General features: G+C 41.4%; 4 protein-coding genes across 4 annotated transcripts in view; 2 read left to right on the forward strand and 2 right to left on the reverse strand.

The window, feature by feature from the left end:
• Positions 1-18,939: 18,939 nt before the first annotated feature.
• LOC137277017 (uncharacterized) lies at positions 18,940-22,454 on the reverse strand. Its single transcript, XM_067808677.1, has 4 exons — positions 22,439-22,454; positions 21,690-22,069; positions 20,890-21,207; positions 18,940-20,342 (listed from the first exon to the last, which is right to left on the reverse strand). Exons 1-4 carry the CDS (start codon positions 22,439-22,441, stop codon positions 18,983-18,985), a joined length of 2,061 nt encoding a protein of 686 aa, XP_067664778.1. The 5' UTR covers positions 22,442-22,454; the 3' UTR covers positions 18,940-18,982.
• A 4,211-nt stretch (positions 22,455-26,665) lies between these two features.
• On the forward strand, positions 26,666-30,417 carry LOC137277018 (uncharacterized). Its single transcript, XM_067808678.1, has 3 exons — positions 26,666-26,700; positions 27,215-27,518; positions 30,181-30,417. Exons 2-3 carry the CDS (start codon positions 27,219-27,221, stop codon positions 30,274-30,276), a joined length of 396 nt encoding a protein of 131 aa, XP_067664779.1. The 5' UTR covers positions 26,666-26,700; positions 27,215-27,218; the 3' UTR covers positions 30,277-30,417.
• Positions 30,418-31,507: 1,090 nt separating this feature from the next.
• LOC137278992 (MFS-type transporter SLC18B1-like) lies at positions 31,508-59,524 on the forward strand. Its single transcript, XM_067811481.1, has 10 exons — positions 31,508-31,540; positions 40,393-40,488; positions 41,930-42,003; positions 43,350-43,497; positions 45,016-45,084; positions 45,696-45,792; positions 46,623-46,762; positions 50,267-50,361; positions 51,591-51,684; positions 59,306-59,524. Exons 1-10 carry the CDS (start codon positions 31,508-31,510, stop codon positions 59,522-59,524), a joined length of 1,065 nt encoding a protein of 354 aa, XP_067667582.1.
• A 43,898-nt stretch (positions 59,525-103,422) lies between these two features.
• The window catches only part of LOC137278368 (aquaporin AQPAe.a-like), a 69,192-nt gene continuing 28,435 nt past the window's right edge, over positions 103,423-144,179 (reverse strand). Inside the window, exons 3-6 of the mRNA XM_067810658.1 lie at positions 109,047-109,251; positions 107,893-107,973; positions 107,175-107,307; positions 103,423-106,641 (exon numbers count right to left, since the gene is read on the reverse strand). Of these exons, the coding sequence (XP_067666759.1) occupies positions 106,223-106,641; positions 107,175-107,307; positions 107,893-107,973; positions 109,047-109,251 (838 nt within the window). The 3' untranslated portion in view covers positions 103,423-106,222. The remainder of the gene's footprint in view (positions 106,642-107,174; positions 107,308-107,892; positions 107,974-109,046; positions 109,252-144,179) is intronic.

A 144,179-nucleotide genomic window follows, 5' to 3' on the forward strand; every position in this document is an offset into this window, starting at 1 on the left:
CATCCTTGGCACGCTTAAAATAGCTGTGGAATTCCTTGCTTTCATCGTGAGTCTTGACGTGCATCACAAGAGGATCATCCGATAAATAAATATGTGCAAAAGTGCACATTAAGATTCTAGCATGAAGAACCTCCACATCAATCAAACCCGACCTCCTGAATTGATTGGCATATATAAACGATTAAGAGAGGAACGAGGGTGATGTGCTCTGTTATCAGACATTATCCTTCTGGTCAGAGGTCAAGACTCTGGATGTCTGTTTTGTCCAGTAAACCACTCCAAAGGAATAGGAGAGGACTGGCACAGCAAAAGTATTGGTAGCTTTGACCTTGTTTCGAGCATTTAGCTCTGAGCTCCAGATTTTCTTCAAACGAGATTTATACTCGGCCCGAAGTTTATCTTGAATCTGGGCATTCTGGAGCTTGTCTCGAACTTACATTCCAAGATAGGTGTATGCCTGATCTTCCACAAGATGCTCAATAACTCCTCCCCCTTGTAACCTGACCGATCAATCATTGGTTACCTTGCCACGTTTCAAATGAAGAGTATTGCATTTGTCGAGTCCAAATGTCATGCCAATATTACTAGAAAAGGACTCGACAAGGAGAACCTGTTCTTTCATATTGGTATACGTATCTCCTTTGGCAAGGAGCTCGATGTCATCCATGTAGAGGAGATGACTAAGAGGTGTTTGGGTTCTGTGCTGAGGAGCTCCAGGATGGTAACCCTCCTCCCTATTGAGCAGAAAACGCAAAGGATTTAGAGACAAACAAAAGAGCAAAGGACTAAAAGAGTCCCCTGGAAAATTCCCCTTCTGATTAGAATAGATTCCGAAGTCTGCACCTGCCCTTGCGAGTACACTTCAAGTTGAGTCGACCAGCAACTCATTAAAGACTTGAGTAAATCAAGTAGTCGTTCAGGGAGGTCAATACACTGAAGAGACTTCAGAATCCATTCGTGAGGGACAGAGTCATATGCTTTTTTGTAGTCAATCCAGCATATGGAGAGGTTGCGGTGATACGCTTTAGCCTCTTTCAAAATCGTTTTCTGTGCAAGAAATTGATCCTTGCACCCCCATCATCCCTTTCTCGCTCCCTTCTGCTCTCTGTAAATAATGTCACTGCACGAGCAATAAGATGACACGAGGTTTGTCAAACACCCTGTGAATAATGTATATTGAGTATTTAGACATGTGATAGGACGAAAGCTTTTGGGATCAGTCAAGTCTCCCTTCCTGGGGAGAAGTATTGTGCGACCTTTGCAATACCATGTAGGAACATCACCTGTGTCCACAAGAGAATTGAAACAGTGAATAAGTGGTGTTTGGACACAGGGAAACAGTTTCCAATACCGCGTCCGATTGCCATCAGGCCCTGGTGCTGTATTAGATCTGGACTTCTTTATAAGTCTTCAGCCAATCTGGCGAGATGTAACAGACAAACCACCTGCTTAATTTCCCATGCATTGCATGGTCATAATCACTGACCTATGGTGCCTCCAGGTTACAGTCGCCGGGTATAGACCACAACTGTTTCCAGAACCTTTCACTGGCATCCATGTGAGGCCGTTTATCATGCTCATCAGCACCACATGTCTAGAATTATCTGTGGAATTGGTTTTCATTATTTCTAAATAGTTATTTTGTTTGATAAATTTGTTTCTATTTTCCCATTTTCCCGTTCTTTCAGTCCAAATTTTTATTTTTGCCTTAAGGGAATCGACAAGTTGGAGAAGTACCTTTTCTTTTGTTGTCTTTTACTGTCATTTTAATTTTCTCCTAATTGCCTTTTGTTGTTTAGACATGGGATTCCCTGATGATCTTAATTTCAGGCACAGCTCTATCCAAGTAGTATAGGGAATGATAGTCCGAAAACACTTTTCAAAAACCCCTCTAAAAAGCCTCATTTACTAAATGAGGCTTTGGTGGGACTATTAGCTCTTGCTATTATTGCCCCTACTACAAAGCTACGCCATCACGTTTACCGTGACTTGGCAGGCGGTAACACTGTGCCGTACGGTACGATCAATAATTCTTCTCTTACAAACCCCCTACCCGGCCCACCCCTCAAGTAGTACAAGTTAGGTTCGTCGGCTTTCATATCCACTTTATCTATGTTGTAAGTTTTGACTGACCATATAGGATCGGTGGCTCGCTTACGGCTATCGCCCTCGTGTTCCCCAGGCTGGTATAGATACCTAACTAAGGCCCTATCTGGTATCTGTTTCTCCTTTCCACGCAATGGAGCAGACGACTCTGCTAACACTGATTTTAGTTTGATAGCGTCTGCCGGTTTCTTACCAGTGAGCCGGGTTACTTCATGGTTGATTGCCGACACCACCTCGGGTAACCTCGCTACCCATTCAGTCGATCGTTTTCCAGTGGTTGTCATTTCCCTAGCATATTGATGGCCGAACAAGCGCTCAGCCAAAGTTCTATTAAATCTCTCAACTATAGCTTGGCTGCGATGGGCTCCGGCCGTGCCACGTCTGACCTTTGTATCGTGTTTGGCTAGCAGTTGTGAAACGGCACCCATGAACTCCCGTCCTGGATCAACTTGCAGCTCTGTTGGCCAAGTCAGCGGGCTGCGTTTGTATATGCGTTCTAATCCTTTGGCTACTTTGGCCGAATCTTTCGTGGTCAAGGGTTCGGCTTCCTTGTAACGACTGGCTACGTCCACTACGGTTAAGGCATACTTGTACCTCTTATCATGAGGTAGGAACAGTAGGTCTGCCTGGTGAACGCTATTAGGTATGTTAATACCGAAACTCCTTCTAGGTACGTAGCGTGGCGCCGGCAAATAGATCTGCCACAGGGCTTGTTTTTCAAGCCACGCTTTGGCTTTCTCTGGTGATACTCGCGCCATTTTAGCTAGCTTATCTACTGCGCTAGCTCCTTTCCAATATCCACGCGGGCTGTAATAAATAGCCTCAAATTTTTTCATGTCCATACGCGTATGTGTTTATACCATCAATAGCTATCCAACGTTTCGTGTCCATAGGCGATAAGGACGTCTTGTTTATAGTCAGTCCGTATATCTTATGTCCATCACTTCTAAGCGTGTTCATCTTATGCCTAAAGGTACGGGTTTTGAACAGGGCCTCCTTGAATCTGGCGTGTTTGATGTGTTGTTTCACCACATACTTCTTAACCCCTTTAGCTTTTCGGATCTCACTATTGTCGGCTTTCAATATGGAATACATCTTAGGTCTCAAACCTATGTACTCAGCTATTGGCGTGCCAGCACACTCGTCCTTCATCTTACCTAGGACCTTTTTATTTACCGTGCTGTGTATAGTATGGGTCTTAGGATAGTCGCTGGTGTCGTATAAATCGATGTGTTTTTTCATGTCCTCGTACACGTCCTCGGTTCGAATCTCCATCAGCAGGGAATCCGTGTCAGTGTACAGCACTTCGCACCTGTCGCCGTACTGTTTCTTGAGCTCGTTGTAGTAAAAGTCGTACATCAGGTGTTTGGATAAATCGAGGATACTCATCCCAACGTAAACAGGTCGGTTGAATTTTATGTGGCTTTTCTTCATGTGTATGGCAACTAGGTCGTCTGTGAATATTTTATTACGATTGAATGCCGGACTGGCTATCAATTTTCTGAGCTTGTCTTCCTCACTAGATCTAACCAGTTTCACGGTTACGCGTTTCCTCAGGTTTTCCATAGTCTTACCAAACACCGAGTTGTTCATGAGCTTGTAGAGATTTTTCTCAAAATCACTGGTGGCTTTTTTTCGTAGGTCTGTGTTCATTCTGATGTAGGGCTCCATCCATGGGCTCTGGTCGAACATGAGCACCCTGTGTATTTTGGTCAGCCTCATACCCAATGACAGGTACAGCTGTAGGTTGCGATAGTGAACGATGTACTTGGTCTTATTCATTAAGTTAGGCACGAGTTTCTCAACGTCCGCCACACGACCACCTGACAAGTTATGTTGGTACTCAGACATCCAGTCTGTGTTAACCTTCATACGTTCGGGTGCAAGGGGATAGCTGTTGTGCGATGTGTGTAATTCCTTGGGATACTCTAAGTCAACTTCGAGGATATACCCTTTGTTCGAATCTGGTGCAATGCTCATAATATCAATATTTGGTACCCATTCGAATCCTCCTGTAGGTAGATACTGGCTCATGGCCCAGCCGTACAGGTTATTTGCGTCGAGGTAGAGAATGTGATTGGTTGGTTTGTTAGGATCGTAACCTTTCACGTATTGATTATTTGCTTTAGCGTATCGTTTGGATGCCATGGAAATCCCACCTCGCAAGCCTTTCTCAATGAATAGGTGCATGTCGTAATCTGTGAGCAATTCTAAATTAACTCCTGTCTTTTTAAGCAAGGCGTCCCACGACAGACCTGGACTGGTGTAATACCATGCGGGGTCGAGTTTATACTGCTTGAAACATGTTTGCCGAAACGTCTCGAACACGTCGGCTAACAGCAGTACATCTGTCCTCAAGTACAGATCGTGATAATCGCCAAGGTTCTTACAACCAAGTTTATTCCATACATTAATCGCGTGCGAGTAATCGTCTCGTGAGACGGACGCCTCATTCAGCTTGCTATAAAAACAGTCGATAGGAGGTAGTCTGGTCTCTGTGAACTTAGCCCAGCTATCCATGTACTCATATGGGTATACGCCCTTCCTCATGAGCAGGTGTCTAGTCTCGGCGTCTGTGTATCGATCTGTGATAGGGAAGGTATTGTTGGCCTTGACCAGACTGTCGAGTGACGACAGGAGGAACTGAAACGAGTCAATGAACCTAAGTCCGTTTAAGCTGAAGGAGATGTATCTCTCCATGTTGTTGGGGATGCACGTTATATTACCATCGATTTTCGCTATGGCCTGCATGATCAAGTGAGAGTCGTATCCTCTCAAGTTGTGAAAGACAACGGGAATGTTTATTGTCTTAGGATTGATTTTAAGCTTGAGGTTGCACGCGTTGTGAGCGGCGCCTCTATACTTACCAGTTATGTGGCAGTGATCTCTCACCGAATCACCGTTAAGTGGCGAGTCGCACACGTGACAGTTAGTGCTACTGGCGTGAGCTAGCTTGTCGGCTCTGGTCATACGCATTGGAGCGATTTTATACAATGCATTCCTAATAATTTTTTCTTCCTCCTGCAAGCACTTTAGAAACCTTTCAGCCGCGTCAGGACCCCTATACACTACCGGAGCTTTCGTTTCCCCGTCACAACGGACGACAATGTATCCAAACGAACAGGCTTTATGCTCTTGTGTTTTTTGTGTGAAACTCCCACTAGTGGATGATTCCCCAACCACTAAGGCTTCGAAGTCGGCATATATAATATAAGGCACAGACATTTGATTCTTGTGATTGTCGAATTTTAGGATATTTTCACCTTCCTTAGGCATTTCGACTCGTATGGCCGTCTGCCCAACACCTTGGCAATCCTCCAGGTGGGATTCTAATAAATCAGCCCGACTGAAACAGTGTAGGCATCGTACACAAAAGTGTTTTTCCCCAACGTGTTTCGACTGGTCGTGCAACAACCGGCTGAGATGTTTTATCCACGTGTAGTGATACTTTTCACCTTTTTGAATCATGAATAAATTAATAACTTGACAATCCTTCACCGGGCTGACCCTGTGTATTATTGTTGTATTACCTTCGTGACCAAAAACATTTATAGCCAGATTATTCTGTTTTTCTACTTTAGTAATCTGGGTTATTGGGGTGGGTTCATCTATACCATCCCAGTTGAGCCCATCGTCCTGTGGATAATTAGAAGGCCTGTTCGGATTAGTGGCAGCTGGAAATATGGCTGACCTGATAGATAACCTCAGGCAATCGTTTCCTCTATTCTTAACGTTTACTATGGCTTGTTTGTTCTTATAGTAGGGAGGCAAGTCTAGGTATGACCCACCTCTGAACGGCACGTATTTAGCTATGTCTAGATAGACGTTATCGATTTTATCTACAGCCCACCCGGACCCTAAGTGTGTGTAGCGTTCTAGGTATTCTCGTATCTGCTGAAAACTATTATCGATTGATGTGTCAATGGTCTCTGCATGTGTGACGACCTCTTGTTTACCTCGGAAGTAAGGTTGAAAATACTCAGTGGTACTCCCAACCTGTTTATCGAGTGACATTTTCACTGTGATCTGAAACTTGATACTTCCTAGATTATTTAGTTCCTGGTTGACCTTATCAGCTATCAGAGGCTTAATATCTGTAATGTCTATGTTTCTATCAATATGCATGCGCCAACCTCTCAAATAATTGCCTACGGCGTGCTCAGTGCGCACAAACTGTAGGTCAATAGCTCTATTCTGTCGTAATAATTCTACAAGCTGTGGTTTTCTCATACGAGAATACCCACCTAAACCCAAATCGTGTGCCTCGGCTTTCAGTTGTTTTACAGTTGGACGTGCTACTGGGGTATGTGATAACAATGCGGTTAACCCGGCTTTCCCCAGTTTTGAATAACCCGTGTATCCAAGCTGTTTCGCTTGAGCTTTTAACTGTTTTACCGTAGGAGGGACTTCTAAACCTAGTAATCTCAACAATGCTGGCTTCCGCATTCTAGAATACCCGATAACACCTCTCTGTTTTGCGACCCTCTTGAGCTCGCGCACAGTAGTCATTGTGTTTACACCTAAGAGAACTAATGTCTAATTGGTTCACAGTAAGGGGAGGTAACTCCTCCACTCTTGATAAAAAATATTTTATTTCTTGTAATCACTTATTAACCAAACTCGGTTTGTTGGCCACAATTCTCGTAAGTCTTCCAACAGCTTGTGTGAATCTATGTAGGCATCGATCAGTGTTTGGTTATTTGATAACAATTCGATTAACCCGGCTCTCCCCAGGTTTGAATAACGCCGGCATCCAAGCTGTTTTGCTATAGCTTTTAATTGTTTTACCGTAAGATAGGCTTCCATATTCAAGAATGTACAGTAGACATGTTTACACCTAAGAGAACCAATCTCTAATTGGATTTTATCTTGAGCAGTCGCCTACGTTCTTTTATGTAGCCTTTTTTATTCTCGTATATGAGTTGATGTCTGACTACGTTCGCTCCGTGAGCTTTACATAAACAGTAGTGTCCTTTAACCCCGATACCACACACAGAACACGTGTAGTTAGGACTTCCCATATGGAAACAACAGAACCCCTGATTCCTGCATTTCCTACCACAGGCCTCGGTCTTCCCCATAAGTATATATTCGCATCGGTATGGAGCGGGTCTCATGTTTACTTATATAGGTATTTTAGTTTAATTGCTTAGCAACCAACGCAGTAGCTGCTATACCCAACACTATGAAGCCCAGTTCACGATTCATTTGTCCCTTGGATGGTGTGTAGTACTGAGCGAGTGTGGGTTTATTGAGCGGTTCCAATTGTTTACCAGTTAGTAGATAGTATTCTTTCATTGCTTCATCGACATCGTAGAATGTTTTAATGGCATGGTTTTCACGCTTGAGTTGTTCGTTAATAAAATCGATCCTCTGGAGGCGTTTTTTAGCGTACTCAGCCTGTGCTCTTTGTAATTTCTCAGTAGCGAGATCGTGTCGCTTCCTTTCTTCCTGTATTTCAGCCGCGTGATCATCTCGTAGTTTCGAGAAGAGGAAATTACTCCCGGAAAATGCCAGGGCATTCACTAACGCCCCACCGACCATCATAGCTATCGTGGCCATCCCTATATTTATTTCATTATATTATCAGGTATTATTCCTTGTTTTACTAGGATGTCTTTTGTGGCCATCGCCATACCAAGGTTCATTATGAGCATACCCATATCCTGCAGGTTGAAATCTAGCTTGATAGTTGGTTGTTTAAGCACCATTTTAGTCAACCGAGCGTACCCTACTGCTAGACTGGCTACCACTGTGGCGTGGTATGCGTCGTTGACGAACGTTTTCCCCTCAGACATTATGTATATGATATAAAATATTTTAAATTATAACATGATATGCGGGTCGACGGTGGGGGTACCCCCCACACCCCCAACAGTGGGGGTTACCACCTCAGGTACCACCTCACGGTGAGGGTTTCCCTCACGTGTATATAACCACGAGATAGCCAAGGCAGCAGTTACACCTACAGCCAACAACAGTCGGGTTGGGTTGGTCACTTTATGTTGGTTACACCACCGTTTTTTACCGGCAGCTACTCTCTTAGGATTCTTCTGTCTGGTTACTGTTGAAGTGGTCTCCACCGTCACCTCGGGACTCACTGGTTCCGTCACCTCGGGACTCACTGGGGTTTCCTGTGCAGCATCCATCTATACTATTATTATTATTCTTTCTCTCAAATTGACAATGTTTTGCCGTGATAATCGCCGCCGTCACTGGAGCCAACAACATACCATATTTGTGATACAGCCCGCAGCTGATAGAGCTCACGGCGTGTTCGATAAAAGGGTCTTTCTCGAGGTCCTCCCACAGGTAAAGTCGGCGCTCTGGTGGAATGGGAAGGAATTGTGATACAATACCGGTGTATATCTGGGTCATAGCCGATCCTATTGTCTTTGTCATTTCTGCTCCGAGCCGGGCCTCGTATCTAGCGTACAGCTTATCGATTTCTTCGGCTGACATTTTGTTAATTTTATCTGGAGTGTAGTCTCCAAAGTAATGTTTGGCTTTGCCGCCAACAGCCAACGCCACCAGTTTCTCTCGCTTGGGGGAATCCCCAGTTGGGGAACCCTCCACAGACAATTGTTCGAGGAATTCCTCACACTCCATCTTATAATATAACAAGTAAGATTTAGTTTTAACTATATAATACCCGATACAAACAAAACACAGAGAAATGAAAGTTAAGTTGCACACGACAAATACTTCAAATATCATAGCTATGCTTAGCATTTGCTTAGCTTTGCTTAGCTTTTACTTAGCTTTGCTTAGCAAACTATATATGCTACTGGTTGGTCGGTTTTTAGAACGAGCTTAGCGTGTTTAGTTTCAGCGAGCTGTTTCTTCACCCGTTCCCGTTCTAATTTACTCATCACATCGTTCTCTCTCAAACACTCCTCGAACGAATCCCTGTCCTTGCAGTGAAATAAGGCCACCCATCGCGTCTGCTCCCTGAGGTCTTTCAACACCGAGTTGAACTTCTGCGTTAGCACCCAGACGCTGTGATTTGCATGCCGGCCGGAGAAGGCCAGGTACGATAGCATGTCTCTCTTTTTTGTTATCTCGCGATTAGCGCTGCAGTCGTCCAGTATAAACAGCGTCGGTTCCCCTTTAAATTTCTCGTGAAGAGCTTTCAACCAGTCCTGCAGGCGTGTTCCAGGGTCGATTTTGTGTACATCCGGGTCCGTCATCACCCAAGGTCGCGCGTACGTTTTATTCATGCTCAGAGTAGGGCACATGATAACGATGTTATCGAACACATCCTTGTAGTAACCCTCCAACATATCCAACACGAAAACGGTCTTACCACAGCCAGTCTGCCCGCATATGATAGCGCAGTGTGGGTCAGTGGGTAGTTGTGGGTACCCCTGGGGGGTGTGGGGGGGTGTCCCCCCCTCAATAGATGGCTTGCACGAATCTCCCATTGTCTATATTAAGTTGCGCGTCCATAATAACGTACAGATATAATTTCAACTTACCAGCGGTTTGAGCCTTCTTAGTAATCTGGATGGTTATCCCTTCGCTACCGTTATCTATACGACGCCCGCTACCGTGCAGTTTATCATCATCCGTGGATCGCATGTCCAACCATAGGGCGTACTTGGTGGTCAGGTATTCACCGATCTGCACGGAGCCGAGGTCCAGGTCCTTTGTTATGTAATCCCCCACTGGTAGCTTTTTTATCTCATCCCACTGCTGGTGTGGCCTCATACCATGACTGAACAGCTGGTTGGGCACGCCCTCGATGGTAACTTCCACCTTTTCAATCTCGGGGTTGAAAAACTTCTCGCTGTCCCTCCGGAATGGATCGTAATCCTCCACGGGGACGACCAAGATACCTTTCATCGATCTCGCCGGCACGTTCAGGTTGATATTCCACACAGTGTCGCTCTTATCTCGCATGATTGATCTATGTCTCAGTACGCGATCGTACAGGATAGCCATCTTCCCAGAGTACTGGCTTCGAACCTGCCTGGCCAGCTCCGGGCTAGTGACCATGTCGAACTCCAGAGAGATGTTGTCTATGGTATAACTGGCCTCATCACCGTTCGGCGTACGCACTACTTTGCTATAGTCGTTAAACGTGAGCTCGTATTCGAGTCTATCACCCAGCGCGGCCTGGTAAAACGGCGCGTGTCCCGTGAGCAACTCGAAGTCGAGTGGCACGCAGAATCGATTCCCGTATGCTAGAGCGATGGCCTTTTCACCGTCCGATAGCTTGTCTTGCTGGTCTTGCGTGAAGACGTATCCTATGCGCGCCCGGGTTGATTTGCTGATGCCCTGGTACACATCATTGACTCGTTCTCTCTCGCTTTTCCAGAGATCCTTGTAGCAGTGAAACACATCGCTGTCGTCGATGCTCAGTACCTCGTTACCACTGATCTTGACGGTCGTTTTCTTGATGATAGCTCGACCCACGTTACGCACTAGCTCGCGTTTATCGTTGTCGGAGGTCAACGTGATATTGAACGCCAGTCGAACAGTGCCTGGTACAATGAGGTCATTCTCACCAAGGTTTGGAAATCTAACCAGCAGAGTTTGGTTCTGGTCTATCTTGCTGGGATTGTTGGTGATGGTCACCGACTGTCGCACGGCTCTGGCACCTAATGGCTCTCTCAATTTTCTGAAAGGATCTAATTTTCTACCGTACATTGTTATATAAATGAAATATATTTTTAATACTAATGGATGAAGACATACCTATGGATGATATGTGGGACGATAGTGCCCAGGCATTCGATGATGAGCAGGAGACCTCATTTACTAGTTTGCCATTGAGCCAACAACTTTTAGAAACAACGGTAAATGATTATTACGAAAGTTTAAAAAGCGATAAAAACTACGTTGAACCCCAGGGTCGATACCATAAGGATTTTTTTATTGATACAAAGGGTGTTCTACGTCTTAAGTCTGCCCCAAAGGTTGACCTCTTTAACAAGATCACTAAAAAACCACTGGCCTTGTCAACTCTAGCCAGCCGCAATGGTGGTGCTGAATTTATCCGTGAACATCTAAACATGCGTGATTACGGTGGTGCAATACCTAAGACCGTTAAAGAAGATCTGCAAGCTACCAGATCCCACCTCACCACTATAGATGAAATGACGCCAGAGCGTGCTACAGAAGCCTCGGACAGCATAGAAAAACTGTTGAGCACCTACTGGGACAAACCGTTACCGGGATTTGACTTTCCGGTAAGGGAACTGCGCGGCTTAGACGAAGCCGTGAAACGCGTGCGTGGAGAACTCGTGAACAACATGGGGAAACTGAACGAAATCGACGAGCACATCGCTAGGGAAAAAACCAAACTCACCGAAACTGACGACGATGATATGAAGAATCGTATCAATGAACGAATACGTGATTTAGAAGACGAGAAACGTACACGATTGGAAGCCGCTTCCTCGAATCGTGAACATCTTCGATCCCAGATCAGTCGCATTCGGGAAACAATCGATAGAATACTGAATGAAGATACAACTTTAGCCAACAAGATTCGGATATTGTTCCGGGAGCAAGGGATCACCATCGCCAGCATTCTGACTGCATTGGGTTTTATTATATCAACCCTGGTGGTGTCACTGGTGGGGGGTGCCCCTGTTGGGTCTACAGGAGGTGGCGGAACTCCCAGCGGTGGTGGTGGTGTTAAAGACTGGATCAAAAAACTCGGGGAAGGCCTAGCTAAACTGGCTGGTAAAGCCGCCGAAGCCCTTCCCGGCATACTGGGTAGCATCGTCTCGTGGTTGTTGGGCGCTCTGTCTAAAACTGCCATGTGGCTCAGTCAAAACCTGTGGGCAGCCATCGTCGCCGTGGCGGGTCTGGTGTACGTAGCGGCTAAGAAATCTTTAACCAAATAAGTCCCAAAGTTACCCCACCAACCACTAAGGCTGTTTTATTATCAATATGCTGCTGATAGGTGGTGGAAACCCCCACACCCCCCGAGGGTACCTCCACATGAATTTTAGACTCCGGAGGTGGCGCCACTATACCCTTTTCACGTGGTGGGATGTGTGGGATATGTGGGGTGTTAATATCGGGGTTGATACCCAACTTTTGGCCCGCCGTGGCTATGACTATTTTGTTGTTATAACCCACCACTTTTTTTATTCTCAGTTGCATATCACTCGGAGCCATGTACAACCCCACGCCGAACACGTAATTGACTTTCGATCTGGCGTATTCTAACACGTTTTGGTAACGGTCGATGGCCCTCGGGAGATCAACTGGAGAATTGATAGCATCATCAACGTTGGAAACGAATTGTGTCTGAGCGTCGTAAGCAGTTCCCTTACCGAGGATGTTAGAACGCGTCATCGACTGCGCACCCAACAGCGCCCACACGTACGTTCGAATCGAGTCGTTCAAGCGTATTGTACCAGCACGAGTGAATCCTTTCGATGTTTTTGAGATCATTTTAGTCCAGGCTGTGGCTGCATCAGGACTGGTTTGTTTTATACAGCTGACATGGATCTTTTCATTCGTTGTGGGGCCTGTAAATGTATGTCGGTTTGGGTTGTATGAACCATCTTTAGAACCGGCATAATATTTTCCGGACCTGTAGAAGTACACGAGAACTATACCGAGACCATGGTTCACACCAGGAAGGCGAAAGTCTTTATTCGTTGGAATCTCAAACTCCCCACAAATACGTTCATAAGCGCGTCTATCATAGGGGTTATTCGTCATACTCCACGCTTTATCTTGGGGAAGAGGAGCACTTATTTCCTTCAATATTCGTCTCGTTTGATAATAAATATGAAACAAAACAACCGCCTTACTCAGTTCGTCTATACCGTAGTCTGGTGTCACACCCGACCCTGTTGTCACACACCACACAGCAAAGTTGAGTTGGTTCTGCCAAAACTGCATTGGGTTTTGATTCCAGTTTACCACCGCCTGCGCGTTATTAACGGACACGACATACTTTTCAAAGATATCAATAAAGGTTGTTTTAAACCCCGTACCATCTGCATTCACCACGATTTTCAAGTGTGCTAAATCCATATTATAATTTATAATTCATATATTATAATATGTACATAACACTTCCAGGAATAACGAGCGGTGAGGCCGTTCAGCTGACGCACGCGATCGATAACACGTCAGGTCAACTCGAAGTCGCACTCTGCGATATCACCTACCTACCGCAATGGACTAACATTAATATCAGCAACAATAAGCTGTTCGTCAGTGGAACTCGCAGTCAAATAACTGACGGCTACTACAGCGTGTGCTCGCTAAACGACGAGGTCTTCAAACCCCTGGGAGCCGAACTCAAGATGAACGACTCAAACGGCACAGTGGTGTTAATCAACAACGGAAGAACCTCCTTGAGGCTCGGCCGACCATTAGCGAGGATACTCGGTATGTCTCCTGACGAGATAAAACCAACAACAACCGTCACAGGCACGAAGTTACCCGACCTAGTACCGTACCGAGAGCTGTATATTCATCTCGATCAGGTGAGCACAACGTATAACATTCAAGGAGGCCACCCTTCCACTATATTGAGAGCAGTGCCGGTGAAAACTGAGAAATTCAACGACGGTAGAACCGAGTCATTTTCACCACGGCAGTATAAGAGATTAACCCAAGGCAACATACCTGAGCTGACAATATCGGTGTTAGATATAAATCATAATCCTGTAAATATAGGATACCTCAGCTTAACGCTTCACGTAACATGACCAGCGCACAAGGGCCCGGAGTGAAAAAATGCGTCAATATCGGGATCTCCGACCTCGGAGACACACGCGGTTTCGACGCTCCCGGAGTAGATGGTAAATCGTATGCCTTGCAACTAAAAAACAACATTTACAAACGCGTTGAAATCCCCTCCGGTGGAACCCTAAGTGATATGATAGATACCACAGGAGCAACAGCCAACACTAAGTACGCCCTCGTCAACACCGGTGATGACAACTGGAGAATATACCCATCATTCGGAGGTAAACTGTTCGACTTAGACGATGTTGAGAGCACTACCGTCGTCAAAAACAAACCATATATGCTCGTCTTCACCGAAGATGACAAGTGGGTGTTGTTACCCGATAACAAATGGTTTCTCAATATTAGACTCGTCTCCCCTTACGTGTTCACGGATAACAAAGACAACCATCTAAACAAAGTCGTGAACAATGGAACCCTGCTCGTGGCTTACGTCCCAACTCAGAGACGTAGCATAGTCGTCAGCCCAGTCAACACTATAGCAGCCCACATGCTATCGAGTAAACCAGCCATGCAAAACGTGAAATTGCAGTTGGTGTCTGAATTCGAAGGCGTGGTTAAGATACTAGAGAGTCTACCAGCAAACTCAACACTGTTCATCAAAGTCTACCTAGGGGAACCATCGGGGAATGATATCGAGATCGTGAAGGGGATCAAACTCGGGTGGGTGAAACGACACCAGTTTCAAGTTTGCAACGTTTACGTGCGGGTGGGTGTCGACTCCAAGACCAGTCTGCAGGGGGTCAACGTGATCGTAGAAAACAAGATATCACTAATCAATATCTTCCTGCCTGACAACATACACTTCATGGGTATTAAGTTAACCCCTGAATTATTATCAGAAAACCAGTTGGAAATTATATCATAATAGTATAATAATGACCAGTCATCATCCCAACACTACGCTTAACGACCTGGGAGATACGGAGGGATTCGATCAGCCTGGTGAGGAAGATGAATTATACATCCTGCACTTCAAAGACAACGTGTACAAACGGGTGCCGTTATCAGATTTTAAAGAACCCAAATGGCTGATCAACTTAACACTCGCCTCACCTTATATCACAATAGAAGGAGATAAATATAAATTAATCTCTAAGATTAGGAACAACGGCATCTGGGTCGGGGATTTCATTCCGGAGAGGGAATTAGTACACTTACCACATGTTGGTCACAAAAAAAAAGGGTTAGGTGCTTATCCACCCTCTAAATTAACATTTAGCGAATATCTTCCTAGAATATCATCCCCTTGCACACTCATCATAGAAGTCTTCTTTTATAAAAACACCCCACTAGTACACCAAATTTTACCCGGGGTGTCAATACAATGGTTGGACGAACACCTAGACCAATATTGCCGTATTGTTATACAGTGGGATACCCACGGGGGTACTATAAACCACTTAATAAGCCTCCGTGGGGTTTCTATTACAACAGGAAATTTTATTTACCTCTCACCTATTACCCTGGGTAATCTACACCTTGTAGACTTCAAATACATTAATAGAGTATTAACTGAAACCCAATTAAAATATCTTTCAAAATATATATTATAGGATGGGTCTGTACCCAGTCGTAGAGGAAGTAGCGAAGACATTGGAAACTGTAGATGGGTTCCGCTTGAGGCAGTTATGTGATGTGAAACGCCAACTAGAACAAGACCGTGACACGCGGAAAGCTCTATGTAAGAAGTACAATAGAGCTTTCAATATCGTGGACGGGGCTGACACTACCCTTATGACAACCAGCATGGGACTAGGGGCGGCAGGAGTTGTGTTGTTAACCACCATCGTGGCTGCACCTATAGTTCTAGGTTTTGAAATAACAGCTGGGATAGCGGGGGTGTTAGGGTTGACGCTTAAGTTGGTATCACGCAGACTGCATCGTAAGGCCTTGAAACACGACGAGATCAGGGTTCTGGCCGAAGCAAAGCTGAACACAGTTAGTGAGCGTATTTCCACGGCACTCTCTGACAGTAAAATCTCAGAAGAGGAGTTTCGTTCAATCCTATCTGAACTCAAAAAATATAACGAAATGAAACAAGATATTCGATCCAAGTCTCGTAAGTCTGCTATCAGCGAGGACGAGAAAAAAAAGTACATAGAACAGGGAATACAAAAAGCCCAGCAAGCCTTTATTATGAACACCAAAGAGATCGTAGGCGGTTCACGTTAAACTGTTTCATCGATATAAACATAACATAACCGTAAGCGAGCCACCGATCCTATATGGTCAGTCAAAACTTACAACAAATTATTGATCGTACCGTACGGCACAGTGTTACCGCCTGCCAAGTCACGGTAAACGTGATGGCGTAGCTTTGTAGTAGGGGCAATAATAGCAAGAGCTAATAGTCCCACCAAAGCCTCATTTAGTAAATGAGGCTTTTTAGAGGGGTTTTTGAAAAGTGTTTTCGGACTATCATTCCCTATACTACTATCCAGGAAATATATTTTCTAGTTTCTGTTAAGTTTACTTGAAACCAGTTTTCCATGGTTTATTGTTCTTAGTATTAGATTACTTTTCTTTGGAAACCGTGTGAAGTTCCTCCAAGGTTATTATTATTTACAGATTAAGATAGAAATGCAGCAGAGGGGGTTCAGGTGATCCTGGCACAGTCAGACTGGTAAAGCTCATCATCAGCTCAGGGCCCTCGCCCCCTCCACACGCAGCCCAGACAGCGAATGGGACTTCTCCCAGGAAACACTGCCTAGTCGAACCCACCAAGAACGTTTCGGAGAATATGAAGGCTCCCCAACACTGCAGCCTTCTGCATTACCCAGATTGTCAGAAGGGCTGTGTTCCCGGTGGAGAACCCGGGCACTCTCCTCATCTGCGCCAAGAGATCAGGAGGTACCAAACCAAGGGCACCAAGAACAATGGGGAACCTGATGACAGTGTACTTGGGATGCAAGCGAGACATTTCAAAGGCGAGGTCCGCGTATTTATCAAGCTTTTCCTGAATCTTGCCAATCACATTGCTGTCAAAAGGGACAGAAAATTCAATGATATAAATAATTTCATTGGTTTTATCAAAAAGGACAAGATCAGGTTTGTTGGCTGGAATTCGTCTCAGGCTGTATATTGGCCTATTCCAGAGAAGCTTAAAAGCATCATTTTCCAGGACGCCCTGGACATGTTCAAGGTCGTACCATGGATGGACCTCGGGGTCAAAGCCACAGGCATGGCGGAGACGATGATAAAAGCAGCGAGCCATGCCATCATGTCTTTTAAGATATGCTGTTTGTGCCAAGGAAGGGCATCCACTGACAAGGTGTTGGACAGTCTCTGTAAATTCATTGCAAATGTTGGACAGTCTCTGTAAATTCATTGCAAAAAAATATTTTTATTATTATTAGTGGTAGTAGTAATATATTATTATTATAAAGGTTTAGAGATTAAGATAAATATGCAGCTGAGAGGATTTGCGTGATCCTGGCACAGTCAGGCTGGTAACGCTCGTCGTCAGCTCAGGGCCCTCGCCCCCTCCACACGCGGTCCAGACAGCGAATGAGACTTCTCCCAGGAAACACTGTCTAGAACCCACCAAGCACTTTCCGGAGAATATGGAGCCTCCCCAACACTGCAGCCTTCAGCATCACCCAGATTGTTAGAAGGGCTGTGCTCCCGGTGGAGAAGCACTCTCCTCATCTGCGCCAAGAGATCAGGAGGTACCAAACCAAAGACACCGAGAAGAATGGGGTGCCTGACGACAGCGAGGCATGACGTCATGTCTTTCAAGATGTGCTGTTTGTGCCAAGGAACGGCATCCGCTGACAAGGTGTTGGACAGGTTTTGTTCTTTTCATTACACAGTCGACATTTAATGTTGATTTTTTCTTTCAGAACCGCATTTAGGCACTTGTGAGTGGGAACCGACTAGTCCTGAGCTGCAGACAGGAAGCCCTCAGCTCCACATTTTAGACAAGCCGACTTGTCCAGGCAAAGCCGTGGGTGAGATTGCATGTCTGTTCCACGCATTGCATGTGCACACGATGCAGTGACTTCTCAAAACCTTTTTCTACAACTGCCCGGCTCTGGACAGGTTTGGTGAATGTCTCGCCGGTTTACTCCCATCGTTCTACCGTCCAACAGTACATCGCCATCGACACAGTCAACCTCAAATTTCAGATTGCGTCCAACAACCTTGCTACTCTTCCTTCCTTCCATCATTACAGATCATGCTATGTATGTATGTGTGTGTGTTTGTGTGTGTGTGTTTGTGTGTGTGTGTGTGTGTGTGTGTGTGTGTGTGTGTGTGTGTGTGTGTGTGTGTGTGTGTGTGTACTGCATGCCTGCCTGCCTGCCCGCCTGCCTGCAGGCATGCATGTATGCGATAGAATTCAGTCGTGAACAGCCTCAATCACGCCCCGACCTCCCGAATTAATTGGCATATATAAACGATTGAGAGAGGAACGAGGGCGGTACGCTCAGAGGGGTGTCTTTATGTGAATAGATACGGATCGGATTGTATGGAGCGTGCATTTGCAATGTGTGTTCTATCCTAGTTTCTCCAGATGCTTTGTTCATTCTTCGAGAGACTTCTGATTACAAGCTGATTTACTTCGGAATGAACCGCTGCGTATAAATGCCTTGCTATAATGGTCTACGTGATAGTTTTAGCATTATGTTGGAGGTTTGCTTCATATGCTTGTCTCATGGCTGGTATTGTCAGGAACATGGTTCATGAAAGTGCACAAAATTATAATTACAATTAGTAAATGACTGTAGTTTTGCAGGTATGTATCAACACTTCACTGGAAATCTCGTTTACACATTATTCAGTGTTTTGTAAATATAGTTATTTTCATACTACATAAAGCGCAAACAATGACTAGTGTAATGTAGGGCATTGTCGTCCCTTTCTAAAAGGAAAGGAACGACAATACCCTACATTGCAGTCATCGTTTGTTATTTGACGCCTCGCCCAGCAATATTCCAGCTGTGTCACGGGTGCTTGTAATTAATCTACAGACAAAGAACGAATCTCCATACAGATATGATGAAAGGAGTCTATTGTCTGACTTTACTTTCCTCCAGAGTGAACACTCACTCACTCATTCACTCACTCACTCACTCTGTTGGAAAACATGTAAACAACCGAAAGAAACATGCTGATGTTTATTGGCACCAGATACACTGATCAACGTTCAGTTCTGGATAACAGTGAGCTGCAAGGGGTGACCATCAGAGCAGGCTCCAGTGTGCCCATCGCATTTCTTTATCTGAAAGCCCGTGGTGCCAGACTTCACGTAGATTTCAACCTGATGACTGTGGCCAGAGTTGAAGGATGTCTTGATGCTGACACTGTGCCCAGCACCGAGCGACTCCATCTGAGCAAAGGTGAGGGTGATTCTGTGGGTGTGTTTGCCGTGAGCTTTGTCTGATGGACCTACAAGGAAGTGGACACTGGGCTGTGCTTTGCCAGGCACAGGTGCCTTGCCAATGTGGACTGGGTTCTTCTCAAACGCTGCAGCGTTCGACTGTATTTTCATGGTGATGTCCTTAAGAGCATCCAATTCCTTCCAGACACTCAGACCCTCTCCGTGCACTGGAGGAATGGGATACCGAGTCCTCACTGATCCAATTCCTGGGATTTCCGGAAGTATGGTGCGCATTCCTGATGCCATCACCTTTCTTGGGGTTCCGTTTGAGTCCAAAACACCCACCACTCGATGGGCTTGGTTGTCCTTGTCCAAAGCAGCTGTGTCAAAGAACTGTTCAGGTGTATGATACCAGTGCATACTGTTGGAGCCATCAAGTGCTGTCGCCTGGGTCATCCCACCATGCCTCCTGTTGGCAATGACAGATTTTCCATAGTTGGTGTTGTAATCACCCTTGTATTGGATCGAGTAGGGGTTCCAGTTGTGTAGAGGGGTCAGGTATACTATTTCAAGTGGTATAGCAGCAGTATACCGTCTCGTGATGGGACCGCAATCCGTTTTCCGAGTGGTCGGGTTCTTATGACAATCTGTGAGGGTCATGCTTGCCACTTCGTGATGGGTAGTCTGTGAAATGAAGAAGTACGAATCAGCAAATCCCCTGTGGACAATCTTCACTCCCATTGCCCCCTTATCGTCCACCTTATACCACCGGTGATAGAATGCCGTGTTGAGGGGAGTAAAGTTCGCAAACTTGATTTCATTAACTGTCTCTCTGAGGAAAGAATCGTGAATAAGTGCGCCGTAATTATCTTTGCCTGGGATCTCTTGCATGACCTTGTCCAACAACCCATAGACAAAGCTTTGATCATCCGTCTTTTCACTGAGGTCAAACCTGGCCCCAGGGCTGACCCTGTAGTCATCCAAAGTCATGTAGTTGGCCATCCTAACGTTCAAATCGTCCACCAGTTTGAGGTTCTTCAGTGGCAAGTCCTCGCTGAGGGGATGGCAGGCGACTCGGTAGTTCCACTGGGCAGTATCTATTGTACCATTGACAACGTTCATGACATAGCGGGGTAAGTAGGCGAAGTCTTGGCTGCTGCTTTGAATGCCAGAATATCCTGAAAATCTGTAATGGATTTACCAAAGTATGTTCAATGTTGTTTTAGCAGGAAAATGTTGGAAATACATCAGTGTCTTTCATATTGACAGATGTATAATAATATAATAAATCACTGCAAAGTGATAACACTGAGTTGGTTTTAAAGAAGATAGTTTCGTTACCAAGTCCAAGGTCATGGAATATGTTTCCAAGAAATGTTAACCAGTTATGGTTGTATCTTCCAGTATATTGTCGTGGTACGTCAGCTTGTATATGAGGATGGAGTAATGATATACTTCAAATGTGTTTCACAAAGATGACTGTATAGGTGAAATGATGATTCAAATATCCAGTAGGCTTGTGTGTCATGTACAGTTTCAAAATGGAGAATTGGATCTGTACAGAACCTTTGAATACTGAACGACAACTACTCTCTCCTGCTCAACCATCTTGTGACGACATGGTATGACAAGGTATGACAAGGTATGACTCATCTGACTCACCTGATCTTGGCTACAGAACTCAACACCTCCTTTTCCAACAGTACCTACTGAATGAATCAGGTGTGACTCACCTGACCTTCTGCAGCATTTCGTCCTGCGTCAAGGCATCAAAATGATGTATGTTTGTCTCAGAAGGCTCATACAGCTTCTGTAAATCTTTCATCATGAATCCCTCCAGGTAGCACAGCACCGGCGTGAAGTGGCTCTTGTATGGTCTGTGGGTCTCGTTCTGATTCTGCCAGGCAGAGAACCACTCTCGCATCTCCGCCGCTTGTTCAGCGACGTTGTGTAGACGAGTAACGGCGGATGGAACGGGCGGGAAGGGTATGTCTTTCACTGCATTCATTATCTTGTTGTGACCTGGCATTTGGAGCTTGTAGTCATTGTGTCTGAAAATACGTAATGAAATGTATCCATCAACTAAATGTTTCTAGCAAAACGATAGTGCGTGAGTGAGTAAAGAAATGTAGCGTTCAAACCTTAGTATTAGTTAAGGCACCAACAAGCTTTGACGAATATGTAACTAATTAATATGTGTTACGAGAGTCAAATGTATAAGACCAATCAAGTGTTTCAATGTAAGCATCCAGTATTCAAATAATCATAAGTTAGGCAGGATGCAATGCATGCCTATACCCAAGGTACCAGACAGGCAGAACAATATGAAAGGCAGTAACTTTTACCGTAAGGGCACTTACTGCCAGTACCTGTATCGATAGATGAAACACCTTTTGTCGATCTTTGATGTATGGAACTAACCTTCGACATTACGGCATTTGACTGCAGATACTGTGCTAAAAGTACGGTTGTTTGTTATCAATATGAAGGTGGTACTGTTCTTGTAGAACATAATACTCAGTTGGAACCATACCTTGTCCTGAAATCGATTCCATTGAGGACAACATCCACTTCCCCAAGTCCCATCGTCCGGTATTGATCAGGATGGTCATGAATGGACCCAGCGAATTGTCCCGAGTGAGAGTCACTGTGATACGGCCTTGGTCCCACCCTTGTGTACCGGATCTGCTTCACGCCAGAGTTGTAGCCGCCCCGGATCCGCTCATTGAAGAACAACTGTTGAAGCATGATCTGCCTAGCAACAGTTTCCATCAGTTTCTCTAAGTCGTCCATCTTCTCATGCATTAAGTCTTCAGGTGTCTTCGATTTCGGGTTTGTTGTGGTATGGTGCAAGTGGGCAGCCATTGCACTGCCCGCCAGGCACACCAAAACAAGTACAAGATGAAAATTCATCTAAAATATATTAAATAATTGTTATGTATAACGTTGCGACATCGCAAATACCAACAGTCCAGTCTTCTCGGCATATAGGTTGAGAACAATGTTCTGAAGCGAAACAAATATATTTGCAGAAAGGCTTTAACCACTGTAGTTCCCTACCGACCCCTTCAGGATTAAAAGTACCATCCCTACATTTGGTAATAGTGATGCCAGGAGCACAATATTGATTCAAAGATTGTAAACGAGAGAACATTTCCTTGGGGGTAACTGATCATTAATATGAATGAGATGAAACAATCAAAGTCAAGATAAGTGATCCATTGAACTAGTATAGTAAGCTATGAACTAGTGACTGACGATGTATGGAAGATAGCTACTTACCATTCCTCTTTAAATAACAGACCAATACTTTTCTTGGAACTTTATACAATTCTCTTATCCTACAGGTTATAACATGTAGATAACATGTTGTTATTCTAGTCAGATTTATCACGAAAAGATACCAAAGTTGTTTTCCTCAAGCGAGGCTATCCCCTTTTGTGACCCACTCATGTTAATTCAGGGACAAGTCGAATAGCAACTTATGCCCCCCTGAGAGGATTCCATATTGGTATAAGAACGTGAGAACAACTTCAAACAGGAACGATAACTCTATCCCTGTTTGGTTCTAAGCACTGAAGCACTTGAATTCCTATTCGTATTGCTGTTTTTTGATACACCTAAAAGGGGAACAGAAATTTGTAAAAGACAAATTCTAACTTATCTATAACCAGCTGTTCACATTATACATCCAAATGTATGTTTCTAAAAAGGGTCTAAGAATTACGAATGGGGTTTGTTTGATTGAATATATGAATAAATTATTTTCTTTCAGCCACATTACATCCCACAGCGTAAACTCAAAATACGGTTATAATTTTAAACTGAGCGTTCGTGCTGTCATACTCCTGGCAGAAAATTAAGACGAACACGCTGGAAGAAAATGTGAATGACCCCCCCAAAAAATTCAGACGAAAGTATCCCCAATGATGTGAAATCTAAGCCCCGTGTTAAAGATCAAAGTTGATTAGCCATGTATAGGTATAACATATTACTTTGAAACTCGTAGAGGTTTACAAATAATAGATGCATTGCCGAAAACGTTTTGGTAAGCGCACGTACAATATCCAAAACAAACCCGCACGATCGCCAGAAACCCACTCAATGGGGTCTGTGAAGGTTGCACAAAAATTTCTGTCGTAACCTCTTATTGTTTTCAAAAATCATCCAAGCATCCGGCAGGAATTCCATGTACATGTGGTTAGAATCAGACCTTTAAACTACAATAAAACACATTTTCTGGCCAATTTGCCCGGCGTATTTTCCAAGGGCAAGAAGGGGAATACATCAATCATAGTTTCTCACAAAATGTCACCTGCGTGTACTTGAAAATATTCTTACACATATAAGTAGACGTCATGGTGATATAAATGACAGCGCTATATACTTAAAATTGTGGTCAGTTTTAATTAATGGGTGCAAGTGTTGTTGTTTTTTTGTTTTTTAAAAAAAACATACACATCTTACACTATTTCTCATCCAATCATAGCTGTCACAAGTCTCTGTCCTTTCAGTTGTTTCAATACGGTGCCCACTCAGGGAGCCGTCATGTCAACAAACGCAGGTGCGTGTATTTGAATCTCGCACCGTCAGTTGCATTATTCTTAGCAAAAACTTCAGTTAGGCAGCACAATTCTGTTGACTACGTTCTTTGTACTTTCACGTGATGGTTTATATTTTTCATTATTTTTAAACAATGACATAATGCCATAACACGGTTTAATTACTCGTGATTATTTTTGTGAAAGCACGGCGATCATGACGCGCGGTCTGATTGATTTGTATAAAGACATCAAGACGGGGCTAGTGGTGACGAAAGGGTTATCCACTTAATGTGACTTCTGCTCATCTGGCTGAATGGACGGTAAATGATCATCGCCATCAATGTCCTGCGTGGGATCTCTGTGTTTGTTGGATCTGAAAACCGTAGGTTTGATAGCGTTTCCGTCTTACCATTCTTGCTCTGAAGTTGTTTGATCAAGTGTTTTAGCGAACGCCTTGTATCCTCACTATTTCATAGCGATTCATGAACACATGTTCTGTCATCGTATCGCAATCACTGGATAGTGTGATCCAGACTCGATTTGTTTGCAAAACACATCAACATGTATTTCGTATGGATTTGGAAAGATCTTCTCGCTTCTATTTGTTAACACTGAGCGCGTTTCCCTAGAGTGTTATTTCTAGTATTATGCGCTCTAGGTCAATGTTCAAATGTCTAAGTCACTGTTCAAATATCGGCGTTAAGACAGACGAAGAGCTTAGTACCATTCACAATTATGGCTGGAGGGGGTAGGGGTGATGCCGATGATACACAATGCACATTCTTTTCTGTAAACAAATCAACATCATACCCCACACTCCTAGCCATAAACTATAAATGGTCCCTTAACCTGGCAATTTGAACGGGCTACCAGACAGTTATAGTCAGTGAGTAGGTTTATGTTTGTACAGAAACAACTTGCATCGGACCTTTCACGATGTGTTGCCAATGTCCGGAACAAAGGTACAACGAGCTGTTATTTGCCTTTTCGCAGTTGCGTCATTGCACGCCACAATAACTCTCTTTTGCGTAATATTTTGTAATGTTTCAAGCAATTAATAACAGACTAAAAATTCAAAGGCTATGTGATACTCTCCACAAGCGCAGCTTTTACCCGGTTAATATCAGCATAAAGCTTTGAAAACAAATTGTGAACCTGACAACTCTGTGCGAAATGCTGTGCCCATTTCGTTAACTACTGTAAATATGAATGTCTTGAGTCATGAAGTCATAGATTCCTCCATCAATTGACTCAGTGGGAAAAACGGTAGACAAAAGTCAGCTGTGAGCTTTCATATAAGCAGAAGCCATCTCGATCTCTCTCATACACACAAAGAAAGAGAGACGAACGCACACATTCAGTGGAGAGAGACGCATACAGAGAGACGCACAAACGGAGAGAGACAGAGAGAGAGAGAGAGAGGGGGGGAGGGAGAGTGAGAGTGAGACGCAAGCACGCACACACGGGCGCACTTTGTTTGATAATGACAATGACCACAACGTCCTTTTCACCTAATGCCCCCTTCTGTCACCTGTAGTATATCCATACACCCCCACACGGCTTTGTAAACTGCTTTCAAAGATATAACTATTAATACCAGATAGGCCAGTAAATTATAACACAGTAGAACCTTGAGATCCACTTGTCAGTAAATATCAAACGACGACCCTGTGTGAAATCTGATCTGAAGCACCCCGTCAACTGAAGCGAATCGTGCGATAATTTAACAGCAGTCGGTAGACAATTGTACCTGTCACGCAAACACATCAACACACAAGGGGCCGATAAGTCTTGGCTCAGAAGTATTGATTACATTCATTATCCATGTTCAAAATACGTAGACTGCATCGAAAGGCCATGACCATGGATAGATAAGAGCAAATACCGTGTATCCATGTTTTGTTGCTACACACAAACGGACGCGTCTGGTGCACTTCGAGATAGGTGCCGTTACTATTTCTCCTCTCCTCGGACTGTCATGTTGACTGATGCTCACCATTGACGTGTAAGTACTCATGCATACAATTAGCCAATACTAGTATCTGCTTATCAGAACTGTGACAGTGTCACAGTGATAATGTTTGTGTTCATAACATGACCTGGGCAGTGGGATAGCCATGTGATTAAAGCATTCGCTCGTCATGCCGAAGACCCTAGTTCGATTTCTCACCTCGATACAATGTATGATGTTACTTGAATTGTGTTAAAAGCGGCGTAAAAGTCAACTCACTCACAATTATAGGACAAGACCATTGGCAACGAAGCAAGGTTCTTGTTGCACCTCAATGCTTTCTGCTGATTCATTTCATACATAAAATACTAAGTCAGCGTTGAACGGTCTTTGGTCTGAACGTCATCCATTAGCCTCAATAAAAAGGGTGAAATGCTTCTCTGGCATCGGCGCTTCATTTTTATTTGTGCGCGTAACAATATTGCCATTTGAAAAACAAAATGTCTTTGCCGCGTCACGATCATTCCTTTGTCCACCATAAACGCTAATCATCATCGGTAATCATCATCGATAAGAACGAGTGTGACTGAATCTACAACTCAATACGTGCTAAACTTCCCAAGCTGCATTTCTGAGAGAAAGAGAAAAAAAAAGAAGAATGTGTTCCTCCCTCATCATATTATTTTCTATCCAAAATTAAAAAAAAGTCCTACCGCCCTCGTCACTTTTGACAAAATAGTGCCCGAGATACATTTAATTTATTTTATGCAGCCATATATAACAGATACCTGAACACAGACTGGTCAGCTTAGATATAGAACCATATTCACGGGCATTCTGCTTTCAAGGTACTACCGGGATCGGGTGGTCAGGCTCATTGACTTGGTTGAAACATGTCATCGGTTCCCAATTGCGCAGATGGATGCTCATGTTGTTGATCACTGGATTGTCTGGTCCCGACTCGATTATTTACAGACCGCCGCCATATAGCTGGAATATTGCTGAGTGCAGCACAAACTATACACTCTCACTCACTCACCGTTTTCAAGGTAAGTTTTACGTCCTTACACCATTTAGTTATTTCAACATGTCATGTCATTAACGTGTTTCTTGTCTTACAACATCATCTGGTGCAGCCTAGTAGATAGAGGTACGCCACGTGGGTACAATGTTCGAAGTCCATTTCAGGCGTTCCCCTCTGTGATAATGCTGGAAAACTGCTAAAGAGGCTTAAAATCAATCTCATTCACAAACTACAACAACCTTAATTCGGAACTGAAATGGAAATGCATGATTCTTTATAAGAGTTGGGAGCGGTCGGGTGGCTTAGTGGTTGCAGCGTCCGCCTGTCACACCGAGGACCCTGTTTGAATTTTCCATATGGGTACAATGTGTGAAGCCCATTTCTGGTGTCGCCGACTGATATAGCTGGACTATTGCTAAACGTGGCGTAAAACGATACTAGCACCTTAGGAGTTAATGTTTATAGGTGAATGTTTGTAGGTGCTTTGAACTGATATCTAAATGTTGGTTGATGTTTATTGTGAATGTCTGTCGTTTCAGCGGGATGCAGATGTACAAAGACAGAAAGTACGAAACTGTGAAATACGACCCCAAGATCAAAACGTACGAAAGCAAAATAAAGAAGTACGAGGTGAAGAATTACGACACTATCAAAAACTATAATACTGAACGGAAGTACGACAAGATACGTAACTACGACAAGATAAAAACCTACACGGGATATAAGGAATACGTACCGCCCTGGTCACGTGACCACGAACCGTACGTGAGAAAACCAGCCAAGGAACCAGAGCCCAAACCTCAGAAGAAACCCGCGAAGACCACAAAGGAAACGCCAACAGAGGTAGGTATTCACTATGAATATCCGTTAAGACATCGGTCACCTGGAAGGGATGAATGTTGTTTTATGCCACTGTCGGTAGCAGTGGGTGAGTGACGTTTACGCCGCCTTTAGCAATATTCCAGCAACAAGACGACTGGGGACACCAGAAAAGGAGTCTCACACTGTACCCACATAGGGAATTGAACCCGGGGGATTCGTCGTGACGAGAGAACGCTTTCATCACTTGGCTACCCGCCCCCCATGTAAATGTGAAGGTATTTGACCAAGCTACCCAGCGCTTGTTAGCAAGGACGATGAGACATGAACCGCATCCAAACATCCAATCCTCATTATTAACGACTTCATATCGTTAAAATGTTCCTAGGGAGGCGATGTGGTAGCCTGGTGCTTAAAGCGTTTGCTCGTGACGCAGATGGTCCGGGTTCGATTCCGCACATTTGTACAATGTGTCAAGTCCATTTCCGGTGTCTCTCTGCTCAAGGAATTCGGCGTCTAACGGACAGAGCACGTCGTAGAGTTAGGTGTTGCATTGATGCCCACGCTGGCCGTACCAGATACTCGCCACGTGTGTTGTTTTGTGTTACATCTGTGATTGAGTACTGGACGCTTCATTCTTGACTGACGTGACTCCATGGACGTGTAAGTTTTGCTACTCCAATGAAATGACTGAGTGCATGTCGCCCATACATCTGTTAAACAAACAATTCACTGTCCTTTTCCACAATGGTGGTTTGTCGTTTTGTAAGGCCACTGACTGAATGTTGTTTCTTTTGCCCGTTAGTTTATTTGGTTGAATTTCATTTTGGTATCACGTAATGATACGCAGGAAGCGTTATTCTGCATGCTGCTTCACCTTCCAGGATGGCAATAGCATTCAAGTACTTCTTCACTTCAGAAAATTATTGTTTATTGTCCTCGTGGTGAGAAAAGTCGTATTTTAGATGACTTGCTTCGCAGTCAAAATCAAATCGAACCAGTCAGAATATATTAAGATGAATTGATTAAAATCGGACGGTCGGGCTAGACTAGACTTGAAAGAATGTACACTGAAATCTGTTAGAAACACACCACTGGAATGACATGTTCTATCTCCCCGACGAATGAAGAAAAGAACTTGTCTCTACTTACAATAAAACTGACCATCAAGAAGGAAACACACAAACACAAACGAAAAAGCCCAAAAACCAAAAACCAAAAAAAACCAACAAAAAACAAAACGGAAAGCAATGACAGGAGTCCAAATGAAATATCACTCTCGCTCAAACTTTCTCACAGTCCCTGTCTGTGTATGGCTCCGATTTACATCAAGAGATCTCGTCTGGTAGATAAGATAAAATTCACAAAAAGCTGGCGTTCGCCATATACGATGCAAGTCCCAGTTCCTGTAGGGGCGGTGGACTAGCCTAGTGGATAAAGCGTTCCGTCCTCACGTTGAAGACCCGGGGTCGATTCTCCACCTGCAGTTCAATGTGGGACGCCCATTTCTGGTGTTCCCCGCCGTGACATTGCTGGAATATTGCTACAAGCGGCGTGAAACCATGCTCCCTCATTCACTCACTCACTCCAACTCCTGTACGTTATTCGGTTGAGCCCCGGGGCTAGTCTTCTCCCCACTTCGTTCCAAACATCAACGCTGGATGTGGAGTCGGCCACGACATGACACGAATGCTGTACTGAAGAAGGTTCATGCTGTATCTAGCAGTATTGGGTCGTACTCTGTCCTGTAGCAACATGTGACGTTGATCTGCCTGAATATAGGGAACGACCGTTGTTTTCAGTACCCCAGTACCTGTAGACGTTTAAGCTGTAACTCGACTCCGACAGATGTGTAGTTGTGCCTTGCCATGACCACGTTTCCACCCCAGTTTCATACCACCTCTGTCAGGGTTCATCTGCTGAAGTGGCGATGGGATAGCCTTGTGGTTAAAGCGTTCGCTCGTCACTCCGGAGACCGGGTTCGATGCCCAAAATGGGTACAATGTGTCATGTCCATTTCTGATGTCCCTGCCGTGATATTGCGGCGTAAAACTATCCTCACTGACTGACTCACTCATACTCATCTGCTGAAGACAAAAGTCAGCATTGTGTCCTCCACGCCAGAGTCTGACCCTTCTATCAGCACGACTGCGGACTCGTTAACACCAAACAGCTCTTTCTCTCAACAACCGATAAATATGACGTTATGTAAAGTCCTGTTCAAACTTAGGGTGTGATTTGGGTATGCAGTTGTATGATATGTCAGTGTGTTGTGAAACTGCCACGGTTTATGCATTTTTCACGCGAACTGCAGGTGAAAGCTTTTTGTAGCAAATTATTGGCCGTGTGATCACATTGGGTTGCATGTACTTCTCGCTGTGCATCACGTCATCACGTTAATCATAGTCAGACTATTTTAATCCGCAAGTTCAAAGTTCGTTTTGCATATTCCAAGATTAATGACGATTGGGTGATGCGTTTCTAATGGATTTCAGCATATATAACATATACATGAATAATACAACTTCGTTGCAACTAGTTGTAAGCGATTTCAAGTCGTTACGATTTGGGTGTTCTCGCCTTGCAACTGCGTTGCATGCTACAAGTTGTTACTACAAGTCGCACTGTGAGAACGGGCCTTTAGCAAGTAAAATGACAGTCATCTGAGTTCTGTGTTTTGTTTCAGAAAAAGGAGCCAAAGTCGGTCTTGGATTCCCGCGCGTCCCTGGGTTCAATACAGCGGTCTCTCCAACTATTTCGAGACAGATTTGATACAGATTAACCTGCATTCCAGTGGATGGGAGTGTGCAGCTGAGATAGGCAGAGGCACAAACTAGGAGCAGTCCTATCTGTGTGACGGGAGATATCAAGCATTCCTTCTGCAGCTGCGCTATGTCCCAGTACGGGAAGAACACCCCTGTAATCCGACCTTCAACAGACTTAAAGAATCCATGTCTCTAGGTTGTTGTAATATCTTATTCTTCACACACAGAAAGTGCTGTGGTTGTTCTTTGCGCGATCCACGCTGATAGTGTTCTTCAGGCACGTCGATGGCGATAGGATAGCCTAGTGGTTAAAGCGTTCACTCGTCACGCCGGAGCCTCGGGTTCGAGTCCCCATATAGGTACAGCGTGAACTCCACTTCTGGTGTCCCCGTCGTGATATTGCTGGAATACTGTTACAAGCGGCGTAAAATCATACTCACCCACTCAGACACGTCGTCCACACGATAACACCAGGTGTCATGAACCCAAACGCCATCACTTCACGTTGCGCATGCTTTTCGCGTATGTTTCAGAAGGGAAACACCTGCTAGAAAACTCACTACGTCATCAACTCGGAATGTATGTGCCGATAAACCAATTTACCAGACGTTTCTAACACGTCGTATTTCGTTTCTTGTTCTTCAGCGCATGTACTTCCACGATGGATGTGTATATAAAAGCAACAACTTATATGATCGGCTTCTTACATTCGGGATACAGGAAACGAGTAAGACCACTTGTGTATGCGACAGGAAGTGTTTGGGAAGCTTTGTGTCGACTTCTGCATACTCTCAAGTGAGTGGGTTTAGTTTTACGCCGCACTCAGCAATATTCCAGCTATATGGCAGCGGTCTGTAAATAATCGAGTCTGGACCAGACAATCCAGTGATCAACCCCATGAGCATCGATCTGCGTAATTGGAAACCGATGACATGTGTCAACCAAGTCAGTGAGTCTGACCACCAGATCCCGTTAGTCGCCTCTTAGACAAGCATATTCGCTTTTTATGGCAAGCATGGTTTGTTGATGGCCTATTCTACCCCGGGGCCTTCACGGGTCGCATACTCTCAAGGGGCATCGGAAACACATGTATCAAATACGGGAATCTGGTAGTGAACAACGTGTTTCTCAAGTGAGGGAATCTCACATTTCAACCTAATATCGACCAGAATTTAGTAGTTCGTACTGTTGTGAATTGTAAATGCAGTAGTCCGTATTGTATTAATAATCACCACACAGTCATATAACATGGTTCCTGCTCCGCTTTCCGACTACGTCCAGGTAATGAATTGCTCAGGTCATCGCTGAAAATACCCAAACAGCATCATTAACGATTTTATAACTGGAATATGCTCGTTGCTCTGGAAGTAGAATGCTGCTTTTGTTGCTGTGTTTTCCTGATTCCTCGATTCTGACTTTTCCGAATCATCTCTTCCTGATTTTTCCTGATTCTTCCTGAGTTTTCCGAAATCTTCCTGTATTTTTCCTGATTCTTCGCAAGTTTTCCCAATTCTTCCCATATTTTCCTGCTTCTTCCCAAGTTTTCCTTATTCTTCCTGAGTTTTAACGATTCTTCCCAATTTTCTAGCTTCTTCCTGAGCTTTTCTAATTCTTACTTCCTGCTGTTTTTTCCCAGATTCTTCCTGAGTTTTTTTTTCAATCTTCCTGATGTTCCTGATTCTTCCTTCCTACATCTTCCTGAATCTTCCCAATCTCGTTTAAATTTTGACAACACCAGGGACCCATTTCACAAAGCTGTCGTAAGAAAAGATACGAAATCCTTTGCTCACGAGAGCGTTGTGAAACGGGCTCCTGGAGTTCACCAGTCTAATGTACACGCACCTTACCTCTGTTCGCAACATGAGGCCGCTCTAATAACATTCCTGATCGCTGTGACAACAGTGGGCGGCATTGCCATGGTAATGCTTACCAACAAGTCTATCGGCGGTTTCACAAACACTCATGCTGGTGGTAATAACAGTTTTCAATAGCGTACGTTTGTTTGATGGTGTGATGAGTGCAAAGGTCACTTATTCGCTTTCTTGAAGCAGTTACTTATGTCACCTTCGTGTTCATTTAAACAACGACAAGCGACTCACACTACGCCAAAGGTTCTAGTCAACCACAAAGTGCTGATACAGCAAATTCAATAGTGTCCTGATCCGGATCCTGAGTGTGTCATGCCTGAGTGTTTATGACAATAAACACGCGTGCATTTCGCTACATTCTAAGATACAATATTCTATATTTCTCCCGTTCATGTTGTGATGTCGCCGGGTCGGTAGAATTGCCTAGTCGTTAAAATGTTCTCTCGTCACCCCGAAGCCCCTGGTTTGACTCCCCATGTGGTGAAGCACATTTCTGGTGACCCCAGCGGTGATAATGCTGGAATAATGCTAACAGCGGCGCAAAACTAAAGTCACTCACTCTGATGTCGCTCACGGTGAGTATATCTGCTGGTGATTTATGTGGAATCACATTTACGTTTTGCAATTTATACATATGAGTTCAGCACCCTTTTAATAACATTAAATAATAACACCGCAATATAGCTACAATGTCAGTTCATTATACAATGACAGGTTAATATTCTCATCATATTTCAGTGGTATCAATGCCACTGTGCATGAGTAAAGTCCTCTAGTAAAAACTCAATACATGATCCATTGCGTTGTTTATTTCATTTTTGAATTTTGTCATCAGCCAAATGTGTTATTATATCATATAACAATAATGATTAAAATGAAATGCTGATTTGGGAAGACATGCTGGTGTAGGATATGTAACGTTTTCTTAAAACAGCAGGTTAGTATCATTAATTGCCATGCATTCCATGGATCTTATTCCTGTCAATACGGTTTTACAATTATATCAATGAGTGAGTTTAGTTTTACGTCGCAATCAGCAACGATCCACCTATCTCAAAATAACCGAGTCTGGACCAGATAATTTCAGGGATTAATGTGAACATCGATCTGTGCAACTGGGAACCGATGACGTGTAAACCAAGTCAGCGAGTCTGACCACCCGATCCCGTTAATCGTCTCTAACGACAAGCATAGTCGGCTTTTGTGGCAAGCATGGGTTGCTAAAGACCTATTCTATCCCGGATCTTCACTGATCTGCAGTTATATCGGGTTATAACAGTATAATAAGGGATGAAAGCCAAACTTTTGCAGTTTGTGGTGAGACCCACCAAACTATTGAAAGCAAGAACTCAGGCGACTGTCCTCTACGGCAATCTCTGGGTGTAGTTGTAACTGTTCAGGTAGCATGGTGGTAATCTGGCGTTATACCGAAGTTCTGTGTTTGATTCCGAAGCAAGGTGCAGGTGTCCCCCATCGTGATAAGCAGTTTGAAATCATCACTCACTTTGCTTTCAGAAATGATGTAAAGTGTGACATGACCCGACAGGGAAGTTTTCGATACTTACTTGAAAGATTAGTAGAAGACTTCTTCCCAGTGAAGTGAAGCTCACTTGCTCTTTTAGTTGAAATCATAGATGTGTTATTTTTTTTCATTTTGATAAATAATTTGCAAAGGAATGTGAGTAAGCCGCCCGATGTCTAAATCCAGATAGAGAGCTAGCTCATGCATCCCGGACACTATGTCAGGTAATTTTATGCTTCATCATAGGCGTTTAAGAAATCCAAAATAACCGTCTTTATTACTTACCATGGCGATACTCCACCAACAATCGTCGCCCAAACTCCACTTTTGTAACACGAGACAGGAAAGAAAGTGACATAGTAGCACATCAAACAATGCAATATGTGTAACACGTCATATTCGGGATAACACTTTCTGAGTAAAGTACAAATTCTAGTACTTTTTTGGTTGAGTTTCATCCTTGATTCAAACCCGCACCCTAGCCCGTTTAGTCACCGCGACTTCCACAAGTGAGCGGGCTAGGCGGCTGACTTTGTGTGCTGGCGATTAGGTACCTGACTCTTACAGTACTAGATTTTGTACATTACAAGGACAGTGTTAACCCACATATCACATATGTTACATTTCACCACTTTCTAAATGGCATTGTGTAATCAATGCCAATATTTCTCACATTCTAGTTATACCTTAGATGTAATAATAACCTTTTCGTCTCCAAAAGGACCGAGTAAAAAACAAGGTCCACACGTTGACAATAAGCAGTCACTCTCGCTGGGGTTAAACAACTGAAGTTCTACCTTTAGATGGATTTTATGTGCACTTAAAACACTATTTTCAATAGTTACGTAATTTGACCGACGCGCGTAATACTGTATAAAACTACCAGGTTGCAGTTGGATGTCTACTGAATTGACTGACGTCAATTAATGTCAGGTTAACCACCCGTACAGTGATTTTTTTGTGGCGAAATGATTAAAGTTTTAGCTCACTTATTAATCAACTGTTTCCCATTGTTTCGAATGAGATATGAGGGCTAAGGGTGCAGTAATAAAATCTACTATTAAATGTTTTTGGTTTGCCTTCCTGATAGTGGAGTATCATCATCATGTCATCATCATTAATGAATGTTTGCTAAGATAAGACGTAAGTCATATTCGTACAACGTACAGGATCATATGGAATTCAGCCCGTGAAGATCCAGGTTAGGTCGATCTTCAGTGACCCCTCGTAAGAGGCGATTAACGGTATCGGGTGGCTCGCTGACTTGGTTGCTCATGTCACCGCATTCAAAATGTGTATACCGATGCTTATGCTGTTGCTCAGTGGATTAAATATTGTCTGGTCCAGACTCGAATATTTACAGATCGTAGCGTCTATTGAACCCATATACACTGGAGGCTTTCTAAACCGGCACTCAAAGGGACTGAAGAAATAATCCGGTTTAGACAAAGTAAAAGGTTGTAGAGATGATGATTAACGTACAAGTCAAGGATGGGACTGAAAATTTATCCCGGTGTTGACAGGTCGCCGAATGAGACAGATGCCGTTTTTGACAGCTTCTGCTGTAGTTTGTACATGACTACAGAGGGTGATTGCATCTTTAACTACATGTACTTTCATTCCACCAATGAAAGGCAACAGATGGGACATAATCATCTTTAATGACAGCCATGAATATGATTCAGTTGACTGTCAGGACTGTCGTCTCCGTGCTGTATTTTCTCACTCGTCCTCGGTCTTTGCAAAATGTAAGTATCTTCCCCATATATACACTGTTAAGGGTATATTCACAATCTTATCAAAGGAGAACGTATACATGCAAACCTATTGTCGGTGCTTTTCAAATATTAAACCGCCTCTGTGATGTAGCATTGAGTGTCCACCCGGTTTGCGGGTTCGATTCCCGGTCGCATCATACACCAAAACATTAAAATATGGTACTTATTGTTCCCCGCCTGGCGCTCAGCATTAATGTGTGCAAGTATTGGTAGGCTCGGAGTCAGTATACTGTCTCTGAGTGGTTCATGCTTCACTGCGCAACGGTATCTCAGTGAGCTAGCACTATAAATCCAGCTTAATTCTGGGCTAAGTCTGGTCTAGTACAAGCTGCCAGGCATGCACTTCGTCATGTGAGCGAAATATTCTTAAATAGGAAGTTAAACCCCATTTCACATAACGTCACTTTTCTACTATTACGTGACAACGTATGTGCGTCAAACTCTCTGTTTTATTACGTGAACGTGGGAATTTTCGCCACGTAGGTGCCATTAGCTAGTGGCTTTCATTACAGCTGCCTGAAGTAGGATTAGGGTATGCACTTGGCGTTAACTGCAGAGGATGATTTATTTCTTCCTTGCCTACCAATGGGCAGAGAAGTTCAGGAAGGGGTAATAGAGCATCCGGGACCGTGGAAAACGATCCAAGACCAAGAAAGACGACTGAGGACCAGGGAAGACGATCAAAGATCAGGAAAGACGAGCCAAGATCCGGAAAGACGATTCAGGACCAGGGAAGACGGTCCAAGATCAGGAAAGACGAGCCAAGATCAGGAAAGACGATCCAAGATAGCATGAGCAATAACAACAGGGATACGATGACATGTGGCAACCAAGTCAGCGAGCCTGACCACCCGATCCCGTCAGTCGGCTCCCGCTACAAGCATGGGTTGCTGAAGATCAGTTCTAAATCGGATCTTCACGATTTTCATCAAACATCAATAGATGATCAGTTCGTTATGGAGGACATGTCACAGCACTAAGAGGAAACCACTGCCACCAGCATCATTGACAGAAGTCTGAGAACCTTCGCAGGACTCTTCAGCAAAATCTGTATTACGTTATTTGGTATTCATCACGGTTTGTGTTGGCATGTTCAATGCATATTATTCTCATTTTGGAAATTTAAAGAGCCAACTTGACTGATTGGATATATGTGAAACCTGTCAGCCATGGCTTGCCCGCAAATAATTTAGGTTTGACAAACGACGTAGTTTATCATCCAATTGGAATTCATTATTTATTTTTACTGGTGAATTAATAATGATTTATTATCCCAACGTATGATGAATATCTTCATATACATGTCTAAATTCTAACCCGACCGTGGGGCAGGTGACTTTGAGAATCCAGTAGTCCGTGTTGAAAATAACCTGTCCCGGGCGGTGGGGCTGGCAGGTATTTCGAACACTGACTTACTTCGTCATTGATACATTTGGTACAATTTCATTTGCATCACGGTCTGTGCCAACGTGACAAGTGCGTCAAACACTTAAAGTAACCATATACTAGATACGTGCAAAGCGATGCCATATTTCACGTGGATAACAACGAAATATAATTAGCCCAACTTTTTATAACGTTTATGATCCCAATATCGTTTGTGCGCCATATGTGAATCCAGTCAATTACTACAAGTTATCAAAAGAACAATCATAGCTATACATTGTTAAATGCGAATGTAGTAGTACTGTCTATTTTAGCTTATCATTTTTATCAACGCTGAAAACGATTTTACCACATAAAATATTTACATCAGCGTTGGTACCGAAGGTAGTTACGGGTCACAAATTTGAGTGCTGAAACGTGTACGGGAACATCAGTTTTGTACGAGTCGGACACATTTTAAGTACACATTAAATGTTTACTGGCTAGCGATCAGTAGGCCGCGTACCACCTGGCTGTAGCGCTTGCGCAGACAGCTTGGCTTGCACTTCCGTGGTATTTCACTCATTGACACGTCATAAAGGCGATAGGCTGCGAGAATACAAATCACTGTAAGTATTTAACATTACAGACGTCACAAAAATGAACTCCCACCTCACATTTCCATCTCCGTTTTGTGGATTCGACAGATGAAATTCCGACGATGCTGACAAAAATGTAACTAGCAGGCGACGTGAATTTTCACCTATTTCTTTACTTTATTCACCGAGAAAACAAACATTGCAAACAGCTACAGCTACTCAAAATTGCAAACAGCTACTCAAAAGGTCAACTTTGATACGTTCAGCAGCGCGATTACACCTCCATATATATATATCATCCGTCAACATTCACAATGACAGTGAGTTCTGTTTTAAATTTCCAGCTATGAAATTCATGTCAAGGTTTGAAACACAATAGTTTTATTACCAAATTTATGTCACATTTGGTGAATAACACGGAAAATTCAGAAATGGCGATAACTGGTCATTTTAGTTGTTGGGAAAGCACAATATATACTACCCCGCTTCCTGTTGGCGCGTTTCGGATCGGCAACTGTAAACGAGCACGACACGTCGGTGACTGGCTAATCTATCACAAAGCTAAATTTTGTTTCATTGTGTTAAGAAACAATGGAGCAAATCGTTAAAACGGCTAAAAATGTCGATAAATGGTCGCTATCCAGTACAGATCACATAAGTTGTGGGTATAATATGTGGAGTCAGTACGCCCAGCTTCATTCTGACTGTTCTTTGCAGATGATATCCTGTTTTCACACGCAATAAAATTAAAGTTTTACAGAGACAAATGACTGAGCTTGACACTTACTGTGATGAGTGGAAATTAACAGTTAACAGAAATAAAACAAAAGTTCTTGTATATAAGAATGGAGGGCAGTTATCACGGGAAAATTTTAGAAACTACAGGATTTTATAAATATGTCGGTGTTTACTTCAGTATGGATCTGTTATGGAGGAAATATTCAAATCAGACAGCAATCCAAACAAATGGGCTTTTGTAAAGATTTTCAAATACTTTTTAAATATCTTGCTGTGAAATATACATCCGAATCGTTTTTCAAAATACCTGATGTTAAAATACTCCCAATTTTATCATATGGGTCCGAAATGCGAAGTTTGCAACAGTTCGAGGTGATAGAAAACAATAATTTATATTCCTGTGAAAAAATTCTCAGGTGTGAAAATTAGTGTAACTTGCCTGACTATATATGGTGAGTGTGGCCGGTTTCCTCATTAGTGACACTCAAATATTAGGGTTATAAAATACTGATTAAGACTTCTTGATACACCTTCATACAGATTCCACGAAGAAATATAATAAACTGACGAGCAAAAGAAAGTAGACAGGTCGTTTTCCAGTAGGATAAAAATAACAAAACCTTTTGGTGAAATGGAAAATATATGAGGAAGCACACTGCAATGCACGTGTTTTATCAGCAAAATCACATTGTAACAATAAACAACAATGTAGTGATGACCACTGGAGACGGTTCCTACGATGCTTGAAGGTCAAGGCTATACCACGCAGCGGTCAGTAGGCCCATATGACAGCAACAGTGTCAATCGACACACACGATGACATACCGATCCTCGTTCGGTGCTGGGACTCCACCTTTGGGCCGATCACATGTCTGGCCTGTTATACTGAAACGATTAAATAGTCGAATTATGGTTTGTCTTGTGCAACCCAATGCCCTTGCAATCTGGCAGTTGGAAGCCCCCATTTATGACATTTCTGTGGCCGAAGGAGGATTCTACCCCGGATCTGGAACGGGTCTGGAACTGATCAAACTCAGATCAACGAATATGAAAGCACAGCAGTAGTGAAGCTTTATTATTTGCATAATATCTGTTGATAATACGGTTCGAGAATTATCCATAATATTTATGTATTTGTGTTTTTTTTTTTATAAATTAAACCTTGACCACGTTTCGCAACAGATACTATTCGGACAGCAGACTTCAGAATGGACCAGTCAGCGCACAATGCGTATGGAGCCAGCAAAGCAAGGCGCGTTCTGTGTCTCTCTATTCTCTTCGTTGGAAACATTTTTGCCTTTTGTTGTATTTCACTTATCGGACCTTTCTTTCCATTTGAGGTAAGAGTATCACATAGAGCCTATTTTCTGTGCCTCTGCCGTACTAATTACTGAATAAGAACACCATCAATGCCATCGCCCTTGATGAGTGAGTGAGTGAGTATAGTTTTGCGCCGCTATTAACAATATCCCAGCAATATCACGGCTGGGGACACCGGAAATGGGCTTCGTACATTGTATTTGATATGTATGCAGTCATTGTGAGAACTCGTAAAGCATATGCGATGTTGTCTGTTATTCGGTCTGTATCTGTATCCCTTATGTTTACGAGGGGAAGTTGGGTAGCCTTGCGGGTAAGGCGTTCGCTCGTCACGCTGAGGTCCAGGGTTCGAATCCCATATGGGTACAATGTTTGAAGCCCATTTCTGGTGTCAACATTGCTTGAATGTCGTTTTAAAACGGTCTAAAACTTTTTTCTTTCACTCACTCACTTTATGAGTATGACCGGAGCTTGTATCTGTAAATAATTCGTGCAAGCCATGAATGAATATGATTGTTATGACTGACGAGATGCTAAATACATATAGTTGCATGTAGCCATGGCATTAGACCCGTGAATACCCGGGTTAGAATTATCCTCAGTTACCCATGCTTGCAGTAAAAGACGACTAACGGTATCGGGTGGTCCTGCTCGGTGATACAGTTGACAAATGTCAAACCCAGCAGCAAAAATTGATGATCATGCTTTTGATCACTGGCGTGTCTGATCCAGACACGATTATTTACTGACCGCTGTCATATAGTTGGGGTTTTGCTGAGATTTAAACAAATCTCACTCACTCCCTCACTCCCTCCCTCACTCCCTCCCTCACTCACTCCCTCACTCACTCACTCACTCACTCACTAACTCACTCACTCACCCATTTCTAACTAAATTAATCAAAATCAACCACCAATATCTGTGTGTGTCATTTGTTTGTCAGGCAGAGAAAAAAGGCGCATCCGAGACAATTGTTGGTATCATATTCAGTTGTCCGGAGTTGGTGGTGTTCCTCACGTCCCCGCAGTTTGGAGCGTTGGTAAGTGACTTTCCTTATCCCGAACTTGAAAGTGTCGAACTGTCTTCTTAACTCTCTGGTTCACTACCTGTTTAACACCGCACTCAACAATATTCCACCTATATCAGGGCGATCTGTAAATACTCGCGTCTGGACCAGACATCCAAGGGATCAACAGTATGAGCATCGATCTACACAACAGGAACACGATGCCACCCTTTACATGATTGTATTGGTCGTGTATCCTTTGAGAGAGGCCTGCACTTTATAGTCGGATCAGTCAGTCAAGGACATGATAATTGTTTAGCGCAGACATAACATTGCCTCTGTAGACAATAATGCAACAGAAGTACCCTCTAAAGATCACAGTCGGCGACAAACCACGTCAGATGGCATGGCGGAGATGTCGTGAAATAAGCAAATATTCTTTCTCCATTCTGTTACCTACTTTCAGTTGCTGGCAATCTATGTTTCTAAATTGTCTTGTTATTTCTGGTTAAAATGTTTCAGATTTAATTACACGTTTTCAACGGATATCTGTGATACACGAGTGGTTTTACAGTTCTTCGTCAACAGGATTTTTATTTCTAATTTATTGATTACAACATAATTATTAATTGTTCCCGTGACGATATGGATGAAACATTAATATTAAATCACACACTCACTCACTCTCTTTCCTGTTAAAAATATATCACAGCGCAACCAAAACCAAACTAGCAGTGGTTGATATTGGAAAATATCTGTTTTTGGATTTTAAGAAGTCAAACGGAAGTATGTGCATTTTGAAGCACTCATAAAAACATCTTCAATGAACGCAATCGGATCGCAATTTGAAAGCAGTGTTTAAAGAGAGAAATGGCTACAGGTCAGTTAACGTGTATACATTGTGTACATTTGTTAAGAAATTTTAATAGGCTAGTTAATGATGTCTTAAGTGTTGAGTGCCCGTGAAGATCCGGGTTAGAATTGATCTTTAGTAACCTATGCTTGGCTAACTGGATCGGATGGTTAGGTTCTGTCAGTCTGATTGGTTGGTAATTGTCAGTCACCCATTTGTAACACTTATTTTAGTTATTATATCCTACATTTGAGTAGATCGATACTCATGTTGTTGATCACTGGATTATCTGGTCCATATTCGATTATTTGTAGACAGGAATATTGCTGAGTTAGCAACAAATGAACCAATTAAGACGCTATGGAGCGAAAAAGCGTGAAATGAGACCATATGTCATTGACATGGAATATATGAATTTTACTTTTTTACTTTTTAACAATGGTTTTTGTCAATCACCCATTTGTAACACTTTGTAAGTAGTGATTTTATTCCACATTTGTGTACATTGATACTCATGGTGGTGATGACTGGTTCGCTAGAGACCGCCATATAACTTGAAGTTTGCGGTGTAAAACTAAACTCACTCTCTCAGTCAAGTGAGTGTCATGTGCGTGTTTTCAGCTATCACAGATCAACCCCACTTTCATGTGCGTTAGCGGCTTGTGGGTGTTCGGTAGCTGTGTGGCATTATTCGGGTGAGTTAGTCATTTTAAATCTCGAATGTTGGAAAATGTCAGCAGGGACTATTACAACTAGTCCATAACAAATCATGAAGTTCACAGGTACCCAAAGATTCAACAAACGTATATTCTACTTATCATACACAAAGGTTTTGCAAAACAGCTATCAAGATTGCTCGTGGAACATTATTTTCTGTTGTACGATTGAACCAAATGTTCCTCATCTTTGTTAAAAACAGTATTATTAAGAAAACGTTGAACACCAGACCTCTTTTTTCATGTTAGCAGCTTACATTTCAGATGTTGGTAAAATCAGTATCTCATAGTGACTGACTGAGTTTTGTTTTTACGCCTCTTTTAGAAATATTCCAGCAATATCAAAAAGGTCGGACATGTTGACAGCTGTTCTCTCTGCTTTGAAACCTGTTGGACGAACTGCTGTTTCATTTTGTATCTTTTGGAATGAAATATGCCAATAATATATGCCACTTCCGTAACCTCCAAGAAGACTCGTTTCTGTCTCTGTGCTTGTTGTGGGCGAAAATGCAACACACCAATCAGACTATGCGTAGTGGTTGCGGTGCTTTGATAAAAATAATCCCGAGTACTTTATCGTTTATGACATTACGCCATTACACAGGACGAATTTATGTATAGCAACTTCTTGAAAAAAAAGAAACTCAAGAAGGTGCTATCCATAAAAATTGTCCAGTATTACTACGCCAACTTCTAAATGCCTTTGAAGAATCACATTACGCCATTGTTTATAAAATCATGAAAAATATATATCGTCATGTTGAAAGTACAAACGACGTTGCCAACAGAACTGTACTGCATAACATGAAGAGTTTACTAAGAATAATGCAGTTGACGGTGATAGATTCAAATACATGCACCTGCGTTTGTTTACATTTTTGGCGACTCTCTTAGGTCCAGTTGAGTGTATTTCTGACAATCCTGTGGGGTTCTTTTCGGAATTGTACATATGCTTTCCAACATTTTAAAGAAATATAGCTGTAATCGCCACGAGTTCCAAAACAATGCCCTTGTATTCCACTTGGGTAGACTGATACTCATGATGTTGACCACTGGTTTGTCTGGTCGAGATTCGATGATTTATATAGCTGGAATATTGCTGAGTGCGGCGTTACACAACAAAATAAACAAATATAACATAATTATTTATGGTCTTCATTCAGAGCTCTGTGGCTTCCAGCTTTATACCACATGTACTGTGGTTGGTAAAAATAAAAGTACTTGCTTTGTATTAATGCTCTTAAATACGTGCATGAGATCTTACTTGCTGTGTATTGTTACTATAATGTAGACGAGACAAATAACTTATGATCTTCTTGTTGAAGATGGCTGTCGGAATCTCCCCCTGGCTGGACCTTCATTGGGTTGTGTATTGCCGCACGAGTGGTCGAGGCCCTGGGGACAGCCAGCTACATGACGTCATGTATGACCATTGCCGGCGGACTCTTCCCTGACAGCAAACCAAGGATTTATGTAAGACAATCAACGGTTTTTGTAAAATAGCATAGAATTTATGTAAAGACAACCAGGGACTTGTGTAAGACAACCAAGGGTTTATGTAAAATAACCTAAGATTTATGTAAGACAACCAAGGATTTATGTCAAATAACCTAAGATTTATGTAAGACAACCAAGGATTTATGTAAGACAATCAAGGGTTTATGTAAAATAGCATAGAATTTATGTAAAGACAACCAGGGACTTGTGTAAGACAACCAAGGGTTTATGTAAAATAACCTAAGATTTATGTAAGACAACCAAGGATTTATGTCAAATAACCGAAGATTTATGTAAGACAACCAAGGATTTATGTAAGACAATCAAGGGTTTATGTAAAATAGCATAGAATTTATGTAAAGACAACCAGGGACTTGTGTAAGACAACCAAGGGTTTATGTAAAATAACCTAAGATTTATGTAAGACAACCAAGGATTTATGTAAGACAATCAAGGGTTTATGTAAAATAGCATAGAATTTATGTAAGGACAACCAGGGACTTGTGTAAGACAACCAAGGGTTTATGTAAAATAACCTAAGATTTATGTAAGACAACCAAGGATTTATGTAAGACAATCAAGGGTTTATGTAAAATAGCATAGAATTTATGTAAGGACAACCAAGGACTTGTGTAAGACAACCAAGGATTTATGTAAAATAACCTAAGATTTATGTAAGACAACCAAGGATTTATGTAAGACAATCAAGGGTTTATGTAAAATAGCATAGAATTTATGTAAGGACAACCAAGGACTTGTGTAAGACAACCAAGGGTTTATGTAAAATAACCTAAGATTTATGTAAGACAACCAAGGATTTATGTAAGACAATCAAGGGTTTATGTAAAATAGCATAGAATTTATGTAAGGACAACCAAGGACTTGTGTAAGACAACCAAGGATTTATGTAAGGCGACCAAGGTTTGATGCAATACATCCACGGATGTTTTCATAGCAAAGCTACTATGGCCTGCGTCACATAGACGCAATATGGAATATTTCTTTCTGAAAAGACATGTTTAAAGAACGCAATGTCGAATATTTTTTTCTGAAAAGATATATCTATTCAGGACATTACAGTATAATGAGGAAGCTAAGTGAGTCAGGTTTTTACATACATAAAAGGTGGGAATAAAAATCTATCATAGTCTGAGATGCAATATATCCTAGTTTATTACCAAATAAATGGTAATGGCTGGCTGGTTTGTTTGCACCAGGCGTTGTTGTCTGGACCAGACAATCCAGTGATCAACAGAATGATCACAGATCTATGCATTTTGGATAAGACACGTGTCAACTGAGTCTGAATGTCCGATTCCGTAAGTCGCCTATTACGACAAGCGTGGGCTACTAAAGACGAGATTCTACATGATCCGTTTCATAAGGTCTTTAACGCATCACGACAATTAAACAGTTATGCCATGACAAATTTGAAAGGACCACGCAGGACATACTATTTTGAGGGCAATGCTAAGATATTTTTATTTGTTTCAGGCTCTTCTTCATAACGGGGTTGGCGTTGGATTTGCCATTGGACCTGCCATTGGGAGCTTTTTATACGAGGTATCTGTAGCTCATATTCAAGTCATTATACCTATTGGACCTGCCACAAAGAGATATCTATACGAGGTATCTGTAGCTTATATTCAAGTCATTGTATCTATTGGAGCTGCCATTGGGAGCTATCTGTACGAGGTATCTGTAGCTTATATTCAAGTCGTGGTAGCTATTGGACCTGCCATTGGGAGCTTTCTATACGGTGTGTATTTAGCTTACATTCTTTGTAGCTAGACAAAGCGTTTTACATGTTTGTAGAGAGTTACACCAGACACATTATGTTTTACGTGTTTGTAGAGAGTTACACCAGACACATTATGTTTTACATGTTTGTAGAGAGTTGCATATTATGTTGTAGTTGTTTGTATACAGTTACACAAGGCACATTATGCTTTACTTGTTCATAAAAGGTTACACCAGACACATTGTCTTTTACTTGTTTGTAGAGAGTTACACAAGACGCATTATGTTGTAGTTGTTTGTGACAGTTACACAAACACATTATGTTTTGGTTGTTTGTAGACAGTTACCCCAGACACATTATGCTGACGTTGTTTGTGATAGTTACATCAGACACACTATGCTTTCCTGCACTATCCTATGATATTTGCCTGCAGTGGGGAGGATACACCCTGCCGTTCTGGGCTATGGCGGGATGTGTGTTCCTTGTGGGTGTCGCCGTCCTTATCTTCCTTCCACGACACCAACACAACGGTAGGTTTTCCTGAACCAGGCCAGGATCAACTTCGTGGGTGATTGTCAGGGTGAAAGGGGGTTTTGTTGATCCAGACAAAATCGGTGCCATCATGGACATTAATTTTTTAAAGGAGGAAATTGAACTGTAACTCATTTTTAATCTGTTAATCGTGACATAAAAGAAAACTATATTTATAGGTTGAAATTTTATTTTTCAATAGCATTCCTAGATCTTGGGGGCGGTGGCATTGCCTGGTGGTTAAAGCGTTCGCCTGTCGCTCGATTAGTTAGATGGGTACAATTTCTGAAGCCCACTTCTGGCGTCTCCCGCCCTGATTTTGCTGGAATATTGCTAAAACGGTGTAAAATCATACTCACTCATTGTTAGATCTTGGTCAGTGAGTGATTTAAAACTGCCGTGAGGCACATGCATTTAGTGTTTTTTGCATTCGAAATTTGGAAATTAGAATAATAATGTTTATGTCTTATATTATTTTGTCTTCTTTTGTACTTAATAAACCCTGAAGATATGGGTTAGAAGTGGTCTTATATGACCAATGCTTGTCAGAAGAGGCGACTAACGGGGTCCAGATGGTCAGGCTTGCTGACTTGGTGGGTACATGTGATCGTATCCCAACTGTGTAGACCGACGCTCATGCTGTTGATCTCTGAATTGTCAGGTCCAGGCTTGATTATTTACAAAACACCGCCATATAGCTGGGATATTGCGTGAAACAGCGAATTAGCCATTGCTTCTTAATCATTCAGATGCATCAGTTCACTTAGGAGCAAATTGGAGTCGATGACGCATGAAGATGAATTAAATATTGCTCCTTTTTCGTTTGCAGGCGACAACACACAAGTCAGTTTACAATCAACGTTCTTGTTGATGAGAAGTCCACTTGTCATTGTCGGATTTGTAATTTTAACTTGCGTCTGCTATGTGTTTTCTGTGTGGGTCCCTGGCTACGCTCAATACCTGCAGCAGGTGGGTTGTATGTGGATACTTGACGATGGGGGGCGACAGGGTAGTCTAGTGGTTAAAGCATTGAAGTGAAGACCATTTCTAGTATCCCCCCAAATCAGGTGACATGATAATTGTTTCTTGTGAGAAAGGTTCCTTGTAACCTCAGGTAAAGGCTTTGATGTATTGTTGGACCTGGCGCTTCCAGCTATATAGTGACGGTCTGTAAATAATCGCGTCGGAGCGAGTCAGTGCAGTGGTCAACACCATGAACATCCATCTACTCAACTGGGATTCGACGGAATGTGTCCCATTTGTCGCCTCTCACAAGTACGGGTTGCTGAAAATCGTTTCTCACCCGGATCATTACGAGTCTCCATACCTATAATTCAGTGGTGATCGTGACGAGCATTGATCAATTTCGATGACATGCATCCACCAAGTCCCCCCTTCCACGTCTAAGACAGGGGCCATGGGACAGCCTAGTGGTTAAAGCGTTCGCTCTTCCAACGGTACACCGGATTCGTTTCCCCACATGGATAAAATGTGTGAAGGTCCGCCGTGATATTGCTAAATGCGGTATAAAACTAAACTTTGTCACGGCAACTTTAGAACAACGTCCTGATATCTAATTTGAAGTTTGAGAAGTGAGATGGATGGCAAGGTTTATAGAAATCAACATATCTTTATCGTGAACTGACATATAATTCACAAATTTTACTGAATGATTTCTGGTTTTCTTTTTTCCCGATGTAGTTCGGCTTGAAGACAAGCGTTATAGGATTGCTTTTCCTCATAATGGGATTTACATACAGCATCGCAACTCCATTCCTCAGCTGGCTCATATCAACTAAGGTGAGTCGATCATACAATATGCGTGCCGTCAATGAGACTAACTCCATTCGCTACCCACCTGTGTATTCTGGTATAAGCTGAATAGCGGTCCCTGACTATGAAAATCAGAACTACCTCAAACAATAACGACGACTATTTCTGTTTCTATTCCCAGCAGTGATAAACATTAACGAAACATTCGAAAACTGTTGCCGATAAAATATTGCAGCCTGTCTGAGCAAGAATAATAATATCGATGATGAGTTATTGAAAACATATTCTAACATAAACATTACAAATTGTGAAAAAAATACAGGTTACGAATCGCACATGGAGCACATTTTCACGCATAGCCAATTAAATAAGATTACTTTAGCTGTAATAAGTCCATAAAAGTGACTTTAAAATGTATCTAACAACTCGTGCAGAATCATAATCTTGTGTTGTCTGAACTTGCATGTAACCTTGCTGCCTTATAGTACTGGTCTAGGTAACATTCAATACCCTAAAACTGTGAGGGACGCCAGTAACGCCAGACTGAAGTATCTTGAGGGAAGTGCTATGTAAGCATAGTGTTCAAAATTAAAGTTGTTAAGTTATGTATAAATAAATAAAACACATTATGAAAAATATGTCGGAAAGCGCAAGTAAAATCGCAAAAGCCAGCCCGCAAGATCGTCAGAGAAAACATTCAGTTGGAAGCGTGAAAGCCTTTATGGAAACAAGCGCAGGTGTATGTATTTGAATCCTTCTCTGTTCTTTGCGGAAAACGATTTTCACGATTTTTGAACAATCATATATTGACCAAACTGATTAAAACAATCAGGGTGATTTTTATTAAATATTATATTACTCATGCACTTAATCTCATTTTGATTCTTTTATATTTTCGCACATAACAATTATCAAAAGGGGGACCAGTCTTACGGAAAAGGGCGAGTGGTGACGAACGCAAACCGACGTTTTGGAATCCATACAATATTACATGAGAGATGTTGAGCCTTTAAAATTGTGTGTAGTTTCAAACTGAAGTAAACAAAATCTAGACTCAATAGCATTAATGTGGGTGCCAATTAATCGGATAACATGACTAGCTAACAGTTATATCTATCCCGCTATCCCAGTGCCTGTCGACCTGCTAACGAGTTCTACAGGAAAACATGACATGTAATCAAAAGTATTAACATATTTAGAATTTAAAATTGTTGCCATTTTTCAAAATGTAATATACATAACATTCATCGATAGCGGACAAGTGTCCTTAAAAGGGGCGAGTGGTGGAGACCTACAGAAACCTTATATATCTGTGATCAGGGTGCTGTGCTCCTGTTTGCCTATGGGCGGTCGGGTAGCCTAGTGGTAAAAGCGCGTGATCGTCACACAGAATATCCGGGTTCGCTTCTTCACTTGGGCACAGTGTGTGTGGCCTATTTCAGATGTCTCCTGTCGTGATATTGCTGAAATATTGACCAAAGCGGCGTAAAACTACTCTCCCTCATTCCTGTTAAACTTGTAGCTCATGAGAACCTAGAACTAGTATTGCAGAACCATAGATTGTAAACTTCATAAAAGGATGCCACATCATGCATTTTGTATAAATTATGTAGGGCTATATGCCTGCAAAACTAAAATCCCTATTCTATAATCTTTCGAATTGCTATACTTTACAGATTGTAATGTAATGTAGCTTTGGGGGATCCGTGGGTTCTGGCAGTCAGACTGGTTTGGCTCAAACACCCTCGGTGCCCCTTATAGACACACATAAAGGCCAGACGGCGAATCGGACTTCTCCCTGGAAGCGCTGCCTAGTCAAACCAACAAGGAAATTCCTGAAAATATGGAAACCTAGTTGCAGCCTTCTGCTTTTCTCAATGTGTCAGAAGAGTTTTATGTTGGAAACCGGATCACACACATGAGTTGCGTCATGCCAGTTATATTCGTGAGTGGGTGTGAGTGAGTGAGTTTAGTTTTACACCGCACTCAGCAATATTCCATATATAACCTGTAAATATTCGAGTCTCGATCAGACAATCCAGTGTTCAACAGCATGAGCATCGATCTGTGCAACTGGGAACCGATGACGTGTGTCAACTACGTCAGCGAGCCTGACCACCCGATCCCTTTACACGCCTCTTACGACAAGCATAGTCGCTTTTTATGGCAAGAACATGTTGCTTAAGGCCAACCCTGGACTTTCACGGGTCAGTAGTATTCGGACACGTGACGTAATTTCCATAGCCTTACGTCTATGTCAGAGTAGCATAAATAATTTTCATGAATTTAGTTGTAAGGACCGGTCTTTGTAAACTTTGACAGGCATATGTGAAATCATCCCAGCTCTGTTAAACTTTCCAACCCTTATTTAACTAATGACAATTATCAACTAACGAATGGTTCCACAATGCACGATCCCATAGGTCGCCATGTTAAATGAGTTCACGGCACTGCACGTATCTTGTTTAACTTGTTGCTTTCGATAAAAAAGCAACGGAAAATTAACCAGAAATTATGTGCCTGTAGGTCAGATGATTCCTCATAAATGTGCAACATTTGACTTGGATCTCACGAAAATTACACTTATGAAACTTAATCATGTACACACAGTTAACATGTAAGTCTATGGAAATTACGTCCGAACACGTTTTGCACTCGGTATTTGTTTGTTAGATTGCCCACACTGATGTCTTTTCGCAGATGTCTGTTATTCCAGTCGTCGTGACAAGCCTGGTGTTGCAATGTCTTGCGATGCTCCTGTATGGCCCGGCTCCTTTCTTGACGTTCCTCCCAAGGTAAGTAACGACGACAATGTCACCAAGATATACGCCTACACAGTGGTGACAATGTTTTTCAACATAAACGATGGTCAAGGGATAGCAAATGCACTTATACTCGTCTACTAGTGTTGGTTCACACTACTCTACAGCCTGACACTCTGATCCTACCACCATTAATACATTGCCACTTTTGACACAACTACTCACATGGACGAAGGTATGTATGCACTCACACACTCTACAGACATAATTGTGAATGTGAGATCAATCATATTTTTCAGAGTTCTCTGGTTGCCAGTCTTCTCAACTGTCTGTGTGGCTGTTTTCAACTCTTGTTTATACACTGGTGGAGTTTCTTGTGTACTCAATGGCGTAAGGTAGAGCCTCCAACAAATCAACGATTGTACACGTCAGCCATTTTTCAGATTGAGTAATTTATATATAAACTCTGTCGTCTTTTGTAATTTATTGAAATGAGAGTTATACAAGGAATGAGGTCCAGACATCTTGTTATGGTGTCAAAAACGAGCAGTTTCTGTTACAGGGACCTGGGAATGAAAGATGACAGTCAAACACAGGGCCTCGTTTCGGGGCTCATTATGTCAGCTGTTTCACTGGGGTAGGTCCTTTCAGATACATGTAGTGTGCTTCTTCTGAAGATGCAGTAACTGTAATTCCAAATGGGAGCGCCATCTTTGGGGTAAATCCGTTCAGGTAGTGTGCTTCTTCTGAACATGCGATAGCTATACTGCCAAATGGGAGGGGTTTCCTTGGGGTAAATCCTTTCAGATAGTGTGATTCTTCTGAACATTCGATAGCTACAATGCCAAATGGGAGGGGTTTCCTTGGGTTAAATCCTTTCAGATAGTGTGATTCTTCTGAACATGGGATAGCTATACTGCCATATGGGAGGGGTTTCCTTGGGGTAAATCCTTTCAGATAGTGTGATTCTTCTGAACATGCTTTAGCGATACTGCCAAATGATGTGTGTGTGCTCCATGAGGGCAAGTCCTTTCAATCAGTGTGCTTCTGAGGAGCATGAAATACCTAGAATGCCAAACTGGAACACAAGGGCAACAACAACAAATGCCTTTTGGTAGAATATAATAATCATAACGGTTGTTGAAGTGAAGAACTCACGCGCTAAACTGGGCCCCATACAAGAATGCACAATATCCTAATTTTCATTTTGTCCACTTTGAAAAACAGTGGACAGTTTCATGCTGTTGTCTTCAACGTTTCAGGCAATTTACTGGCCCATTAGTTGGCGGAGCTTTGACGGACTATTTTGGGTTTGCCTGGGCAACAACATCAGGCGCTGTTTTCTGTCTCATAACAGTATGTTAAGAACGCTTCTGTATACGTGTCATGCTCTTACACCAATGGCCAATGATTGTTTGATGCGGTTGTCTGTAAATAATCGAGTCTGGACCAGGCATTCCAGTGATCAATATCATGAGCATCAGTCACCTGGGATGTGATAATGTGTGTCAGTAAAGTCAGCGAACCTGACTACCCAATCCTGTTACTCGCCTTTTACAACAAGCATTGGCTGCTGAGGACCAATTCTAACTCGGATTTTCACGTATTCATGGGCAATGTAAAAAGCTCAACTGAACTTTTAGTTGGTAAAGTGTCAAGTAAATACTAAGTTATATTTCAGTGCAGCAGCCTCACCTTTTTCTAGCCCAAAGTTTAATGAAGTATTTAATACCTTTTAGGTAAAATGTTCCTGTTACTTGCAATATAATACACTTTTAGTCATGTCGTGGTAGACAGATTCACAAGATGATGCATATGGTCATGGATCAGGTTTTAAAGAAAGCGCAAGTCGCTGGTTTGTTTGTTGATGCACTACGTCCTTGTGCCGTTGCAGCCTCCAGGAGTAAAACTAAACGGGGAACACGTTTCCTGATTTAGCACATCGATGTTGACGTTACTAGCGAGTTTGATTTACGCCGCCTGTTACAATATTCAGGCAACATCACGACGGGGAACACCAGAAACTGGTTTTGCACATTGTACCCATGTGGGGAATCGAACCTGGACCTTCGGTGTGACGAGCGAACGCTTTAACCACTAGGCTATCTGACCGCCCCTTTTCTGTTAAGTATAGAGATTTTGACTGGAGACATGTCCAAACATACATGAGCTATATATGTCTAATACATAAAATGCAAAATTGGTTGGAAATAATAGCCCCGTTCATATATATGATACTTAAAGTTCGGGGTTTTTTTCATTTTATTTTTTTTATGTTCTTCAAATACACCATAAAGAGTATATTCAATGTCACATAACCCTTTGATAATCAAAATTACTTCGAGATATCAAAGTGCAATTAAGATATATAACAGTGATTGATAGCATTTAGCATTTGTTTGATATTACTGGAATATTTATAAACGCAAAGTAACACAATGTTCACTCAGTCTGTATTCAGACTGCAAAAATATTACCCGTGTGTACAAGTTGTTCCTTGTGTCCACAGAAGCATATTAGATATATGTCAGGTACTTTGAGTTGGATCAATTCCATTGAAAATGCACGACCTGTTAGAATTTTAATACATGATTTTCGTTATTTTTTCAGCTTCTAGTATTCACATCGCACCTCTGCGTCCGACATGTGACAAAAACCAGAAGTATCGCTGACTCAGAAAAGATACAACTAGACAAGAGGGAGAGTTCCAATAAGACGAATACTGTTGTTTCCGACAACGAAAAGGAAAACCTCATCAAACCTAGAACCAAATAGAGACAAAGGAAGGTTAAAACCATTGTTATATTTCTGACGATGTCCACCTCGCACTTGCCAAACAAGACCATTGTGTATTAAATATGAAGATTACACAGCTGTATATACATGACGCCTCTTACACGTGGGTTTCAGTGGCACAAATTTCAGTCGGCAGTATGGTATGCTGGAAACATATGGAACGTTTCCTGAACACGGCCATTCAGCATTCACAGAACAGTCGGACGTGTTCATGCCACTACGTTGCTTAGGATTTACACTACTCAGCTTAGGATTTACTGTTTGATTTGGTCTCAGAACAAATCCATAGCCTTCTAGATACATGCGTTCCTCTTTTTGAAAGATCTATTCCAGAATTATTCCCGCTGGACGTCGAAGCTGCAACTACGGCTGTCGTGGAAAAAGCGTCCCCTGGCGTTAATGTTCCCTCCCCTACACACCTGCGAAGTCGTTGTCCAAAATGGAGTCCAAAAGTCCATGTTCTGCCAAGCAGCCCACCTTCCTCTCCTCTCTGTCGATCCAACTCTTAGTGCCTTGTCGAAATCATGAAGGCGAAGAAGGAACACCAACAGTTACTTGTTTCTATGTCAATCTTTAGTACATCTCTGGAAAATATAATGCCGTTCCAGTTTACAATGGTATTATTTCTTTCATCTGACTTCCAAGCAATGGACTGTATTTTCATTAATTACTTTGATACCTTCATCAAATTATTCAACCTGGTTTCAGAGTCGATCAGTAAGCAAATACCGCATATATACCGTTAACATCACCCTAAAAACTGCTTCAGCCCATATATAGAGAGGCAATGAATATATTCTTGCTCAATAGGTCCCTAGGATCTTTGAATCTGTAGAGAATTCAGTAAAATCGCGTTGTATTCTCTTGATAAATAATACATGTTACGCTTTACATTCATTTCATATCGGAGAGTGTGTATAAGACCACGTTTCGTGTTTACACATATTATACTCTCAGATGCTTCGCATCCCTGAATTAGGCACACATTAAGCGTTAAGATGTAACTCGTCACTAATACAAACGACAAAGGTCAAATCAAGCGAAATGAAGATAACAATGACTTTGACAATTTAAAGACATTATAATGATGACACCACACTTCCATGAAACTATAAAATGCATTTCTCTCAATAATACTATGAACACACTGGGAAGCTAACAAAAATGTTTTTCATTATTTACTCCCAAAATATTACACATTTGGATTACAATTATATAATCTATAATTTCGAATGAATTAATGTAGCATTGCATTAACGACTCCACTGACCGAGCATTACCTTTAGCGAACCCTACAGAGTTATGTCCCTTGGAGCGCTCTGTACGACTAACCTACACCTGTGGTTGAATCCAGTGACACGGACTACCCCTCGTGGTAAGGAGCTATTGTTTTCGTTCAGCATATGGTAATTATTCCCTGTGTGAAAACTGTCTTCCTCGAAGTTTCAGTTATCGATTTCAGGCAAGTCATAGGGGTGAAAAGGTCATCAACAGTATGCTAAAGCACAACATACACAATATGGGCCAAACTATTGGCGAAAATGTGTGGCACCGTGCCTTTATAGAAACTGTGGACGATTCGTCCCTGCGTGATTTGAATCATGCATGGCTGTAATTTGTCTTTGGTTCCAATGGAAATCACCAACACAAACGACTACGCAGGTTGTCAGAATATTTCTGATTACGTATATGACATGGTCATGTCGTACGATCTTCTAACGACATACGAACGAAAGATCTAGGAATCAACAAGTCCTTCTGTCAACACACACGATCTCCGAAACAACAAGTCCTTCTCTCAAACTATACGATCTCCGAGTCAACAAGTTCTTCTCTCAAAACATACGATCTCCGAAACAAGCCCTCCTCTCAAAACACACATGTACGATCACCTATTCAACTTCTCTCAAAACATACATGTACGATCTCCGAATCAACAACATTTCTCTCAAAATATTGCAAGCTAATCCCTAAGTAATCATATGGTTGATTAATTTACCGGTATTGATGTACATACACCTTCGGGAATTTACTTCATAGTGTTTCTTATAGGTGAAGACAAGGTGAATACACACATGTACATAGACATAGAATAACAAACGACCTTCAGTGTGATACCATTTTTATTAAACGAGTTAATGTCTTGGTATCAAATCAGCGAAGTGGGTTTGATAAAGCTTTCACTAGGTTGATAAAGTGGCATTTCACAGGAGCGAGTTGAGTATTTTAGTATTTCATGGATCTTGTTTAGTATTCTGTGTATCACTCTCAAACATAAATAATTAGAAAATGCCTACAGTAAGAACCTAACTGTAAACAATTTTGACTATAGATTACCATTGGTTTACGAATATCGTAGCGCTACGAAAATATTGCGGATCGGGATCCAGAATAATTGATTTTAAATTTGCGTATCGTCTAATTACGATACACGGTTAAGTAGGTAAGTATTTCGAGTTAGTTTGACATAACCAAAGGAGATGCAGACGGCATCCTTTAACTTCGAGAAATTTACCCATATTTTCATTGCTCCTTGTCAGACTCCTATATTCCTCTATTTTCAGCATAGCATTTTTACGAAACATCCCAAACCAATTGCATGACTATACATGTACCAGGCAATCATCGGGACTGAAGAAATAATCCAGTTTAGACATAGTGCCGGATTGTAGAGCTGATGATAAATGTTCAAGCCACAGACGGGACTTAGATTTTTGTGCTGGTGTTGACACCTTGCCGGTTTGGACAGATGCCGGTATTGACATCTTCCGCTGTAGACATATTCGTTTCTGTTTACATTTCGTACTTCTTGGCAATCACATTATCCATCCAGATCGTTCCCGAGATCAGTATTGTCAGTACAGTCAATTTTGGAATTTACGTGTACGTACACTTGTATGTCCAAGCATCTCCATGATGGTCTTGTGGCGTCTGATTTTCCATGTTGTCGTTTTGACGTATATGTTCTTAGTAGGAACATAAGTGTCGCTGTCATTCCCCGAAAGGCCCAGGTCATGGAAGTGGACATCCTGCTTCTGTCGAGGGGCTTTAGTCCGGTTCCAAACAAATCGTTTTAAATGGAATTGAAACTTTTCAGGCATTCTCACCCAAATAAATCATCTTCAAAGACGTAAAAGAAAGTAAGAAGAATGACTTACACATAAAACACGGGAGTAAGTTAAATCCGAAGTTTGGATAAATAAACCAATGTGTATTACCGCACACCAAATAAAACCACTGACCCATACGAATTAACGCTTACAACCCAGCAGTGAGTGAGTATAGTTTTACGCTTTTAACAAAGCGTAATTCAAGCATTAACACGGCGGGGGGATACCTGAAATTGGCTACACAAAGTGTGCCCATGTAGGAATCCAACCCGGGCCTTTGGTGTGACGAGTCAACGGTTTTTTAGGCTATTTCATCGCCCTTACCACCAAGGAGAAAAGTGTGTTGTTTGGTGCTACATTAATTTGAATGAAACAGTTTTGATTGGATGGATTTTGAATGCTGATGAGACAATAGTCAATCATTCATTGATAATTTTTATTCGTAATTTATGTCGTTGGAGAACTTTAGTAATGCACGTCATCGCGATGTAGATATGGCAAAGCGTCACTAGATATAGATTATATTACATTATTCTTACCGTGGATTAAAAGAATGAACTTCACATCCAAAAGCTCCTAGTACGTCATCAAACGGCCAGTCATTCCAGATCCTACGAAGATTTACAATGCTTACTAATTACCAAGATACTGCCTATTTATATCTGAACGTCGTGCTAAGGAAACGGAACATGTTTTGAATTGAGTATATCCAAGTACCATTAAGAGCAATAGTTCAGCTCTAAGGATTTTTTATTCGAAAGGAGCACTTTGTTCGATTACAAAATAAGCCTCTCCATGCAGTATCTAGACACTCACATGCCATATGAACACAACATATATATTCTTCTAAGAAGTGTTTCAGTATAATACTAGAGAGTTGTGTTAATATCAGTTTGTACTGGCCCAAAGGAATAGACTGGACACGGTGGCTTGACCTCAGATTGTCATTACAAGTGTGCCAGTTGACCCTCACTTCCATCTTGCCACATGTCGTGTACTCCGGGATTTTCTCCCAGTCATTGTACAAAGCAGACACAGTACCCGTCAATGTCTCCACACTCATCTGTTACACATACTATTGCAGGCAGAAAGTGCCACTCTAACAGTGTTCCATATGTGACACTGTGGATCAAGGACAAACTATTTGAAATCGAGTCAAATGAGAGTGTGTCGGTTACCAATTTCGGCTCATATATGAACTGAAAGAACCACACAAGCAAGCTTGGAGTTCAAATTACTTATCAAAGATTTACGCTACAGGCCTCTGTTACCGAATGTGCATTTGGGCGACCAAGGTTTTTGAAATGCACAATTGTTTCACCAGTTAAAAAGGCTCTGGGTGAATAGGATTGTCTGTGCGTGTCAAATAAAATTTATGCAATTCTTACGCTTTTCCAAACGTTTTAATCACTTATCAGTTGCTTCAATAAATTGTTACAATGAAGAAATGTTAACGTGAAATCACAAAAATGCAATAATTTGTGACTTTCGTTCATCAAAATCCTGATAAGGTTATGTGTTGCAATGTATTGATATGTTCGTAGAGGGTGTACACTGTAAAGTATGACATTGATACTGTTATAACTTTTATTTGCGTTCACATTATTCAGTTTCAAACGATCTATTGGGTTACTTTCAGATTTCGATCGAGCCTTCTGTTAAAGAAACAGACGGTTTACCGACAGATTAAAATTCATTTTCCATTTTCAACATACGAATTGAGGACATATTTTACTATTTAGTGATTCAAGTGTAATAGGAGTATATGATAAATAAATCAGAAAAATATTGTGATCACTTATTGGGGAAGTACATTATATTGATTATAAAATAATTTCAACTATTTTCAACGCCGACAAAGCATTCAATTTTGAATTATACCATACAGTGTACACCCGTTATATTTATTTGCAACTGCCAAGATGTTACCATTAAGTGCTATCTTTATAAATATTTGCATCTACAAAGATGTTATCATTTAATGGCAATTCTGAATATGGTTATTTGTGATTGTTCTTGGACTTTTTACTAAATAAGTATAATAAATTCAACACGCTGTTGTGTTATTTTTTCTTCGGATATGAAGACAACAGGGGTTCAAGAAAATTTATGGAATCAAGGGGAAAAATAACACAACTAACTATACATGGTTTAAACAAACTGGCCCTATCAATGCCCGTAAGTACTCTTGGACATAAAGGTAAGCAAAAAAAAACAAGAGTGGTCTAAAGTCAATCTCTATTATGACTAAATCTCAGCAGCCTGATAATTCACCTAGTCTCCAAACAAAGCTACGATGGATAAACTGGCTGTGATGTTTCGTACAGCGCATGCTATGACAAAAACAGATCGGCCATATGCAGACTTCGTTTGGATAGCAAAGCTGGATAGAGCAAATGACTAGATATTGGGAAAACATACATCAATAACAAAAGTGAATGAACGTTTACTCAAGCCTTTGCAAATGAAGGACAAAAAATTCAAAATGAAATCAAGACGTCAAAGTATGTGTCTGTGCAGTTAGATGTCTGTGGTATATTTCGCTGATTCTTTGGGTATTTCTTATACCTTTTGCCACGGCATTTATTCACCGTAACAACAGACATTACCCTATTGCAAGTGTGTGCATTCCAGAGCTTAGAATTGTTGGTTCTTCAGATTTTGGATTTGTTTCAAATTAATGCATGCTTGTTTCTTTGAAACTTCAGATATTATATTCCTAGGTTATGCATTGAGAACTATGAATAAAGATTCAAGCATTCTTAAAAAAATCAACTTTCCCTAAACAGAAAAGCAAATATCAATAAATCATCGTTGACTGTAATTTACATGACACAGTTTCAGTGATTTTGTCTAAAATATATTTGAAATGTTACAGACTTTGGAGAAGACGACATCTTTGTACTAGTAAAGCACTACAATAACGTGCTTGAGTCATCTGGGGTTGACCTGACCCAAGTGTCTTTGGTATGGGCTTCTCTGACGTGCGAAGGTTATGGTAGGTGAGAATATATTTATCTTTGTTTGGCTTATCGTAATCAGTTACATATTTCAGACATTTGAACTTGCAGACCATGTCTGTTGAGAAGCTGAACAGATATTTTCACTCAGATATTGGCAACATCTTGGATCTTGTGGACTTGAATTTGCCATCATCTGAATGTGAGAGGGGCTTCAGAATGATGAAGACTTTCAAAACTGACTCCAGGTCTCGTCTTTCTGAAGACACTCTCACCATTCAGATGACCATCAGGATGCATTATGCTGCCAATGAGTTGATTGATATCTAAACTACACACAAAGTCAATTCGGATGAAAAAATGGATTGTCATTTTATCACTACAGTTTTGATAGCTGGAAAAATGGTCAACATCAAATTTCTCTAAGCTCTATTGCAGTTAGTATTTTACAAGATTGTCCAGTATTAATCATATCTTTGATCCATTGCCTGCCATTTCACCTCTGGAATAGTGGTGGAGTGAGGAGACCACTGCTCATGGATAAGAAGGGCCAGTGTGCCCTGGCAAGTGCCAAAGATGCCCAAGCCCAGGCTAGAAGTCTTGATACTGAAGTCTTGGCACTGGTGATGTTAGCATCATAGTTTGTGTGATGATTATGATAGTCCTCATGAAGAGGATGTTGATGACATGTTCTTCGGAGAAGGTGTCTTGTGGACTGTTGTCAAAAAGGAATTTGTGCAGTAGTCGTTTTGTTGCTGATGAAACGGTGGTTTTGGGTCACTAACTTTCAAAACGTGGTGGCCAGACTTGAAACATTTGGACCACTAGAGGTTTTGAACGAGTTTCTATGACTGAAGTCTGTGAGTATTACCTCATATACAGTACGCGGCACAGTCCGCTACCTTGCCAGTTTTAACGTCAACGTCTTGCTGTGGCCTTGCCGATCACCAGATCCAAACCCCACAGAACACCTATGGGATGAACTCGATCGATGTGTACGTCAACATCAAAACACACCTGAGACACTTCCACAACAGGCCATCGCATTGCAGGAAGACTGGAGAAAAATTCCGAAACAGCGACTTCGTCGACTTGTCCAGGCTATGCCGAGACGGAGTCGATCAGGAATTGCTGTCTATGGTTGCATGCAAAGTAATGACGTTGAGGCCATTTTGACATGTTCTTGAATGTATGGAGCTGTACCTGAAGTCCATATCGCTGTGACTATTACTATTGTGATTACATCTGTCTCCTCTTTGCATTAGCTTCACCCACATAGCCATCGTCATATCGTTAATCAGCAGCTAACAGATTACCTTCATTCATCCTTGACAAATGTACTCATTGCCTTGATTACGATTACAAAGCCTTCAAACTGCCTTCAATCTAACCTGTGAAAGTCCAGGTGAGAATAGGCCTTCAGCAACCCATGCTTGCCACAAAAGGCGACTATGCTTGTCTTAAGAGGCGACTAACGGGATCGGGTGATCAGGCTGGCTGACTTAGTTCACTAATGTCATCGGTTCCCAGTTGCGCAGATCGATGCTCAATCACTGGATTGTCTGGTCCAGACTCGATTACTTTTAGACCGTCGCCATAATAGCTGGAATATTGCTTAAAACTAAGCTCACTCAATCAAACAATCTCTAAGGCTCAACAATGAAATCTGGAAAAAAATGAAATATTATTCCCAAGCCGCTATATCATTGTACATGTAGTGGTATTTGTTCTTCATCAGTCTCATTAGATATACAGTCTAAAGCCAGTTGTTGAAAGGATACTTCGAGTTTTCTGAGGTTCGAAAAAAGGTCAGATGATGACTGAAGCAGTAACATCATTAAGTTCGACGTCAGCGTCTAGAGATCGTTACTTCCTATAATTTTACTATAATTTCTCACTGACTACTGACTGACAAGGTTGTGTGCCACCGAAATAGGACACATAGAAATAGTAATGTTGTTGAAAGCTTTGCACTCGTGCTTGTCAGAACTTGAGCGAATTGATTGGTTGGTTGGTTGTTTAACGCCGCACTCATAAATATTCCCGCTATATGGTAGCGTCTGGACCAGACAAACCCAGTGATCAACATCATGAACATCGCCCTACACAAATATTGGATATGATCACTTCAAGAAAAGTGTTACATTTACGGGGACTGCCGCGGTGTCCGGATGCGGGGTTGGCGGGTGTGTGTATTTGGGTGTTGGGAGTTGGGTGCTTTGGATCAATGATCAATGACCAGACCAATGTTGTAATATGTCATGTGCTATAAAGAGGTGCGTTGGTAACCTGGGCTCGGACCTCTAAATGTAACAGGTCTTTATCTGGAATAATAACAAGTGTTACAAATGGGAGATTGTCAATAAACAACGTTCAAAATAGAAAAAAGGTAAAATTAAATTAATTATACATTCCAAAGCGGCGGAAAACCATGCTCACTCACTTACCACGTGCGTCATCCAGTTGAAGAAGTGCCGCGAACTGTCATTTATAGTTTGGTTTTCTTTTTCATGTTTATCTACATTGTCCTAACGCCTTTCTGCAGCCTGTGGAGGATGTTTTATTTTCACAAAAAGAGTGAGTGACTTTAGTGTTACGGATGATCAACTCCTTATGGTGCAATAGCGACGTTTCGGTATAGATTCTTAAACCGTATGATTTTTCTAGAATGCCTCTCAAACAGTTCATTCACCGTCTACATGGAGACGCGGCAATCCGAACGCCTACACTGAAAAACGGTTTAAGCATTCCTGTTACTTACGACTTCTTAAATGCTTTTCAAACAGCTCTCAGAAAACTTTTGATTGCTGTAGTTGATTGACAAGATTGTTTGAAGCGGCATAAAAGGTGTTCACCATTGCGAGACACCTTGAGACCATTTGTCACCACTCGCCCCTTTCCGTAACTTCTAAAGCTATTCGGCTTGTCCCGGAATAACACAAATGTGTGGAGGAGTCAGGGTTCTGTGTGAAAGATGGATTAAGGGATGTGTACCAATAGATGGTATACAGAACAGAATTCTTTTGAGATAGAAATAGTTCACTTTCGTAGTAAATAGGGTGGAAGATAATATTATTCAACAGAAGGAAACTTGTAACGCAGGTGAAGAATGATATCCATTCACAGAATGGTGACAAGGAATGCGAACGTCCGCTGACTACTGGAGAGATTTCATTGGTTGATTGTCTAATGACGCACTCGGCAATATTCCATCTATACACACGATGGCGGTCTGTAAATAATCAGGTCTGGGTCAGACAATCCAGTGACCTCCATCATGAAAATCGATCTAAGCAACTAGGGTAAGATGACATGTGTCAACCAAATCAACGAGCCTGACGACCCGATCCCGTTAGTCGCCTCTTACGGCAAGCATGGGTCATTGCTGCACGCCTAGCCATGAAAGCACGCTAAACATTCATCAGTATTACTTCACTTTACGTCAACATCAGCGCTTGGAATTATCAGTTATCACGGTATACGAGGGGCCAGTACCCCATAGGTCTCAGTACCCGTAGTGCTGTCTGTCGCTCTTCAGTATGCTTCGTCGGGTGATCCTCGAGGACCAACAACGTTATGACTGCTCTGTTGTCAAGTTAGTCCATTTCTGCCGTTTCAATTGGGGTACATGTGATTAAATGTCACGTGACCGGAAACCAGCGATATGTCAATCATTAATGTGAATTACTCTTCAGTATTATACACTTATGCTTATCATGCACATGTCAGAAGTATTTTAGGCTCAAAACTTTTTGATAGCCTCTCGAACATCTCCATCTGGGGAGGCGGGAAGGGGCGCGGCGCGTAGGGTAGCCTGATGGTCAAAGCCTCCTTTCGTTACGCCGAAGACAAAGGTTCGATTCCCCACATGGACACAATGTGTGAAGCCCATTTCTGGTGTCCTCCGCCATGGTGTTACCGGAATAGTGATAAAATGGGCGAATACCAAACTCAGTTACTCGAGAACTTGGATTGGCTGCCAGGGCCAAGAGACCATTGTGAGGAAATACTCGGATGGATCATTATCGGCTTCAACTACTGAAATCTAGAAAGCGTCACCTTCTCAGTAGAGATTGATGAATCTCATAAGAAAGCTGCAGAGGTACCATCGTACGAAGCTTGTGATTGCATTGGTCGAGGAAGGAGGTGCACAGGATTGTGTGAAGCGGACATAAAAGACAGACCGCGTCACTGTTGTGCAAGACCAAGTGGAGGAGACTAATCCTATGGATTAAGGAATGAGGATTTGACGTGAGCAGCATGTATCATTTTCTATGAAAACAGGTTGCAACTGACAAGAGCTGAGAAGGAACGGTTCCTCGTTTCAGATTTGCTAGATGGGCATACTCTTGTAATAAACTGACATCTGGTTTGTGTTTTTCTCATCCTACAAAATGATACTTTCGCTATACTTTAATGCGATGTACACTTTATAAGAATAACGTTGAATTATTTATGGTGTAGTTTAATATGCCAATAATAGAGTCAGTGAGTATGGTTTTACCGTGCTTTTGTCAATATTTCAGCAATATGGCGGTAGGGCCGGGATGGGCTTGACGCATTTCAATAATTTGTACCCATGTAGGGAATCGACCCCGGTCCTTCGGCGTGACGAGCGAACGCTATAACCACTATGCTATCCTCATTGCCCCTATATAACAGATAATCCATTGACCAGATTTTAAGTGATGGGGTCAAAGTGGCCAAAGCGTTACCTCGTCACTGGTTCGATTCTCACCAAGTGTGGGGCCCAATTCTAGTATTCCCCGACGTGATATTGCTGGCATATTGCTAAAAGCGACATAAAACCATACTCACTCACTCTCACCAGACCGATTATTTACTGACCACAGCCATACAGCTGGAATATTGCTGAGTGAAGCGTAAAACTAAAATCACACTGTTGAAAGCTTCGCATTTATGCTTGTCAGAACTTGGGTGAACTGGTTGGTTGGTTGGTTGGTTGGTTGTTTAATGCCACACTCGGAAATATTCTAGCTATATGGTAGCGTCTGGAGCAGATAATCCAGTGATTAACATCATGAGCATCGACCTACACAAATGTTTGATGAAATCAGTACAATAAAGGGACACATAGCTGGAATTTTGCAGAATTTTAAGATAAACAAAACAAAAATGGAATTATTTTTCGTGTCTGAGCCTGTGTGTTAAACAAGGTGTTCTGACATGATACACCTGGGATTTTCCATCGACACCGTGGCGGCACTGCATCTTGTGGGTTACTGTGTTCGCTTAAGACACCGAAACCGGGTTCGAATCACCACATGGGTACAATGAAACCAATATTTGGTGTTCCACGCCGTGACATTGCTGTAATATTGCTAAAAGCGGTGTAAAACCTGACGTCAACATTGTATCAACAACATTATATAACGGCGGGGGACACCAGAAATGGACATCGCCACACATTTTACCCGTGTGGGGAATCGACCTCGGTTGCCCAGCAAACGATCAAACCCTTTAACCACTGGGCTAGCCCTAGCGCCCCCTCCCCGACCTCACTCACTAACTCAAATATCCCAGTTGTTGTTGTGTTTTTGCTTCTTTCGTTCTAGGAAATATTACAACTCCGTATATTACAGTCTTCTTTGCGCATATATTGTCCGCCCAAAAGGAACGTTTACAAGTAAACTATGTTACATAACGATTCAACAGGTCTTCAAGTCGAGGGCGGTTTTACACGTATGCACACCTTGCACGAAACCTAACGATGCCGTGTCCTTGCATGCCAAGCCTGGCTTACATTGTCTCGCTCAAGTTAACCTACTGACAATTAAAATCAGTGACTTCTCGCGCAGCACCAATACGTAAGTCTGATTCGACTTGTATTGTTATCCCCTAGCCCTGTGTCCATTGTCGTACCTCAGTCGCTATACGGACGCCGAAGGTTGAAGGTAAACTTTCAGTCGGAACATAATGAAGAGAAAATTTGAAGAAACAGAACAGATTGGATGTGAAATGGAGTCATCGCGTAATAAAACAGCACGATTGGATTTAAGCACACAGCTGTGTGGTGACACATCTATGGATCTACGGAATGTAATGACAAAGTTCCTGGCAGTTTATGAGAAGCTTGGTGGTAAAGCTCTGCCAGACGAAAAACCTAATTACTCTTACACCGAGATGATATTCCTTGCTGTTCTGGACGCTCCAAATTTTTGTCTAACCGCCCCTGAGATATACAAGCATATCCAGCGGAAGTTTCCGTACTTCCGTAACGACACAAAGGCCCATTGGCGTAATGCTGTCAGACACAGCCTGTCCAAGACCAAATGTTTCATGAAAATAAACGTTGGAAAGAAGACGTCGGCAACCAGTTTCCGACCCACGTTTTTGTGGAGTATTCATCCCCAGAGCCTAATTTCGTTTGTACGAGGAGACTATCGGACGCACAAGGCTGATAAAAACCGGTCGGAGGACATGTTGTTGAGGGCATTCCATGAAGACAACACTGAAGCGTACTGGGACAAAGTTGTCGAATCCCTGCAGGTGAAAATAGAGAACTTTCAAGTCCGTTTAGGAATGGCCTCAGATCCAGTGTCTTATGCCCAACAGCAGGCGTCTGCTTCGGCCGGAAGTGACATCATACGGGACGAAGCCACGTTAGTGACACCAGTGAATGTCGGTCAAGTGTTACTTTCATCAGATTTACTGTCTCCCATTGAACCGGAAGTGCAGCTTTCTCCAGCCATGGAAGTGCCAGGCCGTCATCCGCAAGTCCCATATTGTGAATCGCCGACAGATGACAGCAGGGGAAGTTCGTTCAACGATTTCAACATCGGGGTATCCTTTTTGTCCAACAGCGGAGAGAGCGACTGCGGTCGTAACGCTCAGACATTTTCATTGGTTTCTGCTAAATACGCCATGTGTGACAATACAACAGAAGAACTTGTGGATCCTGGTGAGTGTTACAATAACGTTCCCTCTCCTCCGCCTCAAGCCTACGATTACCTGTATTATCCTACTCTGTCTGCAGCCGACTACATAAGCCGCGGTGTCGTGACCTGTGGACAAAACGACGAATTGTCTCCCTTTGACTCGGTCACTTCCGGCTGCCATAATTACCTCTATCCAGATGACCCATATGCATCGTGTGAGAGTTACCTTGGTTACCTGTACGATGACCGCTTGACACAGTGTTATTTGTCGTACTGACCTCAAAGCCTCTTGTTCATACTGACGCTGAGTTAATACTGTACGATCCGCGCTTGGCTGATTAAAACATTAAGACTGATAATGAGATAATATCTGAATGTACATATTTCTTCATAGTGCTCTTCTTTTCATCATTTCATTGTGTTGTTTGACTGAATTATCTTTCTGAATGTTGTTGGATTGTCTTTGATATGATTCTTTTTATATAAACTCATTTTATTCGAAAATTAGTTAGCGTTTTACTGTTTTACTGTCACCATCGCCTATATAAGGCAGGAATGGTTCCACTTTAGTCTGTTCTTGTGAGAGTCGATAAAGGGTAAAGGCTGAACAGGCTCTTTGCTTGGTTGGGCTTTGATGCATTGTGCAAAATAGTTTCCACATTTTGTTAGCCAGTCAGGCTAGTTATGCCTGAAAAGTACTTGCACACAAAATAATCCACAGGCCTGAAATGTGAATGCAGAATTTATTTAAAAAACAAAACAAACAAAAAACTCCCACACACACGCACGCACACACACAAAGGTAAGCTGCAAATATGATGAACGTTTTCACAAGGCAATAGTCTTGAATGATTTAGAAGTGTATTATATCTTAAGTCGGATATAGTGATATATTTACAAAATTACCCCATGAAAATTCACCAACCAGCCGGCCAGCGACTGTGGAGATTTACTGACCCGACTGGATGTTTACAAGCTCGGGCAAGCGGGCCTGTGGGTATTTCACATACTGCTTTGATATTTTGACTCTAGTCCAGGTCTCATAAGTCGCACTGATGCAGCATCAATGTTGCTGACTGTACGTATTCAACGTTCGGAGGCACGGTCTGCCTCACTGCCTGAGGGAAGCATTTCTACCACTGTGAGTTCAAAACCTGCCTGTCAGCACACTTGCCCTCTTGTGTACACCAGCATCACTTCAACATTTGCTGGCAAAGACCTGTTGTTCCGGTTTGGTTGACACATGTCATCGTATCCCAGTTGCGTAGATGATGTCAGTCCCTGGGTTGTCTGGCTCGATTATTTACAGACCATAGCCATACGGTGGGGGGCTCCAGCAATGGGCCTCATGTATTGTATACACGTGGGAGGTCGAATATGAATCTTCGAGCGAACACTGAATCCACTAAACTACCCCATCGCTCCTTAGTTTCAATGACACAAAATCAACAGGATCAGACTCTATGAACGTTTTATGTTCATTTATGTTAACGTATCACTCCACAATATTCCAACTTTCACACTCGTCAGTAAATAATTGAGTCCACACAGTCGAATGATCGACATTAGGAGCATCACAGTATGTTGTTGGATTACATACAGATACAGGATCGAGGTCATATGATGGAGCATTATGAGCACATAGTTGTTCAATAAAAATGAAGTGGGGACACGGTAGGTACTCAATATTTAAGTTAAAATGGAAAGTCGTTTATCCACATACATGGTTCTGACTGAAGCTGGGGCGACAGGGTAGCCTAGTGGCTAAAGCGTTCTCTCGCCACACCGAAGACCCGGGTTCAAGTTCCTCACATGGGTACACTGTGTGAAACTCGCCGTAATATTGTTGGAATATTGCCTGATTATAAGGCGAAGGGCATAGGACATTTCCATTGTCTCACTTACAGACGCTGGCACATTGACATTTCCAATAGAAGGACGCACTGAGGCGCTGAAATAACCTGATATGTTTGGTTTTCCGATTCCTGTTTCTGAATTTAGTTTATAAAATAATCCTCCAAACAACAACACGAGTATTTAAACAGTCGTTGATGTCGTTGAGGTTACTGTTCCTTTCCTTATTCAAACTCTCGAGAAAAAGTTTAATACATTTTCTCTCCCGTCCTATACCCGGGAATTTGCATGTTCAGTTGTAAATGTTCACTATTAGGGAGACTTAAAACGAAGAATGCTATATACGTAACAATCTAACTGAAAATATTGTGTGAATGTTTTTTAAAGACTTGGCATGTCTGTCGCACATGTCATTGTAAGGATGTTGCGATTGTCGTACCTGCCAAATGGGATTAAACCGTATTAACAGTTACCTTGTCAAAGATGATATAAGCTCAAAGTCGATGCTCGCTTGGTCCGTTGAGGGATACTGTGTCTTGGAAGAAGAGGTCGGACGACTGTAACTCCTAACCAACAACATTAATACAATGACATGCTTAACACCAGATTTTATACTGACATAGGTTTACTTCAACCCTATCTTCATGACAGGACATGAAAGGATAGGATAGGAAAGGTCAAGCTCTGTACCAGATGTGGAACTGATCGATCGCAATGTCAGCGTGCTGTCGACCCTGCAACCCGCACCACTTTCTTGTGTTGACAGTATCTTTTTACGGTGTTCGAGCCTGCACTGCCCGTGTCACATGTTCAGATACAATATTTCTAATTCGTTTAAAGTTACATCATTCCATGGTCTCATGTCATACCCTAGGATCAGAAAATTACAGTAAACCTGACCTCATCAAGAGACTGATAATGTATTGCGTGACAGAGTCACAACTGGTTGGATCTGTTATTGTGAAGGGGTGCACCTTTGTCAGTTGATTGTCAACATGTCGTAACATTTGTGACATTCGTAACAGCCGAGACAAGGTTGCCATTTAACATGCTCTGTACTCCTATTCAATGAAACAAATTCAATGAAACGCAGTGCCAAATGACCTACCGGGTAATGCATATGCAGAGCAGCTCAGATCAAACTGAACAAGCTGTACCCATCGATGATTCACCGTAGAGTAATACTTTATCAGGCCGTACATTCAGTTACTCCCAGTTATTGTGATCTTTATCTTCTGATTTATTTGTTAGCATCAGTTCTGTAGCAAAATAACCGCAATTCTCAAGAATGGGTTTGTAATACCTTCTCGTATAAAGATTCATTTTCAACCTTCTAACTCGATCAACGTGATACTGGAGCTACTAAAAAGGAAAGAAACAAGGATAAACTTCAATTCATCAAATGTATTTTCACAATGCATAGTATATACATAGCACAATGTTTACAATATATACATAGTAGACATATTTACACTCAGATCACCCGTTGATACAAAAGTATAGTCTTCAGAATGTAACTTGTGGGTAAATGTTGATTGTCGTATAACAGCTTACGTTGTACATAAGGTAATATCACAAGCGTTATCATATAAATATGACATAAAAATATATTTGATCACATTTTTTATTGTTATTGTTATCGGTCATGGATGATCATGATGATACACAAAATAATAATAGTAAGTAGCACTTCATGATGACTATGTACAACGCATCAATAATTTACATGTCTTAACAAACACTGGTTCAAATGGGAGCACTTCAAGAATTTACCGATGTTTATCACACATGTGTACTGAGTTTGTATCTATCAATAACAGTCATCGGTTTTCTTCAGACTAAATTCACTGACTGTAACTGGCGAGATTGTCTATTGAAGCAAGGGTTGAAACATCCAGTCCTTGCAGAAAGTCAAACTGTGCCAGATCGCACACCGGAAGAAAGCTGTGCGCAGAGGCGGCGGAAGAGGCGGACGGAGTGCTGTATTTGCATGATGACGAAATAGGTGTATCGCTGGATACGAAACTGTGTGCCAACGCCACGTAACTGTCGTGTCCGAAGGATGATACGTAACCACTGTCAGATTCCTGTTTAACCGCAGAGGTATCCTGGTTTAGGAAATCGAACGCTGAATAATCTTGCTGGTGACTTGTAGCCAGATCGAACAGGGACGAGAGGGATGCGTCTGGTAGAAGCTGGACGTCGGTGAAAGTATCCCGAGGGTTGCTGTGGGCGTCGACGTGGTGGACGGTGTAGGGCATCTTGCTGGACTGGTAACGCCGGGGGTTGAACGATGGGCTGAACATGTTGACGTTCTGGGGTGGCGAGTGAAACTGCCGACCGTCGATGAATGCGTTGAGGTAGCTGTTGTCCGAGCCGGAGGTGTCAATGCTGACTCCGCTGTCGCGGCACTCGGAGTTGGAGGATAGGTCGCTGTCGGAGTTTTCGCATGGTGTGGAGTTTGCAGCGTTCCAAGCACAGGACAGAATGTCTGTTGAAGACTCCCAAGACAAGCTACGGCTCGCTGTTCCGGAAACTTTGTGGAGGCAGGTGTTCGGGGTTGACTGGACAAGGGTCGGGTTTTGATGATGGAACGATGGGCTGTCGTGCTCAGGGCTGGCGATGTACTTATACCCTTGGGTCGTTGAGGGCAATGGAGGGCTGGCTTGATAGAATGGACTGGTGCTGCTACTATAGCTGAGGGTAGGGCTGTCTTGACTATGGCTAGCTGTGACTTGACTATGGGTAGCTCGGGCTTCATGGTACTGTGATGTTGGCATGACACGGTGACCTCCATCAGTGGACTGGACAGATGCTGGGCTGCTTGACGACGTGGGTACGCTGACACATGCGGATGAGCTCTGGCGGTAGGCAGGGTGGGTCTGGGGAGAAGCTGATGGGCGTTGAGCTGTGTATTGAGACTCAGTTCCAGGCAAGATACACAACTGTACTTCGAAGATCTGGGCTTGAGTTGGGGACGCAGCAAGAGCTCCCTTGAATGAAGTCATCTTCGTCTCCAGCGAAACAGAAACACGATCCCAAAATTCACCAGCATTAATACGGTAATATCCCCACCTGAGTGTATTGGTTCCGCTTTCCTTATCAACACTGGAACGGTAGTCACCACGGGCGAAGTTGACGATGCTGCTGGGGAAGAAGGTCCACAAAAACATAGATCTGTTGTAGGTGCCGGAGGAGTTGGGGCCACGTCGGACTCCGATCTTGGTGAAACATTTGGTCTTGGACAGACTATGACGGACAGCGTTACGCCAGTGCTCGCGGGTATTCCGCCTGAAAAACTGAAACTTGGTCTGGATATACTTGTAGATTTCATTTATCGGCAGACAGAAGTTGGGTGATCGGAGTAGAGCCAAGTACACCAGTTCAGTGTAGGAGTAGTTTGGCTTCACCAAGGGATCATCAGAACTGTCCAAACGCTCGTAAATGGCCACAAACTCGTCGATAACACGACGTAAATCCACAGAAGTGTTGTAGTTCGGGGTAGACGATGCATTCTCCTCGAGGGGTAGCGGTGTGGTTCCCTGGGGGGCACTGTGGTGACAGTGGACTCGCTGGGACTTCGAAGGCAGGTTTTCGCTGAAAGTGGTGTCACTGAACTTTCTCTTCATTTTGTAGTGAATCGCTTTGTCAAACTGTGACTGATATTTCTCAAATTGTAGCTGAGAAGCTTGCTGACTGTGTCGTCAGCCGGGGGGTTATATACTGACTACATTTCTAATGAGGCACTGAGAAAATCCAGATGACACCCAACTCTCACTGCCTGTCACAACTTTACCTACTCACTTGCCACCTGCTCTCCGACTAATTACATTACCCACAATCAAAACTCCACGAATTAATTATCTAACCAGTATCTACAAAGCACGAGCTTTCCTATGTAAACACGTGTCCACTCGTTCAAGATGGGTCGTTGTCGTAATAATGCTGTGTTTGGGTGACCTATTGTTTAATTGATTGTCTTGATTGAAGGGTTAATGTTGTCAATAGCCGTCAATCAAACAAAACGAGGACGATCGTGACTCGTCTTGTACTGCCACACGCCTTATGCTGATTGAGATGTTGTTTTAATTTCTGACTGGATCAACGATGTCGGATTTCCAAGAAAAACATTAACACTTAACTAATATTGTGGATCATCCCACTAATTTTGTCATGGCAGTTGAGTCTCATGTTAATGTAAGTGGGGCCGTAATTATATGACGTTGTTAGTGTGACATGTAAGGTTCGTGTAGTCACCTTAAAGGATGGATAATTTGACTAATAGGCGAACTCAGTTTCTGTCATGTTTCACCAGTCACATACCTCAGTTTGTTAATCTTTCTTTTAAAATTAAATTTAAAATTAGCTTTATTCATCCTCAAAGAAGGTAATGAAATCATTTCTTTATTTGATATATCTAAGACGGGGTAAAATTCAAGAAACGCTTAATTTATATTTATATAAAGTATATGTGTAATATATGTAAATATTGATGTTGGTTACTTGTATTAGATCGCCTTGAACCAAGTACTGACATCTTATTGATTGTGAAGTGTGTTCAGTTGCACGTTTACAGTGGGTCGCCATGTTCTATTGAAATGTGTTACTCGGCCATATGCAATGAGCATGCTTCATGCGCCGCACACTTTCTTCGCTCTGACTGGACTCCTGAAATGAAACCATTTCAAGTTGAGATAAATCACAAAAGGGTAAAGACGAGATGACCCCAAACAGAAGTGGTTTATCATGGTCTGCACGTATTCCTCGTTTTCTTGAATCTTGACGTAAGAAACGTTCCCGGGTAGATGTGATACAAATTGTTATTGACACTTGGCCCTACGTGTACTGGATGTTCGGAAATACATAGGTGCTATATAAGTTTATATGTATACGACTGTGTCTTGACAATAGTGAGTGAAATGAACGAGATGCCATGCTTGGATCATGCGGTCATTTATACTGCGCTGTGATATGGACAGGACGTAGATTTCAACGAAACACTGACGATGATTGACAGTTTCGAGCGATGGATAGACTAGCATCTATTCTCTGAAATGAACATATTTTGCATGATAAAAGTTTATAGTAAAGAAAAAATATAATGAAAAGGATCCCTAAGGATTATTTCGTTTTCAGAAGCTGTGTACATCTAGACTTGCCAGATTTTCTGGACTTGCGTGGGCTTTCTGGGATGTCTTTGCTTCAGGGACTGTATGACAGACTAACGGTGATGTACGTTAGTGCTTAAAACGTTCACCTTTCAAACCGAAGACCCAGGTTTGATTTCCCACATGGGTGCAATGTGTGAAGCCCATTTAAGTGTTCCCCCGCCTTGATTTTGTTGGAATACTAGTATTGATAAAAGTGGCGTAAAACTAAACTTACTCACTTATAGATAGTGTCACAGCTGCTGCCTGTGATCTCTGTGTTGAATATACAGCGTATCCATATACAAGATATTTGTATTATATTGTATCACATAGATATAATTTCATGTGCTTGATAACATAAAATTCCCATCTGTCATTGCTCTGAGGAATCAAACATTGTCTAATAGCGAAACGAGCACAAACCTCGTTACCACGTCATTATATACAAATGCATATCTGAACATGTCAGTTATTATTTTATGTGTAGCTATAGATACTGGATATTGTTTCACCTTATTCTTTGCTTGTTGTTTTAAACCGCACACAACCAACAGGTGCTCTTAGAGTGTTCAGGTTAGTTTGCTAGCTGTTTAGCGCCCCTCTAAGCAGTATTTCTGCTATGTAGCGACGGTTTGTAAATAGTCGAGTCTGGACCAGATACCCGAGTCTGGACCAGATACTCGAGTCTGAACCAGATACCCGAGTCTGGACCAGATACTCAACATCATGAACATCGATCTGGGCAGTTGGGATACGATGACATGTGTCATCCAAGTCAGCAAACCAAGTCATCTGTTATGACAAGCTACTGAAGACCAATTTTACCAAGGATCTTCACGGGACTAAATATATTCACAGTTTGGATCATGTTTCCTCAAATTATTTTTGCACATTCTTCTGAAGAAAGACGGAAACTGCAGTTTACATATTCTGTTTTTTGCTCTCCTCGTAAACACGAAGAATCTCTTCATTCGTAATTTTGAGTTTTAAATTCACTTTACTATTGTCAACAGAATAAACGACTGAATTTTGTAAAAATGTCCAAAGGTTATAAAGGTTTAGTGCAACACGTTGATATACAGGAATTTATATACTTGATATAAAACTGTGACAGTGCATGATTGTTTCACAATACTCTCATTTAACCGCACAATAGATGTTTACATTACTGAGAATTTATCTAAAGACATGCCATTCAAAAGTTAAACAAACATTCTGAATGGCATTACGTTGTTTTCACACATTAAATCGATGTGGTTGCGAGACTGGTTGTTGTTTTAGTCAACTCCTGTAAATAGTCGAGAAAGATATCCCCATTACTCTAGTGACCATGGTTGAAGAGCGGTGAAATCAATCCACGCCAACCACAGAGCTCATTTGCATACATTCCCGTCCGGTAATTAGACAGGTGATCTCCACGGCTAAACGTCAGTTTTTTTATGAATACTTTCTAGTCAAACTAAGGGGATAATTAAGTTTAATATACCCGAGAGAGGACGTCTCCTCGAAACTGACACAAGGGGACATAACTATGTTCACGGTTGTGTGAGGCGATTAATTAAGTTTCTTTAGTGGCATTTTAGAAGTTGGGACATATAGTATTGAACAAACTCTATGAATAGCAGCTCCTTTTAATAAGTGAGTGCCACGTTTCTACACAGATTCTTGTACCACTGACAACGTTTAATCTCTATCGAAACTTCCAACCGTGCCTCTACTGAACAGCGTAGATACGCCTGTACGTCTGTGTCGATCGCCTCAGTAACGCACCACTTAGCAGTTTTTACCAGAGAGTGAGTGTGTTTTACGAAACCTAGGAACATCACCGCGGGGTACACCAGAAATGAACGTCACGTATTGTACCCACGTGGGGAATAGAACCCGGGCTTTCGACGTGACGTGCGAACGCTTTACCTACAAGGCTACCCTAACAGCACCACCCACCCCCATCCCAACCTTTACAGGTGCCTCGAGTTACAGGATGGTTAATGTCCCACTGAGTGGCATAATGACGTTTGATTTAAACAAATTAATATTTCCGTGCATGTCAATGTCAGTTTCAAGTCAGATGAAATACAAATGTTTGTCGACACTGTAAACTGCAAAACGAAAATACAACATCAATCAATTGAATTCACAGTGAGAACAATATGCGTGTAGATCGCCACAGAGAATACTGTTTAAAACTTTGGATATAGGGCTAAATGGTTTATTTGAGAAATAGCATTATGTCCACAGAGAAATATGCCAAACATTTAACAACTTTGATTTGTTTAGTTTGGTTGTTACCTAAAGCCGCACTCAGCAACTGTCCAATGTTCACATTAACGAAACGAGAACCATAGTCTTGTTGAATAGACCTTTACACGAGCACACACAAAAAATATTTGCTCCTTACTGGTCATGAATAAACTTTCCAATATACCCTATAGATAAATACTTACATGTGCTATCTCACATATAGACCCTGTGAAGATCCGGGTTAGAGTGACTGAGTGAGTGTCTTCTTACACAGCTTTTAGCAATATCGATATGACAGCGGGGACATAAAACTGAGCTTCATATATTGTAGCAACGGGGGGAAATAACCCGGGTCTTTGGCGTGACAAGTGAACGCTTTAACCACTAGGCTACCCCGCCGCCGACCCGGGTTAGAAATTATCATCAGCAAACCATACTTGTCGTAAGAACGGGAGGTTGACGCATGTCATCGAATCCCAAAAGCGAAGATCGATGCTCATGTTGTTGATCACTGAGATTGTCGGGCCCAGACTTGATTATTTCCAGACAGCCTCCATATGGCTGGAATATTGCTGCGTGCGGTGTAAAACCGTCCTCAATCTTTAACTCACTCGATGTAGAGAGAAGCAGAAACAGTTATCTTCAGTACAACACAAAATGAAACATGGGTTTATTTCAGTGTTTATTTGTGAGCTCTGTTACATGTAACATATATGTCATAATGAAATTATACTCTGTTACATGTTTGGCTTCTCTGGCTCTTCATACCCTGTTGAAAGAAATACATTTAGAAGTGTTAAAAAGTTAAATCTCGAATACACAAAGGATATTATCACAGAGAGTATTAAAATGATTTCTTTGACTTAGGTGTTTGATATTACAACAAACACAGGAAATGATAAGTTTCTGTATCCTTACTCATAGATTATGGGTGGGGGTGGCATTCACACTCGTCCAGGTGGTGGTTGCAGTTGACGTTGCCGGTACAGTTGGTGCAGAGGTCGAGACAGAAGGAGTGGCCGTTAGAGCCGGCAGCAACACAACCATTGCCGCAAGCCTCAGGCGCTGCGTCTGTTCAACACATAACGTCACATAACGCTAATACCTGAGCTTAGTCTGTCATCGAGATTTCTGGGGTGTTGTCTCGCGAGGACCTGCTTTGCATTTCCAATTTGAAAATACAGTGCGGCTTTCATGTTTGGTGTCATGCTTTCGTGTACTCGAAATATTCTAATAATGTATAGCACTCACATTAGACATTAAGACTTGTACAAGTCTCTAGGGTAAACCATAAATGTTTATATTATAATATCTAAAATACAAAAATTAACTGAATGGGGCCCTGTCCGCTTATATAGACTTGCCTCTTCGAAGGATAGACTTGTACAAGTCTCTAGGGTAAACCATAAATGTTTATACATATATATATATATATATATATATATATATATATATATATATATATATATATGATAATATCTAAAAATACAAAAATTAACTGAATGGGGTCCTGTCCGCTTACATAGACTTGCCTCTTCGAAGGATAGACTATACACCCCTTGGCTCAGCATTCATTACAGTCTCTGGAGCAAGGCTAGTTACGATTATCCATGAGGAAATATACAGTTCGAGATAATCAATATGTCTGACGCGTGTACGTGAAAATGACGACAGTTACAGCAATGAGTTACGACACTGAAAATGAATAATGGTGGTTAAACCCGTCTTGTTTTAATTATGTTGCGAATCTGACTTCACCCTTCATGCCCTATAATCCGTCTATTCGCGAATTCGACTATGCTTGTCGTATGAGACGACGAACGGGATCGGGTGGTCAGGTTCGCTGACTTGGCTGACATATGTCATCGGTTCCCAACTGCACAGATCGATTCTTAAGCTGTTGAACACTGGATTGTCTGGTCCAGACTCGATGATTTACAGAGTACGGCGTACAACTATACTCACTCACTCACTCACTATTCGCGAATTACCTTTCTTCAGTATTCGCGAATTACTTTTCTTTTGATTTATCGGAAACAATGACAGTGGAAACACGTCAAACACAAGAGAAACTTATTTACGGTTAACATAATAACTCGTAATTATGTGACCATCACGGCAAGTGTATTTGAGGCTACTGAAACACTCTCTGATCCCGCGGTTAGGGGAGTCAAATCTGTCTTTTCCGGTAATAAAATAATATCGGAATTACATACTTGAGGCAGTCAGAAGAGCAGCGAACACTAGAAGGACAGCAAACTTCATTGTCGGTTTGTTTCCTGTGAGTGAAAGGGTAAACGTTAAGGGTCAAGCTTATATACTGTTTAACCGTTCCACAATGCCTCGATCCCATAAACCCAGACCAGATTTGTAGGCCATGATACTCCAATCACAGATTTAAATCCACACTGGCCCATAGTATAGCCCAACTATTCTCACGTCAGTGTCTTGGGTGTGCGCATTGTGACTGCCTTATCGTGATCACGCCGAAATCTGTGTCTTCTCATGAATGAATATTTGGACAATGTCAGTATTTGTCCCTACATTCTTTGCACTTTTCATATTGGATAGGACATAGGTGTTGTCACCGATGCCATGTCATAAGATACACGACAATCTATGTTAAAAATGAGAGATATTGCCTGTGACATTGTTTTGTTGTGAAAATCATACAGTTTTTAGAGGATAAAGTATATTAAATCACAGTATCGCCTGATACCTGATGAAGGAGCAAGAATTAGATGAAGCTGAAGGAATTCGTTATCCATAAAGCGCGTTGTATTGGTTATGGTGGAGTATGACTCGATCATTTACAAACCGACGCCATATACCTGGAATATTACTGAGTGCGGCGTAAAACTAAACTCACTCAGTAATTTTACAGTTAAGAAGAGCCATTTCGTGTTTTGACGTAGCCTTTTGATTTACGTTAAACTGGTGTCAAGCAGGTGCACGTGTTGTCCACATAAAGATATACTTTCAAACTACCTAATTGTTTATCTATTCAGGGCAATGTTCAAATGGCAAAACCACGAGTCCAATTCTAACTGAAAATTATCTTTGCACAGCGCTTTAGTTACTCTGCCCATAATAAACTGTGCATACAAAACTTAAAATCTAAATTTATCAAACCTGTGTAGACACATAATGGTTTAAACTCAGAGATTAGTGACATGTATCCAACATGCATGCACATGCCACGCCCTGTGACGTCAGTGGTTTCGTCCTTGAGACGTGCAAAACGTTGTTGCACGTGCATTCCGGGAAAGAGAAACAGGGCAAATGAATGCCACACATTACTGTCACCCTGCCCTTGCGATCTTTCAAAAAATCAAACGGCTATTGAAACGCATGGCTTGCCAAGACTAGCGCCTGCGCAACGTCATGAGACGACTGGGATGGTCCGTGGAGGAATGTCTCAACGACATGTCCATATTTCCACAGCTACCGGAACACCATTTCTGCACTGGTGAGACGCTTCTAAAACACACATGACGCCATCGATCGGCCACGTCCTGGACGTCCACGTGTAACAACGCCAAGAGAGGACAGATGGATAAGGGTGACCCACCTTCGCCACAGGTTCAGACTGTAGTGATGACTGCCCGGACCATCCCAGGACTTTCGCCGTATTCACCCCAACACAGTTCGACAATGGTTACGTCATCATGAGATCAGACCACGACGTCCCGTCATACGACCTGTCCTGAAACCAAGTCATCGACAAGCTCAATGTGGTGCCGAAATCATGTCCGTAGACGCTTGTTTTGGTGGAGAAATGTTGTATTTACAGACGTGTCCAGGTTTAACATTTCCCATAGTGATGGACACCAACGTGCCTATAGACGCGTAGGAGAACGTTATGCACAGGCTTGTCTCTTGGACAGGAATCGCTTTGGTGATGATTCCGTTATGATTTGGGGTCGGATAACAGCACGCCTAAAAAAGACTCCTTTGGTGATTGTTCAGGGCAACGTAACTGGTGTGGGTTACTGGGATCAGATTTTTTGACCTGTGGCAATTCCTTTCCTGCGACGTCACAGCCCTGGGTTAACATACCAACAAGGCAATGCCCGCCCTCATACGGGTATGGTTGCTATGGATTTCTTGCAACACCCCGACGTTCACTTACTGCCTTGGCCTTCAAAGTCCCCGGATCTCTCCTCGCTAAAGCATGTTTGGGACGTATTGGATCGACGTCTACGCCGTGTTCCTCACCCGCCAGATAACGTCCTTGACCTTGCAACAGAACTTGAGAGAATCCTGCGTGACATTCCAAAAGCCTTCCTTGCACGTTTGATAGGCTCTATGCGTTTTCTATGCACTGCTGTTTTCAATGCCGATGGTGAAAATACCCTTTATTGAGCTTGTGACATGGTCGTTTGAACCCTGTCCCGCGTGTGGGCTCATGATGTCATTGTGATTGACTTTTCAACTGAAATTCTCCTGACTTGCTATGGTCTCATGATCCCTCCATAAAAATTTATGTGTACCTTCGACATTGTTCTCGCTCTTATCAATTGTGATAATATTTTGAAGATGCATAATTTCTTTATGTGCCTAGTATAAGTGTGTTTGTGTCTTCGTATGAGTGCACGCTTCTGTGTTTCTGAACGTGTGCGCAAGCCAGCGTGCACGTTTGAGCTCGCGTACGTTTTCATTGGTACGCTGGTTTTCTGTACAGTCAAGAGATGAGCAATTTTCGTATAACATACTGTGCGTAACCTTTGTGCGTGACATTGTGCATTCGAAAGCGTTTAGTTGCGTTTGTACACATACGTGTGAAGTATGTGTGCACCTCCTTTCTGTATGATTTCGTGTTCTCGTTTGCGTTTGATTGTGTGCACCAATCTTAGCCCTTGATGTACTCCCGGATCACATAATCCAAATCTGGACAGTAAGCTGTGCATTGCCACACTCTCTGTCACGGAACCAGTGTATGTGAAGGAACAGCTATAATGAATTCCACCAAAGGTTACTTAAACTGAAAATGAAAACAACCGTATCTATTGTTTCATAAATCCTGAAACACACTGACAATATTTACACTGAATCAGTGAAATCCTCGAGCACGGAACATGTCTCCCAAGATGTTGGCTTTTAAATGTTTGTTGTTGAACGCCAAGATCAGCAATTTTCCAGTTATATGACGGCGGTCTGTAAACAGTCGAATCTCGACCAGACAATCCAGTGATCAACAGAATGAACATTGATCTACGCATCTGGAAGTATCTGTTCGGCAGGCGAACACAACTGATTCTTCCTTAGTTTTGACGTTCACGTGTTCCAGCAAGTTTATCGACAAGATCATTACAGCACAATCTAATACAGGGGGCGTGCACTGTGATGATGCCACACTGCCAATGCTTGCATCAATTCTCTTTACATAGGACACACATACACAAAATAACTGGTTGGTCTTTGGAAAATTGAACAATAACTGTCTCCGAGTCGTTGGATATACTGAATTCATTCATTCATTCATTCATTCATTCATTCATTCATTCAATCATTCATTTTATACTATTTGTGACGATTTTTCTTCCATCAATCCACAAATCGATATCACAAAACAAATCCTAAATTGTAAACTCGATATGCTTATATTCATTTATCGACAGGCCCGACAACTGTATTTTAGAAATTTAGATGAATTTTACACAAAGATGGATTATGGATGTGATGGAGGAGCTGTCTTGTTAAATACAACAATAGAATAAAAGTTAATTTACAGTTTATTCGTCATCTCTGTTACATTTGAGGCTTCGTGGGCTCTTCAGTGGACATCATGTTCTGTGAAACATATTAAAAGCACACTCAAAACATTTCACTCTTCACAAAGCAATTCTGAACACCCCTCACAAAGCAATTAAGCATTCCGAACATCTAAAACATAGTAGTTACGTATGTAAATCGAAGACTCGAAGAATATAATGACAGGTAGTATAATTATCATGTTTTCATTACTTAGGGGGTTGCTGTCAGTAGTTTATAGTTTGCTGAATGGGTTGTCACAGTATTTGAAGTTGAAAGATCTTTTTCATTTAAAAAACAATCGAAACACTTTGAAGCATTTCGCAGGCTGGATCGTTTGCTGATAACTGATTTGAACATTATGTCTACCAGATTGATAGGTGATACGTTAGTGATGCTGGTCAAATACAACCACTAGGAATGTTAAAACTGTTACGTACTTGCTCATTCACCCTGGGGATGGCATTCACACTCGTCCAGGTGGTGGTTGCAGTTGACGTTGCCAGTGCAGTTGGTGCAGAGGTTGAGACAGAAGGAGTGGCCGTTAGAGCCGGCAGCAACACAACCATTGCCGCAAGCCTCAGGCGCTGCGTCTGTGCAACACATAACGTCACATAACGCTAATACCTGAGCTTACTCTGTCATCGAGAGTTTTGGGGTCACTTTGTATGCCCAAAGACCCTGTTTAGATATCTCCTGTCAATATAGTGTACAATTCATGTTTGGTGTCACCATTTTCACGTCAAACAAGAAGTAAGTTGAAAGTTAATACTGACAGTTACTTACAACACGCAATATTTGCACTATGCATTGATACCACTCCGACAATCATGTCATTTCGAAATTAGGAAAGCATTAGAGATACATACTGGAGGCAACAAGGAGAACAGCAAACACGAGAAGGACTGCAAACTTCATTGTAGGTATATTTCTTTGTGTGTGGACGTGTACTTTGTCGTGGTACTTTATACTGTTCGGTCGCTTAACAAAGTCTCGATTCAAAACCTCTGACCAAAGTTGTAGTCCATGATACTCCAATGAGATTCACAAATCTACACAGGCCCATAGTACGGCTTTCTTGACGTCATCATCTTTGATGTCGGCCATATCGGGAAGGGTTCAACATCTGAGTGTTCTCATGAAAGAATATTTGGACCATGTCAGTATTTGTCGCACATTCTTTGCTCTTAAATATGAAAGGCTATTCTTGTAAAACTATTTTGAAGTAATTATTTTGAACATTATTCTTACCCTGACAAAGTATTCCGGTGTTTTGAAATAATCTTTTGATTTACGTTAAGCAGGTATGATGCGAAACAGGGTAGCTATTCTCGAAACGTTCGTAACCCTACGAACTTCTTAAGCCCATTCTTAGCACATTGGCTACGATCAAAGTTAAGAATTCTCAGGGCTACGAACGTTTCGAGAATAAGGGCCCAGGTTCGTGGCCAAATTTACAACTTGCAACTCATATCAAAATGCCGGACAGTGCTTAGTAGTGTCTATCGTTAAAGCCGCGAATTTACTCTGTTAAAGAACGAATAAACTGACATTTTTTGGTACTCTTTTAACCATTACATATGAAAGGTGTATGGTTAGTCTTAGACGGAACACCAAATTCATTCTTTAAAAACGTGGTGGCAATTAATACCGAGCAATTAAAAGTTGCCAAAAAGTCGTTTGCTTCACTCTAACCCTCCAACGAAACCACAGACAGGTTATGTAACTCTGTCTCCAGAGCACTGCAGTGACGTCAGGTGAGGAACGATTTTCAGTTAGTTGTATCAGCGAGCCTATATAGAGAGTGTTGTAGAGTATCCCTGGTTGTATATAAAATGTGTTACAAGTTTACAAGCGAAGTGACAATAATATTGACCTCCACCTCGCTTCCAAAAGTGAACTTGTTATGTTATGAGCAATTTATTGCAAAATCCTATTGTCCATCAATGAAATACATATTTTACTACCAGTACAAAGTAGTTTAGATATTGTAACTCGGTGAAAACAATTCTAAGCAGCATTTATATTTAAACTCGTGCATGTTCGCGACAGGGGGCCGCCATGTTGTAAAATCGTGGCTTCACGGTCTAAAGTCATTTTGAGAATCAATTAGATTATGGTTTGTTTTATAAAGTTAAAAGATCAAAACTACTTCCTACTCGAACTCGTAGTTACATATGTTTTTGAATCACGACCAGGAAGATTTTGCAAGACACCGTTTGTAACAGAACTTCAAAAACGATTTACAAACATTATGGCAACAAGCGATTTTGACAGAATCGTCTATGAAAACAAGCTGTATCTCTGAAAATAAGTAAAGCAGGTGACAAGACCAAACGGCGGTAGATCGGGAAAACATACATCTTTCATTTTTCAAAACAACTGTCGCGATTACAAGTCCAGACAAACCTATAATGAAGGTAATCTAACCTTGGAAATGTAGATGAATACTACAGCAACCCACATAGGTAAAGCTTATATTATGTTACGGAAGCGCGCCTCTATGATTGCTAGAAATTTCCTTCGCGGGAGAAAATTGTGCACTGTTGTCAAAAAGGTCGATTTTAGGTAATTAAATGCTGCAATGGGTAGTTTTAATGACGGGGTTTCATCTATAACGATGTTAATATATGATTTGTGCCCCCTTGTGTAAATGTTAATGTAATTTCCACATTTCTGTGTAATTGTATAGCTGTAAGTCGATCCGCAGAACAGCGAACTGCGTTAACTTTATAGATCTTAAGACCATATCAGAAGAATGACTAGCAGTTGAATTACATTTACAAATATAGTTCTAGCGATAAAGTGATAACCTCTGTTCTCAGGATGATAGCTTGTCTCTAAAACATGAACGAAGTGGCCTCTAGTTGTCTGCAATCAAGTCTCGTCATGTGAGAATCTTATGAACAAGACGTGCACAGCTTGGCGCGGAATAAATATCATCGTCATGTACTGCACGTGCACTAGCCTAAATCTGTTTTCCCTTTCACAACCCAAACGGGTTTGCATTTCACATGGATCAGTCAGGTATAAACCCCAGACTTTTGCCACGTGCTTGTACAACAGTCAGTCACCCACCCTTGCCGAATGGCAGTTTTATCTTGACGTTTTGTCTTATAGTGCTTTAGTCTGTGCTATGTCAGCTCTTTCACGTAGCACCCACCTGTTTTCCCCTCTCACCTTTTTGTAATTAATGTCTCCTTAACTGATATTTGGATATTGTCAACAAATGTTTTGTATTCATGTAATTTGTTTTCAAAATGCGCGGGGAAAGGAATTTGTTTGTGCCACAGTGTCATGTTTGTCACTTTCCAATCTGACTGGGTTGCAAGTTGTCTCCAAACACTTCCCAATTGTCTTTAAGACAGTCAAACTGTGCATGCAGTGCGTTTAACAAATTTACCTTGGGCGTATTTAAAGCAATCCTTTTCACATTCGCATTAAAAAACAACAACAAAAACAATAACATAACTTTGAAAATAATGGATTTGATGTCAGGCATGAATGTCATTGTCTCCTGTGACGTGTCAATAGATCGATTGGCTATGGTTAATGTGACGTCACAATAGCCCCCGGCCCTTGAAGCTGTTCCTGCAAGAGTTTACTGCTACACGCACTTTACCATCGTAAACCTTCACACTGAAAATCAAAACAAAATGATAGTTTGTTAAGTAATCTTTTTTATTTTGAACAAAACTCTGTGACACATGTCTAGATGTATTATGGCTTGGATCACACACATAATTGGAACCCCATTAAGGCTAGTGTTCCAGTATCTGGTTCCACAGCTCTGCAATGAAATGTTTTGCACACAGTCATAGGAAATTAAAGATGTCTGTCAAGACTCCGCATGGCATTAGTGATCGAAAATAGACCTAATTTCAATCTAATATTTTGACAGCAATCGTCATTAAGACAATTCCTGTGTTTGAACCCTGCTAATACTGTGGTTGTTGTTGTGTACTGAAATCCTGAAATGTGTTTGTAAACGTTTTTAATAAAATGAAAACGATACCTGAAAACTGCATGCAGAAAAAGGTTTCCATGTAATGCAAGTGCAAGATAAGGCCAAGCTAAATCTGTCATTTCATTATGAGACTTACGACACAAACGAAGATATATAAACTGTCAAAACTGAATTTGCTCACCACAATATAGTCTTTGGACGTTTGGAAAAGGGCGTTCCACATTGCAAGATACTTCAACGTCCAGCACATCATCAAATTTCGATTATGATATCGATGTGCCCGCATCAATTCGACCCAAGTCTGGAAGACCAAGGGTGACCATTCCTGATCAGGACCAATTCATCCGTGTGTTTCACTTGCGTAAGCAAAGAACACTGCAGGACAGGTGTTTGGACCAAACAGTCATATTCGTCTGAGAGATGAGTGAATTCAAGTATATCGACCAGATGTTGGACCTGTCCTGACACCACACCCACATGTCCAATGGTGCAACATGCTACATGGAGAAGAGATAGAACTAGTTTGGTTCAATGATGAATGGGAGACATGTATACCAATGTCAACACGAACCTTTTGCGCCGACCTGCGTTCGACAGGAGGACAGATTTAGTGGAGTAGGGCGTCAGGGTGTGGGGAGACATATCCTGTACAGGTAGATGAGAGCTAGTGCATGTTGAAGGCAAGCTAACATCAACTCTCTACATCGACCAAACCCTGCTTCCTCTCCCCCTCCCACGTTTTAACAGACAGTGGGAACTGTTTCAACATGGCGGCGTCCGTAAACGTCGTGAGGCACTTGCAGGATTAGCCAACGCGTGGCAGGAGGAATGTTCTATTTCCGACGACTTATGCGATCCTTCCATGGCGGTGTCGATCTGAGACTCCTCCTACGGATGGTGTCACCAGGTACTGGCCCGAACCCTCTCGTGTCCAAACATGTACAGTGAGTAAACAATACGTAGGTTCATCCGTGTGTCGAATTTCCTTTATGTATGTTCCAGCATAATCGACTTACGTACTTATGTAAGTTTAATGCATTTCCTTATTTTTGGCACATCGTTTCTTCTTTTTCAAAGCAAAGAGTGTAGTACGATGATAATAGTGATGTCACGTTTTTCATGTGTACAGAATACACACCAAGAGAGAGACTTGTCCTCATTCACAAAATGTGTGACTTGTAACCACTTTCTCCGTGTTGAAGTTTTTCAAGACTGCAAAATATTAACATTTCTGAATTGAATCATCAACTTGGTATATTCAGGAATATTGTTCATAATGACTGTAAACAAATGGAGTCTGGACCAGACAGTCCAGTGATAGGGACCACGCTATACGCTGACAGAGCCTGTGTTGTTGAATCACTATGAAATACTGATGATACCAGGTGTTCGCGAAAAGATGAGCGTATCCCGCCCCACTGGTTTAATCCGTCATAGACTTATATAGAGTCTAGTGTTCACATGACACAAATGGGGAACGCTTGGTGCAAGTCAAACCAGGGAATTGCATCTGACATAATTTGTGTCACTGATGCATCAACTTTCGAATTATCCTCCATATGTCTGTCGTAATTCTTTTTGAAAGCTTTACTGCGGTCTTCGATGTTGTAACTTTGATCAGACAACTTCTAAGCAAGAGTGGTGTGACACTCTTTGAAATCTGAAAAGAGCACACTCGACTGTATCTCAAAATGTGAAATATGTCAAGATCATTTTGTCATTCAAGTCAGTGTCTGGTGGGCTACGTGCGATTAGACATTAAACGTTTTCAAATGCAAATTTGCCCTTTGCGAGAAGTGCAGTTTTACCGTTAGGGTTTTGCGGGCATTGCTATACACATGCATAGGTAAACTGTATACCACTCTTTCAGACTGTGGAGATCATGCACGCAACCGGACACCACATGTGATGCAGGCATCGTAGGAAGAGTTATAGTTCGGGAGATAGTCAAGCATGTGTTTGATTATACTTTAATGAGGTTTACCACACGACCACATCTGAGGTAAGAATGATTGAGTGAGTGAACGTAGCAATCGCCAAAACGTAGCAATCTTCATGCAGTATTTGCGTCCATTTCAAAGATAGACTAGAATGCATGATATGATACCAAGTACGAGAAATATGCAACGATTACCAGCTGACTGGAGAGAAAAAGACATTGGGATGGTGCAGTTATGTTACCCAAACCCTCGGATGTCACCGTGTCACGGTTATAAAAGTTATTCAACCCTTCAGACAGACTGGGTTCTGGCCGTAGCCAAGAAGCTGACGTCCACGCATTACAACGCCAGTTGAACATAGGTACTTCATTAAGGAAGGAAGATAACGTTTCTTTTGGCATTTAGCGTATACGTGTGCGTACTTCTCTCATCCTCTGGACGTCTCTCTCTCTCCCTCTCTCTCTTTGTGCGTGTGTAATGTTCGGTTTGTAGTTGTAGCACACTCAGATACCTCTCAGTTTAATGTACAATTCCCTCTCCGACACAATGCAGGTGTAGTAGTTTAGGATATTTAGGGTTGGGCTATTAGTATGTTCCGGGTATGTATAGCCAAAATAACCCGACATGTGCAGCCCATCACTGCCTGTCTCTAGCCCTATAAAAGGAGTAGCTTCATAGCACTCCTTGTCTTTAGTCCACTGGTTCCTCAGAGGTGAGGACATATATTTCAGTTGCTTGAGTCCTGGTAATCCAGACTAAGTAGATAGGCGTTTTGTTTACCAATTTGATATTGTGAAGAAGTGTTTACGAGCATCTAAAAATTGTCTTTGTTAAAGGTCACATGCAACCAAAAAATCAAACATAATTAAAACACAATTATCACTTATTCATGACATCTAATATACATTGCTGCTTGTTAAAAAACAAATAAACAAAATTATAAGCGTACAATCGCGATTCAAAAGTGCATTATTTTGTACTTGGGCTTATTTCCCTCGAAACGAAGCCCTCGTGAGACCGAACCCAGTCATAGCGGGTGGCTGTGCACTCAAGTCTGTCGACGGCTTCCGCTTGGCTGGTTCATTTGCTGGTACGCTGAGGGCTCATTGTGTGTACAGAAAGATGATCTGTTTGATGGACATTTTATAAGTATGGCTAGTCACAAGAAAGTAAGATTCTTTATGGATAAGAACTCCTTCTATTGTACTTGATGCATCGTTTCAGTATGGATTCATATACCGTTGTCAAACAAAATCATATACACTAGAGGAAGTTGTGGTCCATAGAGAATGTATATAGAGATGTTGGGTTTTGTGAATACACGTTCTTTGAATTTGAGTTCGATCAAATAAAAAATCATCTGAGCAGAGATGGTGAACTACTGCGTGACTGGAAAGTGTCATTCGTCCAAGTACAAAGCAGGACTTGAAACTGACAAGAGTTTGTACCAGTTTCCATCAGATCCAGCGTCGTAAACCCTCTTGTGTCCAAACATGTAAGCTATACATCCGAGAAAAATGGACATAGTTTGTTTGCAACTCACAGAATAAAAACATGCCATGTGTACAAGTATCACACCTGCCTAATCACATAATGTGGCAGAGACTGGACTGGTGAACGAGTCATAAATCAATGTATTTTGTTTATAGCTTATAGCCTGAAAGTTCAAATGTGGTCAATGACTGAAGCTGTCTGTTGCATATTGTCTTTAGCAGGCAGGCACGCAGACATACAGGTGCCAGTAAACCAGACATTGATCTTTCTTTGCGACATAGGCTGTTTACTACAATCAGAGAATGCACTGCCTTTCTCCACCCCTATAAAAGGAATAGCTTCATAGCACTCCTTGTCTGTAGTTCACTTGTCTGCCAGAGGTGAGGACATTTATTTCAGTTGCTTGATTCCTAGTAATCCAGACCAAGTAGATAGGCTTTTTGTTTACCACAGGAAATCAATATATTTATTTGTTTTGGACATTGGCTTTGAAATCAGAACCATGTCTTGATAGGGTTTGGGGTCAGCTTAGGTTGTTAGGTATAGGTTAGGTTAGGTGGGTTAGGTATATGCTAGGTTAGGTTAGGTTGTTAGGTTAGGTATAGATTAGGTTAGGTTGGTAGGTTGGGATAGGTTCAGAGTGTTTTTATGTAAATAATTTGAGTTTCCCTTGTCTGTTTGTTGTGTTTTTACCAGCAATGAGGACTGATTCATAGAGCCTACTTGAAGTTGGCTAATTTAGCATCACCACATAAAAAATACACAACGTAAGGTCCAAAACCAAAGAATAGCCAACTTCAACTGTCACTGGGCAGAAAAGCCTATTACACACGTATAGCACACAAAGCTATACATGTTGTTGTATCTTGTTACGGTTAAAAATTTGCCATGACAAAAGGTGTCAGAAATTGCCGTGACAAAAGGTGTCAGAAATCCCCTCAGAACCAACAAAATATAACACTGACAAGTCTAAAATTTTCAGTATTTTTGAATTGAGCAGAGAGGAAGATACAAAGGTTCACAATAGCGGTTTCATGTACAATGCAACTGTGTCAAAACTAAATTAATGGGTAACAAATATAATATCAACTCACCAAAGCCTTGGTTTGAGAGTGAGTAACAGTAATAATAAATGAGCAAGCGGTCAGGCAACGGTTATGTAGATCCAGCATAGGAGGCAGGCTGATTTATGTACTCCAGTTATCCATGTGTATGTCCGTGTCGTCAGCCCAGCCAGCCTATATATACACTGTCACTGATTCTTGAATATTCGACCACCATGTGTCACCTTCGCCATTAACGCAGAATTTGCTCGTAGTCTCCCGGAAGTAAACACAACTAGTCAAGGGAGGGAACTCTAGAGCGCTGAACATTTATGATACGAAAATTGGCCCATATTAACTATCACTCAAAACTCTAAACATTGTGACCCAATAATAATTATCACTTAATCAATATTACAATTTACAGAAAATACACTCTCGTAACATCTATAAATATCAAACACAATTCTCAAAATGAAGATACAAGCACTGGAACCAGTTCTATATCATGTCATTGAAACTCAAACACAAGAATCTGAACCGACCCAAAGTGTTATAAAGGAGCCACAGATTAAATTGGGCGCCATATGTTGCAGATTGAGGACGACATTCACACCAATGAAAAATACAAGAGGTGGAGTGAAATAATGCACTGTTAGATAATGGTAAAATGATGATATTTAACAGGGACATTTCATTAAAAAAAACATCTATAAATGTTCCAGATTCTATTATCACGTCGGACCAAGTTATGTTTTCAATGAACATATAAATATAATAAAACAATTATACAGTTCAGCATCGATGTCTCGATATTTATGAGACCAAGAAAAAATATCGAGTTACCCGAACGTCGAGGTATCCGACTAAGGCACATCAGCACATATCACTGTGAAAAACATAAAACAAGAAGTATATCTTATGTGATTTAAACTCGCGACTGGCTTTGGCTGTGTAATTTCGCCTGTTGACAGAGAGGGTTGGCGAGCTGCGAACAGTATTTTGCCCCTTTGTTGATGAAAGTTTATATAGTACTTCCGGAATGATTAGTAGGCGATTCGATTTTGGTCTTCCGCTGTTGTAATTTCTGGCTTTCATTTTAAGTGTGTAATATATGTACATAAGAAATGGTTATTGAGATGTTCGATATACTTCAAGGACTGCTTTGGATCTAGGCTTGTCAGTCTGCTGACATCGTTCGCAAAGCTCGTGTTAAGTGCTACCAACAAATCGTCAGTCGGACATCAAAAGAATCAAGACCGCTGTAATTAAAGGCATTTAGTCAAATGTCCCAATAGTTTAGATTTGTGACTCAGTAATATTGAGTAAGAAATCTACTGTCATTATCTGTGACCGTACTCATTGATTATTCAATAGACATATCTGTATTCTACTTTTCTGGTTCAAGGGGGACTCACAAACCTTCAACAAAATTCTTAAAATATTAGCAAAGTTTAACTACTGAGAGCATTTTGCCATACAAGTCAGTATCTGATGTGAAATCTACGGTCAAACATAGCGTTCACGTTTTCAAATGAGCTTTAACCTTGTTTACCTTAGGAATTTGCAGGCACTCCTTCGCATTTGCATCATTTGTTTGTATGATCATGTACGTGACAGGTCATGTGTCCAGATTATGCATGCGACAAGAACAGCTGGTGCAAGGATCGTAGGAGGAGTTACAAACGGTAGTCTGTCAAACAGATCCTGAAGCAAATAAATACAAGAAAACCTACTCAAGGCTGGGAAATGTGGCAAGTCTAGATTGCCACAGATTACCGAAAATGAGCAAAGTCTCAGTGCTTCATTTCATTATTGTTTTCTCTATGATCTTTCTTTTCTGTAAAATATGTTTATTTCAGTGACTAGTTGTTAGTCTAAACCTGACCACAAAAGGTATCTGCAGCTACGTGTTTGTTTGTTGTTTAAAGCCGTGCAGCTATATTATGGATGACTGTAAATATTCGAGTCTGGACCAGACTATTCAGTGATCAAAGCATGAACATGGATCTACGCTGTAACTAGTAGGCATACTACTATTATCTGCGCAGTGCGAATTGCGTCATATAATTACGTCATCGGTTGCTGTGCACCCGCGATTGTAAGAACACATGAAGTAAACAAGGCTGGAGCTCACAACGCCTGGGTCGTTCTTTGTACTTTACTAAGGTAAACTATGCACTTTAAACATCTCAAGTAGGATACGATGTATCAGAGAGCCTAATTCAGCCGATTCATGTACATATGCAAACAACGTGAAAAACGAAACCGGAACTAAAGGAAACATTAGAAAAACAAAAAGCAAAGTGTTTAAATCAATAATAATGAAAAAAATGAATATGCACTGTAAAGCCTGCAAACACTCTCGTGATACTGATTGGTTTTTTAAACGTCCAACTTCGCAACAAAAAGTGCGGTCTTGAATCCGGTCATGCGTGTACCACATTCAAATACCTTGTTATCAGCGAACAAAAGCCCTGTTAAACTTTGGTAGTTAATGTTAGTTTATCTTTCAGACATAAAGGTTTAACTGATAATAATTTTGACGTCACAAGTACCAGCCTCCACAAAGGACATACATAACAGCGACGCACAGTATTATCCATACATATTTGATCTAAAATATTTGACGGCTACGGGATGAAGAACCTTATTCTCCTATTTTTCGCTGTTCTCTTGGTTACTACTGATAAGACATTTTTCAGAAACATGTTAGTTAATATACTTAACTTATAATTCAAATGCCTGGGAACAAAAAGTAGGGAATAATACTCCTTGTCAAAAGTACAAATCATAAGTACATTTTGGGCATATTGGAAGTTGAGGTATAAAAATCGGAACACTTTCGGACATTGTTAATGGACGTGATCGTACGAAAATCAAATCTGTTGTGCGCTTTCATTGTTGTAGTGAAACCCTAAGTGTTAACTTACAGTACAAAACATTATCACTCCTCATCGTTTGTGAGAACCAAAAGACATTCTGAGGTGAAGTTGAACACACAAATGGAGGATGATAGGGGGTGTGGTCAATGCAAGCCCTCTCAATGGTCAACGCTTGCTGTCGTCCTCCATTTGTCAAGATCATTTAGCTGAGGGTCAAAATCGGCTTTCAGTCGACTTGTAGAAATAACAATAAAATCTGGTAGGTGTCATGAGTAGTGATCGATAGGCCAGTCACCCATGATTATGTCTAGATGAAATTTTAATCGATTGCATGGAATGGTAGTGTAGGGATCGGCAAAACAGCTGGGTAGGGTGCACCGAAGTGTCCGGCCTTGTCTAGATATATTGTACTGAGAAGCGTTTCAAAATCTTTAATTATCGCAATGACACGAAGGCCTATGCAATAGTCCATCTATTAGGCGACCGGGTGTAAATCAAGTCTGGATCAGGCAATCCAGTGATTAACAACACGAACATCGATCTACTAAACTGGAATAGGACGTCTTGAAGGGTTTTACGAATTACTGGTTAAAGGCCTAAGACTTCAAGCAGCAACACTTTCGGCCTTAATTAATAGCTTCTACAATATGCCAACATGCCATGGTGCAACAGATATACGATTCCACGAAACTAAGCACCAATTCATTCTCAAGCATATATGTATAGATACATGTGAATGTCACAATTAACAAAGAAAACAATCAAACATTCTTTTCAATACTTTTATTCAATTACAAAATGTAAGACTTGTAACCACCTTCCCTGTGTTGAAGTTTTTTCAAGGCTGCAAGAAATAAACATTTCTGAGTTAAATAATCAACTAAATATATTCAATGCATAAACAAAGCCAATGCAGAGACAAAATCTAGCCGTGGAAATGCGAGTTAGAAATGATCTTCAGTAACCCATGCTTGTCGTGTGACGCGGCTAAGTGGATCGGGTGGCTCTGCTCGCTGACTTGGCTGACACATGCCATAGTATCTCAACTGTTCCATATTTGCTTATTTACAAACCGCCATCAAAGAGACGCACTTTTCGAAAAAAGCATGAAATCTTATAAAGGCATTCATGTTTATGCCTTCTATTTAAAAATCTGACAAAAACGCCGGAGATGATGCTGGGGTAGACTAATACTAATGGTTTCTTCGTTGGCTCGATACGCCTTACAGCAGGGTTCGATTCACTACATGGGTACAATCTGAGAGGCCCATTTCCGGTGTCCTCCGCCGTAACATTGCTGGAATATTGCTCAAAGCGGCCTAAAAGCATACTCACTCGCTCGCTCAGTCTGAGACCTGTTTCACGCTGGGTTTTCTGCCAGACAGGAAGGTACACCGTAATACAACGTGAATAGTGGTGAAACGACGCACTTCCTGACTCAAGTCATTACTGCCTTGAATATGGACAAGACAAATGTACGTGCCTTGTGCGTATGGTCATTTCCATGACACTCGCACTCATCGTTGTGTTTGTTGCAATGGACGTGTCCAGCACAGCCGGTGCAGAGGCTCTGACAGAAGGTGATTTCTTCAGCGCCAGCAGCGACACAGCCTTTGCCACAGACGTCGTGGGCTGCCTCTGTCAATTACAAAAATGGGTCATCGCAGATTTTTATTTATTTATTGATTGTTTGATGTTCAACGCCGCTCTCAGCAATCTTACAGGTGTTTGGTTACAGTCCGTCAATAATCGAGTCTGGACCAGACAATACAGAAATCCACAGTATGATCATCGATGTACGATGAGCATTCAATGACATGTTTCAGCCAAGTGAGCGAGTCTGACCACCCGGTCCCGTTAGTCTTAAGACAAGCGTACAGCAATACGATGAACCTATGCTTCAAAGGTGCAGCGGTACAAGAACCACGTACCAAAGTTAGGAAACGTAAGGAACAGCAAATATATTCAACTGTATTCACGTTTGGTTCTATACTATACTAAAAGGCTTTTGGTCCCAAGATGTAGCCGCTTGTCATACTATTTACATTTCAAATAGACGTTAAAACACTTTCCAACTTTGCAACACATAAAAGGGCACATGGTTCTTTGAGTGAATGTAACGAGACTCTACTTACGGGAGGCCACCAATAGGGCTGCGAATACGAGGAGTACAGCGAACTTCATATTTCTTAGACTGCTGTTGAAATCTCACAGGTTTATATATACCTTAGTGCCGTGAAAATATCATGTGTTTCTTATCTTTTGTGTTGTTCAGTGACCATGGTTCGGATTTCATTATATCTCCCACGATCAAGAAACCCATTTTTCTTGATTTCGTTCCTATCAACGGTACCATAGTTTAGATATGTTGTATCTATGTCGAGCTCCTCACCTGTAGCCTTGTGAATTGTCTAGTTATTGGCCGATTTAAAGCAGCCCTTCAGCCCAAAGTAGGAGGGGCGATAACTCTCTTTTTGAAATGATATAAGCGACGGTCCAACTTCTCGCTTCCTGTCTGGTTCCCGACTCAAAGTGCTCTGCGACAACTTGCTACATGTAAAGACAGAACCCAGCAAACGCGTTGCCGTGGTCACCTTCACTGAAAAAAACAATCGCTTGCGACGAAAAGTAATTAACGGACACGTGCTTTGCTTTGATTTTAGTCTAGAAAGGCATCGTTTGTTTAATTTCCAAATGCAGCACGAACTGACACGATAGAAGATAACAGGCAAAACGCCATGACGTCACAAGTACCAGCCTCCACAAAGGACATACATAACAGCGACGCACAGTATTATCCATACATATTTGATCTAAAATATTTGACGGCTACGGGATGAAGAACCTTATTCTCCTATTTTTCGCTGTTCTCTTGGTTACTACTGATAAGACATTTTTCAGAAACATGTTAGTTAATATACTTAACTTATAATTCAAATGCCTGGGAACAAAAAGTAGGGAATAATACTCCTTGTCAAAAGTACAAATCATAAGTACATTTTGGGCATATTGGAAGTTGAGGTATAAAAATCGGAACACTTTCGGACATTGTTAATGGACGTGATCGTACGAAAATCAAATCTGTTGTGCGCTTTCATTGTTGTAGTGAAACCCTAAGTGTTAACTTACAGTACAAAACATTATCACTCCTCATCGTTTGTGAGAACCAAAAGACATTCTGAGGTGAAGTTGAACACACAAATGGAGGATGATAGGGGGTGTGGTCAATGCAAGCCCTCTCATTGGTCAACGCTTGCTGTCGTCCTCCATTTGTCAAGATCATTTAGCTGAGGGTCAAAATCGGCTTTCAGTCGACTTGTAGAAATAACAATAAAATCTGGTAGGTGTCATGAGTAGTGATCGATAGGCCAGTCACCCATGATTATGTCTAGATGAAATTTTAATCGATTGCATGGAATGGTAGTGTAGGGATCGGCAAAACAGCTGGGTAGGGTGCACCGAAGTGTCCGGCCTTGTCTAGATATATTGTACTGAGAAGCGTTTCAAAATCTTTAATTATCGCAATGACACGAAGGCCTATGCAATAGTCCATCTATTAGGCGACCGGGTGTAAATCAAGTCTGGATCAGGCAATCCAGTGATTAACAACACGAACATCGATCTACTAAACTGGAATAGGACGTCTTGAAGGGTTTTACGAATTACTGGTTAAAGGCCTAAGACTTCAAGCAGCAACACTTTCGGCCTTAATTAATAGCTTCTACAATATGCCAACATGCCATGGTGCAACAGATATACGATTCCACGAAACTAAGCACCAATTCATTCTCAAGCATATATGTATAGATACATGTGAATGTCACAATTAACAAAGAAAACAATCAAACATTCTTTTCAATACTTTTATTCAATTACAAAATGTAAGACTTGTAACCACCTTCCCTGTGTTGAAGTTTTTTCAAGGCTGCAAGAAATAAACATTTCTGAGTTAAATAATCAACTAAATATATTCAATGCATAAACAAAGCCAATGCAGAGACAAAATCTAGCCGTGGAAATGCGAGTTAGAAATGATCTTCAGTAACCCATGCTTGTCGTGTGACGCGGCTAAGTGGATCGGGTGGCTCTGCTCGCTGACTTGGCTGACACATGCCATAGTATCTCAACTGTTCCATATTTGCTTATTTACAAACCGCCATCAAAGAGACGCACTTTTCGAAAAAAGCATGAAATCTTATAAAGGCATTCATGTTTATGCCTTCTATTTAAAAATCTGACAAAAACGCCGGAGATGATGCTGGGGTAGACTAATACTAATGGTTTCTTCGTTGGCTCGATACGCCTTACAGCAGGGTTCGATTCACTACATGGGTACAATCTGAGAGGCCCATTTCCGGTGTCCTCCGCCGTAACATTGCTGGAATATTGCTCAAAGCGGCCTAAAAGCATACTCACTCGCTCGCTCAGTCTGAGACCTGTTTCACGCTGGGTTTTCTGCCAGACAGGAAGGTACACCGTAATACAACGTGAATAGTGGTGAAACGACGCACTTCCTGACTCAAGTCATTACTGCCTTGAATATGGACAAGACAAATGTACGTGCCTTGTGCGTATGGTCATTTCCATGACACTCGCACTCATCGTTGTGTTTGTTGCAATGGACGTGTCCAGCACAGCCGGTGCAGAGGCTCTGACAGAAGGTGATTTCTTCAGCGCCAGCAGCGACACAGCCTTTGCCACAGACGTCGTGGGCTGCCTCTGTCAATTACAAAAATGGGTCATCGCAGATTTTTATTTATTTATTGATTGTTTGATGTTCAACGCCGCTCTCAGCAATCTTACAGGTGTTTGGTTACAGTCCGTCAATAATCGAGTCTGGACCAGACAATACAGAAATCCACAGTATGATCATCGATGTACGATGAGCATTCAATGACATGTTTCAGCCAAGTGAGCGAGTCTGACCACCCGGTCCCGTTAGTCTTAAGACAAGCGTACAGCAATACGATGAACCTATGCTTCAAAGGTGCAGCGGTACAAGAACCACGTACCAAAGTTAGGAAACGTAAGGAACAGCAAATATATTCAACTGTATTCACGTTTGGTTCTATACTATACTAAAAGGCTTTTGGTCCCAAGATGTAGCCGCTTGTCATACTATTTACATTTCAAATAGACGTTAAAACACTTTCCAACTTTGCAACACATAAAAGGGCACATGGTTCTTTGAGTGAATGTAACGAGACTCTACTTACGGGAGGCCACCAATAGGGCTGCGAATACGAGGAGTACAGCGAACTTCATATTTCTTAGACTGCTGTTGAAATCTCACAGGTTTATATATACCTTAGTGCCGTGAAAATATCATGTGTTTCTTATCTTTTGTGTTGTTCAGTGACCATGGTTCGGGTTTCATTATATCTCCCACGATCAAGAAACCCATTTTTCTTGATTTCGTTCCTATCAACGGTACCATAGTTTAGATATGTTGTATCTATGTCGAGCTCCTCACCTGTAGCCTTGTGAATTGTCTAGTTATTGGCCGATTTAAAGCAGCCCTTCAGCCCAAGGTAGGAGGGGCGATAACTCTCCTTTTGAAATGATATAAGCGACGGTCCAACTTCTCGCTTCCTGTCTGGTTCCCGACTCAAAGTGCTCTGCGACAACTTGCTACATGTAAAGACAGAACCCAGCAAACGCGTTGCCGTGGTCACCTTCACTGAAAAAAACAATCGCTTGCGACGAAAAGTAATTAACGGACACGTGTTTTGCTTTGATTTTAGTCTAGAAAGGCATCGTTTGTTTAATTTCCAAATGCAGCACGAACTGACACGATAGAAGATAACAGGCAAAACGCCATGAAAAGTAGCTGTATTGTCACGGCATTTCCTACGACAGAACATGAGACCGAGCAAGTCTCGGGTGTCGTAGCATCTGTGAAATAATGAAAACTCTTTTTTTCATACGTTATCAACCCCTATGTTATTCCCAACGGCAATTCTTTAACTATTGCCACATTAAATTCTTACAAATAGTTCCTATACTACCACCGATCTCAACGTGAAAGAAAATCGGTGATACACCTCCGGCGAGAATCGAGAATTTGTGATTATTACACATCCCTGACAATTGAAGAATAACAGTTAGAATGTAACAGTTAGTTAGAAACATAAATATTACGTTTTCAGCAGCAGTTCCTCACTAATCTGACACTGGTTTAAATCTGGTTTAAAAATCTGACACTACTGTATATTTTTATGTATGCTTATACAAGTGTCATGCATCTATTATCCAAGCAATTAGTTGGTTGCATCAGAAAAACCAGTCATCATAGTTTGAAATAAAATATTTACCCCTTGCAAAATATGTCCACCAGTCAGTGTTGTGCATCCTGTTATATATGTGACTTTACTGATTCATTTTTTATAAACGTTAAAGCTCTTAATATATTTACAGAGATTTCTCACACCGAACAGCATATAATTCTGACCACCCAAGAGGATGTGAATCATAACATGACATTTCATATGTTTCTTGTTATGGTAACATTAAATTGACAAAATATTTCTCAGGACAGACCATGTATTATCTAACTTTAACTATCAAACTTTCTGATTTTCATTCAACAGTTCTAAAAGAAAAGTTTAGGTTATGTCTGTTTGTTGGGAATAAACACAGAAAATGTGTTTATTATCTAATATATGTTTCTGATGATATAAATTTGAATTTAACCCCACAATTATTATATGAAGACATGTTGATGCATTTATTTATATTATAACAAATAACAGTACAATGTCATGCATGAGTAATGTAATATTAAAGTATACATGCACCAGCATACAAAGAATCAGATTTACAACATTGTACAGTGGGAAAAAGGTATTGACTTTACTGACATATTTGTACTGGAATTTGAAAAATCAATATAATACAACAAAACAGAAAGAGCGAGGTCTAAAAAAATGAAATATGAGCTTTTTCATGACTGTTACAATAATCTGACCATTGTAAAGACAAGATGTATGTAGACACTGCAGAAAAATATAAACCAATCCATGCTGACAACACTTAACAGTACCATTTATATTAGAGATTGAAATTTATTATCAATATGAATATATGCATTGTTTAGTTGTGTAATGAAAAATAACATTTGGAAAGTGTCCTTGAATGTGTACTTAACCTAATGGTAGTTCTGCTTAGTATATTTAATAAATTGAGATTTTAATATTATTTCCTTTATTAAAACTTAAGACAAACGTTTTAATTTATACACTTAATTGAGGATAATTAAAATGCAGTCATTGTAGAAATTTTCAATATTTTTATTTAGTATTTATCTATACAGTGAATTGATATTTCATGCATCACAAACCGTTACAGACATAAAAAAGTACAGTAGGGATTTTAGTTATTTATCGCATTTGCAAGTTGGCTACATGTAGGCGATAACTGCCATAATTCGTCCGTTACTGTTGTTTTACAATTGCTTCACCATTGTTTCTCACTTTCCTCTGTACCTGGAAAGTATCTGTATTGTCAGAAATATCAATCCCATCATGAACGACCCAATAGAATTTACATAACAAGACTTTCCGTGTTTCACACTTCGCGCATCGCATAAACTCCCCACCTTAGTGAATTCCATGAATGCACCTATATCGGCCGCAATACTAAGACGATTTGAGTACACATACAATGAAAATACACTGCACTGCAATTGCCGACTGCAAAACGTCAACAAAACGACAAAACATGACCTGAAAACGATCAGCTGATTCCACCGCCTCGCTTCGAACTGCCATTTCGCGATTCATACTTGCAATGTAAGCAGTCATGCCTATCTCAGGTGTATCATAGAATCATAGAATAAATATTTTAGGAAATAACACTTGATATATCATCGTAAAAGGGAAACGATATGCTGTCCATGCACCAGCGTGAACATTCCCGGTGACGGTGAAGGCTATACTGGTTAACTGTCTCTAAGTGTAATAGTAACACTTACGGCGCACATCGCGCATACGACATGCGCTGTCAGTTTGAGGTTGGACCGTCCGGATCAGCGCGGATTAGTAACCCCCATCCGACTTTTATTGGAAATGGTGCATGGAATGCGCATGCGACAGGAAAAGCATGAACTTCTTCCCGTTCACAATTTATTGCAATTATTGAGAAAGCAGATTTTGGTGCGTCTTGGCGAGTTGTCCTCAATGACAATGGATTCAAACTCGGAAATGTTTGCAGACAGTGTTCACCATAGATATACTGATTACATAGACACCAATGATTCAAACTCGAAAAGGTTACATGGAAAAATACTACCTATGCGTTTTTTTCTTTTTCTTTTATTTTTTGAGTAGTTTATAACCACCATTCCCCCTGACTGTATGAGATTGCCTTCAAGTTGTTGTGGGTGGAACATCTAGCCGGGGAGCGGAAATCCAGGGGTAATACCAAAAGCGTGAGTGAGTGAGTGAGCTCGGTTTTACGCCCCTCTCAGCAATATTCCAGCTATATGGCGGCGGTAAGTAAACAGCGGGGTCTGGACCAGACAATCCAGTGACAATCCAGTCCAGTGGTAAGAGATGAGATTATTTGGTCACGGGGATAAAGAAGTAATCGTTTGATCAGGTGGATACGAGACAAATTTGCCTGCCAGCCCTGAAATTTCAGTGGGACGTGAAACGCAGAAATTGTTGCCTCATCCCTCCTCGGTACTGTGGAAGAAATCCTGATATAAAGTTGTAAATGTTCTAACCCCTGCACATTCTTGTAACGGGTCAGTTGTTATTCATCTATATTTGTTACTAATTTGTTTTAATGATTGTCAACAAATATACACTTGTAATTAATATACACTAAACGTACAAAAAAACTTTACCCTCCCACCTTTATGAATTCCTTAAAAACTATCAAAGATATGTTAGAAGGTATTAGCTTACAAGAAGGCTTAACAACACGGGTTTTTGCAAATCACGAAAATATTTCTCAAATGCATTCATATTTACCTGAAATGTATCTTTTACAGGAGAGTTAAACTGTCCTATTTTCGACCATACTAATATAAACCAATAACAGTGATTTCGATGTCCAGAAGAAAGGTTGACATAACCTATATCTCTGCTTTGAGACAAAGATAAACCATTTAAAGCCACCGTTTTTCAACTGTTTAAACAAGAAAACACAATTTTAGGTTGTGTAAAACTGTAAAAAAATAATTCCTATGATTGCAGTCTTTAAATTTTTCCACTCATTTGCATTAGTGGAAACAAGTAAAACGTGTCTTTGATATTGTGAACAAGGGTTTAGGGACATCTAAAATTATTTTAAACATTTTCTTCGTGCAAAATAACATATTTTCCATTTTCTGTTTACATACAGAATATGGATCGCCAAAACGTAGCAATATTCAAGCAGTATTTGCATCCATTTCACATATACAGTGATTCTGTATACTAGTATGAAAAGACCCTAGAATGCTTGATATGATACACAAGTACCAGAAGTATGCGATGATTATCAGCTGAAGAGAGATAAAGAGCCATACAGATGGGGTCAACATACAATGCTCTTGCCAATGCCCTCGGCTGCCACCGTATATATCACGGTTGTAAGACTCATTCAGCGGGACTGTGTTCACCACAGACATACCCAGAAGTGGAATTCCCCGCATCACAACGATAACTGAAAATAGGTACCTCCGTCATCAAGGAAGGAGGGAAGCGTTTATTTTGACGTTTAGTGTATATGGGACACAATTAGTATAACACGTTTTGGTTTGTTTTTCTCTTAATTGTTGTGGATGGGGATGAAGACATGAATAAGTCATACATAAAGCCTACGGATGACTTGGTGCCATGTCCAAATGTTGCGTTTCTTGTGGTCCGTGTCCCGATATGGATGATGTGATCATTAATTCACTCAATCTTGTGGTCAGTAGTACCTGGGGAATACCTGTGGTCCATTCGTCACCACTCGCCTCCTTCTGTGACCTGCAAGAAGATTCGGCTTGTCCCGGAATAACCCGAGTTGGTCACAAATGCCTGACGACAGTTGAGATAAGACACATTCTGCCGGGATCAGTGTTGTGATAAGCCCTGGTACCCATTTCTGAAATTTACCTCGACCCACATATGGATGCAAGTTAATATATTTATATTTGACAAATCGTTTCTTTTTTTTGTTTAGGACTTTATGGCTGATCTGTGTTGATAAAATTGTTCTCAGCCAAGCGACACCTCTACATATATATACATACATCACTAACTAACACAATATGATCTAAATATACAGCATATTAAGTATCTCGTATATGAGAGACACAATTAAACTGTGCGTGTGTGTGTGCGTGTGTGTGTGTGTGCGCGCGCGCGTGTGTGTGTTTGTGTGGTGGGGGTTGGAGGGGAAATTCAAGACCCGTGAATTTCCAGGGTAGAACCTTGAGCAACCCATGCTTACCGCTAAAGGCGAATAAGCTTGTCGTATATGGCGAATAACGGGATCGGGTGGACAGGCTCGCTGACATGTCATGGGTTCCCAGTAGCGAAGACCGATGCTCATGCTGTTGATCACTGGAATGTATGGTCCACAGTCCATTATTCACAGACCGCCGCCATATAGCTGGAATATTGCCGAGGGTGGCGTTAAACTACACTCACTCGCGTGTGCAAAGATATTTGTGCCTAAATTTAGCGTTTCTTGTGGTCTCTAACAGGTTAAGTGTGAACAGATGTAGTTCTGTCAACAGTAGGAAATAAGGCACATTGCACGGGGTAGCCCAGTAGGTTAAACCTTCGAGTGGAGGGAAAACTCGTTTGTTGTTTGGTGTTGTAACAATGGTAGTTTCAAGGTATTAAGACACTAGTGTTCTACAAATTGTAAAATATGCTTACCCAGAACACGGATTTCGTTCTGGCATCAGTGTTGTGATAAGCATTGGTTCCTATTGATGAAATCGACCAAGCCCCCCAGGTGGATGTACAGATAACAATGTCGAGTAATCAGGAGTAACACAATATACACTAACGGCAGTAATGAAAAGCATGTTTTATTATGACAAATGGTGACACATGGCTATACATGCATGGTATAATGTCAATGCAGTATACATCAAATACATGTTGTTTACGATATATGGCCTGACAGTGTGTCGTCACAGAGTATATAGCTTTAGTAAGCAGGTGTGGTAACCTTGGGGTTAAAGTGTTCGCTCGTCATGCCGAACCGGTTCGATTCCCCACATGATGGAAAGCCCATTTCTGGTGTCACCCGCCTAGATGTTCCTGGAAAATGGAATATTGCTAAAAGCGGCGTAAAAGTAAACGCACTCACAGCTATGCTGGATGCCACGTGAACGTGTCTGGGCCTGGTCAGGAGAGGAACGCCCACACAATACACACGGAGCTTAAAGCGGACACGGTGAATGCAGTATCTATGTGAATATAGTGATCTAGGTTAGTGTCAAGTATAGATTCATGCTCACATCAGCAACCACCTGCTCAGTTTCTTTGTGCCAGTGATTCGCTGGGGTTAATTTCATTCCTGGCTCAGTATGTTTCACAAGTACTTTAATCAGACCAAAAAGAAATGATATGTCACCATTCACAAATGAACTTGTTCCTATAATAATGAGTGGGTGAGTTAAGTTTTACGCCGCAGTCAGCAATATTCCACATATATGGCTACGGTCTGTACACAATCAATGCTGACTAGACAATCCAGTGGTCAATAGTTTCTATAATATAGCATATTTCTATAATATACATATTGATGATTGAGTCCACATGTCTGTGTGTGCAACCTTTTGATAAACACTGAGTGATGTTCATACATGGATGCAGCGGCAGACGTAAATCTCTTGAAAATTCCTTTGACTTAAGTTGTGAGACAACAGAGTGAGTATATATGTTTATGAAAGTAACCCGAAATGGATGACACAAAAATACTCGGAAACTTTTAATTGAAATTATCTGCAGATAGGCGGTGGGGTAGGCTGGTGGTTAAAGCGTTCGCTTGTCACGCCGAAGACCCGGGTTCGATTCCCGACATTGGGTACAATATGTGAAGCTTATTTCTGGGTTTCCCCCGCCGTGGTATTGCTCGAATATTGCAAAAAGCAGCGTAACATTAAAACTCACTCACTTTCTATAGGCACATAATGTACTGAACGTCTTGTTCATAAATACTTCTCATGAACGTACTCAATACATTAGCCTTCTAATACATTTGATATACACCTTACTTCAGCGCATGACTTGACCAGTTACATTAATCACAGCATTGATCAACAGCAATATGATGAGACAACAAAAGGTGATAGCAATGTCTCTATATACACATATATACAAGGGGTGCGTCGGTTTTTTGACGCCATGACGACGAACACCGACACCATGCTCCCATTTTATGACCGCTTCGAAAACTTTAAGTTTTTCTACACGTTTCGACATTCTTTCGCGAACAAACAACGTCCATTCCTGCCTTGATGGTTTTACATAAAAGACTGAAATAGGTGCTCAATGCCTACTCGACGGTGATGAAGCTAATGACCAGTGCCCCTTTCCAGATTGTAATATGCTACTCAAAGAGGTTAAGGAACACGCGATTCTTTCCTATATTCAGATAGTTACTTTGGCGTGTCACGGTAATTTGGAAACAAAATCACTCTTTGAAGCAGTAGGGGAAATTAAGGATTTGACATAAATAATGTAAATATTGGTGAATTGGTTCAGTAATTGTACATCTCTAGTAGGTACTTGTTCACTGAACGTTTCTCTGTGATAGATTCCCCATGATACTACATTCTAAGCTTTTAGATAAAATCTAGAAAACATCCCAAGCTACTGTGAGAGTTTCATTCGTCTATGATCGAGTGAAACAATAGAGACGTTGGTCGTGCGTCTGCATTTCTGTAATATCATATTGGTTCGCACACACGAAAAGCATTTGAGAGTAGTTTCTCACTGACTGCTACTACTAGTATCCGAGAAGGTCTACGATATAATAACATGCAGTACTGACCCCGTCTGTTGACCGGCAACTGTGAAAGAGGGCCATGATGAACCAGCATCCAAGATATTCATGACGTCAGTTATACATATCTTTGTGACGAGCAAATCGGTCTGATACATTGTGTTCAGACAATACATATATCGTAATGCCGATATATCGTGGTGCTCATGTATCGTGATGCAATTTACAACAAAACAATGGCATTAACTCAAACATACAGGAGACTGTTTCCATTTGATTCAAACACCAATATCATTTTTAATCTACTCTTGTCTGACTTGACTACGAGCTCATTTTCTGTGCAAAACGACTCGCGAGATTACGAGACTTGGTAACATGTCGCATGTAATATAATGTGTATAATATTGTATTTCTTCACGCTCTGGTGATCGAGGAGTCTCTGTTTGTTGTGTTTTGTTTACCCAACGCAGCGTTGGAATATATGAACATTATGGCTCAGTTTCATATTTCATGGTATTGCACAGCTAGGATACATATACTGGTCTGGCTGTGCTTAAATTAAAAACCATTCCAATTTCACTGTCCGCATGGAAGTTATAATTAATAAACCACGGTCTCCGAAGAAATATCTTCGAGGGTAGGGCGCCATACAGACCCCCTAAAACTGCCTAAATGCGAGCAGCTTGTTCTTCTCAATGTCTTGTCACAGGGCTCACACTATTTTTTACTTTAATACTGGTAGCAATTCGTTACACGAACTTTACCGAGAAAGTATGAACCCTGAAATTCTTAAACCTGTGTTGTCGGGTATCTGTTTGACAACTTAAGAAGTGTCGCCGGATGGAGGTCCACCTAGAAATCCTCAAGCCTGTCTCCCTGGGTAATGATCTACCCTGACGTCATCAAGGAGTATTTCTTCGTTCACTGGTTCCACCATGTGTGCTGTACGTGCTGGGGGTGGGGGTGGTATCCGCCGGGGGTGAGTGTCAAACGCATAAGCCTGGTTTTCCGTTCCTGCCGTTGTGTTGTCCACGGGCATATAGTTTTTATAGCCTCTGCGCCCTCCCGTTGGGCCGCCATAATTTATACCAGCCTCGGTGTCGTGATTACTGTTGTAGTGGTTGCCATAGCCACCACTCACGTGATTACCATGACCTCCGATCACGTGATTGCCGTATGAGATACCGAGGTTGCTGTCGTAGCTGCGAGTCACGTGATTTCCGTATTGATGAGGCGCGTGGTTTGGTGATGACGTAGTTGTGGGCAGGGTACTGACTTCATCTGTCAATAAAGAAAATGTGTCGGTCTTGACTACAGAGTGATCTACTTCACCACAACACATCCAAATTGTCCGTAACCATATACACGGGACACACTGTTCTGATTGACATCCTCTATGCCAGGATCCGCTGGTCAGGTGTTCGAATCCCTGATTCGTATTGAGATCCCTGATTTCATAACATTACGAAACGTCTACCACTTTCTTCCAAACAACTGACATACTTGATTCTGAAATCACCTAACTCACGTAGTACTGTTTTAAACATAAAATGTACCATAGATACGCGCACAGTGCGCACATACTACGGATCGTATTCGCAGAGAATCAGGAAGTCGAAACCTGAATTTATGATTTCACAACCATAGACATGAGTTTCTCGGCAGTATGACGTGGAGATCTTACTAACCAGTGATGAATAATGCAATACGTCATTACGTAACTGCCATTCGTAACCAACTCGTTTTGTTTCGGGACAAGCGCTCTTCTCGAAGGTTACGCAAAGGGGCGAGTATTTACGAAGGACAACTCTTACCCTCATCCGGATCCGGATATGATGGTGACTCCTCTACACTACGTGGTTTTCGGCGACTCCTACTTGGGTCGAATATATACTCATATAGCAAGCCAGACATTAAACCGCCAACCATTGGCCCAACCCAGTAGATCTGGAAAAGGAGGACAGACTTTAAGAATGTGGCGGATAAAAACATTCGTTCTTCCAGAAGACAAGCACTCTAACCGTGGTGTATGAGGTCATAATTGGCAGTTAGTTATGTTGTATTTAATGCAATGCAATCAAGAACACTAGATACTGCTTGTAGTTTATTACGATTAAAAAGATTTAAATTTAAATTGATGAAATACTGCAAATAACATCCGATTGTGTTAGTTACTCGACAAGTTAATGTTAGGTAGGAAGCGTACAATACAATAAACCTCTTCTATAAATTAACATTTAGTAAAAAAAATGCAATTATCACATGTCACCTGAGTAATATATGTAATGTGTGTGTGGGGGTGGGTGGGTGCGTGCGCCAGCGCTCCAAAAATGTATGCAGATTAAATACAAATGGAGCGTAGAACAGTGCTGAATGTCTTGGGCTGACAGCTTCTCACTCAACTGCTGCAACTGACAAGTCATTCATGACGTATTCTGTAAGTAGGGTCTGGGAAACTGTCAAGTGTACCTACAACAGCGAATGACGATGACAAAATAATACATTACACTTGACAACAGTGAAATGACTTACCCAGTGGTTCTTCCATCGATTCATGACAAAGGCGGGGCCCAGAGATCGAGCTGGGTTCATGGAGCTTGTAGTGAAGCGATACTGAAACATAAGCACTTGTAATGAGAACTTGATTATTTGCATCAGTTAATGAGTGAGTGAGTTTAGTATTACGCCGCACTCAACAATATCCCAGCTATATGGCGGCCGTCTGTACATAATCGAGTCTGGACCAGACAATCCAGTGATCAACAGCATGAGCGTCGATCTGCGCTATTGGGAACCGATGACATGTGCCAGTCAAGTCAGCGAGCCTGACCACCTTATCCTTTTCAGTCGCCTCTTACGACAAACACAGTCACCTTTTATGGCAAGCATTCGCTGCTGAAGGCCTATTCTACTCCGGCACATTCAAGGGTCGCACAAGTTAATATCTTGTGCTGGAAACTAGCAAGCATACTACCCCTGGTGTTTCTCTGTGGTAGGTTGCTATCAAGTTGTCCACGATGTTAAAGTAGGGATTGGAACGGTGGCAGGTTAAATTATTTGTTAAATTCCAGGTTATGATGATTTTCCAGAGTGTAGTTGCGAAAAGCTGTTGTGCCACGTATGACAATTTGAACTGTTCTAAGACTGCATTTAGGGAAAGCATCCTGCTTGACAAGATAAAGGGCTGTTGGGTAACACATCTACTGTAACTAGAAGACATTAATCTGACGTAAACCATACTGCCATGACTACACACTCACATTGTGTCTAGATTATTATATCTAAATTGACTCACATTACGTCTTGGCTAACATTGCATCAATCTGATTCACACCACGTCTAGACTGATACCTTACAACTAGACTGTCTAACATTACTTTTAGACTGACAAAACGTCTAGATTACACACGTAACCTCTGGGCTGACTTACGTCACGACTAGACTCACTAACGCTGCATATTGGCTGGCTCAGTTTACAGGTAGTTTACTACCTGAACGAAGACATTACGTCTAGACAGTCACGCATAATTATCTCTCTTGCTTTACACAATGACATTGCGTGTTTGCTAAGACTAGCTTAGAGCAAACCTAGAGTGAATCACATTCCACCTTGGTTGATTCACATTACATTTAGACTGACTAACACCACTAACTCACATAAGACGAGCTAAGAACCGCATCCTTACCCCAGCCAGGTGACACAGAGCTACAGCTACTCCGATGGCGAGCGCCTTGCTACCTAGCTCCTTCCTGTTGGGGTCGATTGTGGCGAACACAGCGAACACCATGATGAAGGTAAGTAAGGTCTCAATCCCCAAACCCTGCCACATTGACACCTGGGAGTCTAGGATAGTGACACCTAGCTGTTTGTGACACTTGCTTGGTGTAATCCTGTAAACATGAATGAATGAATGATTGAATCCACCACCTTTAACACATGGACACTTCCTCCGCGTAATCCTGTTATAATGAATGAATAAATGAATGAATGAATGAATGAATGAATGAATGAATCCCCAGTCCCTAACACATGGACACTTGCTCGGCGTAATCCTGTAATAATGAACGAATGAACGAACGAACGAATGGATCATTGTTTCATGTACATGTAAGCCTGTGGAGTTATTACGTCTCGACGAATACATTATTTATATTCTAATGTCACCTGCCATTCCTACAGCATTAATAACACGACACACCACAAACCACAGTGATATTTGCTCTGCAATATGCATAGAATTATTTCACATTGTCAGACTTCGTCCATTATGCTCGGCAAATAGTCAACATACACACTGTTTTGTATGAATATATGACAGTCTTATCGTTCAGCGGGCCATAAAACACAACACTCTGAATGTCAAACTGTGTACATCACGAAAATGTTGACCAAACGTAACGCACACCCATGATTTGTAAACATAATCAGAACCCGTACTGTTTAATGACAATAATAAACACGCCTTGCTGCATCATTTCGGTCCGACTTAATGCAAGTCTAACATTTCGGGCTGAGTTTTGTGAAGGCCGTCATAAATAAAACAGCGTTGTTATTGCGAGGACCAGATTGAAGACCGTGTGTCATTCCTATTGGAACTGATCAGCATCTATGGCCGTGGGTTAATGCCGCTGTTTGTTGCAACTCTGACATCTATTATAACCTAGACCGTGGACCCAATGACTTCAATCAATATCCTGATACATATCTGAAGTGTCTGTATTCACAGACGCAGCTCAATATAGAACATGAGAAGATGGCGTGCACAGTGCAGACCAGTGCAGACATCGTGCGTAAACAACTCTTAAAGTTCTTTGAACTTTCGGCTGGAAACTGACGGGGTACGCTATTTGAATCGGCTGTGTTTCAATTGTGGTTTTTTTAAGGATATGTTGTGCGAGTGTGCAGAAGTTCAGAGTTAGTATTATCGACGAAACCATGAGTGAGTGAATTAGGTTTTACGCCGCATTTAGCAATATTCCACCGCGAGGGAAAACCAGAAATGTGCTTCACACATTGTACCCATGTGGTGAATCGAACATGCGTCATCGTCGTGATGAGCGAACGCTTTAAACCATTGCACACCACACCGATGAAACCATGAATTTCAGTGTTGAAACCTGTGATTTCGTGTGTGTCTGTATGTGCCTGTTTTACGCCATTATTCGCCAAAGCAAATGAGCTTCACGCGTATCCATCTGGGAATGGACACGGATCTTCCGTGAAGCAAGCTACAGCTTTATTTACAAAACTACCAAAAGCTACCGTATATCGGTTCAACGAACATACTGGTCAGTGTTGACCACTGGATCGTCTGGTCCCAGACTCGATTATTTACAGACCGCCGTCATATAGCAGGAATATTGCCGAGTTCGGCGTAAAACTAAACTCCTTCACTCACAATTGTCAGACTTCATCACAGAAAGATGGTGTCGATCCGACAACCATTATGACAGTCTTGGACCAGCGTGGCCTTCAGGTTTTCAGCTCCGGGATGCTCATCTTTGCGCATTGAAGCAGCAGTAATCGTGTCGGTAGTTGTAGCCAAGTATTGCAATGATCATACGACGGATGGTACTGGCAGTAGTTGCAGCAGTTGAGTGAGAAGTTGTTGGCGTGGTCATATCAAACGTGATATTTGATACACACAAAACAAAATTCTCTTCATTTTTTCGCATTTTGTGTTGACGTCAAAGAAACGGATGTCCGCGATATGACACAAGCAAGAATATATATAGAATTAATGTAAGGACTTAACGAGCCGATTGACAAACTGTCCTATTTATGAGCAATAACAATAAATAATACGCGCCACGGCAGGTAAACAAGTCGATTAACGCAGCTGCCCTGTTTATAAACAAAACTGTTTCTTGCACTCAACACAACAACTTTCCATTTCTTTTGTTGTAACCGAAGAAGCATTTCACACTGATACTTATTCCGGGCGTGGAGTTGGATGCTACCTCAGTTTCCATCTCTGTATCTATCCCTCATACTCACTGGCACACATGAAGCAGACCAACTTGGCTAGATGTGCCCGACTTAGACGATGGAGTCAAACCATACGGTCTCCTCAGATTTAGACGACGTAGCTAAGTTGTATGGGCGTCCAAGACACGTAGACGATGTAGCAAACTCGTACAGCCTTTCAAGACACCTAGACGATGTAGCAAACGCGTACGGTGGTTCAAAACACCTATACGATGTAGCTAACTCGTACGGCCCTCCATGACACGTAGACGATGTAGTAAACTCGTACGGTCCTCCCAAACACGTAGACAACGCAGCCACTTCGGACAGTTGTTCCAGACATGAAGATGATGTAGCAGACTCGAACGGTCTTTCCAGACACGAAGACGATGTAGCAAACTCGTACGGTCCTCCCAAACACGTAGACAACGCAGCCACTTCGGACAGTTGTTCCAGACGTGAAGACGATGTAGCAAACTCGAACGGTCCTTCCAGACACATAGAGGATGTAGGTAATTCGAATAGGCGTCCACGACACGTAGACGATGTGGCCAACTCGTACGGTCGATCCAGACACGTAGTCGGTCCATGCATAAACATTTACGGACTGCCGTCATATAGCTGGAATATTGTTGAGTGCGGCGTTAAACAACAAACTCACATGGAATACCTGTAACTGACCTGACTAGTCAAACCAAACTTATACCGTGTAATAATTAGACTCTGGGGTACGGAGTAAAGCTTTGGCCATAATATTACATGTTCTTTGAGCTGAGGTTACAGCTGTTGCATGAGTTGCTGTTCACAGGCATCACGTGTCCCATGGGTGACAGGGGTGATTTCGAGAGGCAGCTGTGGTAATGATTCACAAGTTTGTATTTGTGTACTTGGTGACTGGGTTACTTGGATGGAATATAACTGGCATGATAACAGTTATATCTCGACCTGTTACATTCGTGAGGAAAAAGACCAAAGGGTTCACCTGATTCTAACCCCCGGGTTATGGGATCGTGATACAACAAGGGACGCAACTCTGCCGAACGCTTTTCGGTGGATTTGGTCGACTGAATCCACAAATAGCCTTAAGGTTCCACTACACTATATCAGTATCACATGCTGCCCGAGCGAGGATCGTTTGGAAACAACTCAAACGGACAGAGGCTTGTGACAGCTGTGATTGGATGAAATAGTGTAAAATATTTATGTGTTGTAAAAGCACACCCACCTTGTTGTTAAAACTGACCACAATTTTAAGCATTTAGTGCAGTCATATAAAATCACCATGGGTTATGCGTGTGTACATATATTTTGAAGTAGGTGACATTTGGTGCGGAGGTGGGGGTTGATGTGTTCCGCTTCCTTTGCTTGGAAAATGTGCCGGACAAGTTGGCCACAACGTGTGTTTTATTGTAGCTTGGAGGTTGATAGCCTGTATGATTTTTTAAAAAATATAACGTTACTATATAAGTCTATGGTAAAACATATGGTGTTGTGTAACCTTAAGGTCAATGGTTCAGGTTTGTCAATAAAGAAATGAAACACAGAGGTAACATTTAATAGCACCTGAAGTAATGAAAATACTAATGGCGATTTTAGTATAAGCACTATAGCCACTCAGAAAATTGGTATGCTTAGGCAATTATCAACACTGACAGACTGCATATATAGAAACAGGCGGCGGGTATCACTTACGTCTAGATTCTATAGACGCTCCCTGTAGAGGAGAGTTACTTCCCTTATATTAACAAGCGCGTATAATGATGGAACCCTATCAAACTAGCAAGGGAATTGTAAATACATTCAGTAACCGGAATCAGATAGTAAACACATCTTCCGATACGTCTCCTTCAGAAGATAATATGATAACAGTGCTTCACAGATGAATTGGATTCTCGTCCATAAAGGCACGTTATCCACCATTATAGATATAGAACAAAGACTTTAATCCCAACGGATACAGCAGGAAATCTCCGCCAAGTGACTCCTCTTAAGTGCACAGTGGGCGTTCTCCCTCGCCTACAGCCTTTATTGCCCATCTATAACCACTGACAACAAAAGTCTGGTGTATCCTTTGCCAGATCAATACCCATCATTCCCTGTCAAACATACATCCAGACCAATACTTACTGCATCCGTCATAACCCGGGCTGACGATAGAGCTCATCCGATTGGCAATGTTCTCCCGTCATTGATAATTCTCAACGTCCAGGACTCTGTCTACCTACCTTATCAACTAACAGTCATGGATACAGTAAACATTTAATCAGTATGAATCAAGCAGTTTTAGGGCGATTAGAGACTGACAGATGAGTTTAAGGTAGAGATTTGATTATATAATTCTTCACATATACGTCCGTCTCTCTGTATGGAAGTAGTATGAGCTCAGACAGCTAGACCCGACGTTAAGCCGAGCGATCAGCGGAATAAATGCATTGGCATGACAACTAAATGCAAGAGAGGCCTGGGAGAAAGACGATTACCAATTATACTAGCACACCACCGCCTGTTATGTCTACTCTATACATATGTCTACTCATGTACCCCCTCTGTAGCACTCTCGGTTACAATGAGCACGTCACTTTAAATACAGTCGACATGGGCTCCGCAGATGATAATATAGGTAACATGAAAGATAAAACAATAACTGTCATTACGAGCAGGTTAGCCAACCTCTGCAGGACAGGAAGACAAGAGAAGACTGATCTGTTTGCAGTCTACTCGCCAGTGGATACCGACGAGTACACGCGTACTAAGCCCCGTCTAGCACACCGTCTTGCCCATTCTCCTGCTCAGGGAAATAAATTAAGTTGGAAACTTACTCAAGTCGAGAACAATTTGGCAAGTCTAAATTGACTCAGCTCATTAAAGTAAGGATTGTCCTTGGTTCCAGCTAGATCTGTTTTGTACGTATACATTTATTAAGTACGACAACGTTGTTTCTGGACTTAATATCAGTCTGACAGCCTGGAGTTGTAGATTATGTATATAATGCTCCACCCTCATTTGAAGGCGTTCCGACACATAGGCTAACATGCTTTTACTTGAAACACTGCCCGTGACACGCCATCGGCGATGCTTATGGTTTTGGTCACAGCATTGTCTGGTCCAGACTCGATCATTTACGGACTGCCGTCATATAGCTGGAATATTATTGAGTGCGGCGTTAAACAACAAACTCACATGGAATACCTGTAATTAACACCTGCAAAAATAAACTCGGGCTTTGATGTACGACTGTGCACTCTAACAGTGGTTTGAACTGCAAGTAGTTGTAGTTGGTAGTAGACAGTAGTTGGAATTACATCGATGAATGGACACAGTTGCACATCAATATGTACTATGTGTCATGTGTGAAGTGGCATGCGGCATGATACCCGCACCTGTCAGTGAATCATTTAGTCAATAACCCCCAAAATAATTAATTTATAGCCTTGATTGATGTAACACGGACAGTGATGAATGTGCTCAGAAACACCATTAGCGGATAACGTCATTATTCAACACAAACAAAACTTGCCAACCGTACATGACTCTCCCGGCCCTGTATGAGTTCCGTCACGAAAACTCGTCTAAAGCCACGCACGTGAGCGTCTAAGTGCGGCCTAACGCCGCTTTTAGCAACATGATGTCGGAGGACACTTGGGAATGAGTTCCCAATACTGAAACTACGTGAGAAATCCAAATCGGGTCTTCGGCGTCGCGAGCAAACTAATAAACAACAGTCCCAGACTAAGTCCACCCATCCCGCAAGGATTAGAGCCGAAAAGACCGAGAACGATGTTAATAAGGAAACATTGATATATTAACGACCCTTGTCACGATATAGTCAAGGTAATACCGCCGTCATACTTACGAAATACTCTTCCAGTTACCTATAACGATCCGTTTATGGAAGCATTACATTCTGACAAAGCATGGCATGTAGATACCATTAAACCACTATAGAGGTTCGTTTCGTGGAGCAGTTACGATCGCGATGACACATCGGCCTTAACTAATTTCCCCTGTAATATCATCCAGCTGAACCTTGTTGATATCCCATTGACCACCTGGCTGTCACGAGGAGCATGATAAAGCCGAATTTATTGTCCACTCTACCAGATGAATACACACGGATCCGTTACACTCTTTGGCCGCTAATGGAATTGGGATGCAGCACTGCCCAAGGGAACAGAGGGATACAATGGGCTGTTGTTTCCAGGAACAGTTGTTGGCGAGTTTCGATCTGCTAAGAGGAATATCAAATTGAGATTAAGTTTTTGGTTGTTTCTGTTTCTGTTTTCACTGGCCACAGGACAGTGTTCATTAAGCGGTTGGTTTGATCATTTTGTTTGATGACGTTAAGGATATGATTGTTTTTACTCTTTCTTTACAAGGGGAGGAGCATGTTTCAACATTTGTTCCTTTCAAACAATACATCATTAAAGGCTATATGCTGGCTTTTGACAGCTTGCAGCTACACATGCAGCATTTTACTGTAAAATGTCTGCTCATTCGGATACTCTGTCGGTCACATCTCCGGCCACACCACTGATAATTAAAGATACCAGTCAAAGGATCGTGTTGCCATCTGCTGTAGATGACATACTGACAGTCTGAACATTTCCATATCGCTGCATTGCTGAGTAGGGAATGTCGCTGGTTCGATCCAAACCGAAGGACATTAAAAGATGCTAGCTGTTGTTACCCTGTCTGGCGCATGGGACAAGGGACATAAGAGATGGAATTACGTGCACGTTCGCTTTATAAGTGAAATGTGTCTTGAAAGTGGATCATGTTATTGTGGAATGAGGAGTATTTCAGTTTCAACAGTGGTACCCGGAAGTAAGAGTTTTCGTCTATAAGCTATTCTTACGCTGCACAAACAAGACAAAATGGTTGCATATGACTCATGACCTACCTCGTCAGCTAGTCTCAGACACACATTAATAGATTAACGAAATTTCCACTTTCCCAATCTACTGTCTAGCAAAACCATAACTGCCTCCATAACTGATTTACGTTAAGATGCTATTTTCCCAAGTTAAGCCTCTAGATCCTCAACAGGCTGACGTGCAAGATTGTAAGCGTGACGCATATAACTGATAGTTGAGATACTCCTGTAATTTCATAACGCGTAGGTAGTAAATATAATAGTAAGTCGGGAGATGGGGGATCGGGGGCAGGAATGTTGCCTTATACCTCATTTTTATAATACAAGCGGACTTAACTTGGGTTTCGATGGCTAAAATGGCGGCCATATATCGAATGAAAGCGTGCTGGGCTTATGCTGTTTATGACATTATTATATTCATATCACGCCGGGGGATATAGAGTACAGGGTTTAAGAATTTTATCCATGTGGAGAATTGAACCTTGATAATCGGTATGACTGACTTCTAATATATCCACTTCACTGGTCCATTACCCATTAAATACCAACGGCATCAAGATATTTGGTATGATCTGGAGCTTGTCTTGCGCACTGCGTGGACCGATGCTTATTCTATAAAACTGGTCTACCTGGGCTAGGTTTGATGGCGCCTGGAACCACTTCGGTCAAACCAAAAGGAAAACCAAACTCAGTTACCTTATCTGAAACCAAGGTTGCCGGTTCTTTGGAATGTTCAACTAGATAATAAAGTTCCCGATATTGCACATGGTTTTAGGAATTAGGTTTACGAAAAGCATGGCTTATGTGAGATTGAGGGAGAACTATACAATGCTTAGTAAATCATTCTAAATAACAGCAGAACCCATGTGAACTTACCAGAAGCATTTGGTTATGTTCGTGTTGTCTGTGGTCCAAATGGAACGGATAGACACGCTTGAATGTCTCATTCGTAGTAGGGCGTTGCTGACAGTATCAATCACTGGTTTGCCTCGTCCAGACTCATAATGACTCACTAACTCTCGTCATAATTATGGCTGGGTACGTATGGTTTTACACCACTTTTAGATATATGTCGGCAATATCACAGCGGGGCACCAGTAATGGGATTCACACATTATACTCATATTGGGAATCGAACCTGGGTCTTCGAGTGCCACTAGGTAACCACTAGGCTACCCCATCGCCCCCTGTTGTCATGAGAGCCGGAACACTAATGCCTTTTGGATAAACTAACGGTCACCTGACGGTCAGTTATATACTGGGCACGGAGGGAGATACTGTTCTAATCATATAAATGATTCAGTTTAATCTAGTTCCTGACAAATGGTTCAAAGTAGGTTCTAATCCTTCATATTCCATCAGCTGAGATTCAAAGCCTGTAGACGAACCTATCCGATTCTGCTACCAATACAAAGCCAGATAATGTTATTACATATATTTTGAAACAAATATGTTATGCTGTCTCCTATTTTGTACATTGAGTGTGTGCAAAAACCATGTTAAATCCCCCGACAGTCTGTCAATATGTCCTCTTAATTCGGTGCACAGCGTACGACCATCGAAAAGCGTCAAATTCAATGAAGGCAATTTGTGATTTTATGCTAAATTGCACATTAGGATTTTGATAATAAAACTAGCGTTTTATGAAAAAAGGCTGGATATCAGTTGCGCATTATTCCGTTATGATTCTCAATTTAGATATTCCCCTTTTGAAATTCCAAATCTGAATCCATGATCAGTCATTATTTCTGAAGTAAAGTTTTTATTACTTGCTGTGCAAGATTCCCCTAAGCACAGTTTCTATTGTATGAAATACACTGCATTTGAACGAAATGTTCCGTGTTCACAGATTAAACCGTGTAACTATGCGAATGGGTGCACTCGATGAAGTTCCATTTAATCTTGGATCGTTTTCGTGGCATTGGAGCGTTGTTTCTAGGAGCAAAATCACGTCGTGTCGATATCCTTCATACCAAAAGCCGTTAACAAGTGATACTTGCTGTTTACCTGCCTGACGCTGGCCATTAAATGTGAAAAAAAACTACAACTGATTATCTTGAAACTGATTGGCTCCAAGCCTGATATCCATGTTAAACCATAAAACCATTGGGTACATTCGTTGCTTAGCGACGTTAGAAAAGCATTTAAACCGAGTACAGGCCACAAGAAACACGCCATGGAGGTTTCAATACAAGTTGAAAAAATGTTAAAAGCTGAGATTTGTTAGATGACACAGGAACATTTCAGGAGTAAGTGAACATTTGTTTTATCGGCAATGTTCCATTAATAACATCTGTCAACAATCCAGTCTTGGTCACAAAAGCAATGGTTGATGATGTGAACAACAACCCGTCTAATGTAACAAAGTTGCATAATCAACAAAGTCAGCGATCCTGACCACCCAAGTCTCTCCCCATAGAGGCTTCTCCTGTCAATTCTTCCTACGTAACCTCTGTGGGAAGAGAATGGACCACCTAAGTCTCTTTATTTCCTGTAACGACCATCATACCCCAGATAGGATTTCTCTGGGGCTAATGTAGCAAATATCACCCCATCGATCAAACATATGCCAATATTTCTGGACACTTATCTGTTTTCTGAAGTTCAGTGTGGTCAGACCACGAGTTTGATTGACTTGTTTCATAATCGATGAATTATTTGGTACACTATGACTCCAGTATCCATCGTTTCAACAACCATTATTCCATCTCAGGTATAGCATGTTTGTCTTGTCACCGGACAGTTCCCAGTCTAGCGAATCTAACACATCCTCTTGTTCCTCCTTACAGTAAGTTGCTGTGGCAATTGTTAACAAGTTGCTTAGAATCTGTTTGATTATATGTTGTTGATGAATAGTCTAGCAAGAATTTGAACGTTTGAAACAGGACTGAAGACGTTAACATTCGGCGTGGGTGTTTTTGGTGACATTTACAGAAAAAATATCAAAACTTGATATAAACTGTTAACATGTTATCGTCTCATTTGTGTATTCCTGCCAGGCAATGAATAAATAATAATGAACAAGTTTCAAAAGTGAGTAAGGAAAAGGGGAAAACGGAGACAGATAATGAAGATGGGGAGAATGGTTGATAAATTAATTAAAATGCATGGCTTTGTGTATACAAATTATTTTTTAACCTCTTAGGATAAACCACCAGACAGAATAAATCCACGAATATTCAAGAATGTTTCAGCAACATATTACTGGATATAAAGTAACCTATTACATTCATGTGCCAATGGAACGCGACAGTGAGTGAGTGAGTGAGTTTACTTTTACGCCACTTTTAGCAATATTCCAGCAATATCAGGGCGGAAGTACAACAAATGGGTTTCACGCATTGTACCCATATGGGGAATCGAACCCGGGTCTTAGCTTAGTGTGGAGGAAACGCTTTAACCACTGGGCTACATCGGCGCCCCTTCAGCGTGACAGAGGATATTGTACTACACATAGACATACCAGCGGATGCTTATCTGGGGAAACAGGCGAAATTTAATCATACTAACAAACGTCTAAATGCCAGAATCTTGCCCTTGTCAGTAAATGAATCATTGGCCTCATTCCACGCACCACCATAGCCTAAATACGTCACGTTATTGACAGGTAATACATTTCCCCGGGACCGTCATTGACGTTCACCTTCACCTTGGCGAGATGTAAGCAACTGTTGTATGCTTTATTACGGCTCTGTAATAGCGCCACTGACACTGATGTGGTTAGGGACATTCTATTGATCATATTCAGCGCCCACCATTACATCTATCTCAGACCATTTGCCAATCTCAAGTCTACAGATGCCCTCTGGTCAATTGGGCAGTCTAGACATGAGATAGCCCGAACCATCAGGCCCTACTTTTGTATTTGGAATGCCTTGGAGCTGTACATCATACGCATGGTGCTTTAGGGGAGGATATTACGAAAGGGATGAGTTATAATAATTACATTTGTCAGTCTTATTGCACTCCAATTCATATAATTGAAAAGTACATTAAACGCTGAAAATTGAGCAATTATTTCCTGTCACGTGATCATCCCAGATCACACAGTGACAACCTCAAGAAAGGATCAACCATGCTTCATGTCAGTTTGGAGGCAAAACGGTTCCGATATTGTCATTTTGGTGCATACTTTATACTCAGATACCCGGAGTCTCCAGACGGAGAAGCATCCTGTCTGGACATTGCTAGACGTTTGGCAATTTTGACAAGCAATCCACAGTAAACATGAAAGCGATGTCCTCAGACAATTTCTGCAATATTCAAAAATTGCAAATAGTGTACGAGAGGCACTGAAACTCTGACTGGGGTGAGTAATGACTGTCATCGTGTTGAATCCACTCGTTACCTATCTCACAAGTGATAAAATGACAAACTGAATCTCCTACATTCACGCCAAGCTTCTATCTCAATGAAAGAAAATTAATAGACTTGAGATGTTTGGTCCTGAAGCCCCACTGAGGCCAACGCATAACTGAATATTCCCTGCTCCGAATATTCAGTGTCAACGAAATATTCATTCCTATTTGTGTTTTATTCTATTTTAACGATTTTTATTTTTCATATGAGCCGTTTGACATGAGATTTATGAGTTGTTAGAGCGTGATATGAGCTAAAACACGCACGTGTCTCGAGCCAGTGCGTGAGCGGTGGAAAATACGTAAATAATACCACTCGCTGATAATGATACCGCGTTACCTAAGTGGTAGCCTAGTGGTTCAAGCGTTTGCCCGTCACACAAAAGATCCGGGTTCGAGTCCCCACAATGATATAGCTGGAATCTTGCTAAAGGCGGTGTGTTACCATACTCATATACCAACTCGCTCCCCTTAACTCGTGTGAACGATATGTATTTTTGTTTGTTAAGAAATGAAGCAAAACCTGGCCTGTTCCCTGGCAGATCACAATAGTGTATTGTATTGCTAATACAAAACAACATGTCCAAACATTCAGATTTATCTCCCATCTTGACCCCCTGAATACCATTAATGTTGGGTGGTGGATATTGGTTTTGTCAGACTCAATGAAAAATTTCGAGTTCGATATTTCACTGCGTGATCATTGAGTTTCAGGACGCAAGTTACTCGTGAATTAAGATACCAATTTGAAAGAAATCTGAAAAAAAATATTCCTCAAGACTCCACAGTGTATTTGATCATTTGCTTGTTTCTGGGTGAACACAGTCAAATAAAACATTTTTAAAGAGAAACGGCTTGGTCGTGCAGCAATCGGCATAGATATCTCATCAGACCGCATGGGAGATTGCAGTGTTACAAATCGGCTTAAAAAATCACGTACAATTTCAAGTCAAACATCCCATTTGCAGCCAGAGACGAGTATAACTTTTTGGAAGATTATAAAACGTGTTGTATTATAAACTTTATCGTGGTACTGAGGAAACTTGCAAAATCAGGAAACACGAAATCATTACAAATATCGATTACGTCCAAATAGTCTTCCTTCTAGGTCAGGTAATATCGTTTACATCCAGTCCCAGTGGTGCCGGGATCGGTTTTATTAAAATATTTATATTACATCATTGAATTCATCAAAGTAAAGGACATCATTAAGTTATTACATCGACGTTGTATTACCCTGAAATCATTTCTTTTACCCCAAAGCACTTAATATATACACGTTTTGTGTGTAGCGCATTCCATATGCAATTTTGTAAATTGAAAATGCATTGTTTTTAAGAGTGGGGATAGTTCCCCAATACTTCAATCGATAACGTGTCAAGGGGAGTAATTGATTTTCCACATAGGTCTGAGACTCGGTGGAATCACGGTGCTGTCAGGCAAGTGCACTGCATTAAGTTCTATGACAGATTGGATTTCTGCAATGACTTACTGCACTGTTGGGCTATGTCGTTTTGCGTTTGGAATGCACGTACGTGTTTACCCAAAACGTGTGTGCGTTACTGCTTCTGTCATTTGAACAACTATGCACATGCATGTTTGATTAATCACATTCAGTTTCTTTCGTAAGATATGATGTTTTTTTCGATCGAATTATTAATTTTGTACACAGAATTATTTGTGTAAATGTTTCCTTTGTTTGAGACAAAAAGCATTTAATGAACTACCGGCCTTGTTTTTGCTACCTTGTAGTATGGTATTATACACCGCGGGGGTTATGTAATCTCGATTGTTCGGTGGATTAGAGGAGAAACCTTCTAAATCTACATAACCTGGCTTCTGTGTATCATCTGGATTAACTTAGTTTCCGGGAAAAGGTTATAAGTGAATAAATCTTCCCCAGCTGGTATAGATGGCAGGGATGTTTGTGAAGAAACCAGATACTATTGTAAACAGACCCGGTGAACTTGATGAATATAGTTATTGTGCTTCACTCTCATTCACCATTTGCTTCTGACAGTGGAGGTAGCTGTTGCGCTGTGAGTCAGAAAACAATGTCGCAATGTATCAGGGATTATATCTTGAAAAGAGTTATTGATTATTCACTATTTACTTTTCTCAGACTAATGCTATTATAAGGATTAATCATTCAAGCGTATTCTAAACACTGGGCTGATATTTGGACAATGTGCATCAATAAAAGCTAGTCGTTGCCACTACGCTAGCGACGTGATCGCACACGACGTTCACCATCAGTACCAAGCAATACACATCAGACCAGGCACAACACCGAGGCAGGAACAATACCAGGACAAGGAGACGAGGAACAGAACACGGACTACAGAATACAGGCAGGAGGTGCGATGATTTCCACTATGTACGGTCGCCAAGTGATGGAAACAGAGAGGAGCAGCGCAGGCATCCAAAGACTCAACCAAGGTACAGAGGGGGAAAACTATGGTTTAAACTATGAACAATCAACTACTGTAGGGTGAACACGGCATCGCAAACTTCCACCTTCTATGGTTAACAGCTGAAGAGCACAGACAGGGACTGAGCAGGCTTCTACCAAGGACTCGACCAAAGTACAGAGAAGGACAGCGCGGGTTTCTACTGTGTACACTCAACCACTGTAGGGTACACAGAAGGACAGCGAGGACATCCTCGACGTATGGCCGACCACTGAAGGAAACAGAGAGGGATCTCGCAGGCTTCTACTATAAGGAGTCGACCAAGATACAGAGAGGGGCATCGTGGATTTCTACTTTACGGAAAAGCGTAGACTTCCACTGTGGGATACAGAGAGCAAGGACTTCCGCTACGGCCTGTTGCGGAAGAGGAGTTTCCGCCGTGTGCAGTTGACCGCTACCGTGAACAGACGGGCGCAGACCTAAAGCAGGAATACGAAGAGATGTACCCGGTCTTGTTTGGCCCCTGTTGCGTTAAACACGGCTTGCTGAAGACTAATTCTGACCCGGATCTCCAGCAGCAGCAACAGCAACAGCCTTGTCGTCATTATGTCCATTATCGTTATTCTTATTATTCTTGTTTGGCATCAGACACATCCTTCATCACAGACTGACATTTGTGGATGCAATTCCCACTACCCTAATGATTCCCTGGTATTTCTAAGAACGTCCTCGTTATGTTCAAATGTGTAATGAAAAATTGCTTCAGCAGACAGTCAACCCAATGAACTATCTCCGCCACTTCGACAGACACCATTAAGTCACAGAAACGAAACAAACCGCTGTAATAAATATATTGTCTTTGTCATCTATAATGTCAAACGTGTTGTGACACATCTAATGATGCCCGTACCTTCAGACATTGTAGCAAATAACACTCTTATAGTCTGCCATAGGCACAGAAGAACAGTAGATAATTAGAGATCTTATTTCTACGTCTATTTTGAATAAACTCCTTAATCTTGTACGTTTTTGATGACGAATAACACTGTCTGATAATGACGTTCTACATTTCATAAATGCACCGAGTTTTCTTATGGTCAGAGGACTTTTATGATCGATGGCTGAGATTGGTTGAAGTAAACGTCTTCACAAATTGGTACTTTCATTTTCAATTCCAGATAGTTCATCTCGTCCATATCTGAGTGTCCTGGCTACAACCCGCCTGCAACTCTCTCGTATTGGAAGCTCTATCACTCACTTGTCTGCTGCCATGACCACTTCAGTATCCTCCCATGTTTCAGGAATCAGCAGGAATGTATAGTACTGAGTGTCGTTTTATTCTGAGCACAGTGTAAGATCTTACTCACACCTAAAGCGAACGAGCGTGTGTCTGAATGTTGTTTTACGGCACAGGCAATATGTTAGCCATATCGTTAGGAACTGTGAGCTATCGAGTCAGGGTCAGGCGAGTCGTGTGTTGATTGCTTCCGCACTGATATGGGTAAGGGGGTTACATCCCCATATTCTCCAAAATACACACACACACACACACACACACACACACACACACAGAGAGAGAGAGAGAGAGAGAGAGAGAGAGAGAGAGAAAACAAAAGAAAACCCCACTATTTTAAGTATTTAGACTGTTTTATAGTCAACATGCGCTAATATCACGTTTATACCATTCAAATATGGGAGCGAGGAAACTACATTAAAGGTTGCAATAGTTATTGTTGCAACTGGTGAATGAATTATTATTACTATGATTTGATGGATTACGTATATATTAGAAGAATAGTGTCGCCATTCTTCCGTGTCGTATGCTCCGAATACATAGGTAGCTGTTTTTGGCGAGCTGTGGCGTATAACTTTTGGAATAATGGTCCGATTGTGCCCATTTATATCCCAGTTTGTACGGAATTCATCTAGCTTTCGGTTCGGAAGGGGCTTAAAAATATTTTACGTGGTGAAATCTAACACTGATTGAGGAGGGGAAGATTTCGGCGTTACATCCCTTCCTTTCATATAGTAGTAGCGCAGGGTCTATACACCTATAAAACTGTTCCTACGTGATACAGGCCCCTGTGGTGAAAAAAAGCCCTGAGACTTTCTTCATTTTCAGAAGCTGTGGAAATCTAGACTTGCCACATTTTCTACACTTGCGAGGACGTTCGTGGATATATTTGTTTCAGGGTCTGTTTGACAGACCAGTCAGAACGGTGTAACACAATACACCAAAACACCTCGACCCTTGATTAGATATGTCGTGTGTATAACGAGTTACAATTTCTAGTCATGATTGCCATAATCAATAATATATGACTCATATTAGCACAAAAATACACCCAATGTGCCCCAAGACTTCCGATGTGATGCTCTGCGTTATCAATGATATTTGTCCATGTCTGAGTGGTTCATTTAACGGTGACGATGGAACGTGGAGAGTCCGGCAAATGCCAAGTACTGTTGTCACAAGTACTGGCACAGCGTCTAAGCCGACAATTAGCTGCTCAGTTCTGTTCCTGTTCAAGTGGCCGGCGAGGAAATGGCTGCATAGTAATCCCCCTATGCAATCAGCTGACCAGACAATAGCCAGTGGTCAAGGGGAGGCGGTTGTCAGTCAGGCTGACCAAGACCTTTCACACATAACCCAATCTTGAGGTGTGTGCTCAAACATAGAGGAAATGATTTCTCCGCCGGTGTTTATGCAGGACGAAATAGGTCCTTTCAGGCTGACCGAGAGGAAGCAGGGTCTGCTAGCTGGAGTGTTTGAGGAGTTCTCGTTATGTAATCCAGTCTTATATGTTTCGTTTAGACAAGGCCCAAGTGATCTTAGCGCTACAATGAAAGTAATTCCCATTCTTAAACATAGGCTTAAGATAGTCGTAGGGCTAGGAGTGATTTGTGCAAGCGGGCCCTGAGCGAGATGTGCCTTGTAACACTGAAAGAGTTGAAGGCCGCCATGCGGGATGTGGTGAGTGAGTGAGTGAGTTTTAGTTTTACGCCGCACTCAGCAATATGCCAGCTATATGGCGGCGGTCTGTAAATAATCGAGTCTGGACCAGACAATCCAGTGATCAACAACATGAGTATCGATTTGCGTACTTGGGAACCGATGACATGTGTCAACCAAGTCAGCGAGCCTGACCACCCGATCCCGTTAGTCGCCTCTTACGACAAGCTCAGTCGCCTTTAATAGCAAGCATGGGTTGCTGAAGGCCTATTCTACCCCGGAACCTTCACGGGTTGCGGGATGTGGTGGATTCAAAGCAATGACCGAGTCTCCACTACATGCAATGTCTGAAGAGTCGTAAAAACTGATTCGTATTATCGCATCACTGACAGCCCTAACACCTAGATACATAAACACACAAGTATAAGAAACTGATGTCAGTAAACATAAAATAGGCATTTCCGGTGTTAAACACTCACTCCAGAATCAGCGATCGGGAAGAAGAAAAGAAGAAATTTATTCTCATAAATCACACGTTGTGACATTGAGAACGTAAGTGTGACATATATGCCGGTAAACTTTGACAAGCAAGTCTGGAAAAACACATGTAGGTTCATTTTTTTCTAATTTGTCGTCCAGTGTGTGACACAATTGGTTTTAACTTGGCGTCTTGAGCTGCGATACCTGCCTCCAAATCAATATCTCCTCTGTTGAATCAACGGACAAATTTAAGTAATAATAAAACCCATAAGCGTTAACTCTAAGATCCTATATTTTCTCTGACACGTAAGAAAATACCTCCCTATCACCAAACAGAATCAAAATCTCGAAATTCAACATCGTTCAGCAACGAGAAAATCCTTTTCGCCAAATATCAAAGTTAACATTTTCTGAGATTATTTATACTCGGTCTGAAATCATTAAAGGTTCAATGGGATCTTAGCCAAGGGCTTTTTTTCATAAAGCGCCAATCTGACTGAAAACAAGTATATATTTGCTTTTAAAATGGGTCTAGGTTTTCGCTCAATTACTCCGTCAGGAGCCTTTGATATACTCCATCTGAATGTTTGCTTTCTTTGAGCACTCGGACGAAACTGTGTCAACAATCTCCGTAACGTTGAAGCATTACATTTGTCAAAGTAAACCCACATATTTCCATAATCATATATATCGATCTAGTCAGCGGTAAAATGTCTTCTGGCTTTCTGAACAATTTCTGTAAATATTATATTTACGTGGAAAACAGCCTCATGATGCTGATCCACGTACATCTCTGACATTTCTCTTCCTTTTGATCTGTCCCCAGCTATCTAACACTGGAATTATCTCAGTCTAAGGACTCGCGTATATTTGCTTTATGATGTATGTCTCTGCTTTGATTCGTCTCCGTTTACTGATGGATTTACTGCCTGCTGGCATATACGCCTGAATGGCACACTGACGTGCGACAGCTTGTAATATACCATCAGGGTACATGGCTCATTTGTTTTTGTGGCTGGGGGGATTTAGTAGGCAAAAGTAATCTGGCGTTACTTCTTGGTCGACAGTCTACATTCATATCGCTCAGACTTGAACTATGATGATATTTCAGGAACCAGTGATCGAAGATGTAGTGAGTTTAGTTTTACGCCGCTTCTAGCAGCATTCAGCAATATCACGGCGTGGGATGCCAGAAATGGGCTCCACACATGTACCATGAGGAGAATCGAACCCGGGTCTTCGCCGTAACGAACGAACGCTTTAACCACTAGGCTATCCCAACGACCCCAGTAGAAGATGTAAAGAACAAACCGACCTGCATCCATGCAGGTATGTTGTGTCTGGATAACATCTGCTAAACATTGTTGATAACCCATGGATGTTAGTTTTCCGGAATCGGGTAGAGAGAGGGTAGAGAGAGATGACGTGGATGGCACGGATGACAATTGCGGTCACTGCTTCAAAACAAATGATGCTTTCTTCGAAAGTCGGCGCCAATTCTCTTTCAAATGATTCGTATTCAAATGATTCGTATTCCAATCTTCTTATATTCTCCTCCGTTAAAATGTAAAAAAGTCGGCCCTTATGTAACAATGGCGCGAGTAGTAAACGGCCTTCTCAGAGCTTGTCGCCAAATTTCAGAAAATCAGGCGGAAACCAAATCACGGCCGGTAAAAACACTCTACGGCAATGATAAATGCATTTCTTATAGTTAATAATTGTCTACAATGAAAAGAAAATATGGGAATATTCTACAACTGAAAAAAACATACCATGAACATATCAGCTAGCCAGAAAGCGCGAAGAACACAAAGGACGTAGATCATGGGACTAGTCATACAACAGTAATAAATTTTCATAATGGGAAAGTTTGACACAAAGCCTTCCTAAAGCTGAAGAACATCTAAAAAATATAAACAAACATAGCACCAAACACGTTTTGTCTCCATGGTTTCCTGCTCTAAGAAACGGCTCCGTGTTTCTCCCAAGATAGCAGGAACTGCTTGTATGAGGAATGAGCTTAATAGAGAGTCTAGAAAATGTCGATTACTCTAGTCAATGTTCTGGAGACTTAAATGAATAGGCATCGCCCGAGACAGTTGATAAATAAAAGGGATCTACTCTGAAGATCTTTATTTTGGTGGCCAGACGCCATTTATTTACACACGTAAGAGGTCGGGCCCCTCTTGGTTCTCAATATCTGTCGTGGCACTTTGATTACCTAAAAACACCTCAGTGTGATCTGCAGCTGCTACTGTGTCGTGTACCCTTTCAGTGGATCCACTTAGATGAAGCACTTCAGACAGGTCGAGTCTTTTTATCATACATAGTGTCAGTTGTGTAGCCTTCTTAATGCGCTATTTCCCACTTTGGTGTTCTTAATTAATACATGTTTGACAGAATGCATGACAACTTAAATAACGAGACTGAATGAACGTCAGAGAGTGTAACTCTTAATGAATGGGAAGATCTGATTGGTCGACAGGACCGGAAGTACGCTGTCGCCATAACGGACGTTGGAAAGACATGTGTTGTGGTTACTCAAAGGATGTATAATCAAAGAAAAAATGAACCTGCGCTGCACGTAACCTGCGTAAGAGCAAATGGGAAACGCATCTCTGATAAAATTCCCATGAGGTAAATAATTCCAGATGCATGTTTACACAAACCTAGTTAGCCCCTATAATTAAGCCTACGTGATCGTATTAGTGGTAAAAAGCCCCACAAAATATGATGAATTTAGGTGCTTAAAATGAAAATCACACGTCCCCAAGAGGCTATGAATTGCGTTTATTTCTGATGTAGAGAGCGCTCGGCAGATCGCATGACCGTCCGAAGTGCTGTCAGTGCCACAAAACTGGTTATTGTAGACGCGTTGTACTTGACAGTGTCTCCGGGGTCCAGTCAAACACACTGATACGGGAAGTGAAGCATCTCGTTGTTTTTGCAGCCTACAAACAGTTATGCAATTTACTACCAACAAGGGCTTAAGAAAATGCGCGAGGTGATAACGTGCACCTCGGAGGTTGTGTTATTGATTTCTCAGATTTGCCCACGATGAACTGCTAATGGTCCAGTTTGGTTTCACGCATCAGTGAGGACTTAATTTCACAAAGATGACTAATTATTTAGAAACAAACGCAGCCATCTCCAAGACTCGATTGTTTGTTTCCAAATTTGACCCATGTGTGGTACAAATGGTGCCCGATGGAATGGCCCAACGACTTACGTCTTGTTTTTGACGGGAGCCGTTGATTTGTGTTTGTTCGATGTCAACATAGGGATAGGATACATTGTACCTTCCCGGCAATATCTTGTACTGAGACTATTGATCTCACCACTAGGTATACACTTTCACGTATCAGTGCCATGCTCATCCTCAGAACCTACGTTTCATATATCACTGTAAGACTCGGCGTCATTATATAAAGAAATTGGGTTGAACTTGAGTTATCAATAATCTATAAACACATGCTCTTGATATAGGCGGTATCGTTCAATAGTTCCTGCTTTTTATCAGCTATATGGCGTCGATCTGTAAATAATGGGATCTGGATCAGACAATCCAGGGATCAACAGCTTCTCAAAATGACGTGTAGTAGAAATCTTTCTAGTTGCATGTGCACATGCGAGCAGTCGTCCATCTACAAGTGTGTGACTGAGATGCGTTTATCACCACGTGAGGCAGTTTGACGCCTACAACGCGCCTTGTCGGCTTATCGAAGGTCATCAGTATGATCCATAAAACATCAACAGGTAAGACTCGGATCCAAACTCATAATGATAGTGAAACAATGCGTATGAATACCGACGCAGTGGTTTCATCACAAATGGCTCCGTGTCCGTGGCCATTGACAAAGCGTTCGCTCGTCTCTTCGGTATCTGGTTCCGATTACATTATGAAGACAAGGTGTGAAGTGAGATGTCAGTGTTCTCTGCCGCAACATTCCAACAATGTCGTTTAACCCGGCGTAAAATAACACTCACTCGAACCCTTGTCAAGTAGTTTCAAAAATACTACTTTTCAAACTGCATTTTTTAAATCTGCACATCAGTGGTGCCACAACGCTAAAATCATTTGCGCGGGGGTCTTTCCCTTGGTTTTTGACATTCCACAGAAAAATTATGGCAGGGGACTGCACGGGCGACACACGTTGTGCCAGGCGTAAAAACACCAAACCTCAGGGCATTTGAAGGACGATGGGCCACGGCAAGTTCAACTGTATTCATAGTAATGTCTTGATAGAACAGAAATAATTTTATTCGAACAAACATCCCATCAATCGCCTAAATAAAACATTAAAATGATGGCTGGGATATTCCATGTTTATTTAATAACTCCGAAGGCCTCTTCATCAACATGATCAATGTTATCTTCCATGTAATATCCCACCGAGGCATCACTGTACAAACACACACTTGTCAAGGATGAATAGCGGAAACTCTTATACGACAGCACCGCAATTATGTAGATTGGAGAATGATTTCCTATTCTTCAGAACATGAGCATGAACAAAAGCAATACCAAGAAAAACGGTAAGTTCCAAACACTAAATTTTGCAATGAATTTGTATTTCGTTCAAAGGTCATATTTCAAATAGATCAACTTTATAATCAGTCGCCCGGTAAATATCACGTGACAGCCTTGACTTTACAAACATCCATTTACAAACGCACACCTAATCAGTTACAAAGCTTAATTGTAAGCAATTTGTAACAAAGATTCCACATCGTTCAATCCCAGTCTATTTATCGACGTAAGACCAAGCACGCAATCCGCATCAAAGGCTCAAAACGTCCACTTTGTACAGATCCGTATCATCCGACATCTGAAGAAAATGGATAAGTTCCACCCAGGATAAAATACGACCACTAACTATCATCGATGAAGATTTATAGTCCCATATCAAGAAACGTTATGCTGAAATATAAATGCAAAAAGACGTCACTTTGAGATTCGTGGAACAAGTGGTACAGGCGCGAGGTAAATTGTGCGTTATATCAAGAAACAATCTTCTCAGGGTTATAAAACAATAGATTTTTATGGAAGTTTCACCGGTATGGCATGAAGGGGGTTTCGACTGTTAACGTGTTATTGATCGTAGTTCCGGGGGGAGAGGGGGTTTAAGTGCAGTCGGTGAGAGGCGTTAGTGCCTCAACTAGAAAAGATCTGTCATCAAATTGCAATTTTCCACTTGGCTCAAAACTGGGACATAATTCATCGTCGTATGTTAGAAATGAATTGAAAAGATTTAGTGCAAGAGAAAATGTTTTTAGATTCATTGAAACTGATTACGAAGTCTTTTCCACATGAAAAAATGTTTTTTTCCTCATGAAAAAACGATGCCTTTTCAAATTACTGAAAGCGTCGTCAGCCGTTGAGTGTTTCCTTGAGAGCCTGACTGATGACAGAGGAATGTTTACAAAAGAATAGACTCAACTCTGTTTAGATCCAAACACGGCTTTTTTCAATTTTCCCTCATTTAATTCAGTACGAATGTCTGGAATGCTTTAAATGTACTTTGATTCCTCTAAAATCTGGATCGTCAGCGAGCTATTACGAAAACCAGCGGTTTGCTGTTTACACCGCTATTACGACATTTTCAAATCGTAATTAAGTTTCATTTAAATTAATTAATTGTTCTCGTGTAAAACTCCCATTAGAAAGGAAGACAATTGTCGTTTTACTCTGCCTAATGCATGTGCATTGGTGCAGAATTAATTTATTTCAATTTAACTGAGCAAATCGTTTTACCAGGGGCAGTTTCGGCTAGTTGAAAATGGCTGATAACGTGATTGCTTTATTTCCATTTAGGAACATAAAACAGACAACCCTGTGAAGTTAGCCCCGTCTAAAATTATCGTGTTCATATACACAATAACGGCTGGAACAATTTGTGTTTTGGCATATATACGTGAGTCCATTATAAAGGGATCAAATGGGTTATTAGCCGCTTGCAGACATTTGAGGACATACGAAGTTTCTAAATGAAAGTGACATTCAATCAGCTACCAACCCCAATGGTGAAAACACACCGCCTATTTCCACCGAATGTCCTGTCTGGCGTAGGATTCTCACTTTGGTCTAATATCAACATGTGCTACATCCAGTCTGGGTCTAGACAACATCATTATATTATATTAGTGTCCTATTTGATGATGGCTGGCTGTCATTTCTAAGTGGAAGAAAATGATATTATATGCATTTTGTGTGTACGTGGTAAGGGCAAGCGATTTGTACGTTTGGTATGAACCATTCATCATACTCCGTTCAATGGTCCGGAAATGTAAGAAAAGCGGCTTTCAACGTAAATTAAGAAATGTTGTTACTCAGGGTTGTGGTTAAATGCCATAACCTCGCCCAAGCTCTTTTGTCAAATTATGAAGCATCAAACGAGAGTCTTATGTTTTATTGGTGGGATTATATTACTGGTCTGGGTACGCCTAGCTATAGGGATGGAGAAGACGTTCCTGGATAACGTCATTGTTTTGGTGAAGGCGATCGTCACTGAAGACCCAGCTCTTATGGCAGAGGTCCTCGCGGAGGACCTTACTATATTGCTGGAAGAGATCAGTTATTACGGTGAAACTGCACTTGTTGAAGTGGAGAAGATGGTACGTTGTTCAGGAGTCAAAGACGTCGAAGGTTACTACGGAATTGGACGCTTCGATTATCGTTGGTCAGCATCACATAACGATCCTATGATCACGCGCACTGATAATGATCATTGTATAATCAGCGCCAGTCGTGCTAATTTAGCTTTACATGATAAACGTTTTGGCTAGACCTTATGTTGATCGATCATCTAACTTTACATGACAAAAGTTTTGGTTGGAGCTTATCATGAATGCTCACTTTACTTTACATGACAAACGTTTGGGTTGGAGCTTATGTTGAACGTTCACTTAACTTTTCATGACACATTTTGGGTGAACCTTATGTTGAATGTTCATTTAACTATTCATGACACGTTTCAGTTGGAACCTATTTTGGACGATGACATAACTTCACATGATAAACGTTATATATGAACATTATGTTGAACGTCATGTTAACTTCATGAAGACACGTTCCAGTGGATGCTGTGTGTCTGCATAAGAACAGATTACATGGATGAGGAACTGTGAAACACCGACATAGTTTAACGGATATCGAAATAAGTATAGAGGCGTTCTGAGCATTACTCCATATCCACGACCCATGCCTATTTCACGTGTGTACATATCTGCCTGTCCTTTTTCAAGTTTCTGTCAGTCGGAAAAATTCATTTAACACAAATACCAGCAGGAAACGCCGACATACTATATTACACAGACGTTTGGGTATGGGCAGACGATGACTGATGAACAGTAATACATACCAGTTACACGTGTCTTCCAGATCAGCTGTGTCTTACACAACCAACAGTACACCGGTATATATATCATTAACATGTTCTCTTTCATAACAAGCAGTGGTTAAGTTAGAAAGTCGATCCCCTTCACACCCTCTGAGTAAGCTAAAGAATGAGAGAGGGCTTATTTGGGGTTAGAGTTAAATATTTGTTGAGGGGTTGTTTTGAATTTGTATCCTAGAGATTGGTTCTGCCCTTCCACTTTGCTTATTACATCTCTTTCAAGACGGTGTCGAACTCGTCAACAGGATATACCCGCTATAAGGCAAGAATGTCAGCATTTGCAAGAACGTTTTGATATACGGTGATAAAATGCATTAAAGGATATACACAAAGGGTCATTAAAGGATATATACACAGACAATGTTACAGTTGCATGTGGCTCTTACGCTGATAAAAGAGATCGTGTACATTCTATGTGTAATACACCCTTTGCCATCTGTTGTTGCTACTGCTGGCTTTGTCATTGCATTCGTTTTCTTGGGAATGTTCTTAGGTGTTTGTTTGTGTGTCAAGGAAACAGAAAAGTTACTTTTAAACAAAACGTTTGAACCGGACGGTTGAATTTAAGACGAAACAACAAATACTGGCAGGAGGTACTTGAATGTACTCAAATTGTGTACATTCAATGTGACGCCCACAGAAATGATATCCTCGCCTCAAATAACTCGTTTCCAGATGACGAAACTCGCATTATGGGATGTAAGTTTTTGACGTGACGAAGTTAATTACCCTGAACATATCGAGAGATTGGATTACAAGTACACACTGCTTTAAAATTACAACATCACTGAATATGTATGGGACAATAGCATTAATACAACAAAAATAAATCAATGCATTGATATTTTCCCCACCTCAGCAAAGCCACTTATACGAAACTAATTAGACAAGGAATAATATTTCGACGCAACCCTTTCATTTCAGCTATAACAATAGCAATACCATCTGAGACACACGGGATGTGGCTTCTGAAAGTAGATGCTAAACTTGCTCAATCTCTGCATATTCCACATGTTATAGGTGCCGATCATGGTGACAATGGCTCATAGGTCGCATTTAAAGAAAACTAATGCAGCCTATGGCCCCAAAACGGACGGCCAGGTGTTCGAGAAGCACATGCACAAGTGTCGAGAAAGTTATTTATTCATTAACCCGTGCTGTGCCGTCTTCAACCTTTCTCACACACCTGGCTGCTCCTCTCACTGCACTCCTCCCTCGTAACTAACAGTGAACTGTGTCAATATTTTCATGATAGACTGTGCAACAACTTGTTTATATTTCGGACCAAAATTCTGCAAACATCGCACCGAGTTGGTGTGATGTTTTGATTATTATCAGCATTTCATTGACTAAATGACGTCCATAAGTTTTCGAGTTAGATTGCAATACATCGTTCCGCTTTTGAGCCAAACCGACTATACCGGAAATGAAACATATATCGTACAAGAGGCATGAAGCTGGCCATTCACAGCTTCCAAACACCTGGTAAATCTTAAGCTGTGACCTTCAGCTGATGGAACGATGTTTGAAACGGCTAGGGTTAAGATGAGCGTTTGCAGAGGTAGGCCTATAAAGACTTCTCCCAGACATGATCGATAAATATATATATGCACCTGTACGTGGAGGAATTATGTGCCAACACTGTGAGAAAACGTCTTGAATCCCACTGTCGACGAAACAGTTTAAAACTCTGAAACCAACACGCCCTGCAAAGGAAGTGTGCTTGATCATGGCACTTATATGTCTTGGATGACAATCAGACGCCACTTTGGAGGTCATCATCAGTAGCACTGAGCATACACCATGGTTTCTGATGAAGTATAAGTCAAAGAACACGATAGGCACAATGTCACATCACACGCGACACCAGGACTGACCTGATGAATCGCCCTAAGGCTTTTTTAAAATGTGGACCAAATATTACGACAACTGGTCACAAAATTTCCCAAGTGAGCAAACGTTAAGGTCGAGATACATGCCCGTTTTCAAAGAGTTCGTGTTGCAGTCGACAGTGTGAAGCAGCAAAGTGGCAAGATTTCTTGACCAGCAAAATGTCCCGATACATGACCGAGTGAACACCGTTGGGATGTACTGGACCGAAGCGCTATCAATCGACCTTATCCATAATCTGAAACAACTCGGACAGACCATACATTAAGAATGGTGAAGAGCACAACGGAAGGTAATCCTATATGTTTGATACGCCGTCAGCCGTTGCCGTGCTAGATTAACAACTAGTCTCTGGAATGAGCATATTTTACTGAAAACAAGTTCATAGTAAAACAATATAACATAATGAAATGGAGCCCTGAGACTTCCTTCAGTTCCTGAAGCTAGGGGAATCTAGACTTGCCGCATTTTCTAGACTTGCATGGGCTTTGTTGGATATGCTTCAGGGTCTGTACGACAGACTATTGTCGTGCCTGCGATAATTTTAATGGAACATGGACCAGTTATCTAATTTAACCTCACTTCAACAACGTCATTTCGTTTCGTATCATTCATGAATACATGTTCATCTTGATGCTCCCCTAAATATCGTTTTGGTATCTAGAAGTAAAAGAGGGCATGTAAAAACATTCTGAAACACATAAGTCACATTTCAACAAAATAACTCTTGCTAACAAGTGATTGTATTTTTACAATGAATGCCCATGTTTCAAAAATAACAAACGTGAAAGTACTGTTTCTGAACAAATGCCAGCTCTAACGTTGTAGATGTTACATGTGTACAAGCGGTAGGTATTCCTAAAATGTGTCTATTCACATTCAAATAGCCTTTCCAGTCCGGAACCTGGAAGAAATATGCCTGTAGCAAGCTTCGGAATCTCTCTATTTGAAGTTAAGCCTCTCATGAAGGCCACGCACAAAGACATTGCTATCTTCCCTTATCTCCTAAACAGGACGGGCAGGATTGTTGAGTAGTCCATTCATTTAGCATACATGGAGATCTAGCCAGTCCAACCAGATACTACCTCTCCCCGATCCATTAACCAGAGCTTAAGTTGATAAAAATACACGGGCAAGTTGTCAAAATAATAATCCTAATGACAATGATGCATACCAATCGAGCAAGGGAAAGATAGTTGTCTGCCTTTCTAAGACAGATCCCATTGTTTTCTCCACACTGATAACTTAGATAGGTTTTGTCTCTCACCGGCGAGGCTGTGAAACAGATCATGGCTTTACATACGGGAGGTCGCTGATGTCTTTGAGTCCTTTACAACTGCAATCGTGGAGAATTTTGTTTTTAGCGGAAAGGCGTTAGCCCAGTACAGCCAGCGTTAATTTGAAAACATATTTGTCAAATTAAACAAGCCGCGTTAAACACTTGAAGCACTATTTAGGATTGCGTGACCCGCAGAGGTTCTTGGTGAAGAATGCCCTTTGTTCTCGCGAACCTTGGAACACCCACGTGGGTACATCAAGGGTGGAATAAAAAGCAGTTCATTGGTTACATCACGTTATCATCTTTGAACGTGTCTCGACACAGTGGGGTGCCACGTGCACATCTATTAAGATATGTCATACCGTGGTTCTGGAAAACTGTTTAGAGGTAACTGTTATTGCTCTGCCAGGTCGCTGAATGGCGTGGTCCACTACTTGATTGCCCGGACTGGACTCAATAGATTCGCCGCGCTCGTACGATAGGAGTTTCTTGAAATTAATATTTTGTTTCTAGTCTCTGCTACAGGCAATCCCAAACGAAAAGGGTCGTGCTTAGCCAAGATGAGATGGGGAAAGATATACAGACAGTTTTAAAAGTGTTATTACATGAGTTCAAAGAAATTAATTCTCCTGGTAAGGTTTATTTTGGAGGTATGATATTACTGACTCAGGTATTTATTAAATTAATACTGACATAGACACTCATTCGCACTCAGATTAACTCACATTCTGCACTGAACTATACCACTTCAAGGCACACATTGAAGTAATGAAGAGTCGCTGCACCCACTAAACCAATGTCTAGTTCGCATCACAACATCCAATTTATATAGAAATGACAATAGTTTAATGGCTTTTCACAAAAAGACAAATGGTAACCTCCAGGCATATTGTGTGCGTGGCGCAGGTCCTACAAGTAGGGCATGCCTACCCTTTTGCAAACGCCTGGTGTGGTCACTGACTTTCAATGATATTTTTGTCATACTTTGCTTTCAGGTCCAATGGAAATGTTTAAGCTGATCTGATTATTCTCGGCCATGCTGCCATCCTTTACTCGAGTCATTCATCGACTGGCGACTCGTGTCCTTCTCAAGGCTATTTATTAGGGCTAAGACGATGCATAGAACTATCGGTGGTTTGCAATTGTTGAATATCCCATAGCAATGAAGCGACGGAAGAAAGGAAAAATTATCGATGCATCGACAGAGTCTGTTTTGCGTTTTTAGTATTTAGGTGCACACTGTGAGCTTCACTGAGTTTATGTTTTAGCTGTTTCCTCGGTCTAGGTTTCAAGTTTCTTATAAGGTTTTAAAAGAGACTGAAAGTGCTTCAACTTGTTTGTATTTAAAAACAAATATATTCGTTTGAGAAATGACTTCAAATGAGACAATTCAAGGAGGAAAAAAAACTACTGCAATAGCATTGTAATAGTTGGTTGCAATGGACTATTGCTAACACAGTAGTATGTTGCAACAGACTATCGCTATCGCAATAGTCGTTTCCCCTTCAGTAGTCACCCCTACTATTTAACAGAGAGCAGACACGCTAGTCATGAGCGATATAATGACGAGTGTGTGATTGCCATGACTAGACAAACATCTTGTGTCTCAAGTAGGCATTTTGTACAGTAAAAGCCTCATAATAAGAAAAATAAAATAACATATAAATATAAATGAAAAGGAGCCCCGAGACTTCATTTAGCGGTGGGAATCTAGACTCGCCACATTTTCTAGACTTGCTTGGGCTTTTTTGGATATACTTGTTCCATGGTCTACGCTGGTAATTTCTTATTACCTGTTAGTTGCACCATTCCGTTACACGCTAGACGATTTGCCCCATGGTGATCGTCACTATGTGTGACAAGCACTACAAACCCGACCAACGGTTAATGACATGTCAAAGGTCGAGGTAATATGTGAAACAAAACAACAAAGTGACGAATGAAAATATCAAAATGTTCCGATTGCAGGAGAAACTTTACTACAAAGGAAACTATTTGAAATAATGTTACGTTAAACAGTTCTAATAGTGTTTTCGTTCTGGACTCAAAGGCAATTGTTCAGCTACAGTTGCACAACAACATGTTTTTTCCATGAAATCCCCTGCAGCACTAATATTCAAGAAAGCCCATGCAAGTCTAGAGAATGTGGCAAGCCCAGATATCCACAGATTTTTACCATGAACTTTCTTTTTCCTATAAAACATGCTCATTTCAGAGACCAGTTGTTAGTATAGTACCGATATTGTTTTCGCTCTGGACTCCAAATCGATTAATGGACCCCTGGGACGAACCATCGGAAATTCAAATATAATGTTGTTTCTGCTATAGCTACACAACCACATATATTGCTTTCAATTAAAAGTATAAGCCTCAATATTTGCTTGGGGTTTTTTTTAGAAAAACAAAACAAACTCCAACAATGTTTTGTGGCAATCAGTCTAATTTTTCCAACAGTCTGAAGTCTCGAGCTTGCGAATATCGAATGATCGGAACCATTGCAACCATCACGTACCAGAATGATACAAGTGGGCAGGGAAGGAAAGACAACTGCATCTCGCTTAGGTCAGCTTGTACCAATGTACTGAGATATATTTGTGGAATTTATCAGCTGAGTCCGTAGATCTTAACGTCATTATGGCATTCATACTTCAACGCTAGATGTTGGACTTCGAGATGGACGCCTTCGATAAAGCCGTGTTTCGTGAACATCATTATTATGGCATAAAGCTATTACAGGGCATCTTTCACGGACCAACGCAATAGGTGTTGCAAAAAGAAATCCGAATAAAGAACGTGACGAAATCCAATTGAAAGATGAATGAAATCTAATTCAACATTTAATGAAATCCGATTCAAAGACTAATGAAATCCAGTGCCCACTTTTGTTTGTTAATATCGGCTTTAGAGCAGCACTTCAGGTGCCTTTCTTGGCGTCAGGGAACTCTCCGTCGTGCTGGCTGTACTCGCAGAAACAAGACTCTGTCGTCAGATGCGACTAAAGTTTCAAGTGCGCCCACTGTTATTAACTTAAAAGTATCGAGACAATTAAAGTGGGATACAAAGCGTGGGATATTGAAGATTGTTATATGATATGCCGGATTTCTATACCAAGTTATTACTGCCGTTTTAGTTTGGGTTAATCAAGTTCACCTCAAAAGAAAATAAGCCATGATTAATTCTGGCACCATGAAAGAAGGTATTACTGAATTACCTCCGAATATTTGTATTGAGTTCGCAGAGTCTCCATGCAGCGCTGAACTGAAATAGACAAGTCGTTCCCTGTCGAATTTATCTTTGAAATTCTATGTTATTCCTATAAGTGAAATATTTAACATATTTTTGGAAACGCCAATGAAATATCGTAGTACCAAAACAGGAAGAATCCAGTTTGGTAGTTAATATCATCAGAGAAATGGAATCAGCACGATGATTAAGATATTTTATTTTAAAGAAAAACGCCAATGAAATATCGTAGTACCAGAAGAGGAAGAATCCAATATGGTTGTTAATATCTTCAGTGAAGTAGAATCAGAGAACAATGCGATAAACAACTATTTCTTCAAATGAAAGATTATATTCTCCACATCCGTAGTTTACAATGATGAGGACTACAAATACGTCCATTTTCAAAAAGGCTGCCATATTGGATGCTCGGACGTAATTTCCTAACATAATCAATAATTATTAAATCCAAACCGAATAAATATTGATATTTTTTTCAAAAGTGATGTTACCATTTTCATTCCCCTTCATTTATCAATTTGCATTGTTAGAAACAATAGCACAAAAACATATTTGAAGTTCCGCGGGCATATTGCTTTACAGCAATTAGAGACTGATTTATGTTGTTGAAGCAAATATTGAAATAGTTCGAGACGACTTTGAAAGCAATAACACCGCCTATTGCTCCCTCAAAGAACGATGTTGACATTTAACGTTATTGCCATAAACTGCAATTAATTATCAGCAATCTCTCTCGTGAATCAAAGATCCTCATAATGAACACTACACCATGGGGAATTCGATTCTCTGCAATACCAAGGTTATTAGCCGACCACCTGAAATGTCCAATAATCTAACAATTTATCATTCATACCACTAATTTCGGTTCCTCTTAATTTACATTTTCTTTAACCACAGTCTATATATGACCGACAGTAAAAAATATTGAGTTTAAGATGTGTTTTATTGACTTCCAAAAGAATGATTAATGCGTTAAAATTTACATCGTGATGACGATTTCATCAGCTAAACTGTGCGATCTCTTATCTGCTGTTTATCTCGCTTAGACAAATATATATCCACGAGAGAGGCAAATATTTCACATCATAACAAATAACAGCAAATTAGGAAAATATACGACTATACTGAATGTACATTATCTTGGCAAAATAGAGAAAAACCTACTTGGGCCTTATAAATATTTTGATAAGAAATATCCAAGGATTGAACAAATAACAAAGATTGAACGATTTTTGACTTTTCGTCATTCAAATTACACTTGTGTGAGAAATGTCTGTGTTAGTGTTTACTCTGTCTACCAAGTGTGATGCATGTCAATATCAGCGGGCTGAAATTGACATCTCATTGCTGAAATAAGCATCCACTGAGTCTGTAATGCTCCGTTTGCCATACACATACAGGGAAATACTCAACCAACGGATACAGCTTTCGGGGGATGTGTCAACACATCGTTATTTCAATTTAATGGTCTCGTGAAGATCTGAGGTAGAATGCAACCCGTGCACAAAAGGCGACTATACTTGTCGTAAGTGGCGACTAAAGAGAACGGGTTGTCAGGATCGCTGACCTGGTTGACACATGTCATAGTTCCAAATTGCGCAAATCGATGCTTATGTTGTTGATCACTGGATTGTCTGGTCCAGATTCGATTATTGACATAGCTGGAATATTGCTGAGAGCGGCGTAAAACTAAACTCACTCAGTCAGTTTATAAAGTTTGAGCTATCAGTCGGAGGTTATATTAAAACCCATAACCACATTTGTTTCTGTGTATGTTGTAGGTATTAAGGAAGGGGAACCGTATACTGTGTTCTGCTGTATGAGTAGAACCTAGGACTGGTTGGGTAGGTAGTTGTTTAGTTCCAACATCAGCAATATTCCAGCAATATGGCGGCGGTCTGTAAATAATCGAGCCTGGACCAGATAATCTAATGATCAACATCATGAGCATCGAGCTACGCAAGTGGGATATGATGTAAAACCTAGGAAGGACTATATATCATGAATAAAAAGGAGTAGTTGTTGTTGTTGTTTGGTTCTCGTCTGAGAAAAAGGCTTAGTTTTTTAAGTGGTCAAACTGTCACCAACAATAATTCGCAATATCGGTGCAAATGCATTATACATAAAGGACCTATTTCCTAAACCGTCTCTAAAGTTCCTGTTTTCGTCTTCTTTATCATTCTTGATGATGTTGGTGTTTGTTTCAATGTTTTTGGAACGGGTGCCCTTAGAAACGTTTTCCACGGTAACCATTTATCACTCAGTAACAAGTGATCCCTATGAGTCAGGCCTCTCGTGTCAGTTCAGTATAGTTAGGGAACGCCTATACAACGAAACTCCGCTAATACGGACCATGCATGAGACCAATCCACACAAAATCGTCCAGATGAATGGACTTTGAACACAAACAATGATCATCACGATTAACGTAATGCTTGCATAGTCACGATTTCGGTTTGCGGGGTTCACAGTAGACCAACAGCAAGTCTCTGGAATGAACATCTTTTACAGAAAATCCTCTCGTGTCAGTTCAGTATGGTTTGGGAACGCCTATACAACGAAACCTCTCTAATGCGGACCATGGATGGGACCAATTCACACGAAATCGTCCAGATGAATGAAATTTCACAGTACACTAAGCAGCTAGGCTCTGGAATGAACACATTTTACAGAAAAACGTTCATAGGAACAATAATAAAATATTATGAAAAAGGAGCCCTGGGACTTCTTATTGAAGATGTGGAAATGTTGACTTGCAACATTTTGTAGACTTGCGATGGCTTTCTATGTTGTATTTGCTTCAGGGACTGTATGACAGACTAGGTTCACAGCTAGCAAACCTTCATTGAACAACACAGATGCTCCTAGGTGTAAAAGCCTTGAACGGAAACTGATAGTGAAATGTATATGAACTGATCACTGAAAATCTGAGATGATACCGGGCGTACTCACACTCAGCCATTCGGAAATGTGAACTACTTCACTGTATCTGGGACATTCACAACAAAATCTGTTTCACTCACGAATGACATTAATGGACGTTACAGTCGCGACCGCCTGGTGTCATGGGTGTTATGACAGCTACAGCCATAGGTCTGTATAATTTGTGTAGTTCTAACATCTGTGTCATTTCACCCAATTCCTAGTCCATCTTATGTTCACTTTCACTACTGACGCCCTTATGGCTGTTTCGCGCTCCCGGATCATTCACAAGCAAGCCATCTGAAGGCTTCCCTCATCGCCATCAGTCCCCATCCCCTATATGCTCGAAAGTGATATTTATCAACGGACTGGCAAAACATGTCACAACAGCATAAAGGAACCCAAGAAAGAAAAAGTAAAGAGCTTAGAAGCTTCCTTCCCGAGACGACAGGAAACTTAAAGCACTGTTGTGGGGTTTATTAACTTTGTCTCCTTTTCTATTATCTTTAATTTTCATTCATTTATTTTATATTTTAAAAGGGGTGGGAGAGGAGGCGACTTATTAACAGGAATCGAGTTACTACTTTCAACATATGCATGTCGTAAATGGCACGGCAGACAATATGAAACAGATAACAGAACACTCCATGTCTTCACTGGCAACATCAAAGCTCTGAGATAATCACAATCAGTTATAGCATATTTACTACCCGAATATAAAACAACTTTATGAGACGGCCCCTAACCTAAATTGATAATTATGAAAAAAGATTCTTCTGAACTTAAGACAGTTTATCAAAAATAAACAATATGTCCATGGACTGTTTTTCAAAACATTCCCTAATCCACACAACATACACCGACAGGGGGCAGCTGCGTAGTCACTCCGTTCCTCCTAATCAACTACGCATGCGCAGTTTTTCAAATCAAGTCCTTTAACCGAAGCATGTAATTTGTACCACTTCATTTGTTGACAAAAGTAAAACTCAAAGGGGGTATACATTTAAACAAACTGAGTCGCTGATCCTTTAGTTCAAGCACGCTG

This window comes from Haliotis asinina, chromosome 3 (assembly GCF_037392515.1).
Source record: "Haliotis asinina isolate JCU_RB_2024 chromosome 3, JCU_Hal_asi_v2, whole genome shotgun sequence".
Taxonomy (NCBI): Eukaryota; Metazoa; Mollusca; class Gastropoda; order Lepetellida; family Haliotidae; genus Haliotis; species Haliotis asinina.

What these genes read in the sequence shown, in the direction of transcription:
- LOC137278992 (XM_067811481.1), top strand. Translation starts at nt 31,508, where the DNA reads ATGGTTCCTGCTCCGCTTTCCGACTACGTCCAG. An exon ending in AGCTGTGTGGCATTATTCGG is followed by an intron (nt 42,004 to 43,349) that starts GTGAGTTAGTCA and finishes TTCTTGTTGAAG; the next exon opens with ATGGCTGTCGGAATCTCCCC. An exon ending in ACGCTCAATACCTGCAGCAG is followed by an intron (nt 46,763 to 50,266) that starts GTGGGTTGTATG and finishes GTCTTTTCGCAG; the next exon opens with ATGTCTGTTATTCCAGTCGT.
- LOC137277017 (XM_067808677.1), bottom strand. An exon ending in GGAATCGATTTCAGGACAAG is followed by an intron (nt 21,208 to 21,689) that starts GTATGGTTCCAA and finishes ACGTATTTTCAG; the next exon opens with ACACAATGACTACAAGCTCC. An exon ending in GAAATGCTGCAGAAGGTCAG is followed by an intron (nt 20,343 to 20,889) that starts GTGAGTCACACC and finishes AATCCATTACAG; the next exon opens with ATTTTCAGGATATTCTGGCA.
- LOC137277018 (XM_067808678.1), top strand. Translation starts at nt 27,219, where the DNA reads ATGCAGATGTACAAAGACAGAAAGTACGAAACTGTGAAATACGACCCC. An exon ending in CAAAGGAAACGCCAACAGAG is followed by an intron (nt 27,519 to 30,180) that starts GTAGGTATTCAC and finishes GTTTTGTTTCAG; the next exon opens with AAAAAGGAGCCAAAGTCGGT.